The sequence below is a fragment of the Malania oleifera genome, chromosome 7 (genome assembly GCF_029873635.1).
Source record: "Malania oleifera isolate guangnan ecotype guangnan chromosome 7, ASM2987363v1, whole genome shotgun sequence".
NCBI classification, from domain to species: Eukaryota; Viridiplantae; Streptophyta; class Magnoliopsida; order Santalales; family Ximeniaceae; genus Malania; species Malania oleifera.
This window is the reverse complement of record NC_080423.1, coordinates 109,567,640-109,711,818: the sequence shown is the minus strand read 5'-3', so window position 1 is coordinate 109,711,818 and position 144,179 is coordinate 109,567,640. Positions and strand designations below refer to the sequence as shown.

Below are 144,179 nucleotides of genomic sequence, written 5' to 3'. Positions count from 1 at the left end.
CCACACGGCTTCGGGACTCATGTGGGCCCCACACAGTTTTGTGGGCCCTGCATAGGATACCTATATTATTATTATTTTATCATATATTTATGCAAATTATGTTAGTCAAAACATTATTTTATGTACTTACTTACGTGTACAGCCGACCTCTAGGGAGCGACTGAACCGCAATGGTTTCTGAGCACTCACTAAGACAAAGTCTTTCTTAGGCATCAAACATGGAATCAAGGATCTTACAGAAAAACACTTCTGTATTGATATTAACTTAATGACCATTTTTATTATTTTATTATTATTGTGCTTTAATCATATATATATATATATTTTTGGGTCATCATAATCTCCCCTCCTTACAAAAATTTCGTCATCAAAATTTGCTAATTTAAAATGAGTACTGTATAATTGGTTGCACTATTTAAAAGAGTACATTGATTAATGATTTGACTAAATCTTAGAATAGACTGAGGGTCAATTTGGCGAAGTATTTTATTTTGGGAATTGAAGTGTGAATCGTCGGTCTAATAGAGGTTGAAATAGAAAAGAAATTCAGAAGATGTGGAAAAGGATAATTATATATATGTATATATATTATACATGTCCTATAAATTAAAAATATACGAGATTTGACCTTTAGAACCTTAGATCAACGTCAACATCTATTGCAGTACTAGCGGTGTCACTGCTAACCGCCTAGGTTCTTTCTTGGCAGAGTTGACCTCTTATAATGTTGCCGGATTGGGTCGAAAAAAGGGAGAGAACACCCGTTTATTCGGTGAAGGAGGAAGAGCTGCCCTTTTCCCGAGTTATTGGTGGCCTGTATATGAGTCTCAATGTGCATCGGATTTCCTTGCAATGGTGAAGTAGGCCAGCATTATCCGAAACCCTTAGTGTGGTGACTGCGATATTGCCATTGTAAGGGATATGACTCATTGGTGTGATTTTAGTTGTAAGTTTCATAGTCGGAATATTCTCGATAGGGAAGACGGTTGGAAGAATGGCAGGGGCACTACTCGGGGCGGTAGTGGCGGAGGAGGTAAGATGGAGAATTGATGGGGCAGTAGTTGAGATACTGGCTTCTCCAAATGATCCCCGCCTACGCCTACGGTTCTCAAACCAAAAACATATATTTCTCAGCTCAATTGGACCATACCGTCAGAGTTGTGCTGCAAGCAAGATAGTACGCTCCACAGAAGGGAGTTCCCCTTGACTGCTGTGGAAGGCCGCCTCTAAAATCTCCACTTGTGCCTTACTGGGTTTCCATCTTTGGATCGACGATCTAATGCTGCTCTCAGCAACTTGGGGAGTTGGGTGATTTGGCAACATTTTCGAGTAATGAGACAACTAAGAGACAAGTTGGGAAGAGCTAATCACTGCAAACTGAAATGTGATTGTTCAAGATGATAGAAAGCTGTGATGCTTAGAGTTCGAGAAGGGCAGACCCTTTTTATAAGGGAATGGCCGAATGTTGTGGAAATCGAGAGATAGTGACATGTACTGCGAGAATCGAGGGAGAGCGACGCGTGTCACGGATATCGAGCAACGCGTTTTGCACAAATCGAGGGAGAACGATGTGATGACCAAAAAAAAATATACATAATTAAAGTACAATAATAATAAAATAATAAAAATGGTCATTAAGTTAATATCAATACAGAAGTGTTTTTCTATAGGATTCTTGATTCCATATTTGATGCCTAAGAAAGACCTTGTCTTAGCGAGTGCTTAGAGACCATTGCGGCTCAGTCGCTCCCTAGAGGTTGGCCTAGTCAAAATGGAATTTCATAGGATAAACAGGATAGACACTGTTTGTACACGTAAATAAGTATATATACATAAAATGATGTTTTGACAGACATAATTTGTAAAAATACATAATAAGATGATAATAATATAGGTATCATATGTGGAGCCCACAAGACTATGTGGAGTCCACATGAGTCCCGGAGCCACAAGACACTGTTTATATACGTAAATAAGTACATAAAATAATGTTTTGACTGATATAATTTGTAGAAATATATGATAAAATAATAATAATATAGGTATCCTATACGGGACCCACAAGACTGTGTGGGGCTCACATTAGTCCCGAAGCCGTATGGAGGTTTATACGAGTCTCAAAGTTATGTAGGATGCATAAAATCATATAAGAATTATTCGAATTACGTAGGATCCATTCGGATCTCGAAGTTGTGTGGGGCCCACAAGAGCATGTGGGGCCCACATGAGTTTTCAAAATTCAAATTTAATTCTTATTTAAAAATAAATAATAAAATAAATAAATACTAAAAATGGTTCAAAATTAATAACAATGATAATAATAATGATAATAATGATTAAGAAAAATAATAAAATAATTAATTAACTAATTGATTAATTAATTAGGTAAGTGATTAATTAAAAATTTATTTAATGGGAATGGTGGCAAGCACTCCCACATGGCCTCCATCCCCATTCCATACTCAACCCATACCTTACCCATCCCTTACCCATTCTTTAATTTTTAAAAATTATAATTTCACTCATCTCCCCACACTTTTATAAATTTCATTTCTTCTTCAAAATTTTTCTATAAATAGGGAGCTCTCAACCTTCATTTTTCACAACAATTTTTCAAGGAAGAGAAGGATTAGTGAGTGAAAGAATTTGTGGTGGAGAGATAATTTTTGAATAAGTTCTCAATCACCCACTCATTCCGATTTAATTTTATAGAGATAGTTACAGTGTTCGTAAGGAAGAAGGTAAGTAAATTTTGATTATGTTAGTTTTTTTTATTTAAAATTCATACCCGAGTTTACTTTATAAGTAAATTTCAATTATGTTAATTAGTTCCACAAAATTTCCATGAGTTTATTTTTACACATATTTAATTATATCAAGTTCTATCTTTAATATACTTACATCTATTTTTGGGTTAAAAAATGTTCTAATCCCCTTAGGTAAATTTTCAGCATTTCTTTCTATTCAAAAATAAAATCATATATATTTTTAACACAAAAATTGTGTGGCATGAGTTTATTTCCACGTTACATTTTTTTTTTTGAAAATATGAGTAAAGGTGAGATTTTCACGATATTATTTTAAATTACATAAATTATAATAAGATAATTTTAAAACCCCTTATGGCAAAGCAAATTCAAAGTTACAGATGCTCGGTACCGCAGCTTAAAGTTTATATGGATCAAAGTGTACCCACACTGTTTACAGAGTGGTTATTTATGTTAGTGGATTTCTCCTGAGTGCACACCTAGTTATGGACCAGGACTTAATAGGGAAAATCTCACTTAAAGTTTATGTACGTTGATTTAGTTTGGTCAGCCAGCCAGCTAAGTCTAGTTTTTGAACCGCACAATCCAGTCATGGGGGTAAACATGACTTACGGCAAACAGGCCTAAGGGTAGTTTTTATAATATATGTTTATACATATTTAATTACGTGTACAAAGTTACTGATGATTTGAAGAAAAAGTGTAAGTTTACGTGAAAAGGATCATTTTGATGCTTAAATGACGATCTAAGGAAAACGTATAAGGAAAAGTACATGTATGTTTATCATTAAATATTTTTATAGTTTTAAAGTTAAAAGTTTAATTTGACAGTTATAGTATATGATTATAAAAAAGTTTTATATAGAAATTTTTAAATTTATATTTATTCTAAAAGCAGTCTTGAAGTTATAGTATTAAATATTATTTTACGAAATTCTTTAAAAGCTCATTTACGCCACACACTAATAATAATCTTATTTACTTACTGAACGTCGTCTCGCCCCAATCATATTTTATTTCAGATAACTCTGAAGGACATGTTGGAAATCAGGCTTAGCAAGCATACGGGTGGGGATTAGAAAAATAAAGATTGATTAGAAATATTAGTATGGTTTCAGATATTTATGTTTGTGTAATTTTTCTTATTTCGAAATAAATGATTGTAATATGAATAATTAGTGCTCTGGTATAATAATAATTGAGTTTATTTGCTTCCGCTGTAAATCAATGGTCAAAAGTTAATATCTCAGGCCCCTCGGGGTCGGGGTGTTACAAATAATGTGTGTCGCGAGAACCGAGAGAGGGCAACGCGTGTCATAGATATCAATCAACGCGTTTTGCACAAATCGAGAGAGAACGACGTGTGTCGCGAGAATCAAGAAAGAGCGACGCGTGTCACGAATATTGAGCAACGCGTTTTGCACAAATCGAGGGAGAATGACGTGAGTCACGAGAATCGAGAGAGAGCTACGCATGTCACGGATATCGAGCACGCACACGTATTGCAAAATTTGCGGACTCTAGGTTCTTTTTATGTTTCTACATCTTTATTAATACTTTAACTATAATTAATTTCATCCTTAGATCACCACTTGGGTGGGTAGCCTAGTGGTAAGGAACCGGCCGTGCATCCATGTGATCACGGGTTCGAGTCCCCACTATGCCCAAGTGGTCTCATGCCCTGACCTTGCTTCGGACGTAAGTGAGCTATAACCGATGATTTCCATCCATGAAGCATTTTTTTTCTTTTTCTTTTTAACTACAAGATTAATATATTCCATTATTATTATTATTATTATTAGATCAAATATATGTTGGACATGTTTGACCAATTGATGATTTGACATTGGTTAGTTATTTGAAGGAAATTAGTTAATTTTTATATTGCTTTCTTTATTTTTTTTTTTAAATATAGAAAAATTTAAGTTGTAATAACTTTTATAAATTTATAAAAAAAAATTAAATATTTTGTCAAAATTTGTACTCCTAAATCAAACTTGGATACTTGATGGAAATTGAATATGTAATGGAAAATAGATATAGATATTTAACTTGCACATGCTAAGGGATTATACATATATATATAATTTTTTTTTTTGAATTTAAATATAATAAGTAATATTTAAATTATATTTAATTCCTTATAAACTAATACAAAATTAAAATTAAAGATTTTGTCAAAATATATATTCCTAAATTAAGCTTGAATGTTTTGTTGATAACTCAATATGTAATGTAAAAATACATATTCATATCTAACTTATACATGCAAAAAAATTTTGGATAAATTCAGATTTCATAATAGACGTTTGTTCATATTTATTTGTATATGTAGCACTTCTAAACTTAGTAGGGTCTAATAGGTTATTTCTTATATATTTAGTGAAAATAATTAAATCTCAGATATTATTATTTATATATATATATAAATTTTAAATTATTAATGCATTTGACAATTAATTATGAATCATCAATATGGGTATGTGTTTTTACAAACATAAATAACATATTTAAATTAATTAACGTGTCTTCAATAATACTACCATTTTTCTTAGAGAATTTACGATTATTACTTGTCATTGGGAGCTTTCACGTTAATCTCATTTTCTCAAATGTTACTATCTTTAGGATCCATTCTTAAACAATGATAAAATGTTATTTTAAAATCATAAATCTATTATTAACGTATATTAATATAACAAACTAAAATAAATATTCTAAACTACCCAATCCTACCCAAATCATGTTTTATACCTAAGTTCTGGTAAAATTTATATATTAGAGTATGCAGAACCTATATCATATGCTTTCGTAAAATTATTTTTTAAAGTCTGCAGAACCTATAACTTATTGCTCTGATACCAAATGTAACACCCCAACCCCGAAGGGCTTGAGATATTAACTTTTTATTATTGATTTACAGCGGAAACAAATCAACTCAATTATTATTAAATCAGAGTACTAATTATCCATATTACAATCATTTATTTCAAAAGAAGAAAAATTTCGCAAACATAAATATCTGATATCATACTAATATTTCTAAACAAATCTTTATTTTTCTATCCCCACCCGCATGCTTGTTAAGCCTGATTTCCAACATGCTCTTCAGAGTTATCTGAAATAAAAATATGATTGGAGTGAGACGACGCTCAGTAAGTAAAAAAGATTATTATTAGTGTGTAACCAAAATAAGCTTTTTAAAAATTTCGTAAAACAATATTTAATATTATAACTTCAAAACCGTCTCTAGAATAAATATAAATTTAAAAATTTCTGCATAAAACTTTTACCATCAACTATAACAGTAAAATTTTATAATCATATACTATAACTGTTAAATTAAACTTTTAACTCTAAAACTGTATAAATATTTAATGATAAATATACATATACTTTTCCTTATACGTGTTCTTTAGATCGTTATTTAAGCACTAGAATGATCATTTTCATGTAAACTTATACTTTTCTTTCAAATTATCAGTAATTTTGTACACGTAATTAAATATATATAAACATATATTGTAAAAACCACCCTTAAGCCTATTTGCCGTAATCATGTTTACCTCCATGACTGGGTTGTGCGGTCCGAAGACTGGACTTAGCTGGCTTGCCGACCAAACTAAATCAACGTACGTAAACTTTAAGTGAGATTTTCCTTATTAAGTCCTGGTCCGGAACTAGGTGTGCACTCAGGAGAAATCCACTAACATAAATAACCACTCTGTAAACAGTGTGAGTGCACTCTGATCCATATAAACTTTAAGCTGCGGTACCGAATATCTGTAACTTTGAACTTTCGTTGCCATAAGGGATTTTAAAATCATCTTATTATAATTTATGCAATTTAAAATAATATCATAAAAATCTCATCTTTACTCATATTTTCATAAAAAAAATGTAACGTAGAAATAAACTCATGCCACACAATTTTGGTGTTAAAAATATATATAATTTTATTTTTGAATAGAAAGAAATGCTGAAAATTTACCCGAGAGGATTAAAACATTCATTAACCCAAAAATAGATGCAAGTATATTAAAGATAGAACTGATATAATTAAATATGCGTAAAAATAAACTCATGAAATTTTTGTGGAACTAATTAACATAATTGAAATTTACTTATAAAATAAACTCGGGTATAAATTTTAAATAAAAAAAAACTAACATAATCAAAATTTACTTACCTTCTTCCTTACGAATACTATAACTATCTCTAAGAAATGAGATTGGAAAGAGTAGGTGATTGAGAACTTATTAAAAAAATTATCTCTCCACCACAATTTCTTTCACTCACTAATCCTTCTCTTCCTTAGAAAATTGTTGTGAAAAATGAAGGTTGAGAGCTCCCTATTTATAGGAAAATTTTGGGGAAGAAATGAAATTTATAAAAGTGTGGGGAGATGGGTGAAATTATAATTTTTTTAAAATTAAATAATAGGGAAGGGATGAGCAAAGTATGGGTTGAGTATGGGATGGGGATGGAGGCCATGTGGGAGTGCTTGCCACCATTCCCATTAAATAAATTTTTAATTAATTACTTACCTAATTAATTAATCAATTAGTTAATTAATTATTTTATTATTTTTCTTAATCATTATTATCATTATTATTATCATTGTTATTACTTTTAAACTATTTTTAGTATTTATTTATTTTATTATTTATTTTTTAACAAGAATTAAATTTAAATTTTGAAAACTCATGTGAGCCCCATATGGTCTTATGGACCCTACACAACTTCGATACCTAAATGGATCCTACGTAATTCCAATAATCCTCATACGATTTTATGAGCCCTACATAGCTTCGAGACTCGTGTAAACCTCCACAAGGCTTCGGGACTTATGTGGGCCCTACACAGTCTTGTGGGCCTCGCATAGGATACCTATATTATTATTATTTTATCATATATTTCTGCAAATTATGTTAGTCAAAACATTATTTTATGTACTTACTTACGTGCACAAACAGTGTCTATCCTATGAAATTCCATTTTGACCAGGCCGACCTCAAGGGAGCGACTAAGCCGCAATGGTCTCTGAACACTCGGTAAGACAAGGTCTTTCTTAGGCATCAAACATGGAATCAAGGATGCTACAGAGAAACACTTCTGTATTGATATTAACTTAATGACCATTTTTATTATTTTATTATTATTGTGCTTTAATCATATATATATCTTTGGGTCATCACAGTGCCTGCACGAACAGGGCCCTGTCAGAGTTATCAGTGCATAACCCGTGCCACGGGGTAATTAGGCATATTTACGGAAGTTTCAAAGCTGGTCATTGTCCTAAATTTTCTTATACATGATTTAAAGTCACAGAATTGAGTACTGTGTGGAGGGAATCGTACAACATATGAGCCTATACCCTACCCTAGCCTCCGGGACTCTTGCTTGTAATGATGCCATATTATGTTTATATATCTCTGATAGTACTGTACTGTGTATGTAATACTATGCAAGTATTTTTAACTAGAATAAACTCATGTAGTCACATGCTGTTGTAATATCTTCCACCTTACTGAGAAGTGTCTCGCCCTAATCTTACAACCTTTGTTTCAGGTCCTACAGGACATCGGCCCTAGTTCTTCTAGGGGGACTTTGGCGCGTATAGTCTTACTAGTAGACGTAAGTTTTTGTAATAGTACTGGATTGTTAGCCTGGTAGAATGTAAGGAGGATGTAATATGATTATGTTCTAAACATGGATCTTATGTATTGGAAAATACATATAAAACTTTGGTATATGTCTAATAGAACCCCGAATGGGAATGTTTATGTTTTCCGTTGTGCATAATTACAGATATGTCTGAGATACACCTGTTTGTCCCTATTTAAGGCGGGTTGTCTATGTATATTTATCAGATACAAGTATTCCATATGTGTAGTAGCACTTTGGGTTCGTATAAAGGACTGGGGCGTTACAATCTCACCACATATGCATATCAGAGTATCAACATTTAGCATGTAAGTATGTAGCATATTAGCATATCATATAAGTATGGAGCATATTATTATCATTTGTGCATTGTGCTACAATTTTGCTCAAATTGTTCTCATGTTGCTTAAGTATCTCTCATTCTCAAAAATTTCTCATTTTGCTTAAAAACCTCTCATTTTACTCAAATATCTTTTCTTAATCAAAATACTCTTGTCATAAGCTCAATTTGCTTCAGATTTTATTTCTTTTGATTTCATATGAATTCCCAAAATTCATATTACTTTCCAAATCTTAATACTTTCTAAGTTAAGTCTTGTACAATTCATCCTCTGATTTTGGCCAATAATGCCATTTTTGTTTGTATTTGTTTCAATGTTATAGTCGTCAACAAGCTCTTAAACTCTTCTTTGAGATTTTCCATTTCTAAAGTTAGGGTTTTAAAGTATTAAATATATAGTTCCCGTGACCTCAGAAAACTGAAGATTTAGTTAAGTCTTCTCGAGATTTTTAGAATCAGTAAATTGAACAAGCAGTAGCACCTCAGTCGTTTGAGGTCCAGGCTCAGTCGTTTGAGCCTTCAATGCTACAGTGTTCAGTTGTCTGCGCTTACAAGTTCAATCATCTGAAGTCTATAAATTTTCAAAAATCTTTCTATTCTTATCCTGAAACCTTCCTAAATTACTTCCTTACTATGCTTTATCAAATTATTAGGCTTCAAGCATCTATTTAACATTGCCTTTTGAGACATATAACTTCCTTGTTCTTTGAAGATAAGTCATGTTCAATTAAGGTTCTCTTGATTTGAAGCTACCAAGGACTTTTTGTAATTATCTCATAAGCATTTCTTTATTTCAACTAGTTCATTATCCTTGTCGAAAATTGGAAATAGTGACTTTCTTAATTTCTAAAAGGGAATGACTAATCCTGATATCTTTGGAGTCCTTAGTTTGTGAACTAGGTTTTTTTCTTGCTACCCATACTTTCTTGGGTCCGGAGGGTTTAGAAGAAGTTGATTCTTTTATTCTCCAAACTTGTCTAATTTTCATATCTTTCATCTTTAATGGACATTCAAACTTAATGTGCCAATTTTTCTTACATAGAAAGCATGTAATGTGAGTATAAGCATTAGAAGAGGTGCTAGCATAGTCTTTAGAGGCTTTTGTAAAGTACCCCGTGTAGAGGTTCTTTTTCCTTGTATTTTCAACTCTACTGAACCCTAGGCCTTCTTTATTCTAAGACATTTTTTGTGCACCAATCATTCTATCAAAGTTCTCTTTTCCTCTAGTGAAAATGTAAATTATTTTAGATTGATCCTAATTTTTCCTCTTAAGATTACTAATTCTCGAGTCTAGAGTATTTTTACCCTTTTCTTACAGTTTTTCTTGGTTTTGAGACCTTTTGACAATTTTATTTTTTAGTTCATAAATGTATAAGTCTTTTTATTTATCCATAGAAGTTTTGGACTTTAAATCTTCTAGTTCTTTTATTACCTTATCATTCTTACTTTCTAGTCTATTGATTTTTAAATCTTTTTCTCTTTCAGCAAGTCTTAGAGATTCCAACTCTTTCATTATACCTTCATTCTTATTTTTCAATGATTTATATCTTTTAGTCACATTAACTAAGATCTTATGCATCTTGAATAGTTCATTTTGAAGTTCTTCATAGGAAGGCATACTTTCATCATTGGATTCTTCTGCCGAGTAATCACAAGAATTATTAAAAGATTTGGATGAGGAACTTTCCTCATCGTCCCATGCCATCAAGCAAGTGACCTCTTGGTCACTTGATTTATTGTCTCTAACATCTATAGTTCCTTCATAGGTTACTTCTAGCTTGTCCCAAATTTCTTTTGCTGTTTTTCAAACCATGACTCTATTGAACTCATTATCATCCATTATCATCTAAGGCACAATATAGTGCATTCATGGCACTAGAGTTTACTTGCATAATTTCGTAATCATTGTCGGTCAAGTCTTTTTCTTCTTTAGGAACTTCTTTGCCATCTATGAGTTTAGTAGGAATGTAGTCACCATGTGTGACAACCTTCCATGCTTTTCAATCCATGGTTTGAATATATATCCTCATTCTTTGTTTCTAAAAAGTATAATTTAAACCACAAAAGATGGGAGGCCTAGTTGAGGATTGACCCTCTCCAAAAGGAGCTACTCCCAGGTGTGCCATGTAGATCTTTATGTAGCTTCTAGTTAGGATTTGCCAACCCCGCTCTGATACCAATTAAAAGTTGAGGTGTAGTCCCAAGAGGGGGGGTGAATTGGGTTATTAAAATTTCTTTTAATTCTTAACCACTTATTACTTTAACAAACACACAGCAAAGCTTTTTAATCACTTAATCAATCCACAAACCAATACTTAACACACTATCGCGACGTCCCGGGAGCGCGTGTGCCCCGGGCGGCGAGGTTAAAATCAATTTTTTATTTTTAAGGAAAAACATGGAATATCGGAGTCGCCACTAACCTTTAGTGCAGTTAGAACACATGATTACTACCCCGTTAGGGGTAGAATCGATCTACACTACCAGAGTTGGGGTCGGGAGTTCGGTTACGCGAGGGGAAGGTACGAGCACCCCCTACGCGCCCGTTCTTACGAACGGTACCTAATTAATTTGAAATTATCCCTAAGTTAACCTAATAAGTCTTTAAATTACTCTTTTTTATGAATTTATAAATAAATATGAAAAATAAATAAATAAATAACTAAATAAATATAATATATACATATATATTCCCTCAGAGCTTAAGGTACGTGAAGCCCGAAGGCTCATACCCCCGCATTAAAATCATAGGGATAAAAAATTAAAAATATTTTAATAAAATACATTCCCATATTTTGAAACTAGTATAGAAATTTTTTAGTAGGAAAGTACTAGTATGGGAAGTTTTAATATATGATCATAGGATAATTAGCAACTACTAAAATAATTCCAAATGTTAAGATAGGTAATAAAATACCATATATATTAAGATGTCGCAAAAAGTAATACCCTATATATTAAAACACTTAAAATATCCCAATAAGTTATATATATACTAATACTATAATAAATAGTCTCCTATATGTTAAAATACTAAAAGCTACCGCCAGTCAATTATTCATGCTAATATGCAAAAGTTACCATAATAAGAAGTCCTCTATATATATTAAAATGCTAAGAATATCAATAATAATAATAATAAGATACTCTAATACCATATATACTATGAAAAAAATACCATAATAAACCCTACCATATTAACTTACCAAATATAATGTTGTTAAAGTTCTAATATATTAAATACACAATGTTACCAAAAATACTAAGATACTAAACATATAATATAGCTAAAATTTTTAGAATACTAAATACAATTATAATTCTAGGATGCTATATATAATACAACTAAAAATATCTAACCTACTAAAGTCCTAACATGCTATTCAATGTGATTAAAACTCTAAAATACTAATGATATGATATAACTATGATTAAACATGAACCTTAGATGTCAACATATATACAATTACTTACAATAATATGTAACATAGAATGGAATACTAAAAATGACATAATATTAAAATATAACCATATTATAAACACAAAATATGAATAATAATAACCCTAGATTTCCGGTGCTCTCTCCTTCTTTCTCTCACAAGAATTCGGTGCTCTCTCCTTCTTTCTAGATTTCCGGCTCCGTTTCTTCTTGGTTCAAGGATTAGAAGCTACCACGGTGATCCTGGGGAGATTCTCTACAACCTAACCAGAGTAGAATGTTGATTTGAGAAGTTTGGACATCATCCCAATTTCAGGCAAGTAGATTATTTTGGTATTTCCACTATTACCAGATTTATTTGAGCCCAAATTTTGTATTGTATAAGAATATACTAGTGTTTTGTGGAGTAAAATTAGGGTGTTATGATTTCAGGGTTAGGGTGTTTTTTGGACCCTACAGGCATAGGCTGAGGACCTTAGCGGTTATTTTTCTAGGAACTCTGGTAAATTATAGTTTAGGAAATTACAAATAGGCAGATTTAGGAAATGTGAGTATGATGATTTTATGGGAAATTCAGTGTTTTATTGGGGAATTTGTATATATGTAATTACAAGATTTTGAGGTTGGTACGCTGAGGGCGTGAGGGTTGAATTGGATGCAAGCCTCCCAATTATATAGGTAAGGGAAATATGCTATGTTAAGAATTTTGGAATGTTTATCAATAAATTATATTTTTTCCAGATTATTGTCCAATACGCAAATTATTTGTATATTAGAAGATACAATTTTTAGAATATGGAATATTTATTTATTTAGTTGTGTGGCATGAGACATTATCAGATCAATAGAGAAATCCTACATATTTCAGATTACTATGATTTACAATATTTATGTAGAAATATGTTTTATCAAATTTTACAGAATTATGAATTATAGTATATATACAAACAGATATTTTATAGTATTTACAGATTACCATTATTCCTAGAATTTTAAAGGCATAACACTATGATATTACAGTTTATACAATTCAAATATTACAGATAAGTTATTACAGCTATTACAGTTCAGATATTACAATATTTTCAGAACAGTTTATGGTGTTATGGTTATTTTGGAATCATGATGAAACAGTAAGATGTATGTATAGAAAATAGTATTATACAGTATCAGACCCTGATGAATCAGTTCGGATATCAGCAGAGCATGGTACTATTGCTATTATAGATCAGAGCGCAACCACACATCTCATATAGTGTGTGGAGGATTCCGTCAACCATACCTGAACTATACCTGAAGAGATTACAGGCTCCCCAGAAGACTGGGTTGAGGTGGCCGGTTTGACGAGGTAGATACTAGTCCCATGCCTTGGAGGGATAGCAGATGGTCGGGCTGAGGATTGGTAGAGTTACAGTTGACTTATCCTGGTAGGCCAACCAGAGTTAAGTCCCTCCTACAAGCCGCACAACCCTGTAATGAGGGGTTAAATCATGATGTACAGTTTTCTAAGATAAATATCACAGTTATGTATACCTATACAGATTTACAGAATATCAACAAATATATTATGATACTAGAAGTATGAAAAAGTAGAAAACTTAGATGTTAGAGTTGTATTTTAAATTATAATGTATGCAATTTGTACTATATATTATTTTACCAGTTTTTACAGTTTCAGATATTTATCAGTATAGTATTTATGGAACTTAATTGTCACACACTAGTAATAGCATATTTCCTCTTACTAAGCTTTGTCTCATCCCAGTGATTTAACACTTTTTTAGGTGATCCAACTAAACGAGCTAATCAGGCTCGCCGATAGAGGGATTGTTGCACTACCCTGGTTGTGGGGTAAGTGTTTTGAGGGAGATGTGTTTTTGGGTAGTTTTCCAAGGTTTTTGATGGATGTTACCAGAAGATGTGTTTTTTTGTATATATATTTTGGGAAATTATTGAATTATGGTATTGTAAATATGGATGTACAGTTATATGTTTTCCGTTGCGTAGGTATGCAAAATGAACAGGGTTTCCTCAGTACTCATTTGGGGTATGAGATGTTATAGTAGATAATCCAAGGGTATTAGAAATAAATTAAGTTTTAGTATATAGTAAAGTTTAATTGAAAAAAATGGTATAAATTTTCGGGTCGTTATAGTTTGGTATTAGAGCCTAGGTTTGCTAGGTTCTGTAGACTCTAGAGTGCAGCAGAAAATAATACCAAAATATAAGAATGGATTTTGAGGAAGGATAGGAATTGGGATAGAACATAATATCAGTGAGATAATGTTGGGAAATTATGATGAGAATTTAGGGTTCTGTTCTGCATTCTGGAAGCAAGAATTTCAGGGTGGTTTCTATGATTTTCCTATGGTGAAGATTTTAGGAAAACCATAGTAAACTATCGTCGATTTCTATTTCCATATGGTAGGATTATACCCTAAATTAGTGATAGGAGGTATGGGGTATTTTAGTTAGAGTAGCATTGTAAGGTTCGAATTTTCAAAATAATTTGGTATTATTGCAGGATGGACCCAGGAGGTAGCAGTGCCCACGCTAGCGGCGATGATGAAACGGGGTCGTCAAGCATGGGAGGCGGGGACTCAGATGCTGTCTTACGCAACGTAGCTCAGCAAGTCATGGTTGAGATTGCACGGAACTCTAGGGAGCAGGGAGGTCCATCTACTACGTAGGGGTGCACGATAGAAAAATTCATGAAGATGAACCCTCTAACATTTTCGGGAATAACTAATTCTGCAGTTGCAGAGAACTATATATAGGAGATAGAAAAGATACTGACGGTGCTTCACTACACCGACGAGCAGAGGGTCCTTTACGCCACGTATAAGTTGGCAGAAAAGGCCGAGAGATGGTCGACGATCATGAAATTGCTAGAGGAGCAGAGACCTATCCCAATGTCGATGACCTGGGCCCGATTCAGAGACATATTCTTTGACAGATACTATCCTGCCATGGTCAGAGAGGCTAAAGTATAGGAGTTTATGAGTTTGACTCAGGAATCGTTGAAAGTTCAGTAGTATGCAGTGAAATTCATCGAGTTGTCACGATTCGCTCCATATATAGTACCAGATGAAGTTAAGAAAGCCAAAATGTTTGAGCGGGGTTTGAGACGAGATATATACAAGCAGGTGGTAGTACTGAAGATGCAGAATTTCTTTAACCTGGTTGACAGAGCTATAGTAGTAGAGGAGAGTGAGCAGACAGATGTAGGAGTACCGAACTAGAAAATGAGGCTCGTGCCACTGGGTTTCCTAGTAGGTCCTAACGAGAGCCCACGAAGAGGAGACCGATATGGAGGAGGCCAGAGACAGATGATGGGGCACATTGGTGTTCAGGGTGGGCAGATTATTCCTATTTGTCCTAAATGTGGTCGGAGGCACCCAGGTGAATGTCAGTTGGGAGAAAATGTTTGCTATCAATGCGGGATATTTGGCCATATGGCACAATCATGTCGGGGACCGCCAATCCACGCACCAACTCATAGACCACTTTGGGGTGGTTTTCAGGCCCCCTCTAGGGGCCAGCAGAGGAACACAGTACTGGCAAGGGTTTATGCATTGACACTAAGAGATGCTGAGACTGATGGAGACGTTGTGACAGGTATCCTTACTGTTTTACCATATAAATTTGTTGTTTTATTTGACATAGGTGACATCCATTCCTTTGTATCGGCGGGGTATGTTAAAGTAACTGAGGTAGAGGCACAGTTGTTAGATGTTAAGTTGTTTGTAGCCACGCTGACAGGATCTATTGTGAGGTGTAGGAAGGTACTTAGGAACTTTCCAATGGGCATTCATTGGAAAGTACTACCAGCTGATCTCGTGATATTATATATGCAGGGGTTTGATGTAATATTAGGTATGGATTGGCTGGCAGCCAATCACGCCGACATAGATTGCCATAAAAAGGAAGTGATTTTAAGACCCCCCAGGTGAGCAAGAATACAAATTTGTGAGTTCATATGTGCGTGCCTCGCCACAGCTAGTGTCAGCTATTCAGGCGACAAGATTGATCCAGGGTGGATTCTAGGGATATGTTGCTTACATAAAAGAGCTGCTAAAGGAAGAATTGAAACAGGTTGATATTCTAGTGGTTAAAGAATTTTCAGATATTTTTCCAGAGGAATTACTTGATTTACCACCAGATCGAGAGATCAAATTTACCGTGGATCTGTTACCAGGGTTGGCACCAATATCTAAAGCGCCGTACAAAATAGCTCTAGCCGAATTGAAGGAATTGAAAGATCTATTGCAGAAGTTATTGGATAAAGGGTTTATCAGGCCTAGTGTGTCACCTTGGGGAACCCCAGTTCTATTTGTGAAAAAGAAAGATGGGGCCATGAGGATGTGTATAGATTATAGAGAAATAAATAAACTGATAGTCAAAATTAAATATCCTCTTCCTAAAATTGATGATTTATTTGACCAACTCCAAGGGACCCAGGTCTACTCCAAAATTGACCTTCGGTCAGGCTATCACTAGGTAAAAGTCAAGGTAGAGGACATATCAAAGGCAGCATTTCGAACCAAGTACGGGCACTACAAGTTCGTGGTAATGTCGTTCGGATTGACAAACACATCAACGGTGTTTATGAATTTAATGAATCGGGTGTTCCATCAATACTTAGACCAGTTTTTTGTGGTGTTCATTGATGATATATTGGTATACTCGAAGAGTCTCGAGGAGCATGAGTGTCATTTTAGATTGGTTTTGCAGGTGCCAAGGGAAATGAAATTGTATGCTAAATTCAAGAAATGTGAATTCTAGTTGAGGAAAGTTACTTTCCTTAGGCATGTGATCTCCGGGGATAGTATCTCAGTTGATCCAAGTAAAATAGAGGCAATAGTAAGTTGGGTGCGACTAGTGAATGTTCAGGAGGTCAGAAACTTCCTAGGTTTGGTAGGGTACTACCGATATTTCGTGGATGGCTTCTCCAGATTATTAGGTCTACTGATACGACTCACGAGAAAGAACGTGAAATTTGATTGGACCGATGTGTAACGACCCGAATTTTTAAATGAAATTTAAATAATAAGGAAAAGAAATTTTGAAAAAGGGAAAAGAGGGAAGCTGCCAAGCTTCGTCGACGAACACAGGGTTTCGTCGACAAAGCCTTTAAAGATTTCCTCGACGAACACAGGGTTTCGTCGACGAGAAAATACCGAGAGGGGTTCTAAGGTAGCCTGAATTTCGTCGACGAATACAGAGTCTCGTCAACGAAATTTGTGAAGGACTCGTCGACGAAGGTCGGGCTCGTCGACGAATCTCGCTGCTTTATAAATATGGAAATCCAGGAAATATTTCATTTTTTAAGAAGCCTCTCTCTCTCCTTTCTCTCCTCTTCGGCTCTCTCACTCTCTCTTTTCAATTTTGGGCTGGTTTTACGCCGGATCGAAGATCTGAGGCTACCACGACGCTCCTGGCGAAGTTCCTTGCAAGTTTGCCAGATCGGATCGTCGGGAAAACGAAGTTGGAAATCATCCCAAAATTGAGGTAAGGCTTTTTAAGCCAAATTAGACTTTATGGTAATTATAGAAATTGACGTACGCATGAAAATACTGATATTTAGTACTGGGGATTTTGAGTTTCAGGATATTGAGTAGGAAATCCTACGGGGTCAGGCTAAGATTTTATGGGGCTTTCTCAGTATCCAAGTAAGGAAGTAAACTAAAGCAGTTCTTTTCCATGCAAACTATTATTGATTATGAGTAAATTTATTTTCAGAAAGACATATGATATATTCGTTTATTATGAATGAAATGTACGATTGGGAAAATACTGCTATGATGCTTAAAAAGTATACGTATGTATGAGATCTCAGAAAATCATGATTTTAAAATATGAAGTATGACTTTAAATAAAGCATGTGTGCATGAATATTATTTTATGTAAAATGAGATATGATATGAATGCTTTTACGAGTAAAATACATTTTCAGGTATTTTGGAAAGATGGGTTATGTTATATTGAGTTGACGAATATATGATAAATGAGTTATTTTCAAATGTAAATACGTGAAATGTATTTTGGCGTGAGGCCATATTTATGTTATCGGCACGAGGCCGTATTTATATGATTTTGGCACGAGGCCATGTATTTATGCTATCGGCACGAGGCCGTATTGATATTATTGGCGCGAGGCCATATTTACTATGATTTTGGCACGAGGCCATATGTATGATTTCGGCGCGATGCCGTATCTATGTTTTCGGCACGAGGCCGTAATGATATTATGTATGATCATGTATTATATGTTATCATAACCAGGATGTTAGTTTAGTTCAGAACAGGAGCTCGGTACCGTAGCTATGGGTAGATCAGATTTGGCACGAGGCCGTATTAGTGCTAACCATTCCACGAGGGGATGAGAGATGGATAGTCGATGTGGCTTTCAGTAGAGTGTGGACGTCCACCTGGCAATCCGGACCAGGGTGTGGCGGGCCCATCGTACTTACAGACATATTTGATTCGGCAGTGGTAGGCTAGCCATTTTCGGGTCCCGCCTTCGAGCTGCACAACCCGTCATGGGGGGTTATACATGACATTAGCTAACTATTTATCTTGGGTATCTTTTCAGTATTACGAGCTATAGCAGATGTTTATGTATGTTATGATTTATTAACGAATATGAAAATACATGATTATCCAGCATGATATTATGATTATTTCCAGAGTTATGAAATGTATTGTATATGTATAACCACTTTAAATATTCATGTTGCCACACAGCTGTATTTAGTTTACTTTCCCTTACTGAGAAGTGTCTCACCCCAACATTATTAAATTTTTCAGGAAACCCAGAGAGACCGACAGGTCAGGGCCGCCGTTGAGTGATTGGTGCTTCCATACTAGAAGGGTAAGCCCTGAGCTAGGACTAGGAGATTTTTGTTGCATAGTCCTAATGTTATTTTGACTTTTTGGAGATTGTACATATGAACAGTATATTGATGTTACAAAAGCTCTGGTATTATGTTTTATGGGTGGATGTATGGATTTTTATATTTACTGCTACTAAGTTTTCCGCTGTGTATAACAGGTGTCCCCATTACCCACGGGTTCGGGTCGACCATTGTATTTATTATGTGCATTTTATTGAGGGAAGTTACAGATGAGTGTGAGCAGAGCTTCAAGGAGTTAAAGCGGCGGTTGATCACTACACCGGTATTGTCTATCCCATCAGGGGAAGATGGTTTTGTGACATACAGTGACACGTCCCAGAAGGGAATCAGGTGCATGTTGATGCAGCACGAGAAAGTCATCGCCTACACATCTAGAAAGCTTAAAGAGTATGAAAAGGACTACCCTGTGCACAATCTAAAGTTAGCTGTAGTGGTGTATGCTCTGAAAATCTAGAAGCATTATCTTTATGATGGGAAATGCGAGATCTTCACTAATCATGAAAGCTTAAAGTATTTCTTCACCTATAAATATTTGAATATGCGGAAGAGAAGATGGTTAGAGTTTATCAAAGATTATGATTGTACTATCAGCTACCATCTAGGGAAAGCAAACATGGTGGCTAATGCACTGAGCAGGAAAATAGCAGGAGTAGCTGTAGTGACCCAAAGAATAATAGTATTTTAATAATAAAAAGGGAGGAAAATGGAAATAGCAACCGAAGGAGGCAATAGAGTTCGTCGATGAACGCGGAGATAATAACAATTTCAGGAAATTTCCAGGCCTCGTCGACGAATTTAGGGGTTCGTCGATGAGGGTTCTTCAAGACCTCGTCGATGAGGTCCCGTCTCGTCGACAAGAAAATACCGAGAGAAGAATTTGGGCTACTCTGAATTTTGTTGACGAAGGGTAAGGTTTGTTAACGAAATTACTTAAGGGCTCGTCGATGAGATGACGTGGCTCGTCGACGAATCCCGCAGTATAAATAGCCCTAAACTGATTTTAATTGTAGAAATTTACCGCATTCTCTCTCTCTCTCTCTCTCTTTCTCTCTCCCCTACGGCCTTTCCCTCCTCTCTTCGATTCTGGCCCCGTCAGTCGCCAGATCAACGATCTGAGGCCACCACGACGTTTCTAATGAAGTTCTCTTCAAATCTGTTGGAGCGGATCGTTGGTGAAACGAAGTTGGAATTCATCCCAAATCCAAGGTAAGGTCTTTAATTTAGTTTTTGGCCTTTTGTCAGTTCTAGGAAATGATGTAGGCTAAGAAATATTGATTTTCTGTTCTGGAAAATGTGGTTTTTAGGGTGTTGAGTGGAGAACCCTGCGGGTGCAGGACCTGTCTCAGCAGGGGATTTTAGCAGAAATCAAGTAAGGAAAATATGCTATGCTATGCAATTTTACTATGTTTCAATGTAAACTATATGTTTTTATCAGATGATTATTCACGATAAAAATTTATATAGTTTATCATTTATGTATAATATGTTTAAAATTACTGTGTGGCTTGAGAATAGGGGTATAGTAAAGAAACATGTTTTATAGTATTACGTTTTTATCAGATGATTATTCACAATAAAAATTTATACAGTTTATCATTTATGTATAATATGTTTAAAATTACTGTGTGGCTTGAGAATAGGGGTATAGTAAAGAAACATGTTTAATAGTATTTTTAGGATATGTTTTACAGAATAAACAGCCAGTGGTTATGTTTTATAGTAATTATGGAATACCATAATTATATTGTCACTACTTGCTCATTTTCCACACATTTTTTTTTAAATCAACATCATACATTCCAGCTCATCAGGTCGCCATCCACCTGGACCCGTGGGTACCAAGGATATATCAGAATATATATAGCAGAAGTCTAAGCAGTAGAAAGCATATAATCATGTACACCTTATCATAACATGCATTACAACATACCAGAGTCACTATACCACTGTATTCCTTTATATATACATCCCAAAAATCATATCTAGGGACATTTTCGACCAAATCTAATTGTCCCTATAAAAACTTACCCTTCGCAGAGGGCAGATAAACAACACTAGCTCAGCGGGGCTTTTCCCGCTCTCCTATCTGGGGCTCCTGAAAAGTTTATAAGATTTAGGGGTGAGACACCTCTCAGTAAGGGAAATAAACTATTACCAGTGTGTGGCAACATGAGTATTTTGTGTTCTACATATATGATATATAACATATTCAGTACTGTTTATCAAATCTGGAAAAATATATGTATATCAAAACATGGCAGAACATACTGCATTTCATAAGCATATCTCATCTCATATCATAATAATAATAACATAAAAACATTCCTGGTAGGTTAGCTGGATGTTGTCATGTATTACCCCCATATGACTAGGTTGTGTGGTCCAAAGGCGGGACCTGACAATGGTTGGCCGACCACTGCCAAGTCAAACATATAGTCTATAAGTCCGATGGGTCTACCAGACCTGGTCCGTACACTAGAGGCGATCACAGCACACTTCTTTAATAACCACATCGACCATCCAATCTTACACCACTCTATATAGTGGCGTTAACACAAATATCAAGATCATAAAGACCATGGACACATAGCAACGGTACCGTGCAAGTGCTAGCCTAGACCAAGCTAACCAAGTTCTGATATCATATAATATATACTAAAATTGTGATACATGGATATCTCATAACATTAATTTTCACATCAATCATATCATTTTGCATACATACGTGTATCATGAAAATCATCAGCCCGTACGCCGGTATTACACTTTTTATCATAGCTCAGCCCGTATGCCGGCAAATCATAGCACAGCTCGTACGCTGGCAAATCACATCACATAGCATGGCCTGTACACCGGCAAATCATATAAAATCTAGGCCCGTACGCCGGTTTTCCATCATAAAAATCCATATCATCCACATTCCCAGAAAACAATATTTCACAACATTTTCACTCATGCCACACAAATGGATTTTCACATATACAACATACGATCATTTTCACAGTATTTTGCAAATATAAATCATATATATATGTAAATATATTTATTTTTCCTGAAACTGGATGCTATATATACATATACATGCATTTTCTCAAAACAAAACTAGTTTAGTTTATCCCCTTACCTGATTCTTGGAAAATCCTTAATAAAACTGCCCCGCACCCGCAGGGTTCTTAACTCAACACCCTAAAAATGAAAACTCTCAGTATTAAAGTTTAGTATTTCTATACGTACAGCATTTTCTATAATTACCACAAAGTCAAATTTGGCTTAAAAAGTCTTACCTCAACTTAGGGATGATTTCTAACTAGCTTTCATCAACAATCCGCTTCGGCAGATTTGCAGAGAACTTCACCAAGAGCGTCATGGTGGTTACGGATTGTCGATATGGCGTAAATTTGGCCTGGAATCGAAGAGAGAAAGAGAGAAAACCGAAGGGGAGAGAGAGAGAGAAGAGGTAGCTTCGTTTGTAAGTTAAAAATCTAGATTTTTCTATTTATAGACAGGGGATTTCGTTGACGAGCCACGTCATTTGTTGATGAATCCTTCATTAATTTTGTCGACGAAATTCAGTCCTCGTCGAAAAAATTTAGTCGGCCCAAAACCCCCTGCTTGGTATTTCTTCGTCGACGAAGCTCTGCTGATTCCCTTTCTGTTATTCCTTCCAAAGTTCAATGTCATCGACGAAGTCGACTGCTTCCTTCTGTTTCTGGCTTCCACTTCCCTTCCTTTTATTATTTAAATCTCATTATTATTCGGGTCGTTATATATACAGTTTCCAATACCATGATTATGTAGTTTTCAGTACCATGATTATACAGTTTCCAGTACCATGACTTACAGATTACAGTTCAGTTCAGAAACATAGTTGACATAGTTACAGTTTATTTCATTGTCATGGTAAATACAGTTATTTCATAATCATGGTAAATCAGCTAGTTGTATATAGAAATATATTATATAGTATCAGACCCTGTTGGACCATACAGTTACAGAGCACGGTATCGTAGCTACATACAGTTTACAGAGTGCAACCACCTATTCAGATAATGCATGGTAGTAGGTCAATCGTATAGTGCGCTGACGTAGACAGGCTCCCCATCAGATATGGGTTGAGGAGGGCAGATCAGACCGAGAGAGTATAGTAGTTTACCCTAGTTGGCCAGCCAGGATAGATTCCGACTACGAGCCGCACAACCCTATCATAAGGGGTTATATTATGACACACAGTTATCCAAGGGGAAGTTTCTACTATTATTATGTATATATAGATTTACAAAGATAGAAAGTATATTTATTTATGTTAGAAGTATTTTGAGTAGAAACTTAAATTATAGATATGTTAAGCAACATGGAAATGGGGATGGTTTCTATTACTTGTACTACTTTTACAGATTCAGTTATACATGGTTATATAGCAATAGATTTTCATAATATTATAACTCATTTGCCACGCACTAGCGATAGCATATTTCGTCTTACTAAGTGTTGGCTCATCCCAATTAATGTAACATTTTTCAGGTGACCCAGGTAGGCGAGCAGACCAGGCTCGCAGATAGAGGGGCTGCTGTACTACCCTGCCTGTAGATAGTGAGTATGTTTTTTTTTGGAGTATTTTGTATAGCCCTAGCCCAGTTGAGGGTATCTTGGGGAACAGTCGTGCATGTATATTTTGGGAAACAATTTAGCACTCTGGTATTGTATATAATTATATGTGGTTATGTGTTGATTATGGTGTAATCCCAAGAGGGAGGGTGAATTGGATATTAAAAAATTAATCCACTTAATTTCCTTTTACACACTTCTTATAAATTTACCAACTACTTCTTGTTGCTCAATTATCTATGTGTGTGGCAATCCTATCTATGCATGCAATATACTCAATTTAAATATAACACGGAAAATAAAGAGTAAAAGGAAGAGAGAAGACAAACGCGATTTTACGAGGTTCAACCGACTTGGCCTACATCCTCGCCTTGAGCAACCACTCAAGGATTCACTGAAAACCCTACTCCTTAAAGTGGGACAGAGCTTCCCTTACAAACCGCTGATTACAAGAGGTACAACTCCCTCCTTATCCACTGCTCACAAGAGGTACAACTTCCTCCTCACACCCGGTTCACAACCCGAACCATGTTTACAATGAAATCTAAAAATAACACTCAAAACAATGCTTCTAACAAAAGTTTGTGAGTACAATTCAATTTCCTAGTACATTAACATATGATATAACTTGAAGCTCGTGAATGCATGGAAATGATACATTCGTTTTATGTATGACATGTTTCAACACACAAAACCCTTTTTATTAAAAACTCCCAAGTAAAGAAATATTTGAAATGTTTTGGCGTATATTAGGGTTCTTGATTCACTTTGTAAAGATGCCCAAGTATATTTGAAGTGAACTAGTTGACAAAATCTTTATCTTGAATACAAAATCAAAATCACAAAGCTTCTTTCAAGTTCCAATATTTTAATCAAAGTAGGTTTTTCAATAAGAAGCCCTATGAACAATATATATATATATATGTGTGTGTGTGTGTGTGTGTGTGTGTGTGTGTGTGTGTGTTTATATACTTCTTGAATCACAAATCAATCAACCAAGCTAACAAGTTTTTCTAAAAACATGATCTTTTCAAAAATCAGTTTTTATATGTGAATACACACTCAAGATCAAAACCTCTTTCTAATGATAAACACGTAAAGAAGTGAGAGGTTCTTGAAAAGTAATAACTTGAAAGATCAAACCTTAATACTGGATTAAAGTTTAGTTGGATGGATGAATGCCCTTTTGATTTCAGTAGAGATTTGCCCAAAGAAGATGGAAGAAGATTGAAGTGCAGAAAATCAGCTCTAGGGTTCAAGTCTTGCAATGAGATGTATATTTTTCTTATTGTGTGTCTTCCCTTGTGTTCTAGGGTTTAGATATTCATAATATATAGTATATCACCCTTAGAATTAATCTTAGCCATTGGATCAATAAGATACTTTGCGTGTCTTTTTAATAAAGAACTGATTTTTAGGCTTTCCCGCGAGTTTAGGCAACCGAACTCAACTTCAGGCGCCTGAGGTTCCAAGGTCAGGCGACCGAAGAGCCTCGGCTAGGTTCTGTCTTCTCCATTTAATTCTTCAAGCAACTAAACTTAATCTTCAGGCAATCGAAGAAATTCTTTAGGCGACTGAGGTTTGAGTTCAGGCGACCGAAGTCCCCATTTTCTCAAATTTTCATTTCTAACTAAAAATCTGCTTGGCTCCTTTTCTTGGGTCTTTCATAAAACATATTTTTCATGATTTTGAAAACATTTCAAGGTCCATGAGGGTTTCCTAATGATGTACATGAAATGCATGAATCCTAACACCATTCTAAGTTATAATGAGTCTCAAATTAAATCATATGAAAATGTAAATACATGAGTTCTAAATAACCTTTTCCCAAGATATTCTTGAACTTTGCCGCTTGCATCTTGATTCCCGTACTCTTTGAGTTCCATGGATCTTGCCAAGATTTGTTGACTTTACGTGCATGCTTAGTGTAAGTCCTGTTCACAAACTCAATGCACAGATCAAATATCAAGTGATTTGTCATTATCAAAATAAGATTGGACTCGTAGAGTCAACATTACGTTGATTTGATTTTTGCTTCTCGTTGCTTAGGTTGAAGGTTGGGTTTAATACAATTTGGTATCAGAGCATTTTAAATGCCATAGTATATATATAAAAAAAAAAATAGTTAAATAGTAGGTCGTTACAGCAACGGTGTTAGCAGTAGAGATTCAATGCCCTATCTAGATGGATTTGGAGAGGTTAGGTGTGGAACTGATAGAGGGTGATCTCCAGACATCATTGCCAACTTGGTGATACAACCTACCTTGTAAAAGAAAATTAAAGCTGCACAGAAGAATGACGCAAAGTTGGCAGAGTTGATAAAGAAAGTACGGGATGGACAAGAAGAGGAATTCAATATTTCAGAGGATGGAGCCTTGAGGTTTCGTGCCAGACTATGCATTCCTGCAGATGCTGAAATCAGGAGGACTATATTGGAGGAGGTGTACAAATCCCTATACACAGTTCATCCTAATAGTACTAAAATGTATCGAGATCTTCGAGAGACTTTTTGGTGGAGCGGATGAAGAGGGAGATAACTGAATTCATGCAGCAGTGTAATAACCCCAAAAATGATTATACAAGATTAGTGGGGTGATTCCCAAAAATAAAAATAAAAAAATTAATTAATTAATTAATTGAATTTAAAAATAATAATAATTAAAATTTATTTTTATTTTTATTAATATAATATATTATTATTAATATTAATTAAATATTATTATTATTATTATTATTATTAACCATTCACCTGAAGCAAGAAGCTTCAGGTGAATTCCTGATCTACACAACAGAGCCCACCCCAGGTTCTCTGAATTCTTTCTCTCTCCTATCGTTCTCTCTCCTCAGTTACGTGGCGGATTCTCGCCCAATCGAGAATCAAAAGATACCATTGAGCTCCATTCTCCGCTGCCGTCATTTCTACCGGAGCGGATCGGTGGTAGGAGTGGCGTAGGCGTATCTTCTGGGGTAAGTCAATTTCTCCTTTTCTTTAATTTCTTGCAAATTATAAGTCTGATTGACGAACAGACACTACCATGAGAATCTAGGGATGATTCTCTATAAGTCTAGCGGGACGGAATTCTCGTGAGGTCATCGTCGGCAAAACCCCAAATTTGGGGTACAGGGGTTATTAAGGGGCTTATTTTTAATTAATTATGATCAATTTAGAAATGCTAAAATGTTAAGCATCTGGAGTTGAAGTAGTATTTTCAGAATTTAGGGCCTGAATGAACGCCGTGGGTGTAATTTTGGGACCCGCAGGTAAAATTTAAAAAATTAAGTGGGAGTGTCAAATATTGATTTAAATGTTAATTTGGAGTACATGCGGCCTAGGGAAGGCTAGATGGATATTATTTTGGAAAAATAAATTAGTTAATCTGGGAAAAATGTAAATTGCAGGATTTGAGTTTCGGGCACCAAGGGTGTGGGATTTGGGGTTCTAACAAGACTCTCAATAAACTAGGTAAGTGGAATAAATTATAGCAGTATTTTTAGAATTAACGTTTGAATTAATATGTGAAAATGAGCATATGGTATTTTGCCTAAAAGTTATTATGATATAAATATTAGATAAATTATATGGCATTTGAGTAATATTAAATTGTGATGTTTTGCAGTGTGAAATTAACATATTATGAATATTGGATGAAAATTGTGTGGCATATGACATGTGTTGAAAAATGTGAAATATAACGATGTGTATTTTTTGAGAAAATATTGAAACGAGAATGATTGATGTGGTTAGTGGAAAATAATGAAATGTAATATTTATATGCGAGTAGAAATTATTTGCATGAAAAATGAGATTATACAAATTACGGATATGAGTATTTTGAAAAATGTGGAAATACGTAAAATATGATATGTACTATTACGAGATGATGGAAAGTGCACAAAAAAAGATGAGAATTTTTAGATTGAACTAAATTGAGATATACTGAAATATGATTGATGATATGTCTATATCACACAATAATTGCGGGTGAGTGGTATTCATTTCCTACTGATGTCGTTGGGGAGATATGCTTAGTATGGAGATTGTGTGTATGTGAAGTTCCTACTGATGTCGTTGGGGAGGTATGCTCAGTAAGGAGATTGTGTGTATGAAGTTCCTACTGATGCCGTTGGGGAGGTATGCTCAATATGGAAATTGTGTGGTGAAGTTCCTACTGATGTCGTTGGGGAGGTATGCTCGGTATTGAAATTGTATTGTGAGGTTCCTACTGATGTCATTGGGGAGGTATGCTCAGTATGGAAATTGTGTTGTGAGATTCCTACTGATGCCATTGGGGAGGTATGATCAGTATGGAAATCGTGAATGTGTTGAGAATTGGAATTATGTGATCTATTGCATTATGTAAAGTACATAAATGTGAATTTATGTATACATAGATATGTAATGAGTTAGAATGGGAAATGATTATGAGAAATGAAAGAGTGTGTGTTTTATAAAATAAATAATTGAGGCGAAGTGAAACTCTCCGCCTAAGGGCTTACTGAGTAAGGTGAGTGCCCTGATATGTATTAGATGTGGCCATTCCTGACTGCGTAACGTGTTAGGGCAGAGGGAAGCTACCTGTATGGGCGGGTAATCTCCCCTATTCTCAAGAACTTTGCGTATAAATATGTGTGGGAAATAATTGAATTTGAGAAATGATTTTAAATTTTATAAAAGCTTGTGTTGTATACCTATATGATTATGAGAATATATTTATCAGTGTATTTTTCTCAGATGAAATGTTGTTTTGAAAAGTATAGCATGTTATAACTGAACTCATATGACCACACACTATAAATAATTTATTCCTTCTTACTGAGATGTGCCTCACCCAAATTATCTAAATTTTTCAGGGAACAGGGATAGACTGGGTGATAGAGCTTCGTGATCATATGCAGCTGGGACCTTAACACACAGAGTGAGTTTCTGGACTAGGGGAGGTGTAATTCTCCTAGAGTAGAGTTGTTTTTGAGTTTGTTATGGTGATGTATATAGATGTATATTGATACTCTGGGTATTGTATTCTGACTGATATGTATATACTGTCTTCCGCTGTTAGGTTGTATAATGAAATAATTTTTAACCTGGTACCCAATGCGGGTCGGGTCTTATGAATGATAATATGGTGGTTGTCGTGGCTGATTTATGAATATTATTGAGGACGAGTGAGTATTTATTTATTATTGTTGGAAAAAAAGTTTGTACAAAAGTCGGGGCGTCACAGTTTGGTATCAGAGCATAGGTTGCTAGATTCTGTAGACTTTAGGAGACGGCGGAATACAATACCAAAGTATAAGAGTGGATTTTAAGGGGAATAGGAGATGGGTAGATTGAAATGTGATTTAGTGGTTGTTAGAGGATGAGGGGAGAATTTAGGATTCTATCTTGCGGCTTAGAGACGGGAGTATCAGGGTTGTTTTTGTGTTTTTCCTGGGGTGACAATTTCAAGAAAACCATGAATACTACCGCTGGATCTTGTTTCTGAGTGATAGGGGTGAATCTTAAATGAGGATTAAGGATGTGGAGATAAATGGTCATAGAGGAGTAATTTATGAGTTATTGTAGTGTATGGGTTGTGTGATAGTGATTGTATGCCGAGATTAGCTGTTTCCTTTGCAGAATGGATCCAAGGAACAATAACACGAATGCGGGAGGTGATGGAATAGGACCTTCTAGTGTGGGTGGTGTAGACCCTAACGCAATGTTGCGTAGCGTCACTCAGTAGGTGATGGTTGAGATGGCTAAGAGCTTAGGGGAGCGAAGCTGCACAATCGAGCAGTTCACGTGTATGCGACCCCCGTCTTTTGCTGAAGGAGCAGACCCACTAGTAGCAGAGAACTGGGTTCAGGACATAGAGGACATACTGACAATCCTATCATGTACAGACGAGCAGAAGGTGTTATTTGCTACATTTAAATTGACCGGGGAAGCAAAGCGCTGGTGGAGGTCGGTGAGATTACTTGAGGAGCAAAGGTCTGATCCTGTAACGATGACGTTGAGTCACTTCAGGGAGATTTTCTTTGAGCGATAATTTCCCACTATGGTCAGAAGTGCGAAGGCGTCAAAGTTTCTGTATCTGGCACAGGGGTCTATGACGATGTAGCAATACGCAGCAAGATTCGTTGAGCTGTCCCAGTTCGCCCTGTATATGGTGCCAGATGAGGAGAGGAAGGCAAGGAAGTTTAAGGAGGGCCTGAGAAAAAACTTGTATGAGCAGGTGGTAGGTTTCTGAGCTCAGACCTTCTCAGATATAGTGGACAGGGCTGCGGTGATTGAGAGCAGCATACAAAGAGGCGCAGCAGCCCAAAGCTAGAGGAAGAGGCCTGCGCCTTCTGATTTTCAGGCAGGGTCCAGTCGAGGGCTATGGAGGAGATATGATAGTAGAGAAGGACGACGACAGGGAAGAGGGGAGCGAGCAGTACAGGGCAGACAAATGCTCTCTCCTTACCCCAGATGTTTGAGGAGGCAGCCAGGAGAGTGTCAAGCGAGGGAGGTTGTGTGCTATCAGTGCCACCAGCCTGGACATATCGCGAGGAACTTCTAGGCACCACTAGCGGTAGCGGTTGCTCCTCGACCATATAAAGGAGGCTATTAGGTACCTCGAGGTGGACAACAGAGGAATACTGTTATGGCGCGAGTTTATGCACTGATGCCGGGAGATGTTGAGGCGGCAGGAGATGTGGTGACAGGTACTGTTTCAATACTGTCATTTAAAGCTACTATCTTCTTTGATTCTGGGGCGACTCATTCTTTTATCGCCCAATAATATGTTAAGTTGTGTGGGTTTGAGCCTCAGCAGTTAGATATTAGTTTGTCTGTTGCTACGCTGACTAGGGCTGTTGGGATATGTAGAAAGATACTCAGGGACTATCTAATGGATATTTAGGGGAGGTCTTTGTTAGCTAATCTGGTGATTCTAGACATGCATGGGTTTGAGATAATCTTGGGTATGGATTGGCTTACTGGCCACCATGCTAGCATTAATTTCCATTAGGGAGTAGTGGTATTCAGACCTCCAGAGGGACAAGAGTATAGATTCGTGGGATCACGTGTGCGCACCCCACCTCAACTACTATCTGCTATTCAGACACGTAAGTTGCTATTAGAAGGTTGTCAGGGATATTAAGCTTGTGTGAAGGCAGTATAAGAAAGGGAGCTGAGGGTGGAAGATATCCTAATGGTGAGGGATTTTCTTGATGTATTTTTCGAGGATTTGCTGGGACTACCTCCTGATCACCTCCTGATCATGAGGTAGAGTTCATTATTGATTTGGTTCCGGGGACAACGCCGATTTCGAAGGCACTGTATGGAATGGCACCGGCAGAGTTGAAAGAATTGAAAGAGCAGTTGCAGAAACTGTTAGATAAGGGATTTATTCGGCCTAGTGTGTCACCCTGGGGAGCACCGGTTTTGTTTGTGAGGAAGAAGGATGGCTCGATGAGGTTGTGCATCGACTATCGAGAAATAAACAAAGTGACTATCAAAAATAAATACTCGCTCCCGCGTATCAATGATTTGTTTGACCAGTTACAGGAGACACAGACCTTTTCAAAGATAGATTTACGCTTCGGGTATCATTAGGTGAAAGTCAGGGCGGAAGATGTTCCGAATACGACATTTAGAACACAATATGACCATTATGAATTTCTAGTTATGCCGTTTGATTTGACGAATGCTCCTGTAGTGTTTATGGATTTGATGAACAGAGTCTTTCATTAGTATTTGAATCAGTTTGTGGTGGTATTTATTGATGATATACTGGTGTATTCGAAGAGCCCAGAGGAGCATGAGGAGCATCTGAGTATAGTGCTGCAGGTGTTGCGAGAGAAGAAGTTATATGCGAAACTCAAGAAGTGCGAGTTTTGACTGGAACATGTTACCTTCCTTGGACACGTTATATCCAGGGGTGGTATTTCTATTGATCCGAGTAAGATTAAGGCAGTAGTATACTGGGTACGACCAAAGAACGTGCATGAGATCAGGAGTTTCTTGGGATTGGTTGGGTACATATATCATCTAGATTAAGACATGCAACAACCTAAGTGTATCTACCCGTAGCCAATATACATCACTGCATCAGCTATGCAGGTGGCGTTCCAATCAAACATGCAGTCCTAATGTCCACTACTAGCATGCAATTCACAACATATATCAATCTAGACATGCAGTTCAAACTACCGTTTACATACCTTCTAATGAGAGGATGAGCAACCGACATCATCTAGTCGAGATTGACGCATAATTTATTCGAACTGCGCTTGCCTGTTCAGAATGACTATCAGTTGGGCTTCAACGTTTTAACACCTTCTCTTTCAATTGTTGGTTCTTCATTTCCACCCTATGCACTCGGCAAACCATCTCCTCCGCCCGAGACTCGGCGTCTCGACGCACTTGTTTAATCTCAACACAAGATGCCACAACCATAGAACATGATGTTGTAGGGGCGATGTATCTACTCCCAAGACCTTTCACTCAGCACCCCGCTCGTTGCCCAAACACCTGAGCGGAGATCTCGTAATCCGTCATCGTCTGACTCCCCTTTAAAACTGGTGCATCCCCTAGCTCGAGTATCTTTGCCTATTTTCAATCATGAAAATGATAAAAATGAAGAAATAAGAATACAACTTCGATGTTTTGAATAAAATGATGAACTAAATAATATATATTTGACTTACATGTTTGCCCTGCGCACCTAGGCACCACTCCCCCCATCGCCTTTGGTGTGTTCTCTAATAAAGATCCGGAATCGGCTCCTTTGCGCCAGTATCAAGATCATGCTATGTTATCATATAAAACATCATTAATATTAATTCGGTGGTATAAATATAAATAACACTCTTAAGATAATGGTCAGATAGTTTTACAGCAATTACCATTTGATAATTGATGAATAACCTCGACCTTGCGTAGTGTGTCGTAGGGAGTTTGCTGCAGTTTTTAGCATTTTTTTTCACATATAGTCTACAAAAAAGATGTAATGAATTTTTATTAGTCTCATCAATATGAAAAAGTAGTTATTATAATATAAACACATCACCTGATAGTGTGGGTCGCGAAAATGGCGACACACCACCTCCTAATCCTCTTGGATATCCTATCGTATGGGCGTGCTTCTGCTTGATCTCCTATTGCTCTAAAATGGGAGCGCATTTTGGCGCGATAGATTTTAAATTTGTTGCACAACTGCACACCCATCGCCCTTTTACATGGTTTGTATGGAGAATGTCCATATCAAACTCCTCCTGCATATGAAATATAGTTAGAATGTTAGACAGTTGTTTGACTAGTATATTAAAAGTTAAAAAAAAAAAAAAAAAGTTTTGGGATTACTTACCAAGATGCACCTGTAAAGAGCCATGCTCTGAACCTCGGTCACCTATAGTCAGCTGAAGGCGGTGACTAGAGCATATTGTCGGCATATAATGCCGAGCTCCCGTGTCCAAGTTGGGCACCAATTGCCACACGAGGTTGTGAAGCCTGGAGGAATGTTGATCCAAATCTGCTGCCTCGAACTATCCAGGTGCTTCTTTAGCGCTGTGTTTTTCACTACACCATAACTTCACCTCGATGTAGATGTCGATGCTGAAAGAAGAGTTAATGAACAATATTTTAATCATACATGTGTACAACCATCAATAGTTGTATTCTAAATAAATTAATCGTAACCTTACCAACGCTGCTCATTGTGGTGGGCAACTTTGTAACGACCTGCTTATCTTAATATAAAATGAAATATAATAAATAAAATAGTCAACCCGAACCCGTGGGTAGGAGGGACAATTGTCATACACAACGGAACCTAGGCAGCAGTAAATGTAAATCATAACCATCAACCAATAATTACATAATACCAGAGTCTACTATAATCCCAAAATACTGTGTTTGTCACGCCCCAAACTGCAAAATGGGACCCAAAGGTGAGAATGTAATCTAACCTGTCCTTGTACCTGATAAACATCCAAAGATACAATACAGTGGATGAGGGTCCGACCCCGTGGGGTTCCCAGGCACCCTAAACACATCCAATCATAATCATGTACGCAGCAGAAAAAGGTCATTCTATATCAACATATGCAGTACCATACTAGAGTCTATACAAGAGCAGAACATGGCTCTAACAAAACGTACAAACTGGGTGCCCAAATATACCTCAAAATGGCAACCCAACAACTACAGTCCTAGCACTTATCCAAGCGCTGATGCAGTACACCGGCCACTATGCTCCCTACACCAGGAAACTAGTTCCAGTTACTCGAAGGACCTGTAAAAATGTACGTACAGCAGGGGTGAGACACCTCTCAGTAAGGAAGAACACATGTTATATCTGTGTGTGGCATTTGAGTGTTATCATGATGCAACATACACACAGTTAAATGCAATCCAGTACTAATTCACACAGTGCATACACGCACACACACCTATGATCAGTAACCCGGTGTCGTCACACCCATCGGCCCGAAGCCGGTCCGTGATAATCCAGCGTTGGCCCGTAGCCATCCGCGCACACGGCGCCATCGGCACATAGCTAGTCCTCGACTCCCATGACATCGTACCAGCACTAACTGGTGGATCCACACCCTTCAGCCTGATATGCCGGGATAGGCTCACGCCCTCGGATATAGAGCCGGACACTCTTGCCTACGTGGCAGGTGATGCACACGCCCTCGGATATGGAGCCCGTCACTCTCGGTACCTAGATCATTTTAGAATTGCGATCCTATCAGCAATTTCAGAATCGCGTTCCAATCAGCAGTTCCGCATATCACACACACATGCATGCTCATATAACCAAACAAACCACACTCATTTGGCAATCTAAATCATGGTTTTCCAAAAAAATACAATTTAAACAAATTCAAGGCATGACCATCCCAATATCACAATATAAATCACACATATACTCGGTTTTCAACAAAACCCGAGATTCAGCCCGTCGCCCCCTTTTTCCCAAAACTGTAGTAATGAAAAACCCCCTTTAGATCCCCCCCAAATGAGTAGCCAAAACACACGTAGGACCGTGGACCACAGTTCCACTGAGTCCGATTTCAAAAAGAACCAATATAAACAAAGTTCCCCTTACCTTAACCCCGTATAACAAATCCCGAACTCCAAGGCTCCTAAACAGCGAACCGAGTTCCAAAACCTACAAATCACAGTACAGAATATACTCACAAAACTGATACCTACAAAACTACCGGATCAGAATTGAAAACCGAACCTTACCTCGATTTTTCGTCAAAACCCGAAAACCTCCAAAACGAGATTCCGATCTGTAGAAGTTGTAGAGAATCCTTCCACGATCCTCGTGGTAACTTCCATTTCCCAATACCGTCAATGATCGGCGAGGAAATCTAAAGAGAAAGAGAGAGTAAAGAGAGTTTAGAGAGAAAAAGAGATATTTGAGAATTTCTTAATGAAGAAGTTATGTAAATTCCCTTTTATAGCCCTTGACTCGGCAGTGACCTCGTCGATGAAGTATGATATTTCCAAATTCCCAAACCTCTCGGCTTTTCCTCATCGATGAGGCTCTGAATTTCGTTGACAAGAAAAGCACACACTTCGTCGACAAAGCCCGGTAAATTACAAGTTTGCCCCTCTCTTAATATTTAAATCTAGTTATCTCAGTTCGAGTTCTTACAGTGTTCATATACAACCTCAAAGTATCAAAAATACATCTAGGATCCCACAACAAAAATCTCCTGATTCTAGTACAAGACTTACCCTCCCAACAGGGTAACTCGATAAACTCAACGGCGACCACGTTTCGCCAGTCTTTCTGGGTTTCTTGAAAATCATTTAATGTTCGGGGGTGAGACACTTCTCAGTAAGGGAAAATAAACTAAATACATCTGTGTGACAATATGAATATTTAATGCAATTATACATATATAGTACATTTCATATATCTGTAAACATTCATCATAATATACTAGATCATTATATACTTTCGTACTTTCTAATAAATCATATCGTTCATAAAATGTCTGTCATAGCTGATAATACTAAAAACATACCTAAGATGAATAACTAACTGATGTCATGAATTACCCCCCATGACGGGTTGTGCAGCCTAAATGAAGGACCCGACAATGGCTGGCCGACCACTGCCGAGTCAAAAATGTCTGTAAGTACGATGGGCCCACCACACCCTGGTTCGAATTGCCAGGTGGACGTCTACACTCTACACTGAAAGCCACGTCGACTATCTATCTCCCACCCCCTTGTGGGGTGGTATGCACCAATCTGAACATAGATATCTGATTTATAAGTTACAGTGCCGTGCTCTTGAACTGAATTAAACTAACATTCGGGTTCTCAAACATAGAATACATGATAATATAACACTTAACATAAATAAATTGATAGCATTTCTATAATTTCATAAATACGGCCTCGCGCCGAGTATTTCATAAATACGGCCTCGCGCCGAAATCATACGTAAAACACGGCCTCATACTGGCTATCAATCACGACCTTGCGCCGGATATCTCATATATATTATTTTGTATAATAAATCATTATCATGTACTTTAAAATCATAATATACTACATTATTTCATAATGTCTGAAAACATACTTCATTCATAACATTGTCATTTCATAATACTTTTCACGTAAAGTAATATTCATGTCACACATTTGCTGTATAAAACCATACTTTATATTCTAAAATCATAATTTCTGGCATCTCATACATATATATACATTTCAACATAATAGCTGTATTTTCCCAAATGTGCATTTCCTTCGTAATATACTAATATAATACATGTTTTACTAAAAATTAATTTACTGATAAATAATAATAATGTGTATGGAAAATAAGTGCTTTAGTTTATTCCCTTACCTGACTACTGAGAAAAGCCCCTATAAACTCTAGTCTCACACTCGTGGGATTTCCTATTCAACACCCTAAAATCGACAACTCGTAGAACTAAACTTCAGTATTTTCACGTGAATATCATTTTCTATAACTACAGAAAGACCAAATTTGGCATAAAAAACCTTAAGTCAACTTAGGGATGAATTTCGACTAGCTTCCACCAACGATGCGTTCCGGCAGATTTGGAGAGAACTTCCCCAGGAGCGTCGTGGTGGCCTCAGATAGTTGATCCGGTGAACGACTGAGCCAAAATCAAAGAGAGAAAAGAGAGAAGTCGAAGGGAGAGAGAGTAAGTGAGTGAGAGAGAGAGAGAGAGAGAGAGAGAGATTTTTCTTAAATTGTGCGTTTAAATTCGAGTTTTTTATATTTATAGGGTTGGATTCGTCGACGAGACACGTCACCTCGTCGACGAGACCTATAGAAAGTTCGTCGACGAATTTCATACTTCCCCAAAATCCTTTCTCGGTATCTTCTCGTCGACGAAACTTGTCTTCATTGACGAGGCTCTCTTGTACCCTCGTTGATGAATCCCTTGGGTTCGTCGACAAAGACCTGATAAATTCCTTAGTCAATTCTCCCAAAGTGCAATGTCGTCGACGAATACGAAGCGTTCATCAACGAAGTTGACTGCCTCCTACTGTTTCCGTTTCCGTTTCCCTTCCTCTCTATTTAAATTACATTATTATTATTCGGGTCATTACAAACTCACCTTGGGTTTGATTCCCAGCTGGAGTATCCATAATAAACATTTTATTTTTATTAACAAGGTTTTTATTATTTTAAGAATATTTAAAATTTTGTGGACTAAAATACAATTCCACGCCACACAAGAAATATGAGCTATACTTGGTTCATGAGCTCATGTATGTATATGGGTGGCAAAACAGGTCATGACCCAATTGTTGGAATTGGTGTATTACCAAAGGGGGGGGGGGAAGTGAATTAGGTATTTAATACTTTTCTCCTAGTTCGATTCAGATTCCACAAACAGTATTACACAAACCTATGATATTTCTATATAATCGAAAACCAAATCAAATGTTTAGACAATTAAACACAAACATTCAAGTGCTGAAATTTAAATTGCAAAAATTAAAAGCATGCACAAAAAATGTTATTGGGGTTCGGCGAATACTGCCTACATCCTCGCTTCAGCTCGCAAGCCCAAGGATTACCACTATTACTCACTTAACGAGTGGAGCAACACCGTATACAACACCAGGTCAAATTACCAGGGCCGACCACAACCTTTACAAACTCTCCTTACGGGGCAGAGAAGACCCAAACACTCCTTAAAGGGTGGAGAATACCCACCACAGGCCACGCCTGGATTACAATCAACAAAGTTTTTCGTACAATTAAAAGTGCTTCTAACATAAGTAGGTTTGTACAATAATATGATCCAAATATATGCACTCACAGAAAATATGAATTTAATGCTCAAGTGAGATCTTGAAATTTTGATTCAAGACAATATATTCAACAAATGAATTTTCAAGGTTACCTAAAAAACTTAATCAAGTATCACAAAGATATTTTATCAAATGTAATCACAACAGATATTTAGGGTTTAAGTTTGCAAAAGATTTATCAAATAAAGTATGCAAGCTCTCAAGTTTTGTAATTTGAATGCAAATACTAAGAAGCTAAAACAAGTTATTTCCAATCAAATATTTATATACGAAATATTATGGGAATAAACAATCATGCAAAACTCTCAAAAAGAATTTTCAAATATGTATGAATATGTGAGAGTAATACCAATGAAATGATTTGAAAGATGCACACAATAACCACAATCAAATCCATATAAACTTGTAATTGATTTGCAAGAGAGGAATAATATGATACTCTCTACTTCAAAAATAACATTTGCAAGTAAGTGTATAAGAGAGTATATGAAAATAAGCTTGGAAGATATAGCAAAAGAGTATAAAAAAATTTGAGAGAATTTTGACTAATCACTATTACTAATCTCATCGCTAATCAAGGCAAATGGAGGGGGGGGGGATATATATAGATATTCCTCAAATTTTGATCGTTGGGAACCAATTGAGGATTTTGAAAAAGTTTAGTTAAAAGTTAACCCCTGTTTAGTGCTTATTACTGTGGTTAAAAATATGACAACCTGAGAGTTTCAGTCACTCGGCTCTTACGGCTGGTCGCTTGAACAGACACACAGAGAAAAGTTAAGATTTTGAGTTTGGGTGCTTGAGGACGAGTCCGGTTGGCCGAGCCAAGGTGATTTCCCAAACGTTCGAGGTTCGGTCGCCTGATGAACGGTTCAGTTTGCTGAACTTCATAATTTGGTCGACGAAGCCTATTTTGAACTAAGCGTTCAGTCGCTTGGGAACAGTAGAAAAGTACCTTTTAAACATTCGGTCGACTGGGGACAGTTAGTTTAATTTAAGTTCGGTCGGTCGAGCAAAGTCAAAAGTTGACTTCTTGGCTGTTCGGTCGTCCGAGGTGTTTATAGCTCTGATGGTTCGGTCGATCGAGGTCTCTTGAAAACTTTTCTTCTTCTTTTGACCTTATATGATTTAATCTCTATATGTATGTGTTTGCAATTTTGGCTTAAGAGACTTAGTCATTATGTGTCCTATGGACAATCATAGCCTTGAGAGTTAACCCCAAAAATCCAACGTTGGTCGACTGATTCCTAAGGTCAATCTATGATCTTGAGCATATAATCCTATCATACATAATGCAATTATTACAGACCATAATAAATTACGAACCAAACTGAATTGAATACAATTACAAGAATAAAAAGGGTTTTCATTCCTTTTGCTTATTCAAAAGAAATAAAGCTTGAACTTTATGGTCCGTATGACTTTCTTGAGTTCCTACCCTTAGTGCATGCAAAGAATGTTTTTATTCAAACAATTGAGTGCACAGGTAACATACTTTGTATTTGTCATAATCAAAACGAGATAAGACTTGAATGACTCGTTACCCATTCATTTAAAATGAGTTTGAGTTTAAGATTGAGTGATTTATTTATAAACAGGTCAACTTGAATTCAACTCAATTAATAAATGAGTTAGTCAGGTTTAAGTTTGGTACTCATTGGGTCATCTATTTAACTTTTTATTTAAAAAAATTAAATTCTTTATATGTATATAAATTATGATATTTGATACATGTATGATATTTCACCTATTTTTTAAAAACAAATATGATATTTGATACATGTATGATATTTTAAGTATTTTTTTTAACAAATATAGATAAGATATATATATATATATATATATATATTATAATTACATTTTTTGAAATATTTAAGAGAAAAAATGATAAATAGAATGTACGTGCAATTTTTAAAAATTCTAATAAAAAAATAAAATAAAAAATAAATAGGTGTTATTAACTTACAAATGCTAAGATATTAATAAGAAAAAAATAAATTAGTTAAAAGTTTTTTTTAAATAAAATAAATATACTATATATTTTTTAACGGATGCTTAATGGGTGCCCATTTAATAACTAAGCGGGTTTGCATTTGTGATTTACTCACCTATTTATAAACGGGTCAATCCAAACTTAGTTCGTTTAAGTTTCACTTGGTTATGATCTAACATGTTGACCCATTTTTGCCATGCCTATGGATGTGGTAGGGTCTCACGGGATACAACAATGTGGATCCCCCATACTAATACATTCATTGAGTTTTTGCTCCGTGAGTTTGTGTCATTACAGGCTTATGACGATAAACACTTTTTGAAAAATACTTCATATGAAATGATTATTTTATGTAAAATTTAGAATTCTCTTCTCCTCAGATATTGCATTAATCTTTAGACTATCACAGTTAAGATTGCAAATGAGTTAAACAGAGTTGTGTTTTGCCTTAGTCAAGCTTGTTCATAAAATTTTTAATCTTTTTTGAGTTCGTGATGAGATTGGATTAAACTTTAATATACTTAAGTTTATTTATTATGCAAATGAACCAACTTATGAGCCCTTACTGATTCAAGTTATCGAGATATTTACTAATAATTTGATTATTTGAAAACTCTAATTTTGATAGATAAAAGGTTTTCTTAGGCAAAAAAGTGAAGGAGACTCTTATTAATATTGTTTTAAAGTGTTTTTACCCCACCAAACTAACTTATTTACATGACAAAATTAAGGTTATAGTGTCTGAATTAAACAATCATATGCAAAAAAAATCTATACTTTTAAGTTCACTACATTCTATCAAGTTGACTCAACCTTATTAAACTAGTTTATAAATGGTTTTAATTTAAGTCTGTAATTGAATCGTTCATGAACCAATTCTGAACAAGGTAAAACGTCACAACCTCATATCGAATATGCATCAAAGAAATCATATACTTATAAGGATGATTTGAACTTTAATTATATAAATATAATTTTTTTAATAAATTTATAAATTAATATTAACAAAATTAAATTTAAAATCATTAAATAATATTTATTACTTATACGAGTCGAAAAGTTAAATGATGTAATTTTATGATAAGAGAATTTCCAAATTTTACGGAAAAGGGTTGACCCTTACGAGTCTTTTCATTCACAAAACTTGGTGATTGTGAAGCACAATATCCAACCGCTTCGCCGGAGCCTGAACTACTATAAGCAGCCGGCGAAATGGCCGGCGAGTGCCATCCTCCAAACGCTCGGCGCGTGCACTAAAGAAAATCCCGCTGACATTTTTGGCCTGAAATTTTGAACCCAAACATTTCGGCAAATCAGCCCGCCCTAACCAAATTCCCAAAACATTTTCCCCAATCTCTATCTCTGTGTTCAGACACTGAAACCATCCCATCAAAACGCACCTCATTTCTACTTTAAACGACGCCACCTTTCGTTCACGCAGTCTCACTCGCTCTCGCTTTCTCTCTCTCCCTTCCATGGATCACTGCTTCTCCAGTCTCTCGCGCTGTCTTCTAGGGTTTTTGCAGCTCCAAATCCAAGCTATTTAGCAACTTCATCCTTTCTGCGGTTTCTATTACTCTTGCCAAGCTTCTCTCTTAGCTCGATTGCTCCTTCTCATGGCTTCGGAAACCCTAGAAGGGAAGAAACCAGAAGACACAGCTCCCGAAGAGCAGAAAGAGAAGGTGAAAGAAGGAGATAAAGTCGAAGCGGAAGGAGAAGGAGAAGAAGAGGAGAAGGAGCAGAGTGCAGGAGAAGGTAAAGGAGACTCGGGAGCTGAGGAATCAGAAGAAAAGGGTCAAGAAAGTGATCACGAGAGCAAGAAAGCTAAAGGAGTTCGAAAGAAGTCGAGTTCGAATGAAAAAGAACCGGCGACGCCGACCGTTGAGAGGCCTGCTAGGGAGAGGAAGACTGTGCAACGGTACACGGCTTCATCTTCGTCCGCAAGGGGTTCCGCGAGCAAAGGATTGTCCATTGAGAAGGTATAACGTGCAAAGATCTTGAGTACGGCTACTACAGTGATTGTTGACCTGCTTTCGTTTGGTTTCTGAGTGCAGCGTGTTTTGGATTAGGGTTTGGATTTTGCTCACTGTGGGTTTTGTGGGTGTCAGGGTCGTGGTACGCAGCTGAAGGATATCCCGAATGGTATGTATGGTTACTTTCTTGGTGTATCATTCGAAACTTCAAGTCCTTAATTTGTAGGTATGTTGTTTTCAGTTTGTTTTATTTATTAGACTAGACCCATCTCTGAGTAGAGCTCAGTTAATAAATTGTGACATAATTATTGAGACAAATGGTGAAAGAGATGGAAGTAAAAGAACGTTAGAAGAAGAAAGTAGATAACTTATAAAACACACATGAGAGAGAGAGAGAGAGAGAGAGAGAGAGATTCAGTTGTTTGTCGTGTACCCATACCCAATTTCAAGAATTGGGAATTGAGGCCTGAATTGAATTGTAAGATTTGGTTTGATTTTCCAAAGCTGATTCCAAATGATATGCATACACTGATATACTTATGGCAAACAAAATAGTAAAATAAATTAAAATTTGTTAACAAAAAAAAATTCATATTTCATGTGCATGTTTTCCATAAATAATAAATAGGAAGGAAGAAGTTGAGAAAACTTAATAAAAACCAAGCTTTATGTTGTTTAAGGGAAGGAATCAAGAAAAAATGTTATTCTTATGTTTGGATAGGCCTTGGATTTGGATTTGTCTTAGATTTGGATAAAATGTAATATAAAATTATGTTGAAATTTCTCTAAATCTAAGGTCTGAAATCTATGCACCCAAATGCAGCATAAGGGTCTGAACTTTTGGTGATTATCAACAATAGAAAAATCATGTTTCATGCATATTCCTTCTCTAATTAAAAAGAAAAAAAAAAAAACCTAAAATGAAACTAATGGATAGTTGAAACTATAACCAAGCTTTCAATCTTAACTCAGTAAAACGTGAGTACTACCTTAGCCTATCAGTGTTCTGCTCCTTCTTCTTAATGGTCGGATACTGTACTCCAAGACCCAATAATGGTTTAATGAATGCAGCAGACCTGAAATTTTATTTTCTTCTCTTTCTTAGCACGGAACCCATATAGAGAAGATTGGAAAGCAATCATGTGAAAAACAATAAAGAAAGAGAAGCTGTTTTAGGGGTTTTAAATGGTTTAGTTCTGATTGGATCTCATAGGTTCAGAATTGTATGAATTGATTTCTTTGATTAAGTGATGAATCAATGGACTCGACAGCAATCAGTTGTTTCTTGATTCTATTGCAAGATCCAAATTGGCTTTTTGTGGAATAGACATGAATCATATGATTTGAGTTGTGAATTGTGAGATTCTAACAACTATGTTTGTGCCACCATTCAGATATTGGAAGCCATTAATTACGAACTTTAGCAATTTGACTGCCCAGACAGTGCGAATCTCTACAGAATCCAGATATTGTTTTTAACTTTCAGTCTCACTTTCTGATTCAAATGACAGGCAGAACTCAGATTCAAATTATGTGCCTGTTGAGTTAGCACTGCAAGAAAATAAGGAATACTTTTTCCCTGCCTGAGATCATTGTCGTAGGAAGCCATGTAGCTTTTGAAAATTTTCTATAAACACCGTAAAACACACTGTAGGATGTGATGGGGATGATTTAAGGCTATGAGATGGGCATATTTAGTGAATCTATCCACCATGACCATAACATCTCCTTACCCTCTGATTTCAGTAAACCCTTCAATGAAGCCAAGAGAAGTGTCCGTCCTTGCTTTGGTGTGCACTGGTAAAGGTTGAAATAGTCCTGGGTATGGAATATGTTCCGCCTTGTAGTTGACTGATAGCCAAGCTTGAAATCTCATCTTGAATTGAAATTCTTCTATAACTTTTAAAAAAAAAGGATGTCCCCAGGCCACAAAGCTCCCGACTTTGCAAGGATAGGGGGAGGGTTGTCAAAATGTGTGCAGTACTGCAGTGTTACCCCTGTTTTTATGCAAAGAGACTATTTCCTTAGACTCAAACACATGACCAACTGATCACAAAGGAGCAACCTTACTGTTGATATAAGGCTTGCCCTCCTGCTATAACTTCTCAAATTGCCTCAATGCCCAACATAAGTAAATGAATGAAAAGGTTTTTTGTGTAAATTTGGTCCCCTAATTTTTTTTTTTCCTTCGAATCTCAAAATTCCTTGACTGAGAAATCAGGAACTGCAGAGAAATTAACCTTAGGTGTTGTGATTATGTTCTGTACCTTTGAATTCCCTTTATAACTCTCACAACTTGATATCAAATCAATTTTAGGGGAAAAAAATAGCTGCATATTTGTGTAATTCATCTAGGAGCTCATCTTTCACTGGAATGGAAAATTAACTTTGATTGTGAAGTTGTTAAGCTGCTTATAATTCCTGTTGAACTGCCAGACTCCATTCTTACCAAAAGCACAGGCAAAAAGACTATGGCTTTGATTTATAGGCTTAGAATTAGGAATGTGCGAAATCTGATTGTTGTGTGATCTTGTTAGTGGTAGCCTTTTATGCTCCTTAAAATGCCTCTTAATTCATCCAATAGTGCATTAATAGTTGAGTTACTACATGGTCATTGGACACGTTAATTGAGCCTAGATATCAAAGACATTAAGCTTGTTTAAGAACTTTCCCTGCTGTTTCACCACCTTCAATTTACATTCAGCTGTTTGAATGGAACACGAAAATATTACCTTCTTTCTTGACATACATATCGTGAGCCCTTAAGTTTTGAAATTTAATGTAATGGGGTGTTAGGTTCCGACTAATCAACTGCTAACGCTATATCACACTCTTTGAGCTTAAGGATCTTGATTTCTGCTGAAAACTCACTCCCCTGTATCTCCCATTTGAGATCATGTTGCATTACTGCAGCTGTTGCTTCCATTAGATACTGTCACCTTGAGTGATCTTGCAGGGTTTTGTATCATATCTAACTGTTACCACAATCAACAGGTTGAAAGAGCCGTGTGCTGCCATTATCCACTAATTTGGAGACTTTCCTCTTAATTTGTCCCTCCAATTTCATAGTATTGTGAGTAACATTTCCTCCCGTGCTTGGACTGTTACTTCAGTGCCCTCAACTAGTTTGTCCCCCTTTATAACTCTTCACTGGATTTCTCTTCTGCTTCACCTTCCTGTGCTGTTTCACACTTCTGCTGTTTGTTTTGAATTTATACAAAGAAAAATAACTCTAGTTGCACTTATAGCACAGGCACCAGCCCCCCTGTAAACCCAAGCTTGGGTTGGTGCAAGCTTTATTATTTGAATTGCATTGTGAGCTGGGTTATTGGCAAGGGTTCTTCAAGGATTTGATTTAACACGGTTCCCACTTGAAGAGTTCTTATTTTGGGTGGAATGATAAGGTAGACAGGAAATTTGACTCGTTTATGCCTTATGGTTATGGTATTAAAAAGTAAATGTAGGTTGGATAGCTAAGAGAAAGATGAGGAATTTTGAAACTGGATTTGTTTGAGAGGGATTCTGAAGTTTATTCCTTAAGCCTAAGCAACTCAAGTTAGTGATGTGGAACTGAACATTTCATAGATTTTATTTCTTCTTTTATGACGCTAAGAAAACATGATATATAATATTCCCCAGACAACTATTCAGTTGTAGAACCCAAGAGAGATTTGAGTACCACAGACCCTCTGTACCATAGCTTATTCATTTCTTCAATGGCATTTCCCCAAATCTCTATAGACCTCCACGGCAAGCTCTTCCCAGGCACAATTCTTATCTTCAAATGGAAATCCATAAAATCCAGTATTAGCTTTCCTTTCTAAATACAAGGAAGCTAATGGAAAATGCACTTTTGGAGGCTTAGAGTATTTACAGTTTGGTCAACCCTTCCCTGATTCCTTGCTTCTCCATGCTCAGGATGCTTGGGATTAGGTAGAATTCTTTTATCTCCAAGTCTTGTTATATAACTTTGAAACACCAATGCTCTATCTTTATGCTGAATTCCATAGCCTCTCTTTGAACCTTTTATCATTTCCACCAATTCATCAAATTCCCGACTGTCTCCTCCTGGAACTCTTTAATATCTGCTTTGCAATCTGTAATTTCTTGGAAGTATGACTTATGCTTTTTTAGCTGCTCTTCTGAAGTTTTAGATCGTTTGTCTTCAGCCATGACTAGAACTTGTCACTTCAACATGAATGTCATTCCCCATTGATTGAACTGCTCTAATACCAATTTGTCATGAACCAATCTCTTAATAGAGCTCAGATCCTAACTTCAGGGAAACTTAGAACAGAATTACAGAGGGGAGAGAGATGGAAAAAGAGGAAGAAGAAGTAACTACAACTTCTTCCATTATTATGACTGAATGCACCACTAATTGATGTCATCTATAAGAATGCTTATAGGTGCAAGATCATAACTATACAACCAATTACATAACATCTCTAACAAACTACAACTTCTGTTGTTATGACTGAATGCAAAACATATTACTAATTGACATTGCTAAAAAACAATGATGTTTCCATCCCAATATCATCATCATTTAAACCCATTAGCTGATGTTTCCTCATTTGCGACAGTGCAATCTAACAGAATTGACCCCTTTCTCTTCCTTATCCACATGTTTTTTTCATCTGAATGTTTTCACATAAAATTGTATATATGACCAAAATTTCAGCTGAAAAAATATAATGAGTTCTGCTAACTCATCAATTTGTGCTGAAAGACAATTAACTTGATGAAATATTAAATGCATTAGGTGGTTCTTGGTGATCAAAATACATCTGCATCAATAGTAAAATAGACAGTTTCTCAACAGTCAGTATGCCTTTTATTTTCTGGAACTACTTTGGCATTAATATATTGCTGCAAGACTAATTTTCAGAGCATATAGTTTTTGTTGTATGGAACAATCATAAATGTCTTTGGTTCTTTGGCTATCCTTTTCCACTGAAAGAGACTTTTTGCTTGGTTGGCTTGCTTTGCTTTGGCTAGATCGCAGAGATATGATAATAAAAAAATTCTATTAAAAAGAAAACATAATTACAATCAAAAGAGGATTAGAAATCTTCCAAGAAAACAGAAAAGGAAAAAATAAAAAAACTAACAAATTACATCAAAGTTGCCTTCCAATCCCTTTGAATATCAGGCAGCAAAAGGTCCCCCCAAAATCCCAAAAGAATTGAGTCCAAAAAGAAGCAAGAAAAGTAACTTTTTCCCAAAGCAATCTTGTAGAAGTATTTTGATCTTTGAAAACTCTAGCATTACTTTCCAGCCAAAGCGACCATGAGATTGTAAAAATAGCAGTTGCAAAATATCCTTTCTATCCCCTTCTTGCTGAAACTCCAAATCATCACTTTAAAAAAAAATCTTGAATTTAGGTTGGAGCCATCCAAACCTCACCGGAGTATGAAAACAAATTGTTCTACATGTATTTTTCTACCTCACAATGAATGAACAAATGACTAATACTCTAATTAGACTCATTGCACAGCATATAATTGGTTGGACTAAAGGCTTCATAAGGACTCCTTATTTGTAGCTTATCATTTGTGTTCATCTTGTTAAGGATTAAAGTCCAAATGAAGGCCCAGATTTCAAAAGGAATCTTTGCTTTCCAAACAGCTTTGTGTAAGAGGAAAAGGGCTAGGATTGGGAATTTTATGTGATCGAAAAAGAAAGACTTTGAAGTGAAAGACCCTGAAGCATCCTGCCTTGTATCCCCCTGTGAGTTTGGCACGAAAAAAACCAGCACACCATTAAAAGAGTTAACTCATCGACATCTCTTTCATTGAGATCTCTAAAAAAATGAAAATCCCCCTTCGAATTTGGCGCGAAATAATCCAGCACACCCAGTAAAGGAGTCAACTCATCGTCCTCTCTTTCATTGAGATCTCTAAAGAAACAAAAATACCAAGAAAGAGAGCCCCCCTCTAAAGAATAAAAACCTGAAATTTGTGCATTATGAACAGCGGAAAGTCTAGACAAACATGGCACCAACAGCTTCAACAAAGACTCATCAACCCAAATATCCTCCCATAATTAAATTTTATCCCCATTACCTGCTTTAAAACAAGTGAGGGGAAGGAAAAGGCTAGCAACCTGGGAAACAAACTTCCAAGGACTAGCATGAGTGGCATTACCACTCCCTTCGGAATCCTATCTATTCTTGTGTATTTTGCATTTACTCTTTATGACCTTGTGCCATAGGGAATTAGATTCTAAGGAAAACTGACATAACCATTTCCCTGTTAAGGTATGTTCTTAAAAACCACATTACCAAGCCCCAAACTCCACTCCAAATTAGGCCTCTTTAACATCATCCCCCAACTAACTAAATGGTCCCTTTTATTCTCACTAATACTTGACCATAGGTGATCTCTCATAATCTTCTCCAGCATCCCAGCCACTCTAGAGAGAATTTCGGAAAAGGGATAGAAAATAAATAGGAATATTAGCTAAAGAGGCACTAATGAGAGTGATTCTACTCACTAGCAAAAGACAAGCTCTCTTCCACCCCTCTAATCTTTTCTCCAGTCTCAGTAACCAGGTCCCAAGAAACATTTGATGAAGGGTTGCATCCTTAAGGAAGACCAAGATAAGACAAGGACCAAGCGAAAGACTCACAGCCTGCTAAAGATTTGAATATCTCAAGCTCCCTACTATACAAATTAATACCTGCAGTACTCTTAGATTAATCTCCGGTCCTGAGATTTTCTCAATGATTCTAAGCAAAGTTAAAATCTTCCAAAATGTCACAGCATTATTCTCACAGAACTGAAGATGAGACATCTCCACCCCCTGCCCTCCTATAGACAAGCCATTTTTTTTTTTGGGTTTGAGAAATCATCCTACTAAGAATATCTACACCTTCTATTTCTAATTAATTAATTAATTCCTATCTACTCCCAGAATTCTATGGGGATGGTGAGTCATAAATCAAAAAAAGACCTTTTACAGGATGCTAGACAAGATAGTCTAGATACAAAGTCAAACAAGTTCAGATTAAGTCCTTGCTCCTATTTTTTTATTTTCCCTTAACCCAGTTTTAAGAGACTTAATCCCATTGATTGAATTTCAATCCATATCAAGAATCCTTATCCTCTTGGTTCGAATTTAGAAATCCATGGAGATTTAATAATTTGGCTACAGCTAGAGTAAACGAGAAAGGGGATATGGGCTCCTTGCCTCAAGTATTAATCCTTATGAAACACCAAATTAATCCTTGGGCTTCTGATTAACAATCACTGACATATGAGTAAAGTTGAGACACCTTTCTGACTTCCTCCAAACTGAAAGGCCTCTCTAACCACTTGGTTCTCTCAGCTGCAGTTGGACTCCAATCTAACCTATCCACCATACCCTATTCCTGCACTCATCTGTATTTATTATTTCTCTCCACTATCCTCAACTTTACCTCTAACTCCTTAATAAGATTTTTCCTCCTCCCATTGGCCACCCTATGGAATTCCATTTTGCAACAACACAAACTGTGTCAGCATAATTGAAATTGATAGATAGCTGATTGGAGGATATACTTGGAAATTTGTGTTGGAATATGATTGTAGGTTGCTCTTAGCTAAGGAAGCATTAGCATTCTTTTATCTGTTATGCCCACTATCTCTCTCTTATTGTGTGTAGAAACTCATTCTTTGATTAGGGTGGTGGGAATTTGGAGTTTAATGCACCACCTAAATTATTCTTTCTTAATAACTGTATCAAATTTCAACTTTTGCATGTATCAATTTTTCCATTTCTTTCCTTGTTCTCTTTACTTTTGCTCCAGTTATTTCACTTCTCATAGGATGAAATAATTGTTGGAGGCTTAGATCAATAAAAAACAAAAAAAGGAGGGCCAAGTTTAAATAGTTTACAATATATGCCCATTTTGCTCTTTTATGAAATATGAACTTTACAGAGAACAAATCTGTTGCTGTGGTGATTAAAGAGTGATTTTTGGGAAGTGAAGGGCCAGGAATTGAGCTAATAAAAATTTCAGTTTAGTTAAATTTCCTGTTTTGTGTTCTTTCTCTATAAAAAAAAAAAATTTTGTTTTTTGGTCTAATTTTGATTGATTGATTGATTTATTGTTATTATTATTTTTATTATTTTTTCCTGTCTGTCCAAATATTGTAGCAATTTGCTCGGAGTCTATAACCATAGTTTTGGGTTTCACCTTGGTTTGGTTATGAGACTACTAAGGGTTTGGTGAAATTTTTAGGACAAAGGAACTTTGAATTCCAAGTAATTTCAGGGTTTAATAATCTGAGAGTTTTTGAATTCCAAATAATTTCTTTGAAACTTTATATGAACTTTTATTAATTGGAAAGGTATCACACACTGTTCAGGAGTTCTTTGATAGCTCTACATAAATTTTTATTAATTGGAAGAATTACCTTTGACATGAGAAGAAGAATTTTCAGTGAGGGTTGTTTGGCAGATCATTAATTCCTGCTAGTAATTTTTTTGAAACTTTATTCAATTTTCCTGCTGCCTGATTTATTATTTTTCCGATTTTCTGTTTCAGTGGCTTTCAAGTTGTCCAAGAGAAAACCTGATGACAACCTGCAGATGCTTCATGCAGTTCTATTTGGAAAGAAAACAAAGGTGTTGTTTCCTACTTGCCTTTCAAAATTCTGTTAATTTTGTTTTAATTCTAGTGGACAAACTTGCTGTTAAACTGTTTGTTTGTTTCTCACTTCCCAGGTTATTTTCAGAAATCTCTAGTGATTTGTACCTTATTTTGATTCGGCTGATTGAATACAATTAAATGGAATCGGATTCTAATGCAATGAAAAAAATGAATTAAAAAAAAAATGAAATAGAAATGATGAGTAGAAAAATTTGTTAGATACCACAGTCACTGGTATCTAATAAGTTCTACCTACTATTGGATTTGAACCGATGACTTCTGCCGTATGAAAGCAATAATCTAACTGCTGAGTTAAGTAGGTCATTTATCATCACAAAGAGAAACAAATGGGATCCATATCAAGCTTTGTGAGTCACTAGATTCCTCCTTCTGTTGCAGGCACACAGCTTGAAGAGAAATATTGGGCAGTTTTCTGGCTATGTGTGGGTTGAGAATGAGGTATTTCATTTTATGTTGTGAAGAATTTGTATCTATATTTTTTGTATCTATCTGTATGCACAAATCCACACGCTTGTGATGCAGCACAAATGGGCGTTTTATTGGCTCTTTAATATGATAATGAAATCATATTGCAGGAGTTAATATGTTGCTCAGATCCTAAATTTTTTGGTTGATTGTTATCTTTTCTGCAGGAAAAACAGAGGACAAAAGTAAAGGAGAAGCTTGACAAATGTGTTAAAGAAAAATTGGTGGATTTTTGTGACGTCCTCAATATTCCAATTAACAAAGCAATTATAAAAAAGGTAGGTAAGGATAAGTGATTTATTTTTTTTATGGACTCCATTAAATTATCAATCATTGTTTAAGGCTGAGCTGTGTTCTTAGGAAGAACTAACTACAAAAGTATTGGAGTTTTTGGAATCTCCACATGCTACAACTGATGTTTTGCTTGCTGATAAGGAACAGGTTTTCTTTCCCCCCCCTCTTTGCTCCCTTGTCTTTGTGAGTCTTATAAAAAATACATTGTTTAGATCTGAGTTGGGGAAATTGTTTGTTATTGCAATATCAGAAAGGTAAAAAGCGAAAAAGAAAGGACACAGCAAGCAAAAGCATTGGTTCTGGGGAGGCATCTGCTGGAACAACATCCAAGGTTTGTCTTCTTGGTCTCTTTAATTATATCTGTTTCTCCTTTCTAGACTTCTAGTTCAATAAAGCTTATTTTTTCTGTAGAAAAAAATGCCCCCAGACCCCTGGTTGGTGTGGGAGCTTTGCGCATTGGGTACCATGGACACACTGATCTTTGATGAGTGGTTGAGAATTTCTTAGTACTGCTCTTATTCTACTTGCCAAAATCCTATATATTCATTTGAATATCTGTTCTTGTTGGCGGTTTTCTTTGTGTGTTCTAAATTAACTATGGAATAAGTTGATCTATCATCCTCCATGTGAGGTTTTTCTGATGTATAGGACACTGTCATGGAAAGCACTGAGCTTGTTAATAAGCTCCAGAGGCATGACCAGTATTGGGCCTTGCCATTTTAGTTGCATCTGTTTTGGCTTTCTTCTTATACATTGCATTGTTGTGCTGTAGTTCCTTTTGCAATTTCTAGTTCAGATTTCAATTGGATTGGTTGGGGTCTTTCACCATGCACAAGTAAATATGAATGCATGCTGATGAAGGCACATGCATTGTGAGCATGAATTGATTGGACATATTTAAAAATAAATATGCAGAAATCAGCTTAAAAATTCAAATTAGATTTTAGTGCCAATGTGGAATGTCAATATGACAAAAAAAAAAATTGTATTTATTGAAAATTTGAAGGCATAAGAAAGATATGACTCTGACACCAATTTATAATAAACTTCTTTGATTTTAGAGCTATCGAAGGATATCAAATGAAAAAATTGTTTTAACCCTTTTGTTCTAGAAGATCCTCGCATGGTCTGGCTGGGTGTCTTTGCTTTCTATTGATTGGTTAATTTTCTGCATCATAACTTGATGCCCAGTTTGATTTGGGTCATTTGGCACCCCATCATAATAACCCCCTCCCACCCCAGAATGCCACAAAATTGGAAACATTCTTGGGAATCTTTTCTTTTTGAGAGCTCAATTTTGAGATTAGGGTTTTTTCTTCAAGACTCTCCAAAGATTCATGGTGAATCACCACATCTAGAATAGACAATCAAGTGATAATAAGCCTAATCGAAGAGCACTACTAGTCTAATACTCTCAACAAAAATCACAGTACAATAAACCAGATCACCATCTTATTTCTTTATTTATTTTTTTAAAAAAGGAAGAGAATTAATTTTTGACTTTTAATATTTAGAAAGGTGCATTTTTTTGACAAAAATCCCAGGATTTGAGGAAGGTTAATGGACCAAATAGGTCATTGAGACCTTACATATGGGATGTCTTTCTATTACTGAAATTTGTGTTGCTCAATCAATTTGCACGAGTTTAATAGATTCAATCATGAAGACAAATATGATAATGTGCATCCACACACGTTAAAATGCAAGACAAAAATGATTTTGTACCATTGACTTGCTTGAAGCACGACAAATAATTGACTTGCATTCTCTGTACACCAAATGATTTTAAGAAGACCTTGTAATTGTTTGGTGGGTAAGTCTATTTGAAAGGATTAATCGATGTGAAACAAAAGATAGTTTAGATTGCTTATTTGAGTCTACCATTATCATGAAAATGAAAATAAATGAAAGATAAACACACTAAAGGACAAACTGATCATGATCCCACTCGTGCAATTGAGAATTAATCCCTCTGTGAGTTCATAAAATCCTATGAAGGGCTGTGCCATTGCTTTCTTAGTCATATTAATCACACATTTAATCATCACAACATCAAATCAAGAAAACTGATCAATCATATCAAACCAACTTCCTATTAGTATGCTTTTGCCTTTAACCCATCAACACGCTAATATATAACCCCACCCTGCTTCACATAGCTCAAGAACAAGATGAAACTTGAAGATGATCTTTGATGCGTATAAAGAGCCTATCTTCTTCTATTGTATGGGATTATAGATTCCAACAGCATTTTAGTTTGAGGTTTCTTCCTTGCTTAGGAATTACAGCATGGTTTTTGACAGGGGAATTCTTAATGTGCTGGAAGAGATGCCCTTGACCTCTCTTTATAGATGTAGAGGGGTTATGATTAATTCTTGATGCTCACGGGAAAAAAACCAAAAGTATATTTTAATCCTTGTTGCTTAAGGATTGATTTGAGTGTTTTGATCAATCCTTGTAGACCAAGCAATGATAAGTCAAATTAAAAGAGGGGTGTCCCCAAGCATCAAGCCTCCCCGCTTTGCGAGGGTAGAGGGAGGGTCATCACAGTATATGCTGCCTTACTCCTGCTTTTATGCAGACAGGTTGTTTCTTTGGACTCGAACCCGTGACCAACTGGTCATGAAGGAGCGACCTTACTGTTGATCCAAGGCCTGCCTTCAATGATAAGTCAAATTGCTGAACTAAATAAGGAAACTAAGAACAAAAATGTGGAGTTGGGCTGAAGGATAACTTTGTAGGTAAGTATTGAATGTTAGGGTTAAGTATTTCTGGATATGACGTTCTAATTCCGGACCTCCATAATTAATCTAAAAGTTATGCATGTAAGTTAATAGAATGGTGGAAATTTAAGCATGGGATAAGTTTTGTCAAAGCTGTCAGGTACTGAAGATACTTTTTTATGCACTGTATTTTTGAAATTCAGTGGCAGTAATGTTATTTGACTAAATTAATTATTAAAAATTAAAGGGATGCAGACATGCATGATTTGAAGCGGTGGATACCATACATTTATCTTTTGGTCAATTGGATACCATAGTACTCTGCCATTTTTTGCTCTGCAATATTATTATTATTATTATTACTATTATTATTATTATGTGCGATTGATCCAGGCATTAACATAGTATGCCATGCAAGTTATGTGCCTCTATGCCTTTTAGGGTTATGTGCACCACAAATATGTGCACGTTTTAGGGTTTTCCATGATATTTTCATCTGTCAATGGCACTTCTTTATTGTGTTTGAACCCAAGCTTGTGTGGTAAAAGATCTGTTTTGGTTACCAAAAGTATGATGGTGGCATTTATTGATTTATGAAGATCTGGTGTCTTGGACAAGGTTATAAAGAAAAAATCCATTGAATGAATTGTTGTTTTTTTAAAGCATATGAAAAGCACCATGGCCTCAGTGGTATCCATTGGACATCCAATTGTTCCATTTATGTGGGAATTAATTTAGCAATGTTGGTAACTGCTCATAAGAAATGAGATTGTGCGAGCATGCAAGTTCTGGGTGAAATATATTATCCATCTTATGCCCTCTGATTCAATGTCTCACTCTTTCAGTCTCAGATGTGCTAAAGTTTCCCTATGTTCACTCTGGTAAAATGGAAATTTTTGTTTTCTGAATTCAGCTTACCTTTAAATACCATTCCCTCATCCTTGGTCTTCTCTATATTTCTTAATTTTCAGTTTTATGATTTTCACTAATTCCTCTGTTTTAAAACTGTGTGCTGCTGGCAGTGTGTAGTGTGCAATCTGTCATAGCATGCTTGATAATCTCCCTGCCTGTTTTTGTTTACATTTCGTTTACGTGCCTTAGTATCTATAGTTTCATTTTCATCTTGTGGCATTTCTTGCCCTTGTTCATGTTCTACATTTAGAAACGCAAGCGAGTGACTCAAAGTAGGGAAAAGCAAAAGCCTTCTTCTAAAGATGAGGAAGAGGATGAAGAAGATAATAAAGTTCAACCTTCAGGTACCAATGATTATTCTCATGAAGAAGACGACAATGATACAGCATCGAAAGAAGAGAGTGATAAGGACAGTGAATCCGAGGAAGATGAAGATGAAGATGAACCAAAGGAACAGGCATCAAGTCATAGAAGTTCATCAAAAAAGAATGTTAAGACTGATCTGGGGTCTAAAACCAAGGAAAAATCTACACCTGTGAAGAAAGTTGTCCCTGCAAAATCTGGGAAAAGCCCCGAAAAATCTACAAAAAAGGCTTCTGGTTCAAGTTCTAAAAAACGTACTGGTGATGCTCATGGAAGTCCTAGTTCGCCGTCTAAATCCAAGGGATCTGCCACTAAAAAGCAAAAAGTTGAAAAGGAGAGCCAGAAGGGGCAGAGTGTTTCGAGCAAGGAGAGAGCTTCTGGCAAGAAACAGCCTAGCAAGTCACAAGCAAAGGATCCAACCGTGCATGAAGGTGCATTGCTACCTGTTTATATCTCTTCCAAATGATGACTTTAATGCATGTGAATGGATTATAATTTTGTTGTTAAGTTTTATCATTATGGATTTCCCTAACATTTTAGCATTGATAATTATGTGATGCTCCTTGATTGCATGGAATTTCAGTTTGCAGGGAACCACTTCTGATCCATAACTGTTATAGATGGAGTCTGGAAAAATGTTCATCTTTATCGCTTACTAGATTTGTTTGAACTCTTTTTTGAAGAGTCAGATATCCCTTGGATTTAAACTGATGGTGGTTTAGGACTGGTAAACACCAAAATAAATGTAACCATTTCAATTCTATTTTGGCTGGAATTTATCCTGTGAGTTAAGTTTGTTCTCCAGGGATTGGTCTCATTGTAGTTTGCTCAGGAATATGCTCTACTTCACCCATTTTAAAAACGGTTGTGGTTGAATTTGTGTTTGAATTAGGAAAAGGCAAAACCAAGAAGAAGGCTAAGCCAGAACCCAGCAGAGAAGAGATGCATGCAGTTGTGGCTAATATTCTGAAGGAAGTGGACTTCAATACTGTAAGTAGTGCTCATCTTACTCTCATCTTTGAAGTGCTCTAATTTGTGTTGATCCTGTCACTAACAAAATTATTGTAATTGTCAAACTGCAGGCCACTTTATCTGATATCCTCAGGCAACTTGGTAAGGTTCTGATTTGTCTTTTCCATTGGAGATTACAATAGTTCCCCATTTGACTTTGCGAATACTTGAATGTGTTTATATTAGGTACCCACTTCGGTACGGATCTAATGCACAGAAAAGCAGAGGTGAAGGCTATAATTACAGAAGTAATTAATAACATGTCAGATGAGGAAGAAGAGGAAGGTGATGGGGATTCTGAAGGGGAGGATGATTCAAGCAAAGGTGAAGCCAGAGACGAGGATGATTAGCTCATCCAGCAGATCTGAAATCCTCGCATCTGGAGCTGGTGATGTACGTAGCCCCCTCAATGTACAGGGGGCTGCAGTAGCCAATTGGTACGGTGACCGCCGGAGGAAAGACCGCGGTTGGGTGGGTGTGTACCATAGACATCCCTTTCTTGAGGTTATTTTATTTTATCCTTAAATCTTCATTAGCTGCACAATTAGTCATTTTTTTTTCTTCGATTGTTCTCTTTGATTAATAATTTTCCCATGTGTAGTTAGAGAATGCGCCCCTGTTAAAATTCCTTGAATAACTTCTTGATTAGGTGTTTGATTCCTTTCTAAATCTTTTATAATAGATGCAATGGTTCCTTTCTAGAACTGGGGGTTTCCCAACTGTTATGATTCTTTTTTTCCTGTGTGATATTTAAAGGTAATTGACTGGTTAAAGTATTGACAAAGGAAAATCTTTTTTTCCCCTTTTTTCATTTGTTGGGTTGGGAATGTTCGGCCCATAACTTATTGCAAGAAAATCTGCCCAAGATTTGGTTGGGCATTTTTACGCCTAACAGAGTTGCAAATTTTATGGGATTATGTTGCTATTCATGGAGGAGAATGTTATTAATCATTGCTTCTTTGATCTTAGTTATTGTGAATTAAATCTAAATGATGATAGCAGGGTAGGATTCAATTATTGGTAATATATATTAGAATGTTGACTTATTATTATTACTATTTCAAACTCAAAATTTTAAATGTAAGCATCGATTATTTCAATTTTATGAATTTGGTAACGCACAATTACTTAGAGAGAACACTTAAATGGGTTTTTTTTTTTTTTTTTTGTAAAATTTCATACATGAGCTTTTCAACAAACGAGCTAGCATTTTAGAGAAATGGAAAAAAAATAATAATAACAATAATGCATAAAAGTTAACATGTTAACCATGTTGTTATTTCAGCTCAAAATAAGTCAACAATCATGGTCATGTTTAAATTGATAAATGGTTTTTTCTGTTTTTAAAAGAAGTTATTCGTGATCATATTTTTTCTAAATTTGTTAAGCAAGCATTTTAACAAACGAGTTGAAATTTTAAAAATGAGAAATATTAAAGCAAGAAAATCAACATGAAAAAAAATTAGGTGATTTAGAAATTATCATATTTACTATATTTCTGTTCTCATCATTAAAATGTTGTGAACAAACTTCTAAATATTCTTAAACCGAGCATATAAATAAGCTCAAAATAAGCCCATAAAAGGTTGAGTTTGGTGCCCCTTTTTGTCTAAACCCTTTCTTTTTAAAAGTAAAAACTCAAAATTTAAAACTTTTTCTTTTTGAGTTTGGAATGTGTTTGGCAAAGAATCTTTTTAACTTTTAAAAGTCAAATTTTAGTTTTTTTTGTGAGTTTTTAAAAGTTATAAGTTTGAAACTTTTAAACTCTAAAAGTTAAATTTTTATTCAACAAATTATTCAATTTCATTATTACCTTTATTTTTCTTCTTCAAAAATTACAAAAATATTAATGTATTAATTATATTTTCTTAAAGTACATATAAATTTTAGTGATTTTAAATATTTTTAAACTCCTTACAACTGTTTTTCTAAACACTTAAAACAAGATTTTTCATTTTAATAACTCTTTTTTCCTAGGGGCCAAAAATTTTTAGAACAATATTAAAAAATTTCTTTTCATGAACTAAGCCTTAGTCATATTTAAATAAATAAATAATCTTTTTTCTATCTCGTTTTCTTTAATAAAAAAAATAAAATAAAAAATAGTTAAGTTGGGCTGAGGCATGAAGGAATATGAATTTAATTGTGTTGGCGGTTGCCCCCCTTTGAGCTTGCACAATGGAAACAAACCTTCATCACCACCCCCAATAAGGAAACATTCCCCTCCTCTGCTCTTTAATTCCCCTGCCCTTCCCCCAGATTGATCAATCAATCTTCCTTTCTTTCTTTCTTTCCTTCCTTCATCAATTCTATTCAATTCAAATTCTTAATTTTCCAAACTTTAAATTAAATCTTCACCAACTTCTCAGTTCATTTTCCATTCAATGGCAGCCTACCCACTTCACCTCACTTCGCCGGAGATCGCTCCGGCCACCCCCGACTCGCCGGTCGCATACTCGCCCGCCGACCCACCCCTGGCTTACCCGCCGGCCGGCCCGCTTCCTGGTCCGGTGCCCTGCCACGTTCTGGTCCCCAAGGAACAAATCCTCTACGTCCCGTCCCTGGCAAATGCCAGCCTCGCGGAGGACCACCTCCGGTGGGAATCCCGCCGCCGATTGAGAAATCGCCGGCGGATGATCCGCTGCCTCCTCATCGCCGTCTTCATCCTCGCCTGCTCAGTCGTCGCAGTTCTCGACGCCGTTTTCCGACCCAAAGACCTTAAGTTCTCCGTCGAACGCGTCTCCGTCGAGGGGTTTTCCTCTTTGGCGACGGCGGCGGCGGTCGAGCTCGCCGTCAGGGCCGAAAATCCCAGCAAGCACGTCGGGCTGAACTATAGAGTGGTTAAAGTTGATATTTATTACTTTGACACTGGCTTTGGTAACGGCGCCGTTTCGCCGTTCTACCAACCCAGCAAAAACGTCACCGTTTTGAGGACAGTATTGAGGTGCTCTTACAACAAGGTGTTGAGAAAAGCATTGTTGGATGAGCATGGAAAGGGGCGGGTCCCACTTTCGGTGACCATGGTAGGCAAAGTTAATCTCAAGGTGAGTTTCATTAAGACATGGTTGGCATCGGTTAACATTATGTGCAAGCTCGAGATAAGTGCTCTAGAAGTGAAATCCAATATTCTTTCTAAAAGTTGTGAGGATTATGTCAAATTTTGGTAATTTATTTTATATCAAAAATCGATTCTAAGAATCAAAATCAGAATCAAAATGATAGATTTTGATTCTTTGAATTTAGTTTGTGGGAATGACATTTGAATTTTCATTTAATGTAGAAATTAGAACTCCTTTTTTGTTTACTATTTCGTCACATATTCTCAATCCATAATTAAAAAAAAATTTAAGTTACAATATGGCATCGAGACAAAGTACAAGCATCCATCTATATGCATATATAAATATAGACATTCATGTGCACTTCTTGATTTGGGAAGGACGTTACCATTACATATGATGCGCTATTGAAAGGCTCAACCTAGCCCAAAAGAGCTGGACAAACATTTTTAAATCGTAATCCAAAGAGTCGTAATTGCTATAGTTACGGACTTATATGTACTTTTGGATGATCTAAATCCAATCAATTCAAGAGTCGTGTTGTTGTCATGATATTATCATATTCTACATTATAGCGTACCATTTTTCCCATAATGTAGTTAGAGGGGAAAAAAAAAAAAAAGTTTTGGGTTCAACATTGGCCAAATGTACAATTTATTGTTAACCTACCCTAAAAAATATGATTAATAAAAATAGTCTTCAAATTACATTGAAAATATTAGATACATAAGACTATTAATATTTTTAAAATTTTAAATGTTAATCTTTTTAGTATTATTTGATGCGGCGCAAGTTGTCAATGCTAGACAAGCCTAAGGAAAGGGAGATCTAACACACAAAAATTTTAGATGTAGATTATTAGAAGTGGAAAAGTGGATTTTTTTTTTTGTGTGTGTGTATAAGTATCAACAAACATGTTGGCTCTTTTTAAAATGTCAATAACTTTCCTAAATACTCACAAAAAGCAAAAAGATGATTGGGCGATTGATACTAAACAAGAGAGAGAGAGAGAGAGAGAGTGGTAGAAGAATATTTCATAGTAAGAATGAGAAGAAGAAAGTATGACAAAGAGTGAGAGATGTAGTGTATAAAAGAAGACAAAAAAAAATCTACTAAAAAATAGAAGAAGATATTAAAGAGGAGAAAGAAAAATGTACCAAGTATGATTGCTTTTGTTTTGTTTGTTTTGCCTTTCATGTTGGTTACTTAGAAGTGTGAAATAGCCAATTTACAAACTTAGTGAGTTTAGTCTCTTTTTTAGATGATTTTTTTTTTTAAATTAGATATAACACATTTGATAAATAACTTTTTTCAACTTTTAAAATCTTAGGTTTTGAATTTTATTTTTTCATAAAGTTCTTAAAACTTTTAATGAATTTGGATCTTTTTGATACTAAAATTTGGTTTTTTTCTATCTTGGCTAGTCCTTTTTTTCCCCAAATATGTTTGAAGTAGTCTCACTATTCACATATTTTAAATGATGCTATCCATTAGTCATTGTCAACATTTTATACGCGGCATAAATTACGCCTTGTTGACTTTTTTCTTTTTTATTTTTTTAATAAATTCAAGCTTCGAATTGATCCTGTGCCTGCTTGAACTTTTTGGCTTACAAAACTAGGGATTACATCAGTAATTTTGTAACAAAATGAGTCAATTCGAACCAAGTTCCAATTGTCAATGGTCAAAAATTTTTTGATTACATAAAAAATCTATTTAACTTGGTGTCTAAGGACAAACTAGATTATTTCTTTATTAAATGATAGGGTAAAAGAGATCAATGGATATGAATTGTGGAGTGGTCAAGTTAGCGAAGCTAATTGTGTCTGACATTTCAGTTGCTAATTTTATTTATATGGTACATAGTATAGTAAAACAACAACAAAAGAACCAAATATTAGTCCCACTAAGTGGGGTTGACTATATGAATCTTTTTCCGCCAATTTGTGTGATCATGGACCATTTCTTTTGATAGATTCAAGGATATTAAATCCTTACTCACTATCTCCTCTCAAGTTATTTTAAGTCTACCCCTACCCCTTCTATTGCCCCCCTCAGTACCTAAGTCACTCTTCCTCAAAGGTGCACTATAAGGCCTACGTTGCAAGTGTCCATACCATCTGAGTTGTCCCTCCCTTATCTTATCTCCTATAGGAGTTACACCTAACTTACCACGAATATGTTCATTCCTTAATTTATCTTTCAATGTTATACCACTCATCTATCTAAGCATTCTCATCTTGACAACTTTTACTTTTTAGATATTATGTTTCTTCGTTGCCCAACTTTCCGATCCATATAGCTAGCTGGTCTTATAGCTGTCTTATAAAATTTCACTTTCAATTTTAAGGGTATTCTACGATCACATAGCACACTTGAAGCACTTCTCCATTTTACCCAACCTGCTTTAATTTTATGCATTACATCATCTCAATTTCTCCTTCAACTTGCATAATAGATCCAAGGTATCGAAATCTACAAATGCTATTTATTTCTTCATCATCATTGTACATAGTATGGTACATAGTATAAATACAAATTTTTTATACTAAAAGTTGGTTTTTCCTATCTCGACTAGTCTTTTTTTTTTTTCCCCAAATAGGTTTAAAGTAGTCTCACTATTTACATATTTTAAAATGATATTTTTCATTATTCATAGTCTACATTTTATATGCAGCATAAATTATTAGAGAATAATAAATGTTTAGGAATGAGAAAGAATGCATTATTGGTTTTTTCATCATCCAATCCACAACAAATCAAATGAAACCTGGAGAAAAAAAAGTGAACAATTTGCAGAGGGTGAAGTTGAAATTTTCTTCAAGAGCTTATGCACAAAAATATTAAGAGAACGAAAAAAAAGAAATTATGTCATATTTGATTCACAAAAGAAAGTCTATAAAAATGGATTGAAATAAAAAAATAATATAAAAGCATATAAAAATAAAATGACCAATTCTATTCCATAATATATATATAGTTAATTATTATGTCCTCTCTTTGCCTTTCTATTGCTAGCTTCCTTTAACACCAAAAGCCTCAACACTCTTCCAAAAGTTGTACCTTGATTAAAAAAAAAGAAAAGTAAAGTGCATATTTTATCTTCATTATTGATATTTAATAGTGTGCTTACAAATATGACCGAAAACTATATACACAGAGAGCAAATGGAAAGAAAATAGAACCAAATATGTGTGTTTACATTCATGGAGCTCCTATGTAGATATAACACTATATTGTTATATGAAATCTCCAAAGATACTCTTGTAACAATATAATGATATACTCGATGGCATTCTAGCATGTCCTCCATCCGAAACCTTCTCTTTCCCTATAGACTCCAAATATGTGCACAACCCAACAGGTACCTTACCTAACTAGAGGCATAACCCTCTTCCCTCAAGCTCATGGTGATGAACTCCAACATAGAGTATATCAGTTTTGAAGAAGGGTGCCTTCCATCTCCAACCATAAACTCATGTACACCATCATCGATCTCAATTAAACTGCAACCAGGGTTCTTCACTATCCTTCTATCCTTCATGAACCTCCTCATCCTAGCCACACCATCCCATTGCCCATTCATAGCATATATTTTTGACATAAGAACATAATTTCCATCATTAACGGGTTCCAACTCTAGTAGCCTTTCCATTGCAATCTCAGCCACATCAATTTGACCATTTGCTTCACATGCATTGAGCAAAGTCCCCCACAGCACCCCATTTGGTTCTCTTGGCATATTTTTCATAACTTCATAAGCCTCGTGCAAGTGTCCTGCCCTACATAGAAGATCAACTAAGCAGCCATAATGCTTAATGCTAGGTTCAATCCCGAACCTACTTCTCATAGAACGGAAATACTCCTTTCCTTCTTCCACCAACCCTGAATGGGTGCATGCAGATAAAACACCAATCAGCGTAATACTGTCTGGTTTTGTTCCACTCATTTGCATTTGCTCAAATTTCTCGAGCGCTTCAAGCCCAAAGCCATGCATTGCGAGGCCCCCAATCATGGAATTCCAAGTAGAGACACTCCTTTGAGGGGTTTCCTGAAAAATTTGTGAAGCCTTTTCTATGCATCCGCATTTGACATACAGGTCTATAAGGGCAGCAGAAAGCGTAGGATTCAAAACAATTTGCTTCTTGTTGATATAACAGTGCACCCATTTCCCCATTTCATAAGCTCCAAGATGAGCACAAGCAGAGAGAACGCTGACCAGAGTCAATTCATTTGCCTCAACTCCAGAAACCTGCATATCCTGAAACAGAGCCAGCCCCTCCCCATACCTGCCCTGCTTCGTGCAACCTGCGATCATCGTTGTCCACGTAACCACATCTCTCTCAGGCATTCTATCAAATAACAAACGGGCAGACTCAATATCACCGCAGCTGCAATAGAAGCGAACAAGAGAAGTCAGCGAGTGCGTATCCGAACTAAATTTTTTGCTCTTGGCAATGAGGGAATGAACTATCTTCCCTTCATCAAGCTTCCTGCAAGCTTTTAGCACAAATGGGTACGTGTAATTGTCAGGCTCGAGGCCTCTGCTTCTCATCTGGACAAAAACTCGAATCCCTTCTTTTGAAGGACAGTGTTCCGCATAGCCCCTCACCATTGTGTTGAACACGAAGGTGGGTGGTTCGGGCATTTGGTCGAACACCCGGTGCGCATAAGCCATTTGGGCGGTATCCACCAATGATTTGATGAGCTTGGTGAGATGAGCATCAGTATGTTCAAATGGAGTTTTGATTATCCGGGTATGGAGCTGTTTGAACTGGTTCAAATGGGCGCATTTCTTGAGCAGGGGAAGGTGGAGTCGTTCGGGCCAACGGTGTGGGCCGGAGATGGAGGTTCCGGAGACTTCGATTGTGCTGGGAAGTCGAGTAACGTCGGAAGTATCAAATAGCTTGTTCGCCATTCGCAGCTGAGATCGTGAGCTGAAATCGTCGGTGGCATTTCACCGTCTCGCGCAGTCGTAGACAGATTCGACGAGCCTAGTGATCACAATATCAGAGGAGAAAATTGAATTTAGGCCCACGTGAATGCTTTGCTACTGAATGCTGAGATCGGACTTTCTCCAGCAGCCTGGCAGCCATGACCATAAAAATTGCAATTTAGTTTTAGCCGACTGTTTTATCTCAACTCAAATATGATTCTTTTAATTTTGTGATGTATTTAAATTAGAATGAATTTGTACAAATTTTAATATAATTCTTAATTATAATTTATTCAACTTTAATACAAACTCAAATCTAAATCCTTTCTAAACATAAAGTTAAACAAATTTAAAATTGATAAAATTAGTGAAAAATCTTAGTTACTGTGGGGGACAACTCAGATAATATGGACACTTACAACGTAGGCCACATAGTGCACCAGTGAGGAAAAGTGATTTAGTTACTATGGGGGCAGTAGAAGGGGTAGGGGTAAACCTAAAATAACTTGGGAGGAGATAGTAAGTAAAGATTTAATATCCTTGAATCTATCAAAAGGAATAGTCCATGATAACATAAATTGGCGGAAAATAATTCATATAGCCGACCCCACCTAGTGGTACTAAGGTTTGGTTTTGTTGTTGTTATTATCACGCCCTAACCTGGAAATGAGAGTGTGATTTAGTAATATCATACAACATCCATGATAATACATAATATAAGGGTCCGACCCCGTAGGGTTCACTCATACCCTATCCATCATCACATACACAATATATACACAGCGAAAAATTCAACATAATACATTCGTAAAACCATACCAGAGTCTGTACAAAATCAGGATCTAGTCCCATAATACAAAACATAATCCTCGGGTATCTACATAACCCAAAACGACAACCTGACCATAGTCCAAAACGACAACCTGACCATAGTACAGTACTTACATAAGTACTTAGACAGCAAGCCAACAACCATACTCTCAAAAAGCTAGGATGCTAGTGTCGGCTACTTGAAGAACATAAAAAATATTTGTATGATAAGGGTGTGACACTTCTCTGTAAGGGAGAAACAAGTTACTCCTCGTCGATGAGTTTCAAGCCCTACAAACAACCCTCTCGGTAATTTTTCATCGACGAGATACGCGTCCCCATCGACAAGCCCAAGAGACCTTCTCGCCAACGAGCACTTTACACTCATCGACGAGACCCTTCTGAAACCCCTTTTTAAAATTCCTTTTTTCTTATTTCTTTAATTATTTAATTGTCATAATTCTTCAGGTCTCTACAATCACTCCTTTTATCGGAGCAATTCTTAGGAATTTCTTACCCCCGCACCTCGAATTCCAACTCACGACGGCGTACATCCGCGTAACTCTTTTGCCGACTCTAAGCTGATTTAATTCTATCCCTAATCAACCTAACCATCTCAGAAGCCTGCTGTATGAGTTCAGGACCCAATATCTGTTGTTTATCGATCTCATCCCAGTATAGAGGAGATCGACACCTCCGACCATATAATGCCTCAAACAGTGCCATCTCGATACTAGCTTAGAAGCTATTATTATAGGCAAACTCCACTAACAGTAGAAACCGCATCCAACTACTGCGGAAGTCTAACACACACCCCTGTAACATATCCTCCAAGATCTGTATCGTCCTCTCTCACAGTCCATCAGTCTGAGGGTGGAACGTTGTACTGAAAGTAAGTTTCATCCCTAGTGCTTCCTATAAGCTCTTCCAGAACCAAGAAGTGAATCTTGGGTCTCGATCTGAAACAATGGACACTAGTACCCCGTGCATTCTGATTATCTCTTGCACGTATAAATCTACTAGCCTACTCAAGGAGTAGCTAACCTTCATGGTACAAAGTGAGTAGATTTAGTCAACCTGTCCGCGATCACCCAGATTGTATTTTGCCCGTGAACTGCTGGTGGCAACTCGGTGACAAAGTCCATGGAGATGTGCTCCTATTTTCATTTCGGAATGCTCCATGGCTGCAACGATCCTGCCAGCCTCTGATTTTCAGCCTTAACCTGCTGACACATCATACATTGCTCCACAAATTTAGCAATCTCCCTTTTTCATGCCACTCCACTAGAAAGATTCGTGCAAATCCCGATACATCTTCGTGCTACTCTAATGTACCGTATACAAAGAACGATGCGCCTCCTCCAGAATTGTCCTCCTTATCCCCTCATCGTTTGGAACACACAATCTGGTTCCAAACCTCAATACACCTTGCCCAGAGATGTTAAAATCTACATCCAGCCCCTACTGCACCTTCACTACAACCTTGACTAACTCTTCATCATTAGCCTGCGCAGCTTTAATCCTCTCTAATAATGTCAGCTAGATCACCAAGCTAGAAATGAAAGCCTGATGACTTCCGTCCACCAATTCCATGCCAAGCCCCTCCAGATCCCCTCTGAAATGATGCTGAGCTACCACTGCAGATACTGACACATTCTCTAACTTTCGACTCAATGCATTAGCTACCATATTAGCTTTCCCTAGATGATAGCTAATGGTGCAATCGTATTCCTTGATCAGTTCCAGCCACCTCCTCTGCCTCATGTTCAACTCCTTCCGCGTGAAAAAGAATTGGAGGCTCTTGTGGTCCGTGAAGATCTCACACTTCTCACCGTAAAGGTAGTATCTCTAGATCTTCAGCATATACAACACTACCGCCAATTCCAGATCATGCGTGGGGTAATTCTTCTCATACTCTTTTAGTTGCCGAGAAACATAAGCAATTACTTTCCCCTGTTGCATCAGCACACATCCCAAACCCTTTAGAGATGTGTCGCTGTAAATCACATAACCACCGTCCCCAGATGGGATGGTTAGAACCAAAGCAGTGACCAATTGGTGTTTCAACTCCTAGAAACTATGCTTGCACTCGTCGGTCCAATCAAATCTTACATCCTTCCTCGTCAACCGTGTCAGAGGGCCAGATAACTTAGAGAATCCCTCCATGAACCACCGGTAATACCCAGCCAATCCTAGGAAACTCCGAACATCCTACATGCTCTTCGATTTCACCCAATCAACAACTACTTCAATCTTACTTGGATCAACTAAGATACCACCTCCAGACACAACATGGCCAAGAAATATGACCTGCTTCAATCAGAACTCACAATTAACACAATCATTGCAGGATAATTATGTTAACTTCTAGACTCTCAAGTCCAAGTCTGCCCTACCGCACAAACACGAAACCATCAATAGTTTGCCATGATTTTACTAAAATCGTCATTCTAGGAAAAATACAGAATATCATCAATGAGTCCTTGTCTAGCTACAAGACAATCTTCGACCTACTCTACCCATTTCCTACATCCTATACTCAGGTATGTTCACAAAATCGTGCCTAACCAAGTCTACAAGACCTAACAACCTGATTAGCTCTAATACCAACTTGTCACGCCCCAAACCCGAAAATGGGCCCCAGGGTGTGATTTAGTAACCTAACATGTCCCTGTATCATACAACCATCTATGATACTACACAATATAAAGTTTCGACCCCGTAGGGTTCACGTATACCCTATTCACAATCACATTCACAATATACGCAGCGGAATAATTCAGCCTATTACATTATAGTACCATACCATCATACCATACCAGAATCTATACAAAATCTAATTCCAAAAATACATAACATACCCTGGGTGTTTATATAACCCAAAATGACAACCCGGTCAAAGATTAGTACTTACATAAGTTGTAAGAACCTGACCCGAGATATGTAGATTTACTAAATAGCGAAAGTGTAAAAAGGTAAATTTTATAGGCTTCGTTGACGAAGCTATTATTCTCATCAACGAAGGCCCTCGTACTTTTCGTCGCCGAAATTCAGAGTCTCATCGATGAAGAGATACCGAACCTGTTGTAAAATATTGGAATAGGGTTCGTCGCCGAAGGAGCCGATTCGTCAACGAAATGTATGGATGACTCGTCGACAAAGGCGCCATCTCGTCGACGAGGTTGGCCCGGTCAAAAGGGTCATAAATATCCTATTTCATTGCTTCATGGCTAAGTAAGCTAAAACTCTCTCTCTCTCTCTCTATCTCTCTAGAACCAGCGAGATCTCTCTTTCTCTCTCTTCGATTCTTTGTTGTTCGTTGCCTGATTCGTTGATTTTATGTTACTGCGTTGATCAGGGGAGGAATCTCTACATTTTTTGTGGATCGAAAAGTCATTTCGAGGATTTCGGGTTTTGATCCAAAACGGAGGTAAGAGTCAGATTTTAGTTTCGTTTTGGAATATATGTAGTAGTACGAATTGTAGTGAAATAAAGTTCTTGGATGTTTAGGTTTTGGTGTCTCGATTTCGTAGTTTTGAAGCCGTAGAGTTCGTATTTTGGTATTCAAAAAAAGGTAAGGGGATTTTTGTTTATATCAGTTTATTTTTGAAATCGAGATTGGTAAACCTGTAGGTTACAATTGTATATATGTTTTGGTTACTTATTTGGGAAAATCTATCGGGTAAAAATACGGGATTTTCGAGTTACAGTTTTTGGGAAAATTTGGGGATTTCAAGTATCATCTCTATTTTGTTGGAGAAATCGCATGTTGTATTAAACTGGTAGTATTGAGATAACTGTACCCATATTTGTATTAAATTTTATTCTTGAACTGAAAAACGATATGACTTGTTGTATACTCAAATAAGTGTGGGATGAAATGTCGTATGTAAATGTTCCAGGTTTTGTAAAAAGGCTAAGGGTGGCTAATTACCGTACGCTGATGAGTATAGGGACATGAGTTTCAAAATTGTTCCAAGTTTTGTAAATCAGTTAGGGGCGGCTAATTACCGTACACTGACGCCATGTCTCGACTAATTACTATGGGTGAGAGTGTCTGACTCTATATCCAAGGGTGTGAAATATTGCCTGTTCTTTCCGGATGGTCATCGATGGGTGTGAGCTACATCGTCTAGCAACGATATTGCTGTGAGGCTTTGGTTATTGCAGGGTATCGGGTGCTTGAGTGTGACGACACTAACCGTATGTTTGGTATCGTATGTACTCGAATGGATTTGTGAAAAATACTGGAATTGTATGGAACTGTATTGAATTGTATTGTATTGCGTTATGTTTTACGCTGAAATAACACTCGTATGCCACACACTGATATAACCTGCTTTATTCCTTACTGAGAGATGTTTTACCCCGAATATACGAATGTTTTTTTTTTGTCCTTCGGGTAGCCGAAACTAGCATCCTAGCGTCTGGAAGAGGGGGTGTCGTTTAGCTACATTTAGTACCTGTGTAGGTACGAGTTTTGTAACCGAGTTGTCAGTGTTGGGTTTTGTAGACACCCGGAGTATGTATTGTATTTTGGGGATGTATATTTCCAGTTATGTATAAACTTTGGTATGGTATGATGTATGTATAGAAAGAACATTTCCTCTGCGTATTTGATGAGTATGGATATGTATGTGAATGTGTATAGGGTGTACGTGTACCCCACGGGGTCGGACCCTTATTCAATATAGTATCATGTATGTTTTAAATGATACAGAGACATGTTAGGTTACTAAAATCACACCTAGGACCCATCCACGGGTTCGGGGCGTGACATTAGTACTTCTACATAGCTAACCAACAACCACGCTCCTGAAACGCTAGAACGCTAGTGTCGGCTGCTCGAAGGACTTGAAAAAAATTTGTATGATAGAGGTGAGACATCTCTCAGTAAGGGAGAAACATGTTATATTAATGTGTGGATACATGAGTGTTATTTTAACAGTAAAACATAAACATTTCATAATTCTAGTATTTTCACAACACAGTTCCAGTATATCTCACAAAACACCTCGGTCTAGTGTCGTCACACTCTTTAGCCTAAGTCGGCCGCACAACACAGAGCCTCTAGTAACCTGGCATAGCATAAGCCCCACAACGTTCAATGGGTGCAAATATGGCGAAACTCACACCCTTCGGAGACCAACCAGAATCATAGGTGGTATTTCACACCCTCGGCTTCACGCCAGATATTTGAGCCTATGGTAGTTAACTGACTTGGCTGCCTACGGTATTATTCCGCCACACCTCATATCTTAGCCTTCGGTAGTTAACCAAAATGCTTCGATTGTACTAGGCCTTCGGTTTTATTCTGACTCAAAATTTTCACAAAACGTCGAACATTTTGGAACTCCTATTCCTATATCTCATTCCAATAACTCACAGCCTACGGTAGTTAACCGACACACTTTTTCACTAAATACATCATTTAATACAACAGTTTATTCCACACTTATTTGGGTAAACAAATAATCTCATATCAGATATTCCAAAAAAAGTACGATTTAACGTAATCAAAAGTACAGTCATCTCTATATCACAATTTAGTCATATATATAATTTTCCAACTAAAACGGGGATGATACCCGAAACCCCCAATTTTCCAAAAACTGTAACCCCAAAATTCTGTCATTTCACCTGATAGATTTTCCCAAATAAGTAACCAAAACATCCGTATAATCGTAAACCATATGTAGTGACTCGAAGAATAATGGTAGTAAATAATAAAGAGGGAAGGAAATGGAAACAGAAGGAGACAGAGACGTTGCACTTTGGGTGTAATAACCCAAGAATTTAATCAAGGACTCGTCGACGAATACAGAGGATTTGTCGACGAGAATAACATAGGGTCTCGTCAACGAGGGTATGTTTCATCGACGAGGATAACACAGGGTCTCATCGATGAGGGTATGTTTCGTCGACGAGAAGATACTAAGCGATTGTTTTCTAAATTCTGAAATTCGTCGACGAGGAGTTGGTGTTCGTCGACGAACCTTCTTTGTGACCTCGTTGATGAGATGACGTGGCTCGTCAACGAAGACCGCAGTATATATAGTGTTTGACTCAATTTTTACGCAGAAATTTCACCCGGAATCTCTCTTTCTTCTCCCCTACGACTCCTTCTCTCTCTCTCTCTCTCCTCTATCTCGGCCTCGTCGACCGCCACATCGACGATCTGAGGCCACCACAACGCTCCTGGGGAAGTTCTCCTTAAGTCTACCAGAGTGGATCGTCGCTGGGACAAAGTTGAATTTCATCCCAAATTCAGGGTAAGACATTTTTGTTGAAATTTGGCTTTCCAGTAGTTGTAGGAAATGTAGTACACAAGGAAATAATGATATTTTATTCTGAGATATTTGATTTTCAAGGTGTTGAGTGGGGAGCCCAGCGGGTGTAGGACTCATCACAGTAGGGAATTTTAGCAGGAATCCGGTAAGGAAAATATGCTATGTTAGGCAAACTTGCTTTGATTCAGTATAAATTATATGTTTTTCAACAAATTATTATTCATATTATTTATACAGTTTAATAGCCTGATAATATTAATATTTAATTGTGTGGCATGAGTTTATTATTAGCCTAGTACATAGTTTCCATAATTTTCAGTATACGTACAGAATTTTCAAAATATTAAGATGTATCTATTACGAAACCATAACGTTCAGTTTATACAATTAGTCAAGAAATTCAGTTATTTAGTTATGCAGACATTTTAGATATCCAGTTATTATAGTTTATTAAGCTCATAATATATAATGTTATGGTTATTTCAGCTATTGCAAAATCATGGTAAAAATAATATTTTAGAAATATCAGTTATGTATATAGTATCAGACCCTGATGGACCATATTAGTACCATAGTTATATTCAGTTCAAAGTGCAACCCCTATTCAGATAATAGGTGGTATTCAGAAGTCGATCGTGCCTATGTTGTGGACAGGCTCCCCATCAGATATGGGTTGAGGGGGCCGATCTGACTGTCGGAGTTCAGTTGACTTACACTGGTCGGCTAGCCAGGTTAGGTCCCACCATCGGGCCGCACAACCCTATCATGAGGGGTTAATTCATGACTTCAATTATCCATCTAGGGAATTTTCTCAATTATTATATATACGTATGATCATCTTTATGGAACATAGTCCTACCTATAGATATTAGCAGTATTATGAATAAAATATTCAGAAAATTCAGTTTATGTTAAGCAACATAGGTATGGTTTATATTGTAGCAGGTATACAAGTTTTACTCAGTTTTGTTACTTATGGTATTTCTCTAAGTCATATTTTACAAGTATGTAGCTCACCTACCACATACTAGCAAAATCATATTTTGTCTTACTGAGCGTCGTCTCATCCCATTAAATTGATATTTTTCAGGGGATCCAGTTAGGTGAGCAGATCAGGCTCGCAGGTAGAGGGCTTCAGTGCTACCCTGCCATGGGAGTAAGCATTTTTGGGAAAAAAGGGTATTTTTTGTGTGTGTAGCACTAGTTCAATTATGTATTTATATTTTGGGAGTATTTAGCACTCTGGTATTGTTTTGTATATCTATATGGTTGTGGATACTTGACTTCAGCTTCTTGCTGCTTAGGTTGGTGTTTTATTCCATCAGGAGTTGTCAGCGTAGTTTAACTTAATATATAAATATATAGAATTTTGGCGGGTCGTTACACCATAGTTTTACCGATTTAGATTTCGCAAATAACTAATATAAAAAGAAACCTCTTACCTTATCCTGAAAACCGAAACACGAACTTAATCAATCCAAAAACCTAAAAATCGAAGAACAATACTTCAATATAATCTCAACCACTACAAATATATATCGAATCGAAAACGAAATCAAACCCTTACCTCGATTTTGGAACAAAACCCGAAAATCCTCGAAACGAAGATCCAATCCGCTATAAACGTAGAGATTCTCCTCCTGATCCACATGGTAACGTCGGATTGTTGATTTGGGTAACAGACGACCCAAAATCTTAGAGAGAGATAGTGGTTCGAGTTAGAGAGAGAGAGGGAGAGAAAATTTTTATAGTTCTTAACCTTTAAGCAATTGAAAGTTCAACTTATAGACCTTTGAACTGGCCAGCCTCGTCGACACAGTGGAGCGCTCATCGGCGAGCAGAAAAAGGGTGTTCGTCGTCAACGAGCCTGAGATTTCAAAATTCCCAAAATCTCTCAGTATTCACTTGTCGACGAACCTCTGAATTTTGTTGTCAAGCTATAGAAGGGACTTCGTCAACGAGAGAAGGAGCCTCGTTGACGAGCCCTGCTATTTCCACCTTTTTAAATTCCTTCCCCTTTTTTCATTTATTTAATCCAAAATTCTCAGGTTGGGTTCTTACAATTTTCTACTAACATATCAATAATTTTTATTTCATTATTTTCTAAAAAATTACCTATCACTATATTTCACATTTTCAATACACGTCATATGCCACACAACTTTTGTCTAATACTCACAATATACTAATTTTTCAGGTAACTCATCATATTCCATTTTCACAAAATAATTCATTCAGTATTCTTTAAAATAACTGCTATAATTTATTTCCCTTATCTGGTTTTCTGAACTACGCCTACAGGGATCCCGAAATCATACCCGCGGTACTCACTCAAACTTTGAATTCAATAACCCTAATTTAATCTCAAAATGCCAAATATTTTAACATTTTCAAATCTACAATAATTAAATAAAAATTAATCTCTAAATAACCTCCTTCTCTAAATTTTGGGGTTATGCCTACGATGACCCCACGAGAAATCCACTCTACTAAACTTGTAGAGAATCATCCTTAGATTCTCATAGTGGTATTTGATCGTCCATTTGACTTATGATTTAAGAAAAAATGAGGTAAAAGTGAGAATTTACCTTATCCCAAGGGATATACCTACGTCGCTCCTACGATAAATCCGCTTCGGTATAAATGTTGGTGGCGGAGAATGGAGTCCAGTGATATTTTATGATTTTTGATTGGTCGAATATTCGTCGATAAAATAAGGAGAGAGGAAAAGAGAATGAGAAGTGAGAGAGACAAGATTCAGGGAGGCTCTATTCGCATAACTGAGATTTCAATTGAAATCTCATGAAACTTCAAGCTTCCTAATATACCTTTTTGTTATATAAATATATATATATATATATATATATATTTATTCCAATTAGTTTTAGTTTTTTTTCATTTGAATACTATTCATTTTGTTTGTTTAATTAATTTAATATAACATTAATTAAATTAATTTAAAATTTTTTAAATCCCTACATCCTCCTATAATAATTATTTTTTGGGCATTACACGGATGATGAAATCTCTCTAGTTAAATCCTTGGAGAGCAGAGTTGGGACTCGGGAATGATGTTCATTTTTCAATTTTAGCCGAAAAATGCATGAAAAATTAAGAGAGAGAAAGAGAGAGTGAAGAGAGAGAAAACGGAGAGAGATGAGAGCTTAGAGGGGGAAAAAGTAACGTTTATTTCATGAAGGATCATGGTACTTGATCCTTTAGTAACTTTTATATATATATATATATATAAAATATAATATTATATTATTTAATTAATTAATTAATATATTAATTATTATTATTATTTACACTTCCATGCATATTATTTTTTGGGTCATTACAATTCCAACCTATCATATACTGTTGTATAAAACTTCTCAAACAAATCCCTTACTTAGGGATCGAATTTATCCCCCGGAGTACACCTCGGGTCCTCTAAGCTGTTCATATTTTCTTTCTTTTCAGGTGGTTGTGATCGGAGAACGTCTCAAAGGTTATTCAACTTTTTATTTAGCAATATATTTTTTTCATGATGAGGAGTACATTCTCTGTCTTTGAAATCAACATGTCATAAAAGATTGACTAACTAGTCCATATAATTTTGATAATTATTAAATTATTGGATCGAGCATATGTTTGAAATTTTGACTTTAATGTTGTATTTTAAAGTATGAATTTTAGATATTGGATTTGGATTTAGATAAAATTTCAATAGAACTTTGTATTATATCTTATTCAAATGCAATACAAATATAAATCCAAAGGCTATCCAAACATAAGATAAAGTTATTTTAGTCTTGAGTAAACCTAAAAGGATGGCTCAAAAGGATTTTAGAAAAAAAAAATCAAAAGTCTAAAACTTCTATCATATTTTTGACTTCAAAACTTTTTCAACATCATTTCACTTCTTTTTGTTTCACATTAATATGAGCATTATACATGTTATAAACAGGTGGGGGAGTGCTTTCATGGTGCGTTTGATTTGCAGATTAGGTTTCACAAAGTTAAATTAGATTATGATAAGTAGAATTGAAAATTACTTTGATTTGTGCTTTGCTCATCGAAAGGGACATGACAATTGGCCTATTATCAAGTACACACACACACATAACACCATTCTCTAGCCAAATGCTAAAAATATTTAATAATTAAATAACTTGAAAATTCAATCATGCAATTGTGTAATATATATTCCAGTGGAAGGTAGGTCAGAATATTTTGATTTTTTTAACTTTATTTTATTATTTACATTTTGTAAATGCCCCTTTTATGTAGAAGGTGCATTGACATTTGAGTGACTTAAATCATTTAAAATCACTTTGTTAATGCCCCTTTTATATAAGAAAGCCTCTAAGTAAACAATGGGAAATAATGTAATTTACGAAAAACAACACCTTTTACCACATTATCTGAAAGATATTCTTCGGATGGATAGGTGGGGTTTCGTTTTCATTCGTCGTTAGTTCAATTCTAGAGTTTCGTTTGATGTATTTTGATTTGATTTTGATTGTGTTTATGTTTTTATCTTTTTTGTTAGGTATGTTTAGTTTTGTTATCCTAATTGTGTTGGTTATTGGTGTTGGTTTTTTGGGAGAGTTTTTCTATACTCTCCTTTCTGTTTTATCTTGTAACCACGGTATTCTTCCGCTAAAAGTGAAGGTTTATTAATAAATAAATGGAGGTGCTGCCATTTTTTAGTAAAAAAAAAAGAAAAAAAAGTAAACATCTAAAATCATTTTGACTATAAGTTAACAAAAGTATAACTTTTTTGATATAATATGGGAAAAAAAGTCAAATAAAAAATTGCATCTATTGCCTACATATGTATTGAAAGATTAAACGGCTTGCAAGTTCTTGATGAGCCACAAGTTCAAGGGACCTTGACGTTGAAAGCCGTGTATTTGATGTTTAGAGGAGGATAAAAAGTGGTAGAAGATGCGAAATGGGCTCTCGTTTATTGTCCATGCATAATGTAGTTCTAATATCTCAAAAAAGTTATACTCATAATAGACCTTTTATATAAGAAAGCCTCCAAGTAATTATTTGAGCTAAAAATTCATAACGTAGTTCAACTTTGTTTCCAATTTGAGTTATTTGAATAATAACTCTGTCTGTGATGCACTTAATGTCCTAATTTTTTCACACATAGTCGGTCCCAAACCCGGATTAAGGAGGAGGGTTGCGTTAGGTAGCTGAAAATCAGCGTAAAATTTTTCAAATTACTAAGATATGAATCCTTACCGAATATCTATCAAAAGAAATGGTCATTGATCGCATAAATTGGCGGAAAAAGATTCATATAGCCGACCCCACTTAGTGGAACTAAGGTTTGGTTTTGTTGTTATTGTAGTTATTTGAATAATTTGAGAAGTCGGGTTTGATTGAGTTTTGCAACATTTGATGAAAACAATAATAATGTCTAGTACAAATACTTAAAGGTGTTATGATATGGAGGTAATGTTGCCTAATTTTTTAAGAAATTAATAGGTACACAAGTGTATGATATGATTATAATATGTGTAAAAGAGTTACCTAATTTAATTAAAATAAATACATAGTGTAATCATATTCAATTTCAATTTGGAGCTGGAGAAGATGTTAACCAGTGCACCACCGCCTGTAGAACCAAAGTATCAGCTTCGCAGAGTGAGTTCAGCCCCATTTTAAAATTCATGCACGGAAGTTGTATACGATGGGGTTAGCTTCTTGCTATCTAGAACTCAAGACCTCCTGGTAACTAACTCTGATACCATGTTAGATTATTACTTTACCTAAAAGCTTAAGCTATTAGGTTGTGGGTCAACAATACATATCAAGTTTTAACAATTCTATTGTGCATCTCCTTGTTTTGAGGCTTCATTTGTATCTAGGTAGCCATGTAGTTGCATTTTAAGATCATGTGGGATGCTTGTATTTAGCCATTCAATGTTTATCAGTTAAAGGTACAGGGTTTTTTAATATAAGCTCCTTTTTCTTTCACCCATTAAACTCTAATCTTTTTTGGTTAATTTTATGGTCAGTTTCCTATATTATGCTTCCGTAAAGTTTTACCAGTTTGTGGTTTAAGAGTGAGCACGACTGTGTGTTTATACTTTCCTTGCATAGTATTAAAAAGTAGGTTATGGTCAATTTCCTAGAGAGGGTGCGATCATACCAGCATGAATGTATCGGATTGCATCAAAACTCTATAATTAAGTGTGCTTGGGCAAAGATAGCATTAGGATGGGTAAAAAGAGTGTAATAATTTCTTGGAGACCTCATGATTTTTTTTTTTTTTTCACTGGCTGTGACACTGGACACAATCTAACATCAAAACCAACCAGGAAAATGCTTGATGACACGGGCCCATGTCATCAGGAGACTCCGCAACAAGCTTAATTTTATGAAGTTATTCCCTTGATCGGATGCATTCAGAAGTTATTTTATGTCGTTTTTCATTGGGAGGTTGTCTTAAACATCATTTTCAAAAATGCACAACAACAGGTGGTTTTACATTTGATGATAATGAAGAATAGATGCTGACCTTTGTAGGCCTTGTTTAGAACTAAAACATTACACAAAAGAAATTATTAAATATACGAGTGTATGATATGATTATAATATGTGTAAAAGAGTTACCTAATTTAATTAAAATAAATACATAGTGTAATCATATTCAATTTGATGTATGCATATGATATATTTAATATTTTCGCACATTTTTGAATTCTTTGTGTTAATACAAATCATACTTTAAATTTTACATTATGCAGTTATCTTAAAATTTGTTAATCTACGAATTTATTAATTATTTAAAATAACAATTTTAAAAATATTTAAAATAAAATAAAATAAAAATAAATTTTGAATAATAATAAAGTTAATATTGTCAAGTATGACCAAAAAAAAAAAAAAATCACCCAAAACGCAGCGTAGCACGAGCACCTAGGCGTGAAAGTAGAGAGTAGAAACAGGGGAACGGAGCTCACCCAGCTCACCAGATCCGATATGGAGATCAGCACCATCTCACAGGACCCGACTATTCGACCCGTTTCCGCCGACGACGAACCAGAGCTCGACCTCTACACCATTCCTACGTTCTCCAGTGCCTCTCTCTCTCTCTCTCTCTCTCTCTCTCTCTCTCTATGTGCTGAAAGCCCCAATAGCATAGGTCTCTCTCTCTCTCTCTCTCTCTCTCTCTCTCTCTCTGAGCTTGTTTCTCGTTTTCAGGTTGGTTTTCGTGGGACGAAATTCACGAAACAGAGAGGATTTATTTCAGAGAGTTCTTTGATGGAAGCTCAATATCGAGAACACCGAGGGTGTACAAGGAGTACAGGGACTTCATTATCACCAAGTACAGGGAGGACCCATCTCGGCGGCTCACCTTCACGGAGGTTCGCAAGTCTTTGGTGGGCGACGTCAGCTTGCTCCATAAGGTTTTCGAGTTCTTGGAGAAATGGGGTTTGATCAATTTCGCTGCTGCTCCGTCCAGTGGTCGTCCGGCGAGTGAGAGCGAGGAGGGTGAGGAGAGGTGCAAGGTTAGGGCTGAGGATGGGGCTCCGCATGGGGTCCGGGTCGTGGCGAACCCGAATTCGTTGAAACCGCTTCCGGTGCCGAATTCAGGTGGGGACGAGGGTGGAACCGGATTTGGGTTCAAGCTACCACCTTTGGCTTCCTATTCGGATGTTTTTGGTGAGTTGGTGAAGCAGAAGAAGGGATTGGTGTGTGCAAATTGCGGAGAAGGGTGTCAATCTGGACACTATGAGTGTACGGAGGTATGTTTGATTTCTCCATCTGTGGAAAATATTCAGAGTGTTCAATTATTTCATTAAGGTTGCGTTTGGAAACATGAACTTAGAACAGTGAATTTCAAATTGCTTTATTTGAATAACATGTCGTGCAGTTTTGTATTAAAATTTGTTGAAGTTCACATAATTTCAAATATACAGCCCTAAATTCCTATTCTTAAACGCTATGTGACATTGTGTTCCATACGGCAAGTATAAGTGGTTTAAATTTGAATAAAACTAAGTACAATTTTGTATTAAAATTTGTCTGAAATTGGATTTTTTTTTTTTTTGAATTTACAGATCATATTCACATTCCCAAAGCAGAATAAGTGGATTTTGCTCTTACTTGGTGACAAATGTTTCTTGAATTCCTCTAAATTGGCCATTTCTTGATTCTTGGAGAACTGAGGAAAGAGGAGAAAATAAAATATTTTGGGTGATTGCCATATTATTATCTCTCCTTTTTGATGCGCTTGCTCCTCTCCCTTAGATTTATTTCACTCATGTCTTGGAGCTTGCAAATAGCAATGTGCAAAAAATATGTTTTGCATGTTATATTTTGTTGGCTTGATCTCGACGCAGCTCACTCTCCTTTTCTATGTAGTTCTAAGCATCCAAACGGTGAATACTGAATATGCCCGTCATTTGTTTTCCTAATGGTTTCTATTTGTTTTATTATAAATTTCTTTAAGTTTCCCCATTATCCTTACACTGTTCAGATTGCTGTCTCTTGATGTCACCTTATTGCAATTTTGAAGTTCTTTCTAAGCCATGCTATGACTGCTTGGGTGTTTCACAGCATTGCCTTAGGTTCTATCTCTGCACCCTCCTTCACTCACTCATTATTGTTTTTGTGTGGAGCTTAAATGGACCAATGTATATAGGCAATGGTGTATGGGGTAAATTTACCCACTGTTTTGAATTTGTGACGAGTTTATAGTAGGTTAAGATGGGTAAAACCTGTACTTGTTTTTGTCTCTCCTCAAATAGTAGTAACATGGCAAGTGAAATAAGCTATTGGTTGTTAGTGAGGACTCTGATTTTATCCTGCAGTGTGCAAAGAGATATATCAGCTGGTGGGGAAGGTGGTTTTCTCATAAGTTGACAAAAGTTGGGGAACATGGTTTTCTCATAGGTTCACACATTTGTGCCAGCTTTCTGCCCATGGTGAGGTCCGTGGGGTTCTGACTTCTGACCCAACAATTAGCAGGAACAGAGGGCAATTCTGGGCTGGCAATTTGAGTAGGACAAAAGAGGAGAAGAGCTTGCTATAATATGTTACGGTGATGACAACAACAACAGCAACCAGGCCCTTAGTCGCACTAGGTTGGAGTGGATTTGTGAATCCTTAGCTACTATTCAACATGATATAAGGTTATGTCTTCTAAAAATTGGAGGGTTGTCAATACTCACTATCCTAGTCCAAGTTATTTTAGGTCTGCTCCTCCTCCTATTGCCACTGATATTAATTACTTCACTCCTCACTGTTGCGCTATGCAACATGTGTTGCAAGTGCCCAAACCATTGTAACCATCTTTTCTTTATCTTGTCTTCTAGGTGTAACTTACAATGAATATGTTCATTTCTTAATTTATCTTTTAGGGGGCATTTGGTTCGCGGCATCTTTTGGTATTCCCAAGCATCCGTTCTCCCGTTTGTTTTGGGGCCAGAAACTGAAGTGGCTATAATCTCAAGGAAATAAAGGATTCCAATAAAACATGGGAATTCCATACCATACTTAAGTATGGGTAAGTTTCATAGGAACCCCCTTCTCATGGGAATACTATTTTTGGGACCTAATTGCTTTCACTATTTTTGCCAGTGGTTGAACATTAGTACTCTGATAATATCGTATTATTATGCGCTATTATCATTTATAAAATAATAAATCAATTGAAGTAAATTATAAAAAAAAACCCTTATACTATTCATTCAAGTGTTATCGTTTTAGCAATTTTTACTTTTTAGATACGTTGTTTTTTAATTGCTTAACATTTTGATCCATATAGCCATCGTATAGAACTTTCCTTCTAAGTTTAGAGATGTTTTAGGATCACACAACATGCTTGAAGTACTTGTCCATGCCTACGTTTACTCAATGTATTACATCTTCAATTTCTCCTTCAACTTGCAGAATAGACTCAATATATCAAAATATGCTAGTGCTAGTAATTTATCGACCATCAAGTTTAATCTTTTTTCACTATTGTTTTTAGAATGACTAAAATTATATTTTGTGTATTTTATCTTATTTTTACTTATCTTAAAATCTATAGATTTGAAAACTTCTCTCTCTAATTCTAACTTATATTCTGCTCTACTTCTAGTTTCATCGATTTTCTACTTATCTTTTTAATATATATAATATTATATATAGCTTTGTAGTTGTTCTCTTGGGCATAAAAACCCAACATGATTTTCTGAAAACCCTCATTTCTAAACTTAGTGCTAGTTACCCTTTCCCAAAGTTCCATTGTACCACTCATATCTTTGATATAGTTATTACAATTTTGAATATATCTCTTTTTGTATAAAGGTATTAAAGTGCATTTCTTAGTTCTTATAATTTGTTATAGTTAGTTAACCATATAATTATCCCCAAGGCGTTTCCAAACTTCAATTGGGATGTCATCGGGTCATATAATATTTCCTCTTTTCATCTTCTTTAGTGCATACTTAACTTCATTGACTTTATTTTGCAGAAAAATCTTACAATTTTAACTCGTTCTTAATTGTCAATTCTAAGTTTAGCCCGTATACTTGGCTTCCATTGAATGGTTTATTAAAATAAGCTTGCCATCTTACTTCTATATTTTCATCTTTAATTAAAACATTATTATCCTCATTTTTTATGCATTCAATATTGCATAAGTCTCTGTTTTTACTCTCTAGCTCTAGCAAGTTCTAATGTGCTTATTTCCCTTTCTTTAGTATCTGTCTAGTATATAAAATATTATATGTCTATAATTAGCTTTTACCAACAACCTTTTTTTTTGCATTTTTTCTTGCCTCTTGATGCTTTTAAAAGTTTTTCATGCTATTGCATTTTTGCCATGTCCTAAACTGTATTCTTTTTGCCTCTACTGCTTTTTGGACGTCTTGATCCTGTAGGGCTGCCACCAACTATTTTACTTGTGATGCATCTTCCTCAAGATTCACATAAAACCTCTTTTGCTATCTGTTTAATGGAAATGACTATCATGCTCCAAAGAGTATGTGTCTACATTGTTCCTGTTGTGTAGTTAAACTTTATCCTGGAATAACTTTACAACATAAATTATGTGCCCTCCTAGTTAAAAATCCATTCGAATTTTATTTTGTCCATTATTAAGTGCTCTTCTCTATTCTTACTCGTATTAATTGTTATAAAATCATAGGATATTGTGGATTTGAAGATAATATGTCGATCTTAAATTTGAAATCTGACTGTAATCTGCATTTTTTTTTTTAAAAAATTTGATTACTTTAGTTAACTATATTTTGATTATTATGGAAAATTTAGGCAATGGCTTTGAAATATCATGTTACACTTCTTTTCTGGTGTATGGTAATTGCTAATGATGCAATACTAGTTGATGATGCTAGAGTATGGGGTCAATTCTTAATTGAACTTATGGAGAGAACTCTAGAATCCTAACGTTTTAAGCACATCAAGATAAAGTACTTACGAAAAATAGTGCAAATGAGATTAAGTATATGAAATGTAAATCCAACTATGTTGGTTGAAGAAATGATGAAATGGTTCACATTAGCAATCAAGAGTACCTTTAGATTATTTATCCCATCATGTGATCATAGAATACTCATAAGGTTGAAAAGAAAATATTATAGAATAGTTGTAAAATTGGCAGCGTTATGTGGATTAGAGTGTTGGGTAATTGAGCATTTTCTGTTAATGAGTTTGGCTGAATGAGGATGTTACAATGAATTAGTAGCTTTAAAAAAAAAAAAGATAAAATGAAAAAATGATTGCATACACCAAAGGTTTGGAGTGGCTTCAATTGAAGATATAAAAGAAAAATGATTAACATGGTTTGGGCATGTGCAATGGAAACTAATAGATGCATGAGGATGGAGTGATGATTTGATGGACGTGGAGGGTGCTATTATGACCAAAATCAAGAAGAGCCTTGGCTGGAGCAATAAAAAATATTTAATAAATTATAATTAACAGGAATGGTCTTGAAACCAGCTTTTATGAAGAAAAATATTTGCAAGGCTGGAAATCGTTGTGATGAAAGTTGTTATCATTTTGGTGGTTGTATTTGTGCAATCTCCATGATCAACTGTTATTTGGTGGTCATTGATTGTGGCTGATTAACTTGGCATATGAATCCATAGATATGATGGGCCTGGGTCAAACTCCTCTTCCACCTCCCTTCTTGCCTCCAAGTTGGTTAATCCTTGACATGGATTTAAATATTTGAAATATGCCATGTGCCTTTGAGCAGTGAAGATGATTTGATATTTACTTTTTATTTAAATTAATACGATTCTTTGCAAGATCATATGCTAATCTGCAAGTTTTCTGGCTGTCATTTAACGCATTGGAATATTAAATATTATTGTCACATTGGCAGGGGAGTTCTATTATATGTGTTAAATGCTTCAAAAATGGAAATTATGGGGAGAACATGTCTGCTGATGATTTCAAGTTTAATGATTGCATGGAAAACACTGGTACTTCTGGAACCATTTGGACCGAGGCAGAGAACCTGCTTCTTTTGGAATCTGTCTTGAAACATGGAGATGATTGGCAGCTTGTTGCCCAGAATGTTCAAACAAAGACTAAACTAGAGTGTATTTCAAGGCTCATTGAGATGCCTTTTGGAGATCTCATGTTGGGTTCTTTCCATGGAAAGAATGCACCTGGGGGAATCAGTGGCAACATGAGCTGCACCCAACAAGTTCCCTTAAACTCATCTGAATCGCAAGACACTGCTGGAGCAGGGGATCTGTGTCATGAGCAAACAAATGAGTGTAAGTTGAATGGAGAAGCTGAGACTCATAGTCCTCCTTTAAAGAAAAAACGTGTTGCTTCACTTTCTGATACGGATAATTCACTGATGAAACAGGTTTGAATCCTTGCCACAAATTTAAATCTACCAAACCTTATTTTGTGATGGTTGTATTTTTATTTTGCGAAGGCTATGCCATGTGTGACTGGAAAAGTAAGTTTGAAGGGAAACAAATGACTTCTCATTGATTGATAGGACCTCGTGTTTAATTGCAAAATTTCATTTTTTATCATACAAAATAGAAAACTTACGTAGTCGTCATTAGGTAGCTCGCATCTCTGGAATGTTTGGTCCAAATATTGCAACTGCTGCAGCTGGCGCTGCTGTTACTGAACTTTGTGAGGAAATACCTTTTGCAAAAGAATTATTTGATCATGAGGAGGTTAATGTTCCAAATGAAGTAGGGTCTCCATCTCCAAATGATGAGCCAGAAAGGTTGGTTGTTTTATTTCTTTCCCCTTTTTTCCTCCTGTTGATTCTCCCATAAGTGTTCCTTTTATCTTGCATTGGATACTAAAGGTTTGCAGCTCACTTCCCCAGGGTCCTTAAGGTTGAAGATTCGGATATGAAAGAAATGCTCCCTCTATCAGGTATTTTTCTTAAGCCCAAAAAACATAGACCTCCCTTGAGGTTTGGCAAAAAGATGCAGTCCTCCCTTGAAGTTTTGGAAATCCCCTGGACTGCTCGAGTTTTTGGCAAAAAAAGACAAGCCAAGGAGCAGCTGTAAGTGTCCAAAAAATCAAATGCAAAGGGAGTTTTGTGGGTTAGGTCAGAATGGTTTTGTCTAACCTCAGGAGAGCTCTATGGGATTTTTGAAACTTCGAGGGAGGTCCGCATCTTCTTATCAAAACATGATCATCCAATAAGAAGGGTTTCAATTTTTTCAAATGAGCGATTTGAAGACCTATTGATTCTAACAATTGATTGCAGAGTTGGTCATTCAGACCTTTCAATTCATAGATATGGATCTTGGACCTAGTGGAATGTCTTTTGCCCTTTTTCTATAGAAAGTTTCTTATCAAATGCTTGAATATTATTGTAAGAAATTAGATTGTAATGCTTGAATCTGTTAGTCCTTTTTTTTTTTTTTTCTTCAAGAATCAATCTTACTTCTTGTAGGATAGAGTGGCCTGGGTTGGTTCTGGGCGTTTCGTTGCCTGATTTATGAATGATTTGGGGGGTGGAGATACTTTTAGCGGGAGTCCCCCTTGTTGTCCATCTTATGTGGTTTTTCCTTCTTAATTAATTCCTTTTTTCATCTAAAAAAAATGTTATTCTTTCCGAATTTTACTCTGCTCTATTCATCTAATAAATCCTTTAGTTCTGATAATGTACATCCACCGTCCTGATGTAATCCAGTTATTTTCTTGGTGTCCTTTTGTTTGGCTGTTCAGTGCGTATCCTTTTGTTTGGGCATGCATGCCCTTTTGTTTTGCCGTTCAGTGCATTGTACCTGTCATGACCATAGTTCATTCTTCAGAGACTCGGGAGATATCTACAGAGAAGAATGCCGTACCTCTTACTTTGAGAATAAGAGCTGCAGTTGCAACAGCTCTGGGGACAGCTGCCGCTCATGCCAAATTGTTGGCAGATCAGGAAGTCAAAGAGATGGGAAATTTAGTTGGTAACATAATTGAAACACAGGTTAATCAGTGCTATTTCTCTGTTTTTTTTTTTACTCTCTGAAAGTTGAGCTTCATGAACATATCATCCTGCCAGTATATTAGAAATGTATTGACTTTTTTTTTTCATCTGAATTCATAAACAGTTGAAGAAATTGCAATCTAAAATGAAGCACTTTGAAGATCTAGAGGTGGTTATGGAGGAGGAGTATGCCCGAATAGGGCAGCTGAAAGAGTATATTATAGAAGAGCGAATTGATGTCCTGCAAAGAACCTTTAGTGCTGGGATATCAAGATGGAGGGATCATAATGTAAAATCTTAAGACTGATTCTGTATTTTGAAATGGATTTTTGTTTCATCTAATGCAAGGAGGAAGAGGGAAAATTGGCTTTATATTGTACGCATCATGTTGCCTGGCCATCCCTGAATTCAGGGGTAGCTGTTGCTTTGATCAGTTTAGCGAATTATGATCCAAGACGGTTCTTTTTTTTTTTTTGGGATTACGTACCGAGTATCCATGTGTCCGTTTTACGATTCACGTGACTAATGTGGTTCTTTACTGCATATCTTAATGAGCATGTACCATTTGTTGTTAGTCACCTTTTGGAATGGGTAAGGCTTCATTTTCTGCACATTTAATGGACCTTTTTGATGAAAAGCTATATTTATGGAACTTGGGTTCCAAATCTTTTGTAAGTTATTTTTGATGAGAAGTTATGTTCTTGGAACTTGGGTTCCGAATCTTTCTTATTTTTTGACTCTATTGATTTAAAAAAAAATTTTTTTTTGGCCACAATGGTAATTTATAAAACTCTACTACAACCTGTTTTATATATGAAAAATTTCTTGGAGGAGTTGGGGGAAAAATTCATAGGGCACTAGCTCAAAATTCATTAATCATAGGAAGAAAATGAATAAAATTTATGACTCTTTTTAACTGACAAGTTGATAAACCTGAGTCTAGGGAGAATAACTTCAATTTTCTAGAAGACTAGTTATCTTTGTTGATGAGGAGAATAAAGGAGGACAAATTTTTGAATCTTGAATTTCAGCTTGAAGAATTTTTTGTGTTAAAACTCAACTTGTGTTTGAGAGTTTAAATTTTAGATCATGGATTTAGATTTTTGCGGAATTGGATCGCATGTAGTGCAAAGTTATCTCTGTGTATTGTTGTTTTCTTGTTCAATAAATTCCTCTAAACTTGTGTTGTAGCCTTTCAAAATTGTCAGACTTTTTAAGAAAGGTTTTATTTTTCAAGAAAGTGAAAAGTGTTACTCGTCATGACCATGACTGTCATAAGCCTAAGTGGCAGTTGGTGAATAGCGAAGTGGAACAAATGAGTCATGCACCGCTCCCCTACTACTGCCCATGTTGGTTGTGATGGTGCATACCTTTACATCACAAATTAATAATAAAGCATTACAAGTTAGACCAAAGTTACATTTGAACAAGTTAATTTTGAATAGTTCAAATATTAAAGTTTAAAATTTTTATATTAGGTTGTAAAATTTGAAAATTGGAATATGATCAAACCAAGTGTGCCTCCTATATATGTGTATAGTTGACCCAATTTAGCACAATGATATATTTGACAAAAATTGAAATAAAAAATTTTGAACTTAAACCTGGACTCAAACTCAATTTCAAAATTGTTGAACTTCACCTAACTTTGTTAGATGTTTTTAAAGTTCAAATTGAACTAAAATAATATATATATATATATATATATAAATATAAAATTTATACTATTATAAAGATAATTCCCCTATTTGGTGTCTTATTTTAAAAATGTCTCATTTATCCCTTCAACTATCGATAATTACTCCAAAATACTCCTTTAACTACCCATAACTTTTTTTAAAACACTCTTATAATTATGTCAAGTTTATTCCTATAACTAATAATTATTTTTAAAGAATCCTATAACTATCTACAACTATTCTAAAATGCTATTATGCTGTTTAATTTTTATTATTTTTTTTATAATTTTTTAAAACACCCTTATAATTATGTTAAGTTTATTTCTATAATTACTCATAATTATTTTTAAAAAATCCTATAACTATCTACAACTATCCTAAAATGCTATTATGCTGTTTAATTTTTATTATTTTTTTAAAATTTTAAATAATAGAAAGTCGCAAAGCACACATAGAGTGTCTGCCGATGACTAGTGTAACATTAAATGTATATATAAAATATAAAATAGTAAAATTATAAAAGATGATTAAGTGCAACTGAGTTTGTGAATATTATTACAAAATTCAAACACTAAACTACTCGCGTGACTCAAATTTGAGTTCAACACGAGCAAAAATCGAGTCTTATTGAATTATAGAATGAACAAAGCCCGAAAAGCCCATGGGCCGACCTGACATGCCGGAGCCCTAGTGTCAGCCTGGACCCAAAAAAAAAAAAAAACAGCAGGTTGTGAGCAAGGAACAACTGTAACTACTGACAGAACTGGAGGGAAAATCTCAAAGCTTTGAATTGAAAAAAGGAGAAGAAAATGAGAAGGCGCCTCCGGCTGAGATATTCTTCCGATGAAGAAGACGAAGAAGAAGATCAACAACCACAGCACCCACATCAACAACATCTACCAGAAGATATTGAAGACGAAGACGACGATATCCTTGTTCAAGTACAAGCCTCCGCTGAAACCCTCAACACCGTAACCCTAACCTGCCCTGATCCAAACCCAAACCCTAACCCCGACGAACCAGCTCCTCTCGAGATCTCCGATGACGATTTCGTTGATGCCTCCGAAAACCCGCCTCCGCCTCCGCCGCCGCCGCTGCCGCCGCCGATCGTCGATCTGTCTTCCTTCCAGTTCCAGGAAGCTTCGATGCCGAGTTCCGGGACTAGCTTCGCTGAGAGCTCGGGTTGTCCTCTCGGCGAGTCTCTTCGGAGGCTTGGGTTGAGTCTGCGGAGAGAATGGTTGGATTCGTGCATTTGCGGCCTCGAGAACTCTGTTCCGGGGTTTGCGAGCTTTGATGTTGCAAGAAAGGCGAAGCTTTGTTTCGAGCAGTTCTTGTTTTCTGACATGAATCATTCGGGAGGCGGAGTTCTTCCCGAGAACGTCGCCGCCATGCATCTCGTTGATCTCGCCGGGCCGTTTGTGTTGCAGGTGACTATGTGAGTTTGTGACTTAGTTTGACGCTACTGTTCAGTTGGCATTTTGGTTAATTGCAGTGTGAATAATTGCTCAATTTTTTTTTTTTTTTTGAAATTAACTGCTCTGAAGTCTTCAGATCCAAAATTTAATTCTATTCTTTATGCCTTCTAATGTAAAATCATCCTGAGTTCAAATTGAGATGTCATGCAATTCATTTTTTTATTCTTGATAAAGCTCAAACCATTTTGAAGCTCCCTGAACTTGGAAATGGAAAAGAAAAAAATAAAGGATATATATATATATATACACACACACACACATATATATATATATATATATATATATATATATAATAATCTAAGAAAATGAGAAAGAAAGCAAAATGTATAGAAATTCAGACAAAATTTTTATTTACATGCCGTTAACCTTTGATTTTCTTAATTTTCAATTATATTTGAACAAATTTTCATTTTCAATCATATTTGAGAATTGAGATAGAGATAAGATGCAACTGAGATGCATTAATTTTCATCTTATTTTCTTTCTTTTTTCCTTTTCTTGTTTCTCTTAGGGTCCATTTGGATTAAGAATTTTATTTGGAAAAAGGAAAGGAAGAAAAATAAAGTGGAAACTCATTTTCCATTATATTTCCTTCTATATGAAATACAATTTAAAATGAAAGTTTGTTTTAATATGATTAAAATTTGGAAAATTCAAATATTAATGATTTGTAAAATCAAAATTTTATTAATGAATTTGATATATTTTTCATTTTCTTTTTCAGTTTCCTTGACAACCAAACATGAAAATGTGAATTTCTCGATATTTTCCTTTCTTTTGTCTAGTATTTTCCAAGTTCCAAACTGGACCTTAGAAAAGCATAGGATTTAATTCCCATGAAATTGACCTTGGTCTCAAGGCATTGGCTTTCCCTTGTCTTTCTAGCTGTGCTTTAGTGGCATTCATTCATTTCTCCAACAATCCTCCTCCCCTCCCCCACCCCCAAAAGAATAAAAGAAGAAAAAAAAAAGCTCAAAACCCTAGTGCTACAATTTTGTGGGCAGTGACCAGTGTACTTGCTTGTCTTTTTAGCTGCTTAAGTGGCATTCCCCTGATCCCCTCTGATTTCACCTATTAAAAATGTATTTTGGTATAATGGACCAAAACACATATTGAGATTGAAATCTGTCTTGCTTTAAAAATGTCATGGTTTATGGTTTTTGTTAACAATCGATATGGCCGACAATCTAACTACTTAAACTTTTAGGTAAAGTGGTTGCTCTGTCTCCATCATTGTTAGGAGCTCTTGGGTTCTTATTTTTGTTGCCCATGTTTATTGTATGGTTGTTAAAATTTATCTTGTTCCTTGAATGTATGGTATTTAATGTTTGCTTCTCTCCACATGCAATCGGGCTACATGTGCGGGAGAATATTTAGGCTTGATGTGCATTGTTGGCCCACAACATGAGAACTTAAGCTTTAGGTAAAGTGGTTGGAGGTCTTAGATTCTAATTCTCTTTTTCCTTGTAAAGGTTGATATTTATTGGTTGCTTTTCTCTCTGCTTGCAATTGGGCTGCATGTGGAGTTAGTGTTAAGGCTTGATACGTGCTGTTGGTCTGCAAGCTAATAGCTTAAGCTTTTAGTAATGTGGTTGCTTGCTTAAGAGTTTTATGTCTCCTGAATAGTGTCACTAATCTTATTAGGCGCTGCTTTTTCCATGGTGCCAGAGATGCATTCATGATTCTGAATTTGGTGCTGTAAAACTGAGGATCAGCCTTGTTTTTAGAATTCACTACAAGGTAAGAGGAAAAAGAACGAAAATGGAACAAGAATCAAGATAATGCACTTTGATGGTGGAAAAAGGAAAACCTCTTTTGATTGTTGCTCAATTAATACTTTTAGAAATTCTTTCTATTTATTTGTTAAGAATTGAGAAGATTAATTGAAAAGTTTAGGGAAAAGCAGAGGGATTTGCATATGGTTTTTATTGACCTGGAGAAAACTTATGAGAAGTATAGTGGTCAGATGCGCACAATTATTAAAATAGTGTAAAATACCTATTTGGGGTAATTGATATATGAACATGTGAATATCTAGTAATATTAGAATTTAAAATGCCAAAACATTCAATAACAAAATTGAAAATTTAATAAAATTGCCAAGATGATTCAACATAGTTCAACGTCAAAAGAAAAGAGTACAATAAAAGATTTCAAAGTATAAAAGAAAAGAGTGCAATAAAATATAGTTTGCATGGGAGAGACACTGGTTTAAAAGATTTCCCTAATTTAAGCATTGAAGCAATTCTCCGAAGTACAACTTGCGTCCCTTAAGTCACTTCTTTTTTAATTTTCGCATGCGATCAATATTATAATTGATCCAAATTCTCTTAGATAAATTTTAGCAGCAATAATTATAATTGAAGATTTGACTATACAATAATCATGACTTGAATTTGTATTAAAGTGATTCTAATGATTTAAAATAATACTCATAAAAATTAATATCAAAATTAAGTTTAAATTGTCACATTTGATATATCAAAACTTTCTTGAAAATACTATGGTGAGAGTGAATATATATTATTTTAATGAGTGGTACAGAAATTTTGATCATATAAGAATTATTTAAACATTAACCTTTTGAAAATCCTTTTTTTTTTTTGGGTCATTCTTCAGAGCAAGTTGTATTCGAAATCCAATCTTAAGAAAACGGTAGAAGCTTGAAATCCATTGTGATCCGTTGATTTGGGGGGTTACATGTCTGAAATCCACTATCACTCTCATGTGACATAAGCAAAATGCAAACAGGCAGTAGTACGCAGGCAACGGAAAGAAGAAGAAGAAGAAAAAGAAAAAGAAGAAGAAGAAAAAGAAAAAGAAGAAGAAGATGAGCTTGTTGCTAGTTGGAAATGTCAAAGACGACATGACGAACTCATGGTTGGTTTGAAGGCTCGCAGACGATCTTCCGTAGGCTCCTGTTGGTTCGAAATGTGGAAAACGAAGTCGCGAAGGGTCGTGTGACTCGTGCTGGTTCGAAATGTCGAATACGAACTCAAGGTGATGGTTCGAAGGCTTGAAGATGAGCTCGCGAAGGCTTCTGGCTGGTTCGAAGGCTCGTAGACTAGCTCACGCTGCTGGTTCAAAAGCTCGCAAAGGCGCCTGCTGGTTCGAATGTGCAAGACAAAGTCGCGAAGGATCGTGGGGCTTCCAAGGGTCAAAGATGGCTAGGGCTCCTATTTGTTCGAGTCGAATAAGGGGTATGACTTTGGCTCTGGCTATTTTTTTCATTTAACAAACTCAAATTTTTCAAGGCGCGCCTCACTGCACCTCATCTCGCCTTTTGCAGGTCGCCTCGCCTCGCATGGTATGAGGCGCTAGCCTGAGGCGCACTTTTAACTACTATGATGAGAAGGTACCTAAGGAAGTTCTAATATTAGAGAAAATATTAAACTTGAAGGTCAAGAAATTAATAGCACTAGTATACTTTGATACCTTGGGTCTATTATGCAAGTGGAAGGAAAAATTGAAGAGGATGTAATACTTAGAGTTCAAGTTGGTTGCATAAAATGGAGTAGTGCTTTGAGCCTACTGTGTGATTGTAGAATAACCTTAAAAGTAAGAGGAAATCTCTATAACACGGATATAAGACTAGCTATGCTAAATGAATCATAATGTTGGGTAAATAAGAAATAACATATTCAAAAAGTAAAAGTTGCTGAAATGTAAATGTTAATGTGGATGAATGGTATGACATTAAATGATAAATTATGAAGCAAACATATTCATGATAAGTTGGACTTTGCACCAATAGGAGATAAAGGAGGGATGACTTGGATGGTTTGGACACTTGAAATGCAAGCCAAATAGTGTTCCAGTGAGGAGGAGTGAGCATGCTATTGTTATTTGTAGCAGGAGGGTAGGGATAGACCTAAATTAACTTGGAATGACATATTGAAGAAGGATTTAATAGCTCTCAAGCTATCAAAAGAAAACGCATTTGATCAAGTGAATTGGATAAAGAGAATTCATGTAGCCGACTCCACCTATTGGGACTTAAGGCTTGGTTGTAGTTATTGCTGTTGTTGTTCTCCATTCCTCTTCCAAATAATGTTGATGACTTGAATATAATATATTCAAATTTTGTATATTCTATTGTCCTATAGGTTGAATGCATGAAATTTAAATCATTGGTTTTTAATAATGTTGTCTAGGTAAATTATATAATATTTACTCTTAGGCTTGAAGATAAGCATGGTCCCATTAAGAAGTTGGAGAGAAACTAATAGTCTTATTAGTGGACAAAAAACATATATTTGACAATAAAGCCTTTTTGACTATATGCACTATGTCTTTTATGAAATGTTCAAATTCATAAATATTTTTCTCTAAAATTCCATACTCTCAAATCTATTTTGGTAAAATCTAAAGTTTTTTTGTAGGATATTTGAATTAGAGATGAGGTCTTAGTTGAGCTTTTTCTCACGTTTCTCATATTTTTGCAGGTTGATGAGATAGTAAATATTAGTTGTCCGCTTCGAGGTAGGTACCAGAATGCTACTTCTGGGATTAAGAGGTGCCTTAAATTGTCAATGACAGATGGGGTGCAACGAGTGTTTGGCATGGAATACAAACCTATCAAGACTCTTGAAGTTTTGGCTCCTGCTGGTTTGAAGGTCTTTTACACATCACTTCAAGATTATTACTGTCATTTTATGATTGAGCTTTGCAATAAGTGGTGATTATACAATTATATTAACGTTAGTTTTCATGCTCCTGTTGTTGTCATTTATAATTTATATGTAGACACGGGCCAATTGTGAAAGATCTAGAATTTGGACCCACGTGTCAAGTATCACTCTTGGAGTTCTCTTGTTTCAATGGTTGATTTATTTACAAACATGGTTAGGATTGGCCATATATAGTTTTCATTTGTGAACTATTAATTAGGAATAAGGCATATAGCTCTCAAAATTTATGGTGCTAGTTTGCATGATGTTTCTATTTGTATTGTAAAGGTAATGTTTTTTGCAATTGATTCGTGGTCTCTATCTGTAAACTCAAGATAAAATGAGCTACGGAATGGTCTCTAAAAATAGATTTATATAAGGAGTTGATAATGGTGTTTTTAACTTGATAAAAAGCTAAACGATAGAGGATAAAAGAAATATATGGATAACTAATCTATTCAACACAATTACAAAAACCAAGAGAATACTAGAGCAATGGAGGAAAAACATGTTAATACCTTTATTAAAAAAAAGTGATATTCAAAACTATAATAACTATCGTGGAATTAAGATTATACGTCATACGGTGAAATTATGGGAAAGGATAATTGAACAAAGAATAAGACTTGAAATTGGAGTTTTAGAGAATCAATTTGCTTTTATGCCTGTAAGATTGACTACATAAGCTATTTATCTTCTAAGAAGATTAATGGAAAAATTTAGTGAAAAGATGACAGACTTTCATATGGTTTTTATTGACTTAGAGAAAACCTATGATAGCATACCTAGGAAAGTTCTTTGGTGGGTTTTAGAAAAAAGAGAGTATGCAGTAGATATATTGAGGTTATTAAGGATATGTATGATTGAGTAACCATGGTTTTATATAACGGCTGCGGCCGTTATGGAACGCCGTTATGTAACAACTGTTTGGGTTACTGATACCATTACACATTGCGAAATCGGTGGGAAGAAAAAATCACGGCCGTAGCGGCTGTTACGGACCACGACTGTTACAGACTGTGACTGTTACGTAAAGGCCGTTACGACCATTACGTAATCGCTACAGGGCTGTTACGCCAAAAAAAGTTATTTTATTTTTTATTTTTTCGTCTCTCCCCCCCCCCCCCCTTTCATAAATCATTCTTAATATACTATGTGGCAAGAGGGGGAAAAGATTATAATGAAGATGACAATGATACAAAATTACTAGTTTTTTAAATACTCACAAGAGGTGCATTAATTATCAATTTGAAAATACTAACTTGTTAGGAAAATATTTTATTTTGATAATATTCGTAATTTGATATTTATATTCTATATTTTTCAACTTCAACCTTCTTTCTTTTCTAGTTATTTTATATTTGTATTATTCGTATGTCTTATGTGTCTAATAGATTAATGGAGTGTATAATGTATTTTGTTTTATTAATTAATTTAGCACACAGAAGAATTTATCATAAGAAGTATAAATACGCGCGTGCGCATGTAATTTTTCTGTTAGTGGTGGTTTAAAACAAATGTAAACTTCTTGCCCTTACCAAATAACTTAGTTAAACTAAAGGATCCAAAATACACTAAAACTCTTTCTAAGAAGGGTTAAAAACTTAAAACATGCAAGTGCGCTAATATTCACAAGGTTGTCTGTGCTTGAAAAAAATCACAGCCCTTACACCTTGCTTCCCGTTATGTAACATCTGCTACTCCCGCTTCCCATTACACACGTTACTGTTACGTTACGCTACCTGCAACTGCGATTTAGAACCATGTGAGTAATGAGTAGCATTAGGATTGTAGGAAGGGAATCTAGAGAATTTCCAATCACAATAAGTGTACATCAAGGTTCAACTATGAGTCCTTATCCTTTTGCTTTAGTGATTTGTGAATTCATTGACATGGTTTTGTTTTAAATAACGGCTATGACGGTTTTGTAATGCGTTACATAACAGTTTTTTGGGTTACCGATACCGTTACACACCACAAAATCGCAAGGAAGAAAAATCATGTCTGTAGTGACCGTTACGTAAAGGCTGCTACGACCGTTACGTAACTGCAATAGGATTGTTAGCCAAAAAAATTATTTTATTTTTTACTTACTTTTTCCCCTCTCTTCAATAAATCATTCTCAATATACCATGTGGTGTGGGGGAAAAGATTATAATAAGGATGACAATGATACAAAATGTACTATTTTTTTAAATACTCACAAGAGATGCATTAATTAACAATTTGAAAATACTAACTTATTAGGAAAATATTTTATTTTGATAATATTAGTAATATGATATTTATGATCTATATTTTTCAACTTCAACCTTCTTTCTTTTCTAGTTATTTTATTTATGTATTATTCGTATGTCTTATGTGTCTAATAGATTAATGGAGTGTATAATGTATTTGGTTTTATTAATTAATTTAGCACACATAAGAATTTATCATAGATAAGAAGAATGAGAAGTATAAATACGTACATACATGTAATTTTTTTATTAATGGTGGTTTAAAACAAATGTAAATTTGCTGCCCTTACCAAATAACTTAGTCGAACTGAAGGATCCAAAATACACTAAAACTCTTTGTTAAAAGCTTCAAACACGCAAGTACGCTAATATGCAGAAGGTCGTGCATGCTTGAAAAAAATTCACGGCCATTACACCTACTTCCCATTATGCAACATCCGCCACTCACGCTTCTCGTTACACCTGTTACCGTTATGTTACGCTACCCACTACCTTGATTTAAAACCATGCTCACTGGGAATATCCAAAAGGAGATACCTTGGTGTTTGTTGTTTGCGGATGATATTTTCTTGATTGATGAAAGTAGGAGTGGAGTGAAATCTCAGTTAGAACTATGGAGAATCATTTTAGAGTGTAAAGGTTTTACGATAAGTATGATTAAGACCGAATATATGAAATGTAATTTTCGCAATGTAAGGAGGCGTATTGGAGAGAAGATTAAACTTAAAAATCAAGAAATTTATAGCAATAGTAGATTTCGATATCTTGGATCTATTATACTAGCAGAAGGGGAAATTGAAGAGGATGTAATATAAGAGTTAAAGCAAGTTGGGTAAAATAGAGGAGCGTGTCAGGCCTCAGGCGTGTTGTGTGATCATAAAATACCCTTCAAATTAAAAAGTAAGTTCTATAAGATGGCTATGTGGCCATGCTTTATAGATCAGAATGTTGGGCAACTAAAAAAATAATATGTACAAAAATAAAAATTTTTGAAATGCTAATGTTAAGGTGGATGAGTGGTGTACCATTAAAAGATAAGGATCAAACATATATGCATTAAATTATACATCACACTGGTCGAAGATAAGGGAGGGGTGAATTAGATGGTTTAGGCCTTTGAAATATAGGCCTAGTAATGCACCTATGTGGAGGAGTGAGTTAGTTATTATTTCTGGTATTAAAAGGGGTAGGCGTAGGCCGAAATAACCTAGAATGAGGTTGTGAGGAAGGATTTAATAGCTCTTATGCTAGTGGAGGAAAATGCCTTTGATTGGGTGATTGGCAGAAAAAATTCATGTAGCTGACCTACCTAGTGGGACTTAAGGCTTATTGGTGTTGTATAAAGCCAAATGGTAATGGCCTTGATGCACAATACTAACCTATTATCTTTGGGTGGCCAGTTTGCTATGTGGTTTAATACATCAGCAATTAAGGCAAAAATAAGTTGATGAAACCGGATGCTATTTATTTCCTGTAATGCACTCAAATCAGCCATTGGTGTGCTTGGTATTTTAGGCTACATTCATTTAGTTGTCCTCCAATCTCTAAATCTGATCTAATTTGTGGGTTGTCTATCACTCTATTGCTTGGAAACCGACAATTAAGATGTTCTTCATTCTAGTATATATTTAAAGAATTGCCCTTCTGGTGTGTAGATTGCTATTTTTAACGTACACATACGTCGTGGGCTTCTAATGCTGGTCCCTGAAGTTTTTGAAGTCCTTGGAGGATTAGTTGATGAGTTGGAAGCAGCGAGGCAGCGGCTTGTTCATGAAGTAAATAAACCACCACGAGGAAAAAGGTACTTATCGTCTGATTCAATTTTATTACAAGTTCTTAATATACTGCTTGATTACGCCCAAAGAATAATGCGTAGTTGTAGCACAGCTTTGAGGTGTTGATTCAACAGGGAGATGGAAAAAGGAACACAAATGGGCAAATAAAAATAAAAAGAATCTGTAATGATTTAAAAGAAAAAGACAATTGACTTCTTTTTAGAAATATTTATGGATGAAAAATCAAGTTTGCAAGAACCAAGGCATCAGGAATCCCTCTCACAAATCAGATAATTTATTTTTAATCCATTGGTTTTCTCAACTGGAGATTTCACATCCCAAATCCCCAATCGGAAGATATAGAATTATAAATCTTTGATAAATTCAAAAGTAAATTTTCTAAATATTATTCATCTTGTCAAAAACCCAAAAGCTATTAACTTTGTTAACAAAATCTAACGACGACAATATATTTGGAGACAATATTGCAGCAGAGGAGTAATGTAACAAAATTAATAGTCTGTCTTGAACATATTCATGGATCTTTACAAGGAAAAAGCATGGCTGAATCCATGAAGAGATTCAGATATATGAATATTCAAGCGCGAAATAAAACAAATAATAATTGATGAACAATAAATAGAAAATATAAAAACATTGAAGAACAACAATATATTAAAAACCAATTCAAATACCTTTATTTGATCAAGTTCATCCCTAGCCAAGGTTAGGGAATTAGTTCCTCATAATAAGATGAAAGAAAAATAAACTCTAAAGAGAACCTGCACAAAACCCAGCCACCACCTCAAAATAAGAGTTTTTTTTTATATAGTTGCCTCCTCAAAACCCTAAAAATGGAATAATATAAAAAGAAAAATGCTAAAAAAATATCCTCTGGTTTTCGGGCTTGGATTGTGGCCCACTTTTGACCCAGTAAATGTCCGGATTAGCGAAATACTATCTCACAATGAATTGTAGATCTTTTTGTAAGCTTTCTGACGCACTTGAATCACACCAATTCGATATTAGATGAGAGTTATGATTAAAATACCAAAATGCGTCCAGGCTGTCTCCTAACAAATTTTGGACTTGGATTGCAGCCCATTTTTGACCTAGTAAAAGTCCGAGTTAGCAAAAAGCTATTTCAGGATAAATTGTAGCCCATTATGTAAGATTTTCAACCCAACTTGAATCGCCTAAAACCGACATCGGATGAGATAGTTATGATGAAAATACTGAACGGTGCGCGAAGACTCTTCCAAAACGGGATTATATCATATCCAATATTCTTTCCTCCCATCTAGGTGGCTGATCTTCTTCATTTATGCTAAGGGTTGACTTCCAAATCTTCTTAACTTCATTCCTATGATAAAAATCATTGAAAATTAATTAGAATTAAAAACTTTATAAAATGAAGATCAAGTCAGAAACTTGCCACTAACATATTCAGTTTGTCCTTATAAATTAGCAAATAAACAAGAAAAAGTAATGTTCAGAGTGCACTTTTATGCACTCATCACTGCTCTTCATGTTTTGGCAGGCACCACATGTTATGTTAAGGTGACCTTTTGACCTTGAAATGATTTTTTTTTTGGATCAGTGAAGAGAAACTATATTAAAAAGAGGCATCAAGGGGATACTACCCAAGTACAAAGTAAAACAACAGGAGAGAAACATCCCTTGTTGAAAAGTGTCAATAAATCAAGGATTACAAAGGGGTCCCTCCCCTCTAACCAGTCCATAATGTCAGCTAGAGATCATAGCCATCCATTGGTGTCCATGACGGACTGAATAGGAGAATTAGTTCCTCCAAAGGCTCTTCTGTTCCTTTCTCTTCTCACTGCCAAAAAAATAGCAAGGGGGATGAGGGAGAGAGATCTCCTTCCTTCCTTATCTGGTCTGTTTCCTTTCCAAGCCCACAACTCATCTTCCGCTGTAGCTCCAATGACCTACTTTTGACTTGCGATGGAGATGGAGCAATTTCAATTTTGAGGCAACCACAAAGCTGGCCTTCCCTTAAATTTGCAGCTCAAGCCACCATTCCTGGACTTATTCATCAAGCTCTTCATGTTTAAACCACATGTTCTCAAAATTGGAAGGGGTTGGCTCCCATTTGATTCTCCCTGTGTCAATGAGGATTGGAAAATGGTTTGAGATTGGGCAAGGAAGCAAGGATTGGGTAATCTTTGGGAAGTGTTCCTCTCAATAAGAGGAAATTAAGAATCTATCAATTCTTGAGTGTGATGTCAAGATTGACCATGTGAAATGGCCTCCAATGTGTGTGGGTCAATGAGAGCATGAGCATGGACAAAGTCATGGAACTTCTACATGCAAATAGATTCAGAAGAAGTCCCATTCTTTTCATGAGGATATAGGATCATGTTGAAATCACCCCCAATGACCCACGGATTATCTCATTTGTCTTTAATTTCTGCCAGTTCTTTCCACAAAAGATGTTTGGAAGGCCCTTCACCTGGGCCATAGACCGTAGCAAAGTTCCAAACAAAATTAATTAAATTATCTTCAAGACTCTTGAACAAACAAGCAGCCTCGGCATCAATGGATTGTTCCAGCATTTTCACATCTAAATCAATCCAATAATACGAATACCTTCTGCATTATCTGTCGTGTTCAACTGATCCATGCAACCCTGAAATATACTTCAGTGCATTATAATTTCTCTCAGAGTATCTGTCAGGTATAATCTGGCTGAATAACAAATAGTAGTTGTTGCTGCTAAAATCTGTAGCAGTTAGGATCTTAGGGCAAGAGGGTTCTGTATCCTTGACTGTTAAAAAAATATTCTTTTCATGCTGGTTCTTTATGTGGATAAGTGTTGGTGAGGAATCCTGAGCTGTCTTATTGAAATGCAGGCTCCATATTTAATATTATTATTTTAAGTGTATATATATATATATATATAGCACAAATTTAACATCATTGAGTTGTTGGGCTGAGCCTATGTAATTTCCTGGAGTGTATTTCGGTCATAGACAGTTCATGTCTTCATGACCCAAAATAATTAGGAGTTTGAAAAAAGTAGTGTCTACATTATTGGTGTTTGGGTGAACACTTATATTTAAGTGTATCAATCATTGCTGATTAATTTCAAAAAATGGTTTTTTAACTTTAATAATTCAAATTCTTCAAGCTAAATGAAAATTCCATGTTTAATTAATCTTTTGCAATTTATAATTGACCTTTGTGTAATTTATGGTTGTGCAGAACGAGGAATGGAGTGTTACCTCCTTTAGCAACTAGAGCGACACTTACTGCATGGCCAAGAGATGGTGGTAGCATTCAGGGAAATTCCAATCATTACACATTGCACCACACAAGTCCCTTTCGTGCAGATGGTCAAGGTACTCTTTTGTTTTTTTCCTGTTCAGCTTTCTGCGGTTGATGAACCTAAATTTGATAGTGTGGGCTTCACAGCTAAGAGCAAAGTTCTTATAGATACACACACATATACATGCATACACACAAACACACACACACACACACACACACACATATATATATATGTGTGTGTGTTGTGTGTGCCCACTTTTGTGCTTGCTGCATGACCTAGCATGTAGGGCTGTGCATGCATTGGTTGAAACTGTTAAAATGGGCCAAACCGAACCATTTCAGTCTGAACGGTTTGGTTACATACCTGAAACGGTTCAATTCAACTAAAAAATGATAGAACTGAAACATATTTGGTTTAATTTTAGTTATGCAAACCTAAAAACAGATGGAATGGTACAATGGAATACAAACTTAAAATAAACATGAGTTGGCATTGAGTCGTTCAGCGATTCCTCAAGGCTTAAACTTTATAAATCTCTTCTTGCTCATTTCTTCTCTTCTCTAGCTCCTTGCCTCATGCCCTTCACGCCTCCTCTTGCTCCATAGTGGTATTGCCAATTTCAAATGGTTGACTTTCAAGACTCAACACTCAAATTTGGCAAGGATTCTCACTTCTCGGGTCATAATTCTTGGCTCTCAAGTTTCACAAAATCATAGATTTGATTTGAGAGTATTGGATAGAGAAGATGTTCTTTGAGATAAATTTATGAATTTTGGAAAAGCTTTTGCTGCCATCATAATGGGTGAAATTGGGAAATCAGGAGGTTTGATTTATGAGTTCATGTTTTTAATTTCTTAATCTCAATCATCGTGAGAGGATCTCTAAACTTTGATTTTTTGTAATTTGTAATTTGTAATTTGTAATTTGTAATTTGAATTACATTGTTTCAATGTTTTTGGCTTGCTTGCCATTTGCTTTCATGAATTGCTTACTTGTTTCACTTACTTTTCATTCAATTGATGTGAATGTGTTCTTGTGGTAAACCATGGTAATCTTTGGCTGACTGGTTAAGCAAGAGTCCTTTAGTTAGTGTTGTATGACCTTTCACAAGGTGCGAAATATTCGGCTTGTGACACGCATACTAGTCATTGCTAGCAACATGACCAAGTGTGTGCAAGGCAAAGCACAACTATTGGATAAAGTGCTAGATTTCTAAAATTGAGGCTGTTGACACTCACGCCTACCATATTATTTTTCTTAGTGCATGCTCAAATGTGCCCAGGGCATGTCAAGGTGATGGCATGAGATGCCACTTGTACTTGCCGCATTGCCTAGCATCATGAAGCAAGCTTGTTTAGGGCATTATGCTTGCCTATGATTGCTTGCCTTGTGTGTATGGGATGGATTACCATTATGTGTATACTAGTGTAGGTTTATTTTTCAAGAGTAGTTGTGTCCTAGGGTGAAAATGGGAGTATGGCTCCTTAGACAAGTTGATGTTTCCTAGTGTCAAAGTGAGATTTGCATATAAAGCTCTTTATGGGAACGTGAGTGTTCATCAATTGTAAAATTCACTAGCCATTATAAACGTGTTTAGTCTACTTGCCTCCCTTGCTAGACACACATGGTTAACAGAGATGTTGCTTTAATGAATTACGTTGCTTTGATGTTTATCGTTTGCTTGCCATTACTTCCATGAATTGCTTATTACTTGCACTTACATTTCTTTCAAGGAAGTGTTCTGTTGGTAAACCTTGGTAGATGTTTGGTTGGCTAGTTGAGCAAGACTGCATTAGTTAGCATTGCACAACCCTTCACAAAAGTGTGAAATACTTGACCCATGACACCAGGTATCAGAGTCATAAGCTTAGTGAAGTTGAATAGAGGTACAAAACTCATGAGAAGGAAATGCTAGTGATGATCCATTGTCTCCATGTGTGGCGACATGACCTACTTCAGTCAAGGTTCATGGTGAAAACAGATGACTCAGTTATTAGCCACTTCTTCACACAATCAAAGTTATCACCTAGTAGTGTCGATGGTAGGAACTCTTGACAAAATTTGATTTCTCATTTTTTTGATATATAATAAGTTTATTGATATAAAAAATGAACACCAAGTACACAAGGAGTGTACATGGGGTAAACAAATCAAAAACAGAAATTACAAGAATCTAGTAAATCAAAAACAGAAGAAAATGATTGGTTTTGTAAAGCTGCCAACAAGTCCATCAAAGTTGTAAAGAAAAATAGCTTCAGGTCCGAAATGGATCTTTCCTTATCTTCAAAACACCTACTATTTCTCTCCCTCCAAAGACACCACAATAAACAATGAGGAACTATCAACCAAATAAACCCATTTTGATAACGACCAAATCTGCCTTGCCAACATGCTAGAAGTCCCTCTACAGATTGCGGCATAACCCAGCTCACTCCAGACAAACCCAACACCATAACCCACAAGTCCATTGCAACCGGACAATGAATAAAAAGATGATCAACCGTCTCATTATTACACTTGCACATGTAGCACCAATCCAATATCCAAACCTTTCTTTTTTGTAAATTTTCAATCGTTAAGCATTTCCCTCAAGCAGCAGTCCAAATGAAAAAAGCTACTCTAGATGGAATTTTTTGTTTCCAAATACTTTTACAAGGAAAGCCACAATCTTTGGAGCCCATTAAAATACCATAATAACCTCTAACCAAAAAGCCCTTCTCTCTATCAGATTTCCAGCACATCTTATCTTCCCCTTCACCGATGCACCATATATGGTATCCATAAAACCAGTCAAGGCCTCTAATTCCCGAAGATGCATACCTCTAAAGAAACTTACATACCAAAACAAGACTCCATCATCAAACTTCATAAGCTCAGCCACACTAGCTTCTTTATCTTGGAAATATCTATACAAATCAGGATAGCTGACTGCAAGAGACGTCTCACGACACCAATGGTCTTGCCAAAATTTCACCTTAGACCCATTTCCAATATCATATAGAATTTGGCAAGAAAAAGAAGGCCATCCCTGACTAATATTTTTCCACAAGCCAACACCATGTGGACCATTAATAGGCCTCCAACCACCCCATTCATAGCCGTATTTCACCTCTATCACTTGCCTCCAAAGAGCAGCCGTCTCCATCCCAAATCTCCATAACCACTTCCCAAGCAAGGCTTCATTAAACTGTCTTACCTTCCTTATCCCTAAACCACTCGAAGAAATGGGAGAGCAAACAGTATCCCATTTAACCAAATGGAATTTTGGTTCATCACCAATGCCACCCCATAAAAAATTCCTTTGAAGTTTCTCAATACGGTTTGCCATAGCAGTAGGAATAGGAAATAAAGATAGAAAGTAAGTGGGTAAATTAGATAGTTCTTTTAATTAACGTGACTCTACCTCCCTTAGATAAGTACTAACGTTTCCACGCTGCTAACCTTCGTTCTATCTTCTCCAAAATTGGGTTCCATATTGTCTTATCCTTGAATTTGCCTTGAATTTGGCTCCCAAAGGAAGACCCAAATATTTCATAGGAAGATTACCTTGTTTACAGCCAAGGCCGTGCAAGAATAAGTCAAAATTAAATACCGTACCAACAGGAACCAACTCTGACTTGTCCAAATTTATCTTTAACCCAGAGACCGCCTCAAACCACATAAGTATCACATGGAGAAACAAAATCTGATCCAGATCAGCGTCACAAAAAATTGGAGTATCGTTCGCAAAGAGAAGATGAGACACCACCAAAGCTCTTCCCTCTATACGCCCCACACCAAAGCCTGACATGTGACCATCAAGGACAAATATATCCAACATTCTCCCCAGGGCTTCCATAACCAAGACAAACAACAAAGGGGACAATGGGTCACCTTGTCTCAACCCCCTAGAGCTCTCAAAAACCCCACAAGGAGTGCCATTTATCAGAATGGAGAAATGAACTGTAGATATACAAAAGAAAATCCACCGCCTCCATTTGGCAGAGAACCCACCCCATTCTAGTAACTACATAAGAAAACCTCAATTTACATGATCAAAAGCCTTCTCAACATCTAATTTGCAAAGTAGCCCTGACACCCTAGTTTTCAATCTACTATCAAGGCATTCATTAGTAATACATACAAGGTCAAGAATCTGCCTGTTCCTCACAAAAGCCTTCTGTGATGTTGAAATTATATTTTCCATAACCGTGCGAAGTCTGGTGGCTAAGACCTTAGCAATGATCTTATTAAACCACCCCCCCCCCCCACCCCCAAAAAAGAACGAGACTAATAGGGTAAAAATCCTTTACTTCAATTGCTTCATTTTTTTTAGGAATAAGAGTGATGAAAGTAGCATTCAGCTTTTCTCAAACTGGCCTTTAGACAAAAAATGATGGAACACAACCATAAGATCAGGTTTGAGAATCCTCCAGCAAGCTTGGAAGAAAGCCATCGTAAATCCATCTAGTCCAGGCCATTTATCACCATTAAAATTTTGTATGACATCAAAAACTTCCGCCTCCCCAAATGGTCTATCTTTGCAATCTACATTGTCACTGGATATTCTTGGAAATACTAAGACTTCTGGGAATGATCAACTAGCTTGTTGGTCAGAGTATAAATTCACGAAAAATTGAGTGATGTAATCAGCAATCATACCTTGATCGGAAGACAAGGCACCATCAACCACACGGCTCTCAATACCATTATTTCTTCTATTAGAATTAGCCATTCTATGGAAAAAATTGGTATTTGCATCCCCCTCCTTCAAATGTAGCACCCTAGACTTTTGCCTCCAACTAATCTCTTCTAAAAGAGTGAGCTTTTCAATATTGGTGCGGAGAGTAGCTTGTTCTAACTTTTCCTCAACTGTTAAAGGATGAGTTTCCTCTCTAACATCCAAGTCAATTTGTTCCAAAGTTGCTGTATCTTAACAGTGACATTCCCAATTTCCACTTTGTTCCACTTTTTTAAATCCAACTTCAATGCTGCCAATTTCTTAGCTAGTATGAAACTAGGATTTCCTTGGAACGAATAGGATGCCCACCACTCCTTCACTTTATCAACAAAGTTCTCCACCCTCACCCACATATTTTCAAAGCGTAAAGGAGTTCTACCTCTCCGATGAATCCCCCCCTCCAACAGAATTGGGTAGTGATCGGAAAGTATTTTGGACAACCTTCTCTGTGAAAATTGAGTGAAGTGATCTGCCAAGAACGAAGAGAAAAGAAACCGATCTATTCTAGAAGCGGAGGAAGAATTGGACCGGGTGTAAAGGCCTCCTTCCATAGATATTTCCATCAGCCCATGAAAAGAGATAAAATCCGAAAATTCATGCATAGCCCAAGTATAACTCACAGCCCCTAGTCTTTCTGAAGGGAAGCGGATTATATTAAAATCACCTCCTAGGCACCATGGCGAATCCCACCAACTAATCAGCCCTGTCAGCTCCTCCCACATTTTCCTACACCTCTTGTTCAAATTTGTCCCATAAACTTGTGAAAGCCCACTCAAATTGATCACCGACATTTTTAAATTTGCATGAAACAGAAAAATACCCCACTGCTTCCTCCACTTTTTCCACTACCCTTCGATCCCACATTAGGACAATACCTCCAGAAGCACCTTCTGAACCTAAGTACAACCAGTCTACATATGGACATCTCCATATACTTCGGACAATTCCTCTAGTAATCCATTCAAGTTTAGTCTCTTGCATGCATACAATATTAGGTTTCCATGTACGCAACAAATTACGAATTTGAAGCCTCTTCTCAACCTCATTCAATCCTCCGACATTCCATGAAAGTATCTTCAGATTCATTTAGAAATAGAGAGAGCCCGCTCCCTATTAATACCACTGCGCCTAGATGAAGTAGAACCATAATTAATTGAACTGAATAAACCTTTCAGTTCTCTTAAACCTTTCACACTAGTTCTCTTCAAGTCACGTGCATTTTTTTCCTAAGTAGCCCTACAGTGTAATTCAGCCTCAACAGCTAGCAAACAAGTGGTTACTTGATTTTCCAACCCTTGTAAGGACGTGTCTAGAAATTTGTCAAACCCTTTAAATCTTCTTTGGAACCACTCGGAATAAGGTACTGCCCTCGCCACAACTTCCTGTCCTTCCATAGTCAAGGGTAAATAATAAGCTAGTGGTTCCACAGCTAAAGGTGACAAACCCCTCTCGTTAGGTAGCTTAGCAACCTTTGTATCGTTGTCCGAGGCCCAATCCTCCACAAGTACATCATTCCCATCAAATTGAGTTAGTAACACCTCCAAAATATCTGGAGGCTTCAACGGAACCAAGGACAATTTGTTTTGCTCTTCCAAACCCTTTGTGACTTCACCAGGTGACGAAGAAATCTAAATTGGAACTGCAACTCTTTTTCCATCTTGCAGCTCAAGCACCCACTACTCAGAATTTCCCCACTTCCTAAAAATATTGCTGGAATTTTCTTGAAGAATCAATTGGATGTATCGCTATTTCTCATTTGACCACAAGGCAGGGCGCATGAACCAAGTTGCAGATGTACTGAGTAGGAAGGCTGAGTTAGCAGCATTACAAATGGTAACACCCTTGACACTGAGTGTAGTTACCATGACGATGCGAGAGCGCATCAAGGAGAACCTGGCCAAAGATCCAATTGCCCAAAATCTCATGAAGCTGATGGAAGAGGGCAAAGCACGTCGATTCTACATGGAAGACAAATTGCTGATGATCCATGGTAGTCGGTTTCTCGTGCCACGAGTTCAAGATTTGAGGAAGACATTGTTGGGAGAGTTTCATGATACCATGTGGGCCGAACATCCAAGATGGTGGCACGCTTTGGCGTTATTGAAGCAGAGGTATTATTGGCTGCACATGCGTGATGATGTGGTCGATTATACCCGAACTTGTGTCATCTGCCAACAGGATAAGGTGGAGCGGAAGAAGATTGCAAGGCTGCTGCAGTCCCTACCAGTACCAACTAGATTGTGGGAGAGTGTCTCACTGGTCTTCATCACCAACCTGCCCAGAGTGGGAGATGCTGGGTTTATATTTGTGGTCATAGACAGATTTTCAAAGTACGATAACTTTATGCTCGCATTGAAATACTATTCGGCAGAGGAGACAACACAATTGTTTTTTAAACATATTGTAGTATTGGGGTGTTCCCCTAGACATAATCAGTGATTCGAGACATAAGATTCACTGACAACTTCTGGACATAGCTTTTCAAAATCCTTAGTTCACAACATGGCATCTTTTTGAGTTATCATCCACAGATAGACAGACAGACAAACAGAGAGATTCAACGAGCTACTAGATGATCATTTGTTCCATTTCGTCAACACCAACCAAAAGGATTGGGTGCAACTACTTGATGTGGCTCAGTTTTGTTTCAATTCCTTAAAGAGTTCAACCACTAATAAGAGTCCTTTTGAGCTTGTTACAGGCTAGGAGCCGTCGTTACCTCACACAATGGACGAACCGTATAGAGGAAAGAGTACCAGAGCATACATCTTCAGCAAAGAATGAAAATTTAATGCAGAAATTGGCCGAACCTACCTAGAGAAAGCTTCAAAATGGATGAAGAAGTTGGTAGATAAGGGGAGAAGATTGTTCACTTCAATGCGGGTGACTTGGTTCTTGTTAAACTCAATCTTGAATAAATCAAGTTATTCCGAGGGCGAGATTGGAGAATATTAACCAATCCCCATCTTGGCCAAAGTTGGGAAGGCCCCTTACAAGATTGACCCTTTGGCTTGGATAAAAGTGCATCTTGTGTTTCACATTAGTTGCCTCTAGCTGTTCAACGCTGACACCGAAAATCCAAGCAAAAGTCAGTCAACCAAAGCTCTAGTGAAGACAATGCAACCTGATGGACGAGAAGTTGAAGTCATCCTTGCAGATAGAGAGTTCACATCCTTAAGGAAGAAGTGACACGAGTTCTTAGTGAAGTGGAAAGGCCTTGGAGATGAAGGAATCAGCTGGATTTCTTTGGAGGATATGTAATCGTTCGTGGACAAATTTGAAGAGTAATGTTGACCGCATAAGTGGGGGAGCGTCATGAGCCAAGCTTGTTCAGGGCATTATGCTTGCCTATGATCGCTTGTATCGTGTGCATGGGATGGGTTACCACTGCATATATTTGTGTAGGTTTATTTTTCAAGAGTAGTTGTCCTAGGGTAAAAATGGGAGTATGACTCCTCGAACAAGTCGATGTTTCCTAGTGCCAAGGTGAGATTTGCGTATAAAGCTCTTTAGAGGAGGGTGAGCGTTCATCAATTTGTAAAACTCACTAGTCATTGTAAACGTGTTTAGCCTACTTGCTTCCCTCACTAGACACAAATGGTTAACGGAGGTGTTGTTTTAATGAATTATGTTGCTTTGATGTTTACTGCTTGCTTGCCATTACTTTCATGAATGCTTATTGCTTCCGCTTACATTTCTTTTAATGACAATGCAAGTGTTTAGTTGGCAAAACAGTGGTAGAATTTTGGCTGGCTAGTTAAGCAAAAGTGCTTTAGCTAGCGTTGCATGGCCCTTTACGAACGTGTGAAATACTCAGCTTGTGACGCCCAATGCATGCGTGCCGGTGCCCACCGCATGTCATTGTGATGCCACGGGATGCCCACTTGTAGTTACTGCATAGCCCAGTGCACGTAAGCTGGTGCTTGTTACATGTCAATAGGATGCTCACTTGTACTTACCACATAGGCTAGTGCGTGCACGTTGGTGCCTATTGAATGTCAATGCGATGCCATGGAATGCCCACTTGTACTTGCCGCATGGCCTAGTGCATGCATGCCAGTGCTCATTACATGTCATTGCGATGCCACGGGATGCCCACTTGTATTCGTTGCATGGATTAGCGCATGCATGTCGGTGCCCATTGCTGAAGTGTGTCCAAGGAAAGGCACCTATTAGAGGGGCATTGAGGAGAAGAGAAGGCACATGCTTGTACACATAAGGCCATAGCGAGGGGCATCAGGGTGAAGGCACATGCATGCATTGCATGGCACAAGGTCATTGCTAGGGGCATTGAGGATAATGCACATGATGCTTTTGCAAGAGGATGCCTTTGAGGCACATGCATGCCTTACAAGGAATTACACAAGGCCATTGCGAGGAGCATCTAAGATAAGGCACATGTATGTCTACAAGGCATTACACAAGGCCATTGTGATGCGCATCGAGGGTAAGGCTCGTGCATGCTTACAAGGCATTACACAAGGCTATCACAGGGGGCATTGAGGAGAAGGCACATGCATGCCTAAGGCCATTGCACAGAAGATCAAGAGTGGGGGGCATGAGTGAGGCCATTGCATTGGTTTGGTAGCTGGGGATGTCTAAATTGGGTTGTTGCATGGGACTTCATGGGTGAGCCATTTGTAAGCATATATGTGGCACCATGCCATCCCATTCTTAGGATGCGTCATTTTGGTTGAATTGTTATGTATTGGATGGTGCCAACACACGGTTCCCCCCACACCCCCCCCCCCCCAACAAAGCATCTTGACCACAAAGTATTGAACCTTGTGTGTTTGTTCGGGTGCATGCTGACATAATTGATGGATGAGGGCATTAGGCAATGACGTGGCAGTTGTGAACATGCTCCTTGTAAACCATGAGAAGCTGTGATTGGCCCCACGTGCCATGCACCGCAACTCTCTCTGACTTGTTTCTAGCCTTCCCATTGTGCAAAATCCCAAAATCCAAGTACCCATGACTTCCAATTGAATCCCATAAGTCCCCACAAATTTTCATAATTTTCCAATTTTATTTGCTATTTTTGTTTAAATTTTTGATATTTAATTAAAAAAATAATATTAATCACATCGGAGCCCAGAAAAATCTGATTTTGTTATGTGGTTAGCATTTTTGTGTCCTCCACAAAATGGAAAACTTCTTCCAAAGTCTTCACAGGCCACAATGCTCCCTGCTTTGGGAGCGTAGGGCGAGGGTTGTCAGTGTTTGCAGCCTTACCTACTGTTTTTTGCTGGGATACTTTTTCCTTGGGCTCAAACCCATGACCAACCAGTCACAAAGAAGCAACCTTACTGTTGATCCAAGGCCCGCACCCTCCCCAAAAATATTGAGTATTGCTAAAAAATTCCCCAATGCCAAATCAAAGTTGCATAAGGTGCTCCTAAGGCAAGGGACGATTCTTTAACTCCTCGTGCTATTGTTGTGATCATAATAAACTAAGAATCATGGAAGCTTGTATATGTTTGGGAGTAGAATCATGTAGCATTTCTTTGTCATCAATTTTTTTGACATTAACTAAAAGTGGATGAGAAAGGTTTAACATTTATATTTATCACAACTTTGGGAGAATTAGTTGAGAGCAAGTAGTTCTGCGTAGAAGTTCTGAGAGTTCTGGAAATATCGTATATAAGTTCTTAGAATCTGTTTACATGATCTAACATGAACATAAGATAGCAACTTGGCAACAACGCTGTTATATAATTCATTATTATATTGCCTTCTGTTTCACTTGCTACATTGATATCTCTTGTTGAAGTTGGCCTTTGAATTTCAGTCTTTTTAGTGATTCTCATTTCGGTTGGTTTAGATTTCTTAGTTTCTATTATAGCAAGACATGTGATTGTTAATATTGGTGGGATACCCTCTTGTGATATCTCCTGAGACATACATTATTAGGGCAAATTGTCATTTTTAATCGACTTAATGGAGTAACATATTAACTGTCAGCTAAAGGCAATGGGTTTGACTAGAAATGGATTAAAATCTCAAGGGAGGATCTTGAGGGAGGTGAACACCGAAGGGGGTTAACACCAAAGGAGGTTTTTGCAATTTTCCCTGTAATTGTCTTTTCTCCTTGTTGCTGCTCCTGCCCTTTGCACCACTGTGGTGCTGTGGTGGGGTTCGATTGGTGGTCAGTAGTGTTTTGGTTGAACAAGAAACTGATATTACAACGGAAATGTGTGTCAATTCATTTATAAAAATCTGGAGAATGACAGAAATGTATACAATTCATCATGTCATATTCTTGCATTTGAATGTCAATATTATGATGGTGATGATCCTTTTGTCCATGCAATGTAGGTGCTACTTTTGCTGCTTCAGGCACGGCCACCAGGGAAAGGAATGTTGAAGAGTTTGCAGTTCCCATTGGTAGGGAAAATGGTGTTTCAGGTGTGGACATCGGTGAAAGGAATGTGGAGGAGTTTGGGGTTCGCATTAGCAGGGAAAGTGCTACTTTTGCTGCTTCTGGGGTGGACTTTAGTGAAGGGAATGTAGAAGAGTTTGCAGTTTCCACTAGTAGAGAAAATGATGAGCATAACCAATCCACTAATGCTGTATCGGATGCTGAGAATATCCATATGGTTGATGGTGTAGAACATCCATTCATACTTAGTGGAGATAAAGAAATCCCTTTCACTTATCTAGCCAGCTTATCAGCCAAGTGGGCTGCAATGAGGGAGAAGGCTCGACATGTTCAAGGAACAATAAAGGTATATGAATATTTTTTATTTCTTCCTCAATAAAATGATCTATCATTCAGTTTGTTTGAGCTTGCATAATAATTATAACTCAGATTTAGTTTGGCACGGCTCTATTAAATTCAGCTGAATGGAGCCTGATCGGAACTATTTGGGGTTGGAGTTATGATTGTTTTTAATTTTAATAATTTATGAATGAGCGAATTCTAACATCTAATAATTTTCAACAAATTAACTTGCTTCCATGGTTTTCAATTGGTTTTCTCTAAAATTTACTTATTATGTTTTGTTGAAGATGGTAGGCATGGGACTTAGTTTATCTGATGTGTGTATACATCAGTAATCAATTTGTTTGGTCAGAGGTTTATCTACATGCATAAGAAAACCCTTAAGGCTTACTTATGTTGCGACAATATTCTTATAATATTTACCTTTTATTTTGTTTTCATTCTTCCTCAAAGATTATATTATCTATAGTTGTATAACCTGACTTGTATGGAGATATTTTTTATTGTACAAATTGAGTACAATAAAACCACACTCAATGGACACGGACATGCGCTGTTTGTTCATATCCTGATTGTCATTGACATAATTGCCAAATCAGACTTGAATAATGAATCAAAATCTTAAATTTGTGAATTGAGAATGCAATCGTATTGTAAGTTTCAGCACAAATTCTAAAAATCTGTTGTGCAATAAATGTATGTGTAAGACAAACAAAATACATTTACAATGAAATATATTGATGAAAATTGAATGTCTATGTACCCTAAGCCTATTGTCAAAATGTCTATGTATGGATGGAAAGTATACTATTCATTAGAAAGTTGAAATAGTAGAGCTCACTCACCTTTGAAATGTCAGAATGTCAAAATATCTCCATATTTAAACACTTTCAAAATAAACTATTCTTGAGGAGAATCAAACAAATGGAGACTTATGGAATTGTTAATTTTAGAAAAGTGAAGGGAGGGAAAAAAGAGTTTGGTGAAATAGAATTCTTTATCATGCTCGCCCCCTCCCTCTCTTCTTTTCTCTCGTAACCCTGGGTTTCGTTTGGTGTGTGTTCAACCATGGCTCTTGTTTGCCATGATTGAAGGAGGTTCCTTTTGGCTGTCTAGATTGAGGGGAAATCCTTCAATCTGCATTAGAGTAGTTGGCGAGAGTGGATTTGTTTTGTTATTTGAAAGGAACCTCCTGTGCAATTCTTGGGTTAGAGTTTCTTTGGCAGCGACACAATATATCTTTCTTTTTTTCTTGCTTTTATTTTTACACATTTACATTCCATTCCTTGTATATGCCATTTTTAGCTGATGGTACGGTGTTTAATTTTGACTTATTCTTGCATGTCCTTGGCTGTAAACAAGGTAATCTTCCTATGAAATATTTGGGTCTTCCTTTGGGAGCCAAATTCAAGGATAAGACAATATGGAACCCAATTTTGGAGAAGATAGAGTGAAGGTTAGCAGGGTGGAAACGTTTGTACTTATCCAAGTGAGGTAGAGTCACGTTAATTAAAAGTACTCTATCTCATTTGCCCACTTACTTTCTATCTTTATTTCCTATTCCTGCTGCTGTGGCTAACCATATTGAGAGACTTCAAAGGAATCTTTTATGGGGTGGCATTGATGATGAACCAAAATTCCATTTGGTTAAATCGGATACTGTTTGCTGTAAAGAGACTGGAATTGCTGGTGCAGAGTAGCGAGCTCCTTGATCTTGGAGGAAGTCGTGTTGCAAGGGAAATAGGAACTTTTAGTTCAGTGATGCGAATCTTCTATAAAATTCATTTGGAACTGATGTGAGATAGTTAGATTGAAAGCGATAAGAGGCTGGTTTATAGCCAGCAGCTAAGGCTTTGCAGGAGGTTTCTCAGGCGTTGAGGGTGAAGTGATCTGGGCCTATGTCCACCTCTATTGTGTTAGATATGGGCCCATTGTTGGGTAATTTGGTTTCTTTAGAGTTAGGCCTTGATTGGCTGAAAATTTTCAGCTTAGATAGGCAACGAGGCTCAAGGAGTTATTAAGTTTAAAGAGCCTCCATATTAGGCCCATTTACTTGAATTGTGTCAAGGTTTTCAGTCTGATTTTATAAAGGAATCTCTGAAGAATTGGTTCAAGAATCAATTCTAATAACTTTAGGGTCATAAGGATTATGCTCGTGGAAGGCACTCTGATTGGTGCAGAAATGAGGAATTTTTATGGAAAGAAGAGAAAGCACTTTGGTGAGGTGGTGGTGGTGCCAAAGATATTGAAGAGAGATTTAAAAGGAGAGTTAAAAGTAATGTGGAAGATATACATGCTAATAGGAAGGGTGTATCTGGTGATAGGGTTAAAGGAAAAGAGGTAAAGATTTTTTGGCGGGGGGGGGAACCCCTTGGAGTTTGCTTTTTGATTAGATTTGGGAATGCTGATGTCAGATTTTGTCCAGGGTGCTGACGAAGGGAATGACAATCCCCAACAAGAGGGATGGAGAAAGGGAATAAGACAAACAAAAATACAAAACCATACAAGACACAAAGTCACCAGCTTATTTTTCTTTTTTTTTTGAAATGATAGGAATCAAAAAGAAAAACCTTAAAATATCTATGAAATTAGAGATATGGTTTGGGAGAGCATTTGTGCAAAGGGAAGGTGTTTGACTAATCATCTTAATGATGCTTAACTAACCAGCACCCTTATTGACACTCGTTCATAAAATGGTTACCACAATTACATGTGTGTGTCTTCAAAATAAAATAAATGAAAATTAATGAAATAAAAGTAAAAGACTCCTTTTGGTCCTCCAATATTATCATTATTGTCAAATGGCACGCCAACATGGCTTCAAGAAGCCTAGAGTATTGCTCTAAAAAGGGGTTTCCTTGAGAACCTTAATTTTGAAAAAAAACATGGTGATGATGATGATAGTAAAGAGTTGGTTTAGGAACATTGCGTTGTATCACCGATCTTAAAAAATAGGGATTTAGAAAGAAGACACGGGGTTGTGTCACTGGTCTTGAAGAAAATGTGTTGAGAAAATGAGTAGGTAACCTTGGTTCGTCCATCTAATTCCGTTGATTAAGACCATAATCACCCTCAATCATACGATCTTCAGAGGTTAAGAATTCCTGCTCTGTTTAGAGACAAGGGGAAGAAAACGCTATACAATAAAGTCTTGTCCTTATCATAAGCTGAAATCAGATTTTGAGAACCAAAAGATAAAATTTCATTTTCTGGGATTTTTCCCTTTTTGTTTTTTTTGGATTTTTAAAGATTAATGAAGGCAGAAATTAATTACACATGTACACACACTAGAAGTCTACTTAAAATCACAATACACTTATAAATATCTAAATACAATCATAACCACACTTATATACTTATGTACCCCCACATAAATTCCTATACACACACACATAAATATATTTATTTGTTTTGAGTCGCACTTATATTCACACACCTACATGTATATTCACATACATAATAATATGCTTACTCACACACTAACACATACCATATATACACATATATACATTTACATGCTTAATAATACGTATTTAATACACACTCATATATATATGTATAAACAAATTTTCAAATGTATATATCTACATACATCATAAATGTATATGTATATATATACTAACACACATTTATATAACTTTATGCACTCACACACATGTACACTAACACCCATTTATATAACTTTATGCACAAACAAACACATGTACGCACATACTTAAATACTAATATTTACATTTGTATTCACATATATATGTACAAATACTTAACACACGCGCACACATATATTCATATATATATATATGTGTGTGTGTGTGTGTGTGTGTGTATATATATTTATGTATACACATATATATTATATACTACACACAAATGTACACTTGTATATACACACACTGACACACACATATATACACTTGTGTATACATGTATAGTTACACACACATATACGTGTGTACATAAATGCTTATATATATATATATATATACACACACACACACACACGCATATATATTCTATTGTACACACACGCACATATACACACACACACACACACATATATATATATATACTAGTACACCTACACTTGCATACTTACACACATATACATGCACTCACACACATGCATTTATCCATGCATATAATTACATGTTTACACACATTATTGCATGCATTTACCCACACATGCTTGCATGCATATTAGCCATGCATTTACACTTGCATTCACATGCATGAATGCATTTATGCATATACACTCTTACATGTATGCATGAACACACATGCACTCACACACACACACTGTCGGACACTAAACACACTTATGCATGCATACATATAAACCCCATGCATATATGTATATGAACCCCATGCATATATCCCATGCATTTACACTTGCATTCACATGCATGAATGCATTTATGCATATACACATGCTTGCATGCATATTAGCCATGCATTTACACTTGCATTCACATGCATGAATGCATTTATGCATATACACTCTTACATGTATGCACTCACACACATGCACTCACACACACACACTGTCGGACACTAAACACACTTATGCATGCATACATATAAACCCCATGCATATATGTATATGAACCCTATGCATATATCCCATGCATGCATGCAAAAATATATACGCACATTCGCATACACTCACATGCATATACTCCTGCACCTCTACAAACACACACATGCATACAGTCAAATGCATACATTCATGATGTGCACTCTCCAACACATGCATGCATGACCACGCAAACATACCCATGCATGAACGCAATCATTCACATCCATACGTGCATGCATTCATTCACATGATCACACATAGTATGCATGCACTTATACTCATAAACACATGCACATGCATGTACCCATGCATATATCTTCATGCAAATGCACCCATGCTATACTAACACTGATGCCATGCGCGCACACAGCATGAACGCAATCATTCACACCCACATGTGCATGCATGCATTCACATGATCACACATAGCATGCATGCACTTATACTCATAGACACACATGCACATGCATGTACCCATGCATATATCCTCATGCAAAAGCACCAATGCTATGCACACACTGATGCCATGCACACACACAGCTACACATGCACATTCATGCATGCATTCACACATGTATACGCAACACATGCACACACGCTGCACCTACAAATGCAACATTTTGTTTATTTTGATCTAAAAGCCATTGGAAAAGGTCTAAAGATTTTTTGCATTAAAAAATCAGGAAATATTTGAAAATTTTCAATAGGTTTGATCTGGAACCACCGGGATCTATTGGATTTGGGTCGGGAGTGAATGCTTATTGAAATGCAGATCTTAAGATTTGAATCGTGAATCATAAGATTCAAATTGATTTCTTATTAAGATTCAGGGACAATTCTTATTTTTCTTTATCTACTAGATTCAAAATTTCAAATTAAGCTAGTGAACCAATTTGAATTGTAGGATTCAAATTGAAAATCGTGCAATTTTTTGACTACTGTAGTCATTGACAGCAAGGGGATACATCATAGGACAGGTTTATTGGGTTTCAATTGATGTAATTGATTCATTTACTACCCGGATTGAGCATGTATTTGATAACAATACAATCATGCCATCACAACAGCACTCGGTCAATATTAGTTACCAGTCACAGATTTATTTATATCAGAAAATTAATTTATAATTGGATACTCAAAAAGTCGAATTGGTTTTATGTAGGGGAGATCAACTACAAAAGTTATATATCTTTTAACAAGATCAACGGAACAGTTTACGGAGAAGAAAAGAGACTTACATATGGTTGTTATTGACTTAGAGAAAGCCTATTATAGGATACTTAGGGAAGTTTTATCACGAGGATACCTATGGAAGTTTTATAATAAGTTTTAGAAAGAATTTTTTTTGGGTATGTAGTAGGTATACTGATGTCATTAAGAATATGTACGATAGAGTAATGATTAGTTTAAGGATTACTATGGAGAGTTTAGAGAATTTACAACAACAATAGGTGTAAGGATCTGCTTTGAGTCCTTATCTTTTTGTACTAGTGACGGGTGAGCTTTCTAAGAGTATCCAAAATGAGGTTCCATGGTATCTTTATAGATGATATTGTCTTGATTGATCAAATTAGGGTGATGTAGAATCTAAGTTAGAATTATGGAGAGAAGCTTTAGAGTTTAGAAGTTCTAGGATAAGTAGAAATAAGTCGCAATATATAAAATCTAATTTTAGTGATAGAAGGAATGTTGAATAAACATTAAACTTGATGATTAAGAAATTAATAGCATTACTAGATTTTGATACCTTGGAATCATACGCAAACTGAAGGAGAAATTAAAGAAGATATTATGCATAGTGTTAAAGTAGGGTGAATAAAATTTAGAGGTGCTTTGAGTGTATTGTGTGATTGTAGAATACCCTTAAAATTAAAAGTAAAGTCTTATAGGATGGTTGTAAGGCCAATTATATGGATCAAAATGTTGAGCAACTAAGAAACAAAGTTTCCAAAAAATAGTAGTAGTCAAAATGAGAATGTTAAGGTTGATAAGTGGTACAATATTAAAAGATAAATTAAGGAATGAAAATATTTGTAGTAAGTTAGGCATAACACCTGTAAAAGATAAGTAAGGAAGGGATGTCTTAGATGGTTTGGGCATCTGCAATATATTTCAAATACTGCACCAGTAAAGAGTGTGTTAGTTATTGTGAGGGGCAGTAGAAGAAGTAGGGATAGGCCTAAAATAATTTGAAATGAGATAGTGAATAAGGATTTAATAGCCTCTAAATTGTTGGAAATGGTTACCCATGATCACATAAATTAGAGGAAAAAGACTCGTGTAGTCGATCCCACCTAGTGGGACTTAAGGCTTGGGTGGTGGTGTTTTTGTAATTGGGTACTACTTAATGTCTATTTGGAAGCTGTCATCTTGAAGATGAGGAACTTGGATTTTGAGTAGGTCTTGTTTATTTAAACTGAATTCGATTGGATGGTTTGAATTGCTTTCTTGACTTTTGTTTATCTTTTCAAACTACCATACTTGGCCATTTATTCTTTAATCAACTCCTTCAAGATATGTTTGTTAGTGTTATATTGAAATATGTCTCTTACTTTCTAATCTATAAAGATGTTGTGGTTGACCTTTTTATGCTTGTGGATGGAATTTATATTTTTAGGAAAATTATACTACATAACCCAGTTTCACTTTGCCTACCTGTGGCAAGTTAGTCTTTTGGCTCTGTTATACATCTAACATGCATTAGATTAGTGAAAGAAGTTTTTGGCACAGCTGTACTCAAATCAACTCAACAGAGCCTGTCCCGAAGCCAAACTATTTGGGATTGGTTTTATGATTGTGTTTAATGAATAAATTTTGAATGTGCCAGTTCTAACATCAAATAAATTTCCATTGAATTAACTTGCTCCCATACTTGGCAACTGATATTCTTTGATGTCTAAAAATTAACAGCAGTTAAAGATGGTAGCCATTGGACTTGGTTGTACAAGTATTTAACTAAGCATAAATATATTTCCTCTCAAAGCTATTATAAGATTTTGAATGTTTATTTTCTTCCAAAGCTACTATAGATTTCTCAATGTGATAACCGTGTATTGTAGTGCTTTCTGACTGGTGTAAAGGGATTCCATTATAAGCAAAGGACTACATATGAGCTTCTAGTTTATGTTGATGATGGTAGCCTTATTTCTGAGATCCTCATTGATCACAACGTGAGTTTCTATTGGATTTTACTTATTTATTCCGTGAGCTTGCTAGAATCTTGCTTGATAAATTTTTTGTATTCTCCAGGTTGTACAGAAAGGAATAGGTCATTCTCCTGCAGAGGTCACTGCAGCTCTTGCTTCTTCGGACACAAAAAAAGTTAGCAATATGAGAGAGATATTGAAGCAGTTCCAAGTTTTCTTGGTGAATTTCGAGGTAATATCCCTTTTCCTGGGTTTGGGAACTTGGCATTCAAATTTTAGATATAACTTCGATTTGAAGGAAATTGCGAAACAAAATACATGCATCTAAATTCAAAAACTAAACCCATGCTTCCAAAACACTATTGGACTTTTGAGGGTTCTACTTGAAGTTCAATGGATGTGTTTATGTTTAGAAGACAGTTCTTCCTACAAAGGCTACAATGCTTGAAAGGCAAATCTAGGGAATATTTACTTGTAAGAGCTTGTGTATATTTATATTGTTTCATCGTCTGGTTATCTATTTTCCAGGGAACAATGCTTGTAGAGATGAATGAATCCTTTGCTATTCCAATTGCCCTAGAAATGAATCAAGGCTGTCCTGCATCTGATGCATGGTTGCTTCTTAGAAGACTGAAGCCCTCAACTTCTCAAGCGCCACAGCAACACCAATTGGATCCCATTAACATATCCCCTTGATTTTACTCAATATGTGCCTACCACTATTTGGAAAGGAAGTCGCTAAGGAGCATAGGTTGGCATGGATTTTTCCAAGATCATTGTTTGGGTATTCTTTGATTTCATCTCTCACGGCTTGTGCCTAGAAAACAATCTGGAAGAAAGAAATTTCAAAACTGAAGAGTAATTGTCCCAGAAATGCCTACTATGCCTACTAGTTGATTTTATTATCTTGGCCGATTGTGCATGTTCTTTGATTTCGTTTCTCATGGCCCGTGATTGGAAAACAATATGGAAAAGAGAAATCTCAACTGAAGAGAAATAATCCTAGACATGCCTAATTAGTTGATTTTATTATCCAGCTGATTATGCTTACCCAGAAGCACCTTGGGTGATGGTAAACTTTGATGGGTCCTTGCATGGCGTGTAACGAGTTAAGCTTGTTCAGGGCATTATGCTTGCCTGTGACCACTTATCTTGTGTGCTTGGATGAGTTTCCATCATGTAAATACTAGTGTAGGGTTATTTTCTGTTAGTAGTTTATTTGTATGCCAAATAAGGCAGTATGACTCCTCGATTACTTTGATGTTTCCTAGTGCTAGAATGATAATTACATAAAAACCTTTTTAGGGGAAGGTGAGTGTTCATCAGTCATTGTAAAAGTCACTAGTTATTGTCAATGTGTTTAGCCTACTTGCCTCTCTTGCTAAACACACTATCAACAGAGGTGTTATTAATAAACTACGTTTGCTTCAATGTTTACTGCTTGCTTGCCACAACTTTCATGAATAGATTACTGTTTCCACTGTTATTTGAATGAATGTTAATTAAAGTGTTTCGTGGATGAATGTTGATAAAAGATAGGCTGACTAGTTAAGTAAGAGTGCTTTAGCTAGCGCCAAACGAACCTTCACAAAGGTGTGAAAATAATTGGCCCGTGACACTTGGTATCAGAGTCGAGGCTCAGTTGCTACGAGAATTCAGTTACCTTCGTTGTGAGATTTGGAAAACTTTGGTAAGTGACCATGATACCAAACAATGCTGAGAGGATCAGCATGCTGGAAGCACAGGCAACAACCAACACTGTGGCCGCGGAGGTGGCCCAGATGAGAGAACTTCTTGATGAAGTGATGGGATCACAAAAGCATCAAGCAAGTTCGCTAAGTGAGATGTCAAAGGACTTTCGTCATATAGTGGAAACTTTGCAATCTCGAATGGTAGATCTAGATGCAAAACTGAATCTGATGGTTCTTGCTATGGGGAACTCCAACACTTCAGGAGTTAGCAAGACCAAGGTACCAAAACCGAGGACATATGGGGGTGTCCGTGATGCCAAGGAGTTAAAGAATTTCTTGTTTGATGTGGAGCAGTACTTTCACATTGTGAGGATGATCTCAGAACAGGAAAAGGTGGATGCGATCATGTACTTGGTTGGTGACGCCAAACTATGGTGGCGTACCAAATACAAAGAAATTGAAAATGAAAGCTGTGTAATCAATAGTTGGGTAGACTTGAAAAGAGAGCTTAAGATCCAATTCTTTCTTGAGAATGATGAGTATAATGCTAGGAGAAAGCTGAGAGACCTCAAACATACTGGGTCAATCAGAGAATATGTGAAACAATTTTCTACTTTGATGTTGGATATCCAGGACATATCGGAGAAGGACAAGTTGTATTTTCTAGAAGGGATGAAACCGTGGGCAAGAATTGAACTTCATAGGCAAAGGGTTTTGTTGGGCTTTTGTGGAGCCTAATTGTGTTCGATCTGGATGATGACCCGACTTTTCTTTAATGAGAGATTTCTATCCTAAGGCTTAGTCCATGGAGCGAAAGATTGGGCCGTAAGGTCCAAGCTGCAACATATAAAATGATTGTTTGTTGGGTGATTAGGTCAAGCGGTCACACTTCGTGAGAGAGCGAGAGAGAGAGAGTATTGTACCGCCGCGCTCTCTGTATTTTTCTTCTTGATTATGGTGAAATCCCTACAACTCCGTGGATGTAGGAAAAATTGCCAAATCATGTAAATACTGTTTTGTGCGTGTGATTAATTTTTTTCTTTAGCGTGTATTCTTTCTTTATTTTGTTTCTCACAGGTTTTGGGAATTTGTTGTTAATTACCAACAACTGGTATCATAGCCTAGGGTTAGGTTTGAGTGGGAGCAATGGCAGAGGAAGTAGGAAATGCGTCTGAAATAGAAAAGTTTTATGGCACAGACTTTGGATTCTAGAGGATGCAGATCGAGGATTATCTCTATGGGAAGAAGTTACATCTGTTGCTTCTAGGAGAAAAACCTGCTATTATGAAGGACGAGGAATGGACTCTCCTTGATAGATAGGTACTGGGAGTTATAAGATTAACTCTGTTTAGGTTTGTTGCACACAACGTTGTGAAGAAGAAGACTACAATAGATCTGATGAAGGTTTTGTTTGGTATGTATGAAAAACCGTCAGCAAATAATAAGGTACATCTGATGAAGAAATTGTTTAATTTGAAGATGGTAGAGAATGCATCAGTAGCACAATATCTGAATGAGTTTAATACTATCACAAATCAATTATCGTCTGTAGAAATTGATTTTGATGATGAGATTCGTGCACTGATCGTTTTGGCTTCGTTGCCCAACAGTTGGGAGGCAATGAGGATGGCAGTAACTGGAAAAGAAAAACTGAAGTACAATGATATACGAGATTTAATTCTGGCTGAGGAGATTCGCTAAAGAGATGCGGGTGAAACCTCAGGATCTGGTTCTACCCTAAACCTTGAGACAAAAGGCAAAGGTAATGACCGAAATTCAGATTGGGGTAGATCAAAATCCAGAAATTATAATCGGAACATAAGTAAATCTATATCTGGCCAAAAAGGGCAATGCTAGAACTGTGGAAAAGCGGGTCACTTTGGGAGACAATGCAAAAGTCTTAAAAAGAAGAATGAGGATGATTTTTCTAATGCTGTAACAGAAGAGGTACAGGATGCATTACTTCTTGCAGTAGACAGTCCACTTGATGATTGGGTTTTGGACTTAGGAGCTTCGTTTCATACCACTTCACACCATGAAATCATACAGGACTATGTAGCAGGAGATTTTGGTAAGGTGTATTTGGCTGATGGTACAACCTTGGATGTTGTGGGTATGGGAAACGTCTGGATGTCGTTGCCCAATGGGTCTGTTTGGTTACTGGAGAAGGTACGACATATTCTTGACTTGAGAAGGAATCTGATTTCTGTCGGACAACTTGATGATAAAGGGCATGTAGTGTTGTTTGTTGGTGGCACTTGGAAGGTTACAAAGGGAGCCAGAGTATTGGCTCGTGGAAAGAAATATAGTACTCTATACATGACCTCAAGTCCAAGAGACACAATTGCAGTTGTTGAAGCAAGTACTGATACAAGCTTATGACACCGCAGATTTGGTCACATGAGTGAGAAAGGGATGAAAATGTTACTGTCAAAAGGGAAACTACTAAAATTAAAGTCTGTTGATTTTGACTTGTGTGAAAGCTGCATGCTAGGAAAGAAGAAAAGGGTGAGTTTCTTGAAAGCTGGCAGGACACCAAAGGCTGAAAAATTGGAGTTAGTGCACACAAATTTGTGGGGGCCTTCTCCCGTTGCATCCCTTGGAGGTTCAAGGTATTACGTTACTTTCATTGATGACTCAACCAGAAAGGTGTAAGTTTATTTTCTGAAAAATAAATATGATGTATTTGAAAACTTTTAAGAAGTGGAAAGTTATAGTTAAGACAGAGACAGGTTTGAAAGTAAAGTGTTTGAGGTCGGACAATGGAGGAGAGTACATAGACGGAGGGTTTAGAGAGTATTGTGCTGCACATGGAATCAAAATGGAAAAAACCATTCCTGGACACCATAGTAAAATGGTGTGGCTGAGCGCATGAACAGAGCTCTCAATGAGTGTGCTAGGAGTATGAGGTTGTATGCTGGACTACCAAAAACTTTCTGGGTTAATGCTGTTAGTACTGCATCTTACCTGATAAACCGATTACCTTAGTTCCCATGGAGTTCAGACTTCTTGAAGAGGTTTGGAGCCATAAAGAGGTAAAATTTTCTCACTTAAAAGTTTTTGGTTGTGTTTCTTATGTTCATATTGATTCTGATGCTCGTAGTAAATTTGATGCAAAGTCCAAAATATGTTATTTCATTGGCTATGGTGATGAGAAATTCGACTATCGGTTTTGGGATGAACAAAATAAGAAAATCATCAGAAGTAGAATTGTGATATTTAATGAACATGTTATGTACAAGGACAGGTCAACTGTAGTGTCAGATGTCGCAGAGATAGATAAGAAGAAATATGAGTTTGTTAACTTAGATGAGTTGAATGAAAGTACTGTCTAGGAAAAGAGTGAAGAGGATTAGGAGAACGAGAATCACATGTAAATCAGAGTGCATCTGTAGCTGCGGTCCGTAGATCTTCCACGACCATTTGACCTCCACAACGTTATTCCCCTACTTTAAATTATCTCCTGTTAACTGATGGTGGTGAGTTAGAGTGTTATGATGAAGCCTTGCAGGATGAAAACTCAAGCAAGTGGGAGTTAGCCATGAAGGATGAGATGGATTCCTTGTTGGGGAATCAAACATGGAAACTGACTGAATTGTCAGTAAGGAAGAAGGCTTTGCACATTAAGTGGGTGTACAGAATAAAGAACGAACATGATGGTAGCAAGCGCTACAAAACTAGATTAGTTGTCAAAGGGTTCCAGCAGAAGGAGGGCATTGACTTCACATAAATATTTTCTCCAGTTGTGAAGATGTCAACAATTAGACTGGTATTGGGAATGGTGGTTGCAGAAAATCTACATCTTGAGTAGTTAGATGTGAAAACGACATTCCTTCATGGTGACTTGGAGGAAGACATCTACATGATTCAGCCAGAAGGGTTCATTGTCCAGGCACAAGAGAATTTAGTCTGCAAATTGAGAAAGAGCTTGTATAGTCTAAAACAAGCTCCAAAAAAGTGTATAAGAAATTTGACAGTTTTATGTATAAAATTGGATTCAAGAGATGTGAAGCCGATCACTGCTTTTATGTTAAGTTCTTTGACAATTCTTACATCATTTTACTGTTATATGTAAATGATATGCTCATTGTAGGGTCTTGCATTGAGGAGATTAATAACCTGAAGAAGCAATTGTTAAAACAGTTTGCAATGAAGGTTTTGGGAGCTGCAAAGTAAGTCCTTAGAATAAGAATCATTGGAGACAAGGCTAATGGTACATTGAAGCTTTCATAATCAAAGTATGTGAAGAAGATTCTCAACAGGTTCAACATGAATGAAGCTAAACCAGTGAGCACACCCTTGGGTAGTCATTTCAAACTAAGCAAGGAACAATCACCGAAGATAGAAGAAGAAAGGGACCATATGAGCAAGGTGCCCTATGCGTCAGCTATTAGTAGCTTGATGTATGCTATGATGTGTACAAGGCCAGACATTGCACATGTAGTGGGAGTTGTGAGCAGATTCATAAGTAGGCCAAGAAAGCAATATTAGGAGGTAGTCAATTGGATTCTGAGATATCTGAGGGGTTCATCAAATACATGTCTTTACTTTACAGGTGCAACTTTGAAACTGCAGGGTTATGTAGATGCTGATTTTGCTGGTGATAATGATAGTAAAAAGAGTACTATTGAGTTTGTATTTAGTCTGGGTGGTACAACTATATCTTGGGTTTCAAATTTGCAAAGATTGTTACTTTGTCTACTACAGAAGCTGAGTATGTTGTAGCAACTGAAGCTGGAAAGGAGATGATTTAGCTACATGGTTTCTTAGACGAATTGGGTAGAAGTAGAAGATGGACATTCTACACAGTGACAATCAGAGTGCAATAAAATTCGGATTTTCATTCAAAGTCGAAGCATATACAGACAAAATACCACTTTATTTGTTACCTTGTTGAAGATAAACTGGTAATATTTGAGAAGATCTGTGGATCTAAGAACCCGATAGACATGTTGGCTAAGGGTGTCACTATTAAGAAGCTGAAGCTGTGTGCAATTTCAGTTGGTCTTCTAGCTTGAGGACAGGAGGATGAGTTATAGGGATGAGGGATTGTTCATTTGGAGGATTGCGGTTGATATTGGTGATTAAACTAGTCTCCAAGTGGGAGATTTGTTGGGCTTTTATGGAGCCTAGTTGCGTTCGATCTGGATGATGACCTGACTTTTCTTTAATGAGAGATTTCTATCCTAAGGCTTAGTTCATGGAGCGAAGGATTGGGCAGTAAGACCCAAGTCGCAGCATATAAAATGATTATATTTTGGGTGATTAAGTCAAGCGGTCACACTTCGTGAGAGAGCGAGAGAGAGAGTATTGTATCGCCACACTTTGTATTTTTCTTCCTGATTGTAGTGAAATCCCTACAACTCCGTGGATGTAGGCAAAATTGCAAAATTACAAAATTGCAAAATTGCCGAACCATGTAAATACTGTCTTGTGCGTGTAATTGATTTTTTTCTTTGGTGTGTATTCTTTCTCTATTTTGTTTCTCACAGGTTTTGAGAATTTGTTGTTAATTCCCAACAGGGTTCAAGACTTGTCTACTGCACAAGTTGCTGCAGAACGCTTGACTGACTACACTGGCGATAACCCCACTTCGTCCAAAGGGTTTGGTGGAGAGGGAAACGGTGGAAAGTCTTTCTAGAAAGGCAAACCCAAAAGTGGGGGAGCTGACTCTAAATCATCAACCTCGAAGGAAGTTTCGTCGTCTAAAGGAATCAATACACCCAATGGAAAGGGGAAGAGTAAAATTTCGTGCTACTTGTGTGGACCTCTCAGAGTGAGTGAGTGTCAACGCAAGAGATTACTCAATGTCTTACAAGCTTCCACTTCAGGACAAGTGGTGGAAAGCAAGGAGGAAGAGGATGATGCCCTGAGGGTAGGTTCAGTGCGGCTGGTGAGCGCATTGGAAAAGCAGGCGAAAGCACCAAAAGTTACACGAGCAAAATGGTTAATGTTTATGGACTTGAGGATTAATGGGAAGAGTACCCGCACTATGGTGGATACGGAGGCTACTCATAATTTTATTTTGTAGGTGGAAGCATGGAGACTTAACTTATCCTTAGAGAAGGATACAGGACGCATAAAAACAGTTAACTTTGTAGCCCAATCTACTCTGGGAGTAGCCAAGTAAGTTACTGTGAAGCTTGGATAGTGAGAAGGTTATGCGAATTTCACAGCGATGCCATTGGATGACTTTCCAGTCATTCTAGGAATGAAGTTCCTAAGGGGGACGAGGGCAATGCTGATGCCTTTGGCTGGTTCCCTGTGTCTGATGGGAGATCACTTGTGCATGGTGTAAGTCATTGCAGCGAAAGGAGACGAGGGGAAGTCCTTTTCGGCCATACAACTCAATGAGGGATTGAGAAAGGGTGAGCAGACATGTCTAGGGACGGTGGTGGTAGACAAAGAAGTTGGCCAAGAGCTGGTGCCTAGAACCATCCAAGTGGTGTTGGATGAGTATGAAGAGGTGAAGCCAGATAAGCTACCTCACAATTTGCATTCACGACGGACTGTGGAGCATGAGATTGAGTTGTTGCCAAGATTGAAATCACTTGCTAAAGGGTCATGTCGGATGGCGCCTCCAGAGATAGTAGAGTTGGGGAAACAACTTAATGAATTGGAAGCGGGATGTGTTCGCCCTTCCAAAGCACCGTTGGGATAATCGGTGTTGTTTCAGAGGAAACATGAAGAGCATCTACGGAAGGTGTTCAATAGGCTGAGGGGAAACAGTCTATATGTGAAGAAAGAGAAGTGCTCTTTCGTTCAGTGGAGCAACAAATTCCTTGGTCATGTAGTTGAACAAGGTCGTATCCGGAGGGGTATGGAGAAGGTAAGGATGATTCAAGAATAAAAGATCCCCACGACAGTGAAGGAGTTGCGTTCCTTTCTTGGTCTTATTAGCTATTATAGTAAGTTCGTTGAGGGGTATTCGCGGAGGATGACTCCAATGACAGGACTACTGGAGCAGAGGTATTATTGGCCGCACATGCGGGATGATGTTGTTGATTATACCCAAACATGTCTCATTTGCCAACAAGACAAGGGGGGGTGTAGGAAGTTTGGTACGTTCATAACCGCACCAAAGTACTGTTCGACAAAGGAGACGACACAATTGTTCCTTGTGAATATTGTGAGTTTTTGGGGTGTTTCCCAAGTTATTGTTTGTGACTGAGACTTAATGTTCAGTGACAACTTCTTGACAGAATTTTTCAGTATATTCAGGTCACATCTTGACATCTCTTCGAGTTATCACCGATAGACAAACGGATAGATGAAGAGATTCAGAGAGCTACTAGAAAAGTACTTGCGCCATTTTGTCAATGACAATCAGAAGAATGAGATGCAACTACTTGATGTGGCTCCATTCTGTGGCAATGCCTAAAGGAGCTCAACAACCAAAAAGAGCCCTTTTGAGCTTGTTATAGGCCAACAGCCGTTGTTACCTCATACAGTGAGCGAGCCGTACAGACGAAAGAGTCCCAGGGTGTACATCTTCACCAGAGAAGGGAGACAGAATGCAGAGTTTGCTCGAACCTATCTGGAGAAAGCTTTTAAGCAGATGAAGAAGTGGACAGATCAGGGGAGAAGACCGTAATTTCATGTTAGCTGCCTCAAGCCGTTCAATGCCAACACCGATGACCTGAGTAGAAGTTAGTCCAACAGAGTAGAGTTGAAGAAAGTGCAACCTAACAGACGTGAAGTTAAAAAGATCCTTGCAGACAAAAAGTTCACATCCTCAAGGAAGAAGCGACATGAGTTCCTAGTGAAGTGGAAATGCGTTGATGAAAAAGAAATCAGCTGAATTTTTGCGGAAGATATTCAACCATTCGTGGACAAACTTGAAGTGAACCTACCGCCAAAGTCTACGAGGACGTCAACCGCATAAGTGAGGGAGAGTGTCACGAGTTAAGCTTGTTCGGGGCATTATGCTTGCCTGTGACCGTTTGTCTCGTGTGTTTGGGATGAATTTCCATCATGTAAATACTAGTGTACAGTTATTTTTTACTAGTAGTTTATTTGTATCCCAAATAAGGCAGTATGACTCCTCAGTCACTTTGATCAGTCACTTTGATGTTTCCTAATGTTAAGATGATAATTACATAAAAACCTCTTTAGGGCAGGGTGACTGTTCATCAATCATTGTAAAAATCACGTATTTAGCCTACTTGCCTCCCTCGCTAAACACACAATATCAACGGAGGTGTTAATGAATTGCGTTTGCTTCAATGTTTACTGTTTGCTTGCCACAACTTTCATGAATTAATTACTGTTTTTTCCGTTACTATTTGAATGAATGCTAATGAAAGTGTTTCGTGGATGAATATTGGTAAACGATAAACTGACTAGTTAAGCAAGAGTGCTTTAGCTAGTGCCGCACTTCTCAAAGGTCGCTCGACACATACATGACCATGTATTATCATTCCAGTGAATCCAGTTTTTCTTCGATTCCTGAATGAGGTATTTTCTTTTACATTCCTGAAGCTAATTGTTTTGAGTCATTTTAATTTGTTTTATATATACACGTATATTGACATGAAATATGTACTTGCAGAGCCTTCAATGCAAATAAGAGTGGAAAATTCTGAATATTTATAATCTGGATCCGGTGATTTATTTGAAGTGATTAAGATTGTGCAATAACCATCCTCTTTGTGACCATGGGTACTTTGATGGATCAAAGAAGCAACAGCCATGCATTACCATTAATGGACCATAAAGTCTAAATTACTGTTTTTTCCAGCATGTCTTCTTTACTGTCGTTCCACGTTGAGCTAGGGGAGTTGTACCATGCGTGGGCAAAAGACCTTAACATTCGAGCCCCTTCAATCCACGATCTTCTCGGGACATTGAGCTTGGGGAAATATATTGTGCCAGGAGATGGGTAATGCTTTGGTTCGCTTAGATCCATGAGTTGCTTGCTTGTGCCTGGAGATGGATAATTCATTGGTCCGTGCAGATCCATGAGTTGCTTGCTTGTGCCTGGGGATGGATAATTCATTGGTCCGTGCAGATCCATGACTTGCTTGCCACTCCCTCCCTTCCATGAAATTTCCAATTTCACCTGCCTGGCGATTGACAAGGAGCTGCGCCACCAATACAGTAGTTTTGGGCAGAACACTTGAAGAAGAAATGCCACTTTCATCCAAGATGATTCAGTCAGGTACTTTTTTCCTCCGCAAGCACTCTTTACTATTGCCTTGGCATATGCTTCTGCTGAGTCGAGTTTGAAGAGATGGCTTTGAACCTGTCAAAATTTGCATTTGGATAATCAAGCACACAGGTTAATTTCAGTAATTGTTTTATTACTCATGGCTAGGATTTGATAGTGTGAATCAATGCTTGAAACTTGTAAGAATTTGAATAAAACATATTACATAATCATGTTGAAATTTGTCAATTCCAAAATTTGCAACATTTCAGATCCAAGGGTCAGAGTCCATGCTTCCAAATGAGCTTTAGGACTCTTTAGGAAAGTTTGAAATAAGAGAGGCTCTTCTCGAAAGCACATGCCATCTGCATGGGACTTCTTAGGTGAATGGTCAGTAGTGTTTATGAGTGCTTGTGACTAGGGGACTTCCATAAGCGTGCTTAATATAAAAACTTAGAACTTACATCTCCGATTTCTTGTTCAGATTCTGTCAGTCCATCCTTGGCTAGGAATGCCCCGAATTGGGATATTTCATGTGCAATCAACCTTGGAGCTGCAATTGTTATTCCAATGTCTTTCCCAAACTCAAACCTCAGAGTCTCATATAAACTTATTAGTGCATCTCGACTTGCCTGGATTGAAGCCATCATGAAATTAGAGTGATAATTCGTAATCCAACATAGAAGGAACTCAATTCTCAAGCTTAGAAGAGTGCGTCACAAACGGAGATAGCTCACATTATATAAGCCGAGTCCTGGTGAAGGCAACCGTCCAGATGAGGGTGCAATCACAATGATCCTCCCTTTGGTTTTTCGTAGGTGTGGAATTGCTGCGTGAGTGCTGTAAACTGAACTCCAGAAGTTCATTTGCTGCATGTGAAGGCATACCAGCCCAATTTATAGAAAAAGGAATTCTCATCACCTTGGTCTACCTTAGACTTATAGATCTGTGTAGACACGGATCTAACTCAATTCAAATATAGTGAATTTCATTCAAATTCAATATTTGAAAATCATGCCTCTAAATTTCATTCTCATGTTTGGGAGCTTATGTAGGGCAAATTTATTTATATTGTGTTTGGTTCAACCCACACAAGTTGAAATCCAATGTCTAAAAAAACTAAACTATCCAATATAAAATAAGCAAAAATTGGGGTTCTAAAAAAAAGAATAATCCCATCTCCAAACTCCTTACTGAAATGGCTAATCTATTACATCCAGAAGCATGGAAGAAAAGGCCTTCCCGTTTGCTGCAGAATTGCTCTCTCTTTGATTCAAAGTTATGTAAGTATGCAAACTACACTTGACGCAGGGACAGTCAGCTTCACTGTCTTCCCCAACTTCAATTTGCATTTTTCCAGGGCCTTGTTCGGTCTCCAGAATTCCAATCCTAATTTTGATGATTTTCGATTTAAAAAATAAACAAATTTAAAAATTGTTTATTTCATGTTGATTCACCGATCCCGCCGGCCAGCCACCGATCGGAATTTTAAAACGATGGACTAAATTGCATAATGCGTAAATAAAATTGCATTGATCCCATTTGGGATTACCATTAAAAAAATTATTTCTTTCTAAGAAAATGATCACAAAATTTTATCACTGATGATGTGGAATGCTGTGATTGCTCAAATATTTTCGCACTCAAATAGATTTCAACACAACACAGACTAGTTCCAAAAAATAAAAAAAACTATAGCAATGAGTAGAGTACTATTCATACCATTATGGATGCGAGACTAGTGATATCAGAGACATCTTCAAACATGGACTTGCAAATTGAAGCAATACCAGTATCTGTCACCAAATGATCCACTGATACACCACACAAAATCCCATCAACACCGCCAAATTTTGGATTCAATATTATATGAAATCAATTGGAAATTTAATGCATAATTTACATCTTCCAAAGTAATTCACTGTTGCATCCACCACCCCCTTGCAGTCCTCCACCTTGGAAACGTCTGCCGGAATCGCCATAACGCAGGGAGACCCCAGCTGCCGGGTCCTGTCGGCGACCTCCCGGAGCTGGTCTTCCCTCCCGCCGGCCACCAGGACTAAGCATCCTCCTCTCCTCGCATACTCATAAGCCAGATGCTTAGAAATCATCCACACATCAACTTGTAAGCACAACACGAGTTAAACTTAATTAAAGCTTGATTATTGTTATATGTACATTCTTTTTCAGAAAAAGAATGGTGTTTGAAACCCTGATTAAATCACCAAAATAATATATTGGTACTTATCAAGCTTTATTTTTTTTTTATTTTTATTTTTTAAAAAAATAAAATGAAATTCGAAAAATATTTAAAAAAGGAAATAAAAATATTAAAAGTTTTCATTTTCATGGGTGATTTATAAAGAAAAGTGAGAAAAAAAAAATATATATTAAATTTATGAATAAAATTTCAATTTTATATTTAATTTTTCTTAATTTATAGTCATGCTAAAATAATTTTTTATTTTTAATAATATTAATAGATAAAATACAAACAAAAATGCATTTCTTCCTAATTCTTTTTCCTTTAAAAATTTTTGATTCAAACGAACCGTTTAGGTATTTGACTAATCTATTAGCATAATAAATTTGCTCCTCAATGCATTATTATTTTAAATGAAAAATTATACCCTCTAAAACTCGAATTTTGATGATTTAACGAAAGAACTTTGAATTTACCACCTCAATCATCCTTGAGGCTAAATACTCTTGAAGACTTAAATCCTGCAGGAGAGCTCTGAATTTATGGGTTGGCCCTTTAGTTATATATGCACATTTTGATCAATGATTCTTGATAAAAAAAAAAATAAATATATAACCCCCCCCCCCCTCTCTCTCTCTCTCTCTCTCTCTCTCTCTCTCTCTAATGCTATTAAAGGTGAGAGAGTGGCTGGGTACAAACCTTGCCGAGAGGAGAAGATGCTCCGGCGATGAGGATGACTTTTCCGGCGACATTTTCACTGAAAATGGATCTGAAGATGGAGAGGAAAAGCTTGAAGGCGAGAAACGGGAGGAAGAAGGTGAGGAAGGTAGCAAAGATTAAAGGGGGAATCACAATGTTAACGAGCAGCTTGCGAGTCGAATGGAGGGCAGAGGAAAGTGGGGAATGGGTTTTGTGAAGCACGTATTTGGGGGGCTTAACCATTTCGCATTGATGGAATTAAGCTGATGGCGATGGAGCTATCGCTAGGGTTTTGTGGGCAAACATGCAGAGGCAGAGGAGCTGAACGCAGAAAGATGGGAACGTGGCGGTTGCAATTTGCCACGTGTCCATGTTGCATGCAGAGGAGGCGACACGTAGATTGTACATCCCTAATGGGCATTTTCCCGAGAAAAAACAATAAAGGAAAAGAAAACGCTCCACTTGATTCCGAAAAAAAACACCACTTTTTTTTTAAGGCTATATATAGTCCATAATTTTTTAAATGTTCATTTTGAAGCATTAAATATCCCTTGAATGAGGCAAAGATACAAAGCAAAAAAAATTTAAAAAGAGAGAAGTAAATGTTAGGAAAATCCTAATATCACTTTGGTTTATTATAATTTAATCCAATTTAATAATTGAATTTGTCACTTAAATTCAAAATGGTGACTTCAATTTGATGCAATTCATGATGCTTATGTGGCATCCTAGTCAGCATACCTTGTCAACTTTTCCTTTCGCTCTCCTTCACCTTCCTCCTAGTAGTTGCACATGGCCAAGGGCTCATCCCCCATGGTTCCCATGGCACCACAAACTAGGTCCATGTGTTCTTCATCGACCTTCGTTTTTTTCCAGATAGCAATTGTAACATCCTCTACGTTGCATACAAACTTCAATTCAATGGTGAGGTAGTTTCGATTAGATAGGAGGAATATTAGAGAAGAAAAGAATTTCATGGTCAAGAAATGAATAGTGTTAGTAGCTTTCGGTATCTTACATCTATATTATGCAAGTTAAAGGAGAAATTGAATAAAATATAATACGTAAAGTTAAAGTATGTTGGGTATAATAAAAATATGCTTTGAGCATGTTGTGTGATCATAAAATACCCAAAAAATTGAAAGAGTTGTTTTATAGGATGATTTTAAGGTTAGCTATGTTATATGTATTTGAATGTTGGGCAACTAGGAAACAAAAATCCAAAAAGTAAACATTGTCAAAATAAGAATGTTAAGGTGGATGATTGGTATAATGTTAGAAGATAAATTAAGTTAGGAATGAACGAACTTGCGATCAGTTAGGAAAAACTTGTAGAAAATGAGGAGGATAGGGTGACTTAGATTGTTTTGACATATGCAATGTAGGCTAATAGTACATTATTGAGGAGGATTAAGATAGTTGTTGTTAGTGGTAGTGGAAGTAGGGGTAGACTTAAATAACTTGTAATGAGATAATAAAAATTTGACAACCTAATTATTAGAGGAAATCACCCAAAATCGTGTGAATTGACGAAAAATATTGATGTTGCCGACCCAACCTAGGGGGGGACTCAAAGTTTGATTTTGTTATTGTACTACAAAAAAAGTTATAGTATATTTATGAAATCATATCTCCAAATGAATATAGATATATAAAAATTTCATGTTATCGAGAAAGTGATAGACAACTCCTAGTGGAGTTCTAATAATCTACTACGGGAAAGATAAAAGAATGTACGAGACTTTTAGTGTAAATAAAGAAACTAAATAGAATATTGAGAGAAATTATATAGAGGAGTTGTTTCCCCACGTATCTATGTGCCTATTTTTTTGGATGTAAAAATCTACCCTAACTCCTTCAATTGCCATTAACAATAACTGACTTAGTGCTCCTTAATAATGCATTATTGGTACGTAGTAACCAAGTTTGCTGTTTCTTGATTTTGTAAAGCTAACAAGTGAATATATCCCAACTCACCTTTATAAAAAATTAAATGTATCACATTTAATTTATTTAAAATATATATATATGATGCAACGTTTCTCATGGCAAGTTCTATTTAAGTTAAAAGAGCTATTTAGAGAAAATAAAGTTTTCCAAGGTAAAAAATAAATACTAGCAAATTCTTCTATTGCTTATCTCTACAACTAGTTATTAATGGCTTTTCTAAAATCTTTTTGTAATATCATTAGAGGTGGCAAAACGGGTCAAAACCCGACGGATGACTCATGAGCTACTCGTTTAAACCGGGTTAGGGTTTAATACAAGTCAACCTATACCCGACTTGTTTATTAAATGGGTTAGCTGAGTTCGGGTTGGGTCACTCGCCAGGTGACCCATTTATTTGCCTGTATTAAGAAAAAATTAAAATATATAAATTATTTTTTTAAACGGGCCACTTGTTTATTAAACGGGTGAGTTTGGGTTTATATGTTAGTCACCCATTATTAAATGGGTCAACTCGAACCCGAACCTGTTTAACCATACCAGTTTATGACCCGCTTGAACCCGACCCATTAACCCATTTTGCCATCCCTAAATATCATCCCTAAAAATAAAGATGGGTAAAATTCAATAGCATCTCTCAGTTTTCAGAAATATAATAGTCTGCCCCTCGAGTTTCCAAAAACTACCAAATGTTCCCCACCTAACCTTAATTTTAGTGCAAAAAACACTCACCTCCCTTAAATTTTGACAAAATGATAGGGACCTCCCCTGAGATCTTAAAATTTTCATTAATTCTCTCCTAAGATTTTCAAAAATGTTATTTACCTACCTTGAGGTTTTAACAAAAGGACACAAATCTCTCATTAAAAGACTTTTTTTTTTTTTTTCAAAATATAAAGAGAGATTTGTGTTTTTTTTTGTAATATTCAGAGGTCTTTGGAATTCTTGAAATCTTAAGAGAGATTTCAAAAATTTTTTGAAACCTCAAGGAAGGTTAGTGTCTTTTTGTCAAACTTAAGGACAAGGGTTAGTGTCTTTTCACCCTAACTATAACTAATACAAAATTTCATAACTAATCTAACTATAATTTTTCCTTCCCAAATGTCTTTCTACATACTGTAAAAGATTTTCAATTTTTTATTTTTAAATATTCCTTAAAAAATATTCATTCGATATAAAACTATTGGCAACAAATGAAACTGTTATACATATATAATGATGCTTGAAGGCCTTGACATACACTCTTGATCAATCCACCAACATCAGTGGTGGACTCGGAAAATTTTGTTAAAAATATTTTTAAATAATGAAATATAAATATGTTTCATATTTTTCAAGACATAATTAAAAAACGTATACATTTTCTTTTTTGATTTCACATTAGTAATAATTGTCTTAAATAACAATATTTACAATAAAGTTCAATTTTTTCATGTGTTGTTGCTTTTGAAAGTAGGGGTAAATGAATATTTCAATGAGACATCTTTTTGATTTATCAAAAATCTCTTTTTATCTGTAAGTTTCAGTGAGGTTGACTGTGCATATTGAGATATATGTGGGTTTGCTATTGACCGACATAATGAGCGTAAGGTATAATTTGAAATATAAAACTAAATCCTGAAAACTTGAGAACTTATGCAAAGGATCGACTTCCCTTTCTATATTGTTTATGTGACTATGCGCCTATTTTTTGGATATGAAACATAAGTAGGACGCATGAAAGCATGAAAGCCATCTGAGGTTAGTATTACAAATTCTGCGGGAGAAGAAGTTGTATGCTAAACTGAAGAAGTGTGAATTTTGGTTGAATCAGGTTGCATTTTTAGGTCATGTGGTGTCTAAGGACGATATCTAAGTGGATCCTAACAAGATCAAAGTTGTGGTCGACTGGGTGAGGCCGAAGAGTGTGCAGGAGGTTCGGAGTTTGCTGGGACTGACGGGTTATTATCGTCGATTCGTGGAAGGGTTTTCTAAGTTGTCTGGGCATTTGAATCGATTGACCAGGAAGGGGGTGAAGTTTGAGTGGACCACTGATTACTAACAGTACTTTCAAGAGTTGAAGCACAGGCTGGTTACTGCTCCGGTTTTGACCATTCTTTCAGAGAATGGAAGTTTTATGATTTATAGTGATGTGTCTCTGAAGGGTTTGGGATGTTTTATGCAGTACGGTAAATTAATAGCATATGCTTCTCGACAACTGAAGGAATATGAGAAGAATTACCTTATGCATGATTTGGAGTTAGCTGCTATTATATATGCACTTGTATGGTGTGATGCCCCGATTTTGTACAAATTTTTTTATAAACAATAATAAATAATTTACACGTCATCGACAACATTCATAAATCGGCCACGTCAACAACCCTACTACCTTTCATACAACCCGACCCGCATTGGGTACTGGGTAAAAGGTTATTTTATTTATAAAACGTAATAGCGGAAGATAATACAGGTTTAACAACCTGAATACAATACCCAAAGTATCAACATACATATACATAAACAAATTTTTTTATAAATAATAATAAATAATTTACACGTCATCGACAACATTCATAAATCGGCCACGTCAACAACCCTACTACCTTTCATACAACCCGACCCGCATTGGGTACCGGGTAAAAGGTTATTTTATTTATAAAACCTAACAGCGGAAGATAATACATGTTTAACAACCTGAATACAATACCCAAAGTATCAACATACATATACATACATCACCATCACAAACTCAAAAACAACTAAATTCTAGGGGAATTACACCTCCCCTAGTCCAAAACTCACCCTGTGTGTAACGCCCCAACCTGGGTCTGTCAGGGAGCACTGCATCTCTCCTCCTCCACCAAGACCAGATAACAGGGGGGCGGGCTTTATTGGACTAATGACTAGCCCCACAAACCAACACATGTTCTTTTTAGTGTGTTTTTGTCCTTACTCACACACTTCCTGAGAAAACTTACCAAGTGGTCACCCATTCCAAGATTGCTCCAAGCCAAGCACGCTTAACTATGAAATTCTTATGGGAAGCTCCCGAAAAGAAAGGTGCACCTTATTAATATGAGTAATAATTAATATCTAATCTTTTAAGTCTTTCATCCATGGGATATCACACTGTGTGTTAGGGTCCCAGCTCCCTATGGTCCTGGAGTTCTATCACATGGCCTATCCCTGTTCCCTGAAAAATTTAGATAATTGGGTAAGACACATCTCAGTAAGAAGGAATAAATTATTTACAGTGTGTGACCATATGAGTTCAGTTATAATACATTTTACTTTTTAAATTAACATTTCATTTGAGAAAAATACACTCATAAATATATTCTCACAATCATATAGATATACAACACAAGCTTTTATAAGCTTTAAATCATTTCTCAAATTCAATTATTTCCAACACATATTTACCCACGAAGTTCCTGAGAATAGGGAAGATTACTCGCCCATACAGGTAGCTTCCCTCTACCCTAACACGTTACACTGCTAGGAATGACCACATCTGATACCTATCAGGGTACTCACCTTACTCAGTAAGCTCTCAAGTGGAGAGTTTCATTTCGCCTCAATTAATTATATTATTAACTCACATAGTTCCATTTCTCAATTTTATCATTCTTTATTTCTCAATTTCCATTATTTCTTTCATTTATCACTTTAGCCAATTTTATCATTTTTTCACTTTTCGTTTCCATTTTACTATCCCGCTCATGAGTATCCTCGGTATCAAATACCAACATCGCGTCTGTAACTCATGGCCACCCTGAGGATCTTTCTTTCCACACCATGCTTCCCCCTATGGTCAAGCTTGTGCGGCCCGAAGGCTGGATCTAACCGCGGTTGGCCGATCCGGTTAGATCAAAATATCATCACGTCTGTAGTACGACTGGCCGGCCTATAACCCTGATCCGAACTCAAAGGGCCCAACAACCCTACAAAATGGCACAGTCGACTGTCACACCACACGCTCCAAGAGTCCGTGTGGTTGCACTACACCACTAGCAACGATATCGTACTCAATATCATAACCATCCATCAGGGTTCACTACCACATATCCGCAATCATTATGCGGTATTGGCATTTCATCAATCATATTTCAGTATATCACAATTCAATTCAATATAAATATCCTCATCATTTTTTTTGCACATTTCATCATCTCATAATAATATATATCGTTTTTTATGTATTTCAACATTTCTCAAAATACTTATATCAGTAATTCACAAAATCTCATTTTTCATGCAAATCATTTCTACTCACATATAAATGTCATATTTCATTATTTTCCAATAATCACATCAATAATTCTTATTTCAACATTTTCTTAGAAAATACTCATCGTTATATTTCACATTTTTCAATATACGTCATATGTCACATAGTTTTCATCCAATATTCATAATATATTAATTTCACACTCCAAAATGCCATAATTTAATATTACTCAAATGCCACACAATTTATCTAATATTTATATCATAAGAATTTCCAAACAAAATACCATACGCTCATTTTCACATATTAGTTCACACAGTAATTCTAAAAATACTGTTATAATTTATTCCCTTACCTGACTTATTGAGAGTCTCGTTAACACCCAGATCCAACAACCTTGGTGCTCGAAACTCAACTCCTACAATTTACATTTTTTCTAGATTAATTAACTTATTTTCTCAAAATAATACCTATCTAACCTTCTCTAGGCTCCATATATTTCAAATTAACATTAAACTAACATTTAACATCCCCATTTAATTTTTCTGAATTGTGCCTGTGGGGCCCAAAATTACACCTGCGGCGCTCACCAAGCCCCTAAATTCCGAAATCCTACTTCAACCCCTGATATTCAATATTTTAGCATTTCTAAATTAATACTAATTAATTAAAAATAAGCTCCTTAATAACCACCATAACCCAAATTTAGGGTTTTGCCCACGACGACCCCATAAGAAATCCGTCCCGCTAGACTTGTAGAGAATCGTCCTTAGATTCTCATGGTGGTATCTGATCGTCAAACGGGCTTATAATTTGCAAGAAATTGAGAAAAAAAGGAGAAATTAGTTTACCCTAGAAGATACGCCTACGCTGCTACTACCACCAATCCGCTTCTGTAGAAATAACAGCAATGGAGAATGGAGTCCGGTGGTATCTTTCGATTTTCGATCAGACAAAAATCCATCACGAAACTGAGGAGAGAGGGAGAGAGAATGAGAGAAGAGAGAGAGATTATAGGGGGGAAGGAACTGCTCTCCGCAATTTTTTTTTTTTATGGAAGACAACTCCTGAAGCTTCTTTATGCTTCATGAGTGAATATATAATAATAATAATAATAATAATAATAATAATAATAATAATAATAATAATAATAAAAATATATTTTATTAATAAAAATAAAAATAAATTTTAATTATTTTTTTCTTTTTCCTTTAAATTTAATTAATTAATTAATTTTTTAAATTATTATTATTTTTTAAAAAATCACTTTACTAATCTTGTATAACCCTTTTTGGGGTTATTACATATGGTGTGTAATGCGAGATTTTCACTAATCACAAAAGCTTCAGGTACTTTTTCACGTAGAAGGAGTTGAATATGAGGTAGAGACGGTGGCTTGAGTTGATCAAGGACTACGATTGCACCATCAATTATCACCTGGGGAAAGCTAATGTGGTAGTCGATGCGTTGAGTCGAAAGTCGGAACATGCTATGGTATCTGCAATTGTGGATCAACATCACATCAGACGGGATTTGGAAAGCCTTGGTATAGAGTTGGTGTCCGATGATCATCGAGCTTTTAATTCTAGCTTGGTGGTTCAGCTAACTTTGTTTGAGCGTATTAAAGCTGCACAGGCTAGTGATGCGGGTTAACTAAGATTGTAGAGAAAGTGCAACAGGGGTTGGCTACGGAATTTAACATCTCTGAGGGAGGTGTGTTGAGGTTTGGGACTAGGATATGTGTTCCGAATGACGAAGAGATCGGAAGGATGATTCTGGAAGAAGTGCATCATTCTTTATATATGGTACATCTGGGTAGTACGAAGATGTATCGAGATTTGCGCGAGACCTTTTGGTGGAGTGGTATGAAAAGGTAGATTGCTCAGTTCATGGAGCAGTGTCTAATGTGTCACCAGACGAAATTTGAACATCAAAGGCTGGCAGGGCTGTTACAGCCTTTAGCTATTCTGGAATGGAAATGGGAGCATATTTCCATGGATTTTGTAACCGAATTGCCGCTAGCACTTCACGGGCAGAATGTTATCTGGGTGATCGTGGACATGTTGATGAAATCTGCTTACTGTTTACCATGAAACTTAGCTATCCTTTGAGTAGGCTAGCAGACATGTACGTGCAAGAGATAGTTAGAATGCATGGGGTACCGGTGTCCATTATGTCAGATCGAGACCCGAGTTTTACTTCTTGATTTTGGACGAGCTTGCAAGAAGCACTAGGGACGAAGCTTACTTTCAGTACAGCGTTCCACCCCTAGACTGATGGACAGTCAGAGAGGACAATACAGATCTTGGAAGATATGTTGCTGGATACAGTTTATGCTATTGGTAGAGTTTGCCTATAACAATAGCTTCCAGGCAAGTATAGGGATGGCACCGTTCGAGGCTCTGTATGGTCGGAGGTGTCAATCTCCTCTATATTGGGATGAGGTTGGTGAACGTCAGATGTTAGGATTTGAACTCGTGCAGCAGGCGTCTGGGAAGGTGGGTTTGATCCGGGATAAGATTAAATCAGCTTAGAGTCGGTAGAAGAGTTACACGGATGTTCTCCGCTAAGAATTAGAGTTCGAGGTGGGGGGTAAGGTATTTCTGAGGATCGCTTTGATGAAAGGAGTGATGAGATTTGGTAATAAGAGCAAGCTGAGCCCGATGTATATTGGACCATTCGAGATTCTTGAGCGAATGAGTCCAGTAGCCTACAGGATTGCACTACCCCTAACACTCTCAAGGATCCACGATGTGTTTCACGTATCCATGTTGAGGAGGTATGTGTTGGATCCATCACACGTTATTAGTTAAGAGGACTTGGAGATTGGGGATACTTTAACATATGAGGAGGTACCTATTTAGATTTTGGACCATAAAGTTCAGTAGCTACGTACCAAGGATATACCGTTAGTGAAGGTATTGTAGTAGAATCATGAGGTTGAGGAAGCTTCTTGGGAATTGGAAGTGGAGACATGACGGAAGTATCAACAGTTGTTCTGAGTATGTGTGTATATTACCCTACTTTGTATTGGAATAGGTGGCTAGTCTTGGGGAGTGTGTGTATTGTGAACTCCTGAGACGGTTTATGTATGTAATCACGATATTCCTCCGCCATAAGCGAGGGTATGTTTATATTGTGACGGGGCTGCGTTGTAGTAGTTGCCAGTTTTTTCTAAAGTTGAGTATGTGTTTGATTGTGTGAATGAGTTCGTAAACGAGAGATTGCAAATTTCGAGGACGAAATTTTTTGTAAGGAGGGGAGGTTGTAAGTGTGACGACTTGCTTATTTTCCACATTTTTTTATATATTACATATTACAAAATCATAAATCCCAACTTAGCAAATCATAATCCCCCTGGACCCGTGGGTACCAAGGATACATCATAACACAAAACGGAAGCCTAAGCAGCAGGAAACATACAATCATATACATCTCATTATACCATACATCACAATACCAGAGTTACTACAATCACTGCATACATATATACACAACACTTAACCCAAAAAGATGTCTTAGGGTTATTTTCACAAAATACATCCGACCCTATCAAAATACTTACCCTTCTGGAAGGGCAGATCTATCGTATTAGATTAGCGGGGCTTTTCCCACTCTCCTATCAGGGGCTCCTGAAAAGTTTATAAAATTTTGGGGTGAGACACCTCTCAGTAAGGGAAATAAACTAATACCAGTGTGTGGCAACATGAGTAATCCGTGTTATACATATACCATACAGAACATATTCAGTAACTGTTTTGTCAAATATGGGAATATATATATATATATATATATATATCATCAAAACATGGCAGAACATACTGCATTTTCATAAACATATCTCATCTCATATAATAAGAATACACAAAAACATTCGTGGTAGGTTAGCTGGCTGTTGTCATGTATTACCCCCACATGATTGGGTTGTGTTGCTCGAAGGCGGGACCTGACAATGGTTGGCCGACCACTGCCAACTCAAAAGTACAGTCTGTAAGTCTAATGGGTCTGCCAGACCTGGTCCGTACACTAGGGGCGCT

The 144,179-nt window shown here is 36.5% G+C and overlaps 6 protein-coding genes across 8 annotated transcripts; 4 read left to right on the top strand and 2 right to left on the bottom strand.

Moving 5' to 3' along the window:
• The first annotated feature begins 41,175 nt into the window (after window positions 1-41,175).
• Window positions 41,176-57,122, top strand: LOC131160710 (DEK domain-containing chromatin-associated protein 1-like). Its single transcript, XM_058116572.1, has 11 exons — window positions 41,176-42,000; window positions 42,130-42,163; window positions 50,528-50,607; window positions 51,032-51,091; window positions 51,286-51,396; window positions 51,479-51,559; window positions 51,663-51,743; window positions 55,298-55,841; window positions 56,303-56,400; window positions 56,493-56,523; window positions 56,608-57,122. Exons 1-11 carry the CDS (start codon window positions 41,638-41,640, stop codon window positions 56,769-56,771), a joined length of 1,647 nt encoding a protein of 548 aa, XP_057972555.1. The 5' UTR covers window positions 41,176-41,637; the 3' UTR covers window positions 56,772-57,122.
• A 1,683-nt stretch (window positions 57,123-58,805) lies between these two features.
• LOC131161007 (NDR1/HIN1-like protein 13) lies at window positions 58,806-59,588 on the top strand. The gene has a single exon (XM_058116866.1). It carries the CDS (start codon window positions 58,806-58,808, stop codon window positions 59,586-59,588), a length of 783 nt encoding a protein of 260 aa, XP_057972849.1.
• Window positions 59,589-62,552: 2,964 nt separating this feature from the next.
• Window positions 62,553-64,623, bottom strand: LOC131160709 (pentatricopeptide repeat-containing protein At4g21065-like). The gene has a single exon (XM_058116571.1). The coding sequence runs from the start codon at window positions 64,396-64,398 to the stop codon at window positions 62,854-62,856; it is 1,545 nt and encodes a 514-aa protein (XP_057972554.1). The 5' UTR covers window positions 64,399-64,623; the 3' UTR covers window positions 62,553-62,853.
• A 13,811-nt stretch (window positions 64,624-78,434) lies between these two features.
• Window positions 78,435-86,525, top strand: LOC131160708 (SWI/SNF complex subunit SWI3A). 2 transcript variants are annotated; one of them, XM_058116570.1, is made up of 7 exons: window positions 78,435-78,600; window positions 78,726-79,270; window positions 83,866-84,360; window positions 84,569-84,738; window positions 84,844-84,893; window positions 85,784-85,927; window positions 86,072-86,525. In XM_058116570.1, exons 1-7 carry the CDS (start codon window positions 78,504-78,506, stop codon window positions 86,089-86,091), a joined length of 1,521 nt encoding a protein of 506 aa, XP_057972553.1. In that variant the 5' UTR covers window positions 78,435-78,503; the 3' UTR covers window positions 86,092-86,525. The 2 variants fall into 2 exon arrangements, with proteins under 2 accessions (XP_057972553.1, XP_057972551.1); XM_058116568.1 differs by having other exon boundaries at window positions 85,784-85,947.
• Window positions 86,526-88,347: 1,822 nt separating this feature from the next.
• Window positions 88,348-121,678, top strand: LOC131160707 (recQ-mediated genome instability protein 1). Its single transcript, XM_058116567.1, has 8 exons — window positions 88,348-89,053; window positions 93,547-93,717; window positions 97,664-97,809; window positions 101,009-101,145; window positions 112,114-112,523; window positions 120,155-120,265; window positions 120,345-120,473; window positions 120,770-121,678. The coding sequence occupies exons 1-8, from the start codon at window positions 88,436-88,438 to the stop codon at window positions 120,935-120,937; spliced, it is 1,890 nt and encodes a 629-aa protein (XP_057972550.1). The 5' UTR covers window positions 88,348-88,435; the 3' UTR covers window positions 120,938-121,678.
• An 8,826-nt stretch (window positions 121,679-130,504) lies between these two features.
• Window positions 130,505-134,298, bottom strand: LOC131160706 (11-beta-hydroxysteroid dehydrogenase A-like). Of its 2 annotated transcripts, XM_058116566.1 has the most exons (7): window positions 133,983-134,298; window positions 132,984-133,179; window positions 132,803-132,894; window positions 131,818-131,949; window positions 131,545-131,712; window positions 130,912-131,176; window positions 130,505-130,857 (listed from the first exon to the last, which is right to left on the bottom strand). In XM_058116566.1, the coding sequence occupies exons 1-7, from the start codon at window positions 134,223-134,225 to the stop codon at window positions 130,652-130,654; spliced, it is 1,302 nt and encodes a 433-aa protein (XP_057972549.1). In that variant the 5' UTR covers window positions 134,226-134,298; the 3' UTR covers window positions 130,505-130,651. The 2 variants fall into 2 exon arrangements, with proteins under 2 accessions (XP_057972549.1, XP_057972548.1); XM_058116565.1 differs by having other exon boundaries at window positions 130,505-131,176.
• Window positions 134,299-144,179: the final 9,881 nt, after the last annotated feature.

Coding starts and splice junctions, on each gene's coding strand:
- LOC131160710 (XM_058116572.1), top strand. CDS start 41,638: ATGGCTTCGGAAACCCTAGAAGGGAAGAAACCAGAAGACACAGCTCCC. Junction 51,092..51,285: donor ATGTGTGGGTTGAGAATGAG/GTATTTCATTTT, acceptor TCTTTTCTGCAG/GAAAAACAGAGGACAAAAGT. Junction 51,560..51,662: donor TGCTTGCTGATAAGGAACAG/GTTTTCTTTCCC, acceptor TTGCAATATCAG/AAAGGTAAAAAGCGAAAAAG.
- LOC131161007 (XM_058116866.1), top strand. CDS start 58,806: ATGGCAGCCTACCCACTTCACCTCACTTCGCCGGAGATCGCTCCGGCC.
- LOC131160709 (XM_058116571.1), bottom strand. CDS start 64,398: ATGGCGAACAAGCTATTTGATACTTCCGACGTTACTCGACTTCCCAGC.
- LOC131160708 (XM_058116568.1), top strand. CDS start 78,504: ATGGAGATCAGCACCATCTCACAGGACCCGACTATTCGACCCGTTTCC. Junction 79,271..83,865: donor GACACTATGAGTGTACGGAG/GTATGTTTGATT, acceptor TCACATTGGCAG/GGGAGTTCTATTATATGTGT. Junction 84,739..84,843: donor CCAAATGATGAGCCAGAAAG/GTTGGTTGTTTT, acceptor TCACTTCCCCAG/GGTCCTTAAGGTTGAAGATT.
- LOC131160707 (XM_058116567.1), top strand. CDS start 88,436: ATGAGAAGGCGCCTCCGGCTGAGATATTCTTCCGATGAAGAAGACGAA. Junction 101,146..112,113: donor CTTTCGTGCAGATGGTCAAG/GTACTCTTTTGT, acceptor CATGCAATGTAG/GTGCTACTTTTGCTGCTTCA. Junction 112,524..120,154: donor ATGTTCAAGGAACAATAAAG/GTATATGAATAT, acceptor CGTGTATTGTAG/TGCTTTCTGACTGGTGTAAA.
- LOC131160706 (XM_058116565.1), bottom strand. CDS start 134,225: ATGGTTAAGCCCCCCAAATACGTGCTTCACAAAACCCATTCCCCACTT. Junction 133,180..133,982: donor CATCTTCTCCTCTCGGCAAG/GTTTGTACCCAG, acceptor ATGATTTCTAAG/CATCTGGCTTATGAGTATGC. Junction 131,950..132,802: donor CTAGTCTCGCATCCATAATG/GTATGAATAGTA, acceptor CTTCACATGCAG/CAAATGAACTTCTGGAGTTC.